At 35.5% G+C, this 144,179-nt stretch overlaps 3 protein-coding genes across 3 annotated transcripts; 2 read left to right on the top strand and 1 right to left on the bottom strand.

The window, feature by feature from the left end:
* Positions 1–164: 164 nt before the first annotated feature.
* On the bottom strand, positions 165–21,378 carry NMBR (neuromedin B receptor). The gene is made up of 3 exons (XM_082729334.1): positions 19,784–21,378; positions 3,845–4,193; positions 165–1,402 (listed from the first exon to the last, which is right to left on the bottom strand). The coding sequence occupies exons 1-3, from the start codon at positions 20,239–20,241 to the stop codon at positions 1,001–1,003; spliced, it is 1,209 nt and encodes a 402-aa protein (XP_082585460.1). The 5' UTR covers positions 20,242–21,378; the 3' UTR covers positions 165–1,000.
* Positions 21,379–51,607: 30,229 nt separating this feature from the next.
* GJE1 (gap junction protein epsilon 1) lies at positions 51,608–53,421 on the top strand (the record flags this gene model as incomplete). Its single annotated transcript, XM_082730738.1, has 3 exons — positions 51,608–51,646; positions 52,340–52,522; positions 53,026–53,421. The coding sequence occupies 3 exons, from the start codon at positions 51,608–51,610 to the stop codon at positions 53,419–53,421; spliced, it is 618 nt and encodes a 205-aa protein (XP_082586864.1).
* A 9,301-nt stretch (positions 53,422–62,722) lies between these two features.
* VTA1 (vesicle trafficking 1) lies at positions 62,723–127,600 on the top strand. The gene is made up of 8 exons (XM_082730858.1): positions 62,723–62,929; positions 82,234–82,328; positions 85,262–85,389; positions 86,265–86,340; positions 103,000–103,108; positions 114,852–115,025; positions 120,030–120,110; positions 126,251–127,600. Exons 1-8 carry the CDS (start codon positions 62,818–62,820, stop codon positions 126,394–126,396), a joined length of 921 nt encoding a protein of 306 aa, XP_082586984.1. The 5' UTR covers positions 62,723–62,817; the 3' UTR covers positions 126,397–127,600.
* Positions 127,601–144,179: the final 16,579 nt, after the last annotated feature.

Here is a 144,179-nt window from a genome sequence, read left to right as displayed (position 1 = left end):
AGAGAAATGGTACAAAATACATTAATTCAAATGTTAGACTTATAGATACAAATCTAAGAAGGGGTAGCTTTTAGAATTTAATCAAGACCATGTTTGCATTTTGGTGAAATATCTAAAATATTTATTCAGAAAAAACTGGTACTATGCAGAGTAAATGTGCTTAAATGAGATTTCATACACTTGTCAAATTGAACTCCCCAGAATTGCACTAATCTTATTGTATTCATATAGAAACTTCTACATATTGAGGGACTTAGCAATGTATACAAAAATGACCATGCCATTTTCTAAGATACAGTTTTAGAACATATGATAACTATTTCACACTCATAATGTAAAATCAACCATATGCATATGATATCTATTTTACTATTCATAATCAAATGTCCTCATATCTTTAATCACGCACCTAAAAGTTACAGACATAAGCTATCTCTATAAATTATGATTAATCACACAAAGAATCATAATAAATAAGTATAATGGACTTGTGATTAAGCTCTACCTTTTGAATTTTCTATTTTATTTAAACAAAGGAGATAAATACATGCACTGCTTATGAATAAAATTCACCAAGAAATTTGTTTATAATATAATATTGTATTTCAAATAATAGGAGTTTGACTATTACCCTCACTGAATCATCAAGTCAATATAGGAATTCATTTCATGCTTCAAGATAAAACAAATTTAAGATAAATACATTAGAGTTGGCTCTAACAACAGCTTAAATTCTGAAGCAATACTAATTTATACACATGTAGAACTGCATCTTGATGACTTTTAATGTGAGATGTATATATTTTTCAATGTAATTTAAAGTCCTGTTCAGAAAAGAATGCTAGCTGTGTTTGTCTTGCTTTTTCTGAGTCAATCATGAAATCACCTCATGAATTAGCTGAGCAATAGTAAGAATGAGGAAGTTGTTTCTTTCTGCTCTGCTCAGTGGAGATAGAAAGGTGAGTAAGTTCAGTTCACATAGTGAATTGAATAGCTCAAATCACAATGCCATTTCCTGCTTCATGCTGTGTCCATTTAGTAAAACTGAATTGGTCATCATGTTTTTAGCATTGCTTTTCAGAGATGTCATACGCACTGCAGAAGAGCTGGGAAGGTAGCTGGTTGATCCCTCTTGATAGGACTTCCTCCCACAGCAGAGCTGGCTGTTGAAATGCCTCCTGAAGCTTTCACTGAGTAGATAAAGAGCAAATGGATTGACACAAGAATTGCAAAAGCTCAGAACACGGGCAACTAAGGTGACAATCATGTGGCCTAGAGATGGGTCAATCTCATTATAATTGAAAGACCTATACATGTAGAGAATGTGATTTGGAAACCAACAGAAGACAAAGCAGCCCACGAAGACTAGCACAATTTTAGCCAGGCGCTTCCGTGTCTCCATCTGCAAATACAAGGAAACAGTTCCACTGGTTAAAATGAAAATGGAACCACCCACACGCAAAATATCATGGTGCAAAAAGTAAAATTTACCATGGCATGCAAATGCATCTAAAAACACAAAAATTATTTTCCTCAATAAAGTGATGATTTCAACAGTTTGACAAAGCCTATTTTGGTCACTATACCCTTTCATCTAAAAATATTTGACAGCCTCTACAAGACTAGATGATAAACTATTAATAAATAGCTATGTCCTCATGTTAAAATGTGACGCATAAAAATTCTAATTCTTAACTACTTTCCTCTTGCTTTGTTCTGTGTTCACTTTAATATAAATCATGAGTTTGTGTTAAATCCATTAAATTAATGAACCACAAAATATACTTAAAATTAGATTTGTTTTAATCAGGGTAATTGAAATACAGCATGACTTTTTAAATCCCTATTCCACAAAAAAAAAAAAAAAAACACACAAAAAAACTAACCTTGAGATTTAAACTTCTCACTTACATAAATCAAAACCTTCTGACATAACGATCAATCCTATAAGTATTACTATGTTAGATTACCTTTAAAAATAAAAAGATATTTTCTTTCTTTTCTTAAACTTCAGATACTGCATTTACTGTTTTATAAGAAAGCCTTCAGGAATGTGACAGACAAAATTCAAGTATTGGAAATAAATCTTTTTAATCTAAAAATCATTTTCTAACATCTAGAGTTCAAGGTTTAGCTCATATTTGTCTTGCTTCCTTAAATATTTAAATGAGGCAACATGAATGTGAAAACTTAATTTATCAAAGGGTATTGATAGTAGGCAAAATGATATTTCCTGAGCTAAAACTATTGATAGTGAATTAGAATATGCCAAAGAAAACCGTAGTGAGTGGTGAACCAGGGAAGCAAATAAAGATGCAGTAAAGAGGAGGAAAGAAATGTAGAATCCCAGATGTATCCTAGTGGTATGAGTTAAGCAACCTGGGAATATTAAGAAACTCAACTGTGAAATTTAGGTTATGAAGCAGTGTCCACCCTAGCAGGTGGAATATGGGTGGAACAATCTTAGGGCAGCATGTACTTAGAGACTCAAATGCACAGGTAGGCTATTGGCATTGAGATTACTTCATAGCTGATAACAAGCCTAGCTACCCAGCCAGAGTTTAGAAGTCCTAATAGAGAAATTCACAAAAATAAGGCAGAACTAAGGACATTTTAAAAAACAAAAGTGGAGGTGGGAGGGTAAGAGGAACTCAATTTTAGAAACCAAAGCAAAAACTCAAATACTCCAATTGATAAACAAATTGGATCAGAGGGCAAAGGAAAAAGTGCATTGAGCCCATGACCTGAAATTTTTTTGTTTCAATGATGCTAGATATTTAGATAATAAACCTATTAACTTATCTATAATTACTTTAGTGGTGGTTGATTTTTTGGCTTTTAAAGAAGTTGGATCTCTGATGTTGATGGTCATCAATAAATAGAGGTCACCTTCCATGCAAGAACTCTCGAGATTCTGCTGTTGTTGAAGCGTGCACCACCCCAGTCCGTGGCTCCATTTACAACCTAGCAAATTTTAACGATCTGCCATTCAACATGCCTTAAAATTGGTGAAGACCTAACTAAACCTCCCTGTACCTACAAAATCCTTTGGAAGAATTTCCTCTCTGAGAGTCCATAAAAGCATAATTTGAAACTCTGTCCCACTAGACCGTATTTCCAGCTATTTGTGGATTAACACAATTTGTTTTACCTTAAGTTAGCTTCTCTGTATATTCCTTAAGGAAGAAAGACTGCGTAAGGTACATCTATAATTTTTAAATTAGCATATGATTTTTATAGGACAAGCTATAAAGTTGAGTTAAAGAAAATATGACTTCAGCGCCAGCCACCTCTGGATCACTCTCACCCTTGTTCTCTGCCTTCTGTTCCCACAGCCCTATTCTGGCATCCTACCCAAACAGCAACCCCCATTCCCAGACCGTGTCCTACAGTCCTTTCCTGATGAATCCTTCTCCCAGATTTTCTGTCATCCTTAATGGGCTAATGGGAGGAGAGACAATAATTAAATAAATTTATACTTGAAATTTTAATTTTCTGGTTTATGTTGTTTTTATGCATTAACATTTACAGGTAAGGAAAAGCCTTCAAAGACATTAAGTTTTAACAGCTCCAGGCCCAGATGGCAGATAAGCTGGACTTCACTGGACCTCTACAGAGCTGTAACATGGCCACATATCTGAGGTGCCTCCCCTCCTCCTCCGGGCTCACCATCCCTTCTAGTCCAGGCTAATGCAAATGCAGTGCACTGTGACCCTTTTCTAATCTTTCACAGTACTGAGAACCCATGAAACAGAACAGAAAATAGCAGCTAAGGCATCTGACCCACACACCCGGAACACACACACCGGGAACACACACACACACACACCCCTACCAAGCTTACCTGTTTTTTAGTATGTTCATTGTATTCTCCAGGAAGATTATGTGCACTTTTAATTAAGGTCTTTGCAATATGATAATAATAAACGCTAATAACAGCCAGTGGAATGAGAAAATAGACCAAGAAGATGAGCACTGAATGAATCTTTGGGTGTAATTCATCCGTCTGAGGGTAAGGTATACACGCGGTGAAGTTGCCATTTTCCACGCTATCAATGCGCGTCACTTCGGAAAACACGGCTTCTGGAAGCGCCAGCAGCAGGGAGATCACCCAGATCCCCGCCGCCTTCACGCAGGTCCACAGCACCGCCCCGGATGTCTGGATGTCCATGGGGTTGACAATGGCTCTGTACCTGGAAAGAAAACACGCCTCACATCACTCTCTTAGAAGAAAAATGTAAAGAGAAGGAGAAAGAGAGAGGAAGGAAAGGAGGTAGGTGGGGAGAGGAGGGAGGAGATGCTACTTGCTAATATTCCATTACTCGCTAGCTGTTTTGTAGTGTATGGAAGACTTCGTATCTCCGCTGTTTGTCTGTCTGCAAATCATTCCACTGCTTATTAGCACAGAAGACAGGAAAGAGAAAGGGAAAGATTTTAAACAATCATTCCCCAAATTGCATTAATTTGCTTACCTCTTTCACAAGTCTTATTCTAAATCAATAATTTGTTGAATATTTGTATTTAAATTATTACATTAAAAAAAGTTATCATTACCAAAATGGCTATAATATACAACAAACCTAAATTACAAAATGACTACAAAATAATGTTTCTAAGTTCTATCTCAATACTCTCCTTCAGCTTTTGAGCCTGAGTCTCCCAATTTTTCCTGAGGACATCAGTAAATCTTACAGACTAATCTAAACAGGGATTTCTGCCATAATTCAATCATAAGAACTGTAAGAACTGAAGCTGAAATAACAGTCTGTCTCTTTGCAGCTCAAATTTATTTTATGTGGAGACCTCATGAAATCCTCTCTTCCTATTTAAAAGCATCATAATGGTAAAAGGAACCACACTCCAGGACACAGGGCTTAAACAATCCAAACAGCGAACTCAGTCACACACTTTAGGGTAATAATAATACAAACAAACCAAAATCATGTGTGGACATCAAATTATATTTTTTTCTGAAAATATTTCAGCTCCAGTAAACCTAGAAGGTAACATAATATGGTAAAAAGTGATTTTATTCAAACAAATCTGAGCCATTGTCTTATCTCTGATATCCTTTGGAAAATCACTTAAGATCTTCTTTATCTATAAGGTGGAGATAAAAACATTTTTCTCAATGTTTTTTTTATAAAAAAAGGAGAGAGCGTCTATTACCGTGACTGCCAATTAGCAGATATTAACCATTCCATGACTCTGTACGTTCTCCTTATTTATATTTGATTTAGTCTGGTGTTCTAAAAAATTCAGAATATTTCAAGAACCATGATAAGCAGGTAAGATCTTCTGAGGTCCTCTGAAGCTGTTTCCCATTGCCTGCAGAAGAGGAACAACTCCCAGCCTGAAGGGAGCCTCTCTTTCTCCTTCCTAATTTGTATCAAATGTTATTCCCAGGCCCTCAACATGAGAAGATCCATATTTTTATCTAGAGTCTTCCCATGTATAACAAGAAACATATAAATTTTAAAGTAGAACAACAGCAAAGGGCCTTGACAGCAAATTAAATAAAGTAGCATACGTAATGCATTTATTTTACCCAGACTTTGCACATGGCAGAAGACAGTAGGCATGTGTTCCCTCCCCATTCGGCTTAACTGGATGTTCTTAAGCAACTAAAAGAAGAATTACAATCAGTAACTAGAATGAGCTGGGGGTTTTTTCTGGTTTTGTTTTTTTTTTTTTAGATTAATCTATTCAAAGAGGTTTTTGTTTTGTTCTGTTTTTGTTTTTGTTTTTAATCAGAAAGCACTACAAGCCTATAAAGAAAAATAGTAGCTCCTGATTTCATTTCAGGTCCTGCTCCTGGGTTGAACCAATTTCACATCATTACCTTCATATGTCTAAGAAATGTCCTTCTGCCACTGTCTCTTGAAATAAATATTATAGACATTTGCTTTCAACATCCTGTTATGGAATTTGAAGATTTTTCTCTCTTATTTCACCTTTATTCCTCACATTGTCAACTGCCTGATTTAGTATGCTATATTAAATGTTTATAAAGTAGTCACTATACTCTTATTATTACTAGCGAAGTATCTCACACTGCAAGATTAAGTAATATATTATGTTTTCTTTCTTAAACATGTCTCTGACTTACCTATAGTTGCTACTTGATCAGTTCTATTTGTATAATTTTCCATGTTCCTGAATTTACTTTTTTAAAAAAAAGTTCTTCCACTACCTTATTGGATAATTGGAGTCCCAGTGCTTGAATCTCTCTTAGTCTTTTATTTTAATCAGCTCATCTCCACCTTCTTTTTGGTTTTACTTTCTAAGATACTTTATTAGCTTTAGCTTTCATTCTTTCTTCTGACTTCTTAAATTTCTGCTATCATATTTTTAATTTCTAGAAGTTATTCCTAGTTTTCAAATCACTCTTTTGCACAGTATACTATTCTTATGAATATAAATTCTTATTATATGTCTATGGAACTATTTCAGAAAAAAAAAATTTTCATGTCTCTTTCTCATATAATTTCAATAATAGCTAATAATAACAACACAACTTCTCCAAAGTTTCAAGCAAAAAAAAAAAAAAAATTTTGTCATAGTAAAATCCAAAACTATTTAGAAGTAAGAAACCTAGTGGGAGTTTCTTTCCAACAGGGTACAGAAGGCCTTTCCAACAGGGTCAATTACTGGTCATGTATCGTGCAAGGAAGGGAAATACACTCTGGATCTTTCCCTAAATGATATACATATAATGGAAAGGGGAGTACTGTTCCCTTCACAGAATCCAGTAACTGTATTTTCATTGTGAATCCATTTTTTTCTTTTTGTATGTTCAGTTGTCCCTCTTTGCTTTTTTTTTTTTAATTTTTATTTAAGATTTTGTTTATTTATTTATTATTATTGACAGGCAGAGATCACAAGCAGGCAGAGAGGCAGGTGGAGGTGGGGAGGAGCAGGCTCACTCCCTGCTGAGCAGAGAGCCCTACCCAGGGCTCCATCCCAGGATCCTGAGCCAAAGGCAGAGGCCCAAACCACTGAGCCACCCAGGCACTGCTTTTTTTATATTAATTGCAAGCTGTTCTTGAAATTCATGGAAATATAATTAAAATAGATAGTAAACCAAAACAAACAAACTAACTAACTAATACATTCAAAGACTTTTGTTTGGTTTCTTTATGCTAGAATTTCTCCTAAAAAGTTAGATATCTACTACCTTCCAATTAATATTTAAGATCAAAGTACAAAAAGCTGATGGTAAATTCTTTTATACATGGAGGAGATGAGAAAAGACCAGAGAAGTTTTGGGGAGTGGTGATGATTACTAAAAATTGATCAATTAACTAACTTTCCTTGTTAGATTATCAGAAAACTCAAAGAATATTTCGAACTTTCCTTTGTAGATTTAAAAAAGAGGAAAGTCAGGAGTGCTTGGGTGGCTCAGTCGGTTAAGCATCTGCCTTTGACTCAGGTCATGATGTCAGGGTCCTGCGATAGAGCCCAGCATCAGGCTCCCTGCTCAGTGGAGAGTCTGCTTCTCGCTTTCCCTCTGCCTCTGCCCCTATCTCTCTCTCTCTGAAATAAATAAGTAAAATTAAAAAAAAAAAAAAAATGAGGAGTGGGAGGAAAACAAACATCACTCCCCTACCTTTATTCCCACCGCACATCTAACCACATTAACATAAAGCATGTTAGGGAAACTGTGAAGAGGAATGAAAGTTATAACTCTTTCATTCTGACAAGATTGCCATAGTAGAACCAGCAACAGATCTAGAATTCTTGATTTAGAAGTAAGAAACCTTGTGGGAATATAAGACATGGGTAGAAAAGGCCTTTCCAACAGGGTCGATTACTGGTCATGTCCTGCAAGGAAGGGAAATAGACTTTGGCTCTTTCCCTAAATGACATATGTGCAATGGAAAGGGGGAGTACTGTCAGTTCTCTAAAGCCAGAAATCACAGTTTACAACAGATTACTGAAGTGTTATTATTAGTATTTAAATATCACATAATTGTCAGAGAGTAAGTTTTACATCAATGTTTTATGTACATACATCTTTGAAAGGATAAAAAGTCAAGCAATACAGCACAAATTAGTAAGGACATGTTTAATCATCCTTCCTTTAAATATTTATAAAAATGTAGGAATGAAACAGTCCCTCAGTATGCAAACTATATCATTAAATTTAGTAGCATAACACATGTGTGAAAAACAATTTTTTTTCTTTCAGATAGTCTCAGAAAGGTATCTTTAAAGGAAAACTAGAAAATATCAATCAAAAGGGATTAAAGAAAACATAATTACCATTCATGTATTAAATATTTTTTTAACATTTTATTTGTTCATTTGAGAGAGAGAGACAGAGACAGAAACAGAGAGATAGAGAGCAAAGAAGAAGAGGCAGAGGAAGAAGAAGAAGCAGACTCTGCGCTGAGCTGGGTGCCCGATGTGGAGCTCTATCCCATGACCTGAGCCAAAGACGGATGTTTAACCATCTGAGCTACCCCGGTGCCCCTCATGTATTAAATATTAATAAACAGATAGGTTTATTCATTAATTTTTGTTTTGAATCTTACACTTATCATATCTGTGTATAGTCTAAATTTAATGGAAAGGGTAATGGAATATAATCATATTACAACATATGTAACAAAAAATAGTCATCTCAATATCTCAATGTCTCCATCTACACATTTCTGTAAACCTACTAGTTGCATTATCCATAGTTTCTTTTTTTTTCCTTATCCTTCTTTCATTAGAGGCCAGAAAAGAGTTTAAATGGGAACAATCTGACAATGGAAAGAAAGATACTGTGGAAGCAAGAGAAAAAAAATTTCAAAAAATAAAGACCCTTTGTGTCAAATACCTCTAAAAATAAAAACAGAAACCTCCTTTTGCTTACTGTTGTATCTAAAGTGCAAAACACAATGCCTGACCCATAGTAATTTTTCAGTGAACATTTGTTGAACTAATAAGGAAATGTGGTCTGAGCAGCAAGGAGATCACTTTTTTAAAGTAGTTTTGGTAGAGTGGGGTGGTCTTTGGTTATCACATTAAGGGGAGAATAGATGTTAGAGATGGATATGTAGTCTAGTCCAGTGATGCCCAAGCTAGATCAATTTATTCAGAATCACCTAGAGCTGAAAACAGTATTGGGTTTCTCCCCAGACTTACTGGCACAGAGTCTCTAGGATGTAAAAATGTGAGTTTCTGCATTTTACTAAGATTTTCAAATGATTCTAAATATAAATCAGTTTTAAGAAACCACCTTTTAAGAAGATTGACTGTGAGGGCACCTGGGTGGCTCAGTGGGTTAAGCTGCTGCCTTTGGCTCAGGTCATGATCTCAGGGTCCTGGGATTGAGTCCCGCATCGGGCTCTCTGCTCAGCAGGGAGCCTGCTTCCCTCTCACTCTCTCTGCCTGCCTCTCTGCCTACTTGTGATCTCTCTCTGTCAAATAAATAAATAAAATCTTTAATTAAAAAAAAAAAAGATTGACTGTGGCAATGAGCATTTTCCACATGATCCCCATGAACTTGCCTGATGCATAGGACATGCATTCATCAGTGGAGAGTATTGGGAATCCAGTGAAAGTTCAGTGTTAAGAATTAGAGGCATGCCCTTTACAATATGTCACATCATGCTTGCCTTCTTTCTTTCTTTCATTTTTTTTTTTTAAAGATCTATTTGTTTGTTTGAGAGAGAAAGAGAGAGCATGAACATGTAAGCAGGGGAAGGGCAGAGGGAGAGGAAGAGGAAATACTCAAGCAGACTCCCTGCTGAGCATGGAGCCTAACCACAGGGCTCCACCCAAGGACCCTGAGATCATGACCTCAGCCAAAATCAAGAGTCAGCCACTTACCCAACCAAACCATTCAAATGCCTCACATCATGTTTCATTATTTTTTTAATTTAAATTCAATTAGCCAACATAGAGTATATCATTAGTTTTTGATATAATGTTCAGTGATTCATTCGTTGCATATGACACCCACCCAGTCCACACGTTTTAAACATATTTATAGCTTGTAGCAGTAAAACTTATTGTGAATAAAATTAATAAATTTATTGTTTAAAATTATCTATTCAAGATCATAGAACAGAATATCTAAAACATTTTAAAAATAATGTAATGTAAGTGGGATGTGACTTTGGAAAGGATGAGAGATACCAGATTCAATTACAGAGGCTCAGCAATTCCATTTGTTCTTTATGCTTCCCCCCATCAAATATTTTGTTTTTAACCCATTAAAGTGTATGATTTAAGGGGCACCTGGGAGGCTCAGTGGGTTAAGCCTCCGCCTTCGGCTCAGGTCATGATCTCAGAGTCCTGGAATCAAGCCCCATATCGGGCTCTCTGCTCAGCGGGGAGCCTGCTTCCCCCTTTCCCTCTGCCTGACTTTCTGCCTACTTGTGACCTCTTTCTATGGGTCAAATAAATAAATAAAATCTTTTTTTTTAAGTGTATAATTTAAATGACATATGAAAGTGTCAGAAGAAGAATGACAATGACAAATCATGTTAGTGAAGGCAACAGGTTGGAGCTAGCCAGTCTATGATTAAAGGAATTGGAGAAGGCCTATAGAAGGTAGAGAGCTCATTTCCATTAATTTTTCAATAGGCCCATTTTGTTCTCCACTTCAGTGCCTATTATCTAATAATTAACTGCATATGTGAATACACATTGGTTTGAATGAATGAGTTATTTGTCATCCTGACACATAGTTGACATAGTATAAGTAGTTATACAGCTACATACTATTTAAAAGTGCTTTCATATTAATTATGTCATTTCACAAAATAATCCTGTGCAGTAAAATTAATTTAAGTACCCATTTAACAGAAAAGATCATTGAGATTAAGGGATCAAATGAGGTTGAAATGATAGCCAGTAGACAGATGACTCAGGATTCACACAAGACTATCTTGTGACTTCAGAGTCTATATATTTTTTTCAGTTTATTGCACATTGCAGATACAACTGAAAAACTAAATGCTTTGTCTATGCTACTAATTTTTAGACATTTGACTGCCTTGTTCTTTGAAAGTCAGTGGTATTTTTAAGTGGAAAGATGACATGTCTGTAAGCACATTTTCTCAATTTAATGATCATTTTTTATGGGAGAAACTAAGCCTAAATAGTACTAGCAAGTAACATTTCATATCTTTTTAAAGATTTTATTTATTTATTTGACAGAGAAAGAGAGCACAGGCAGACAGGGCAGCTGGCAGAGGAAGAGGGAGCAGGAGGCTCTCTACTGAGCAGGGATCCACATGGCATGGGGCTTGATCCCGGGACCTTGGGATCATGACCTGAGCTGAAGGCAGACAATTATCTGAGCCACACAGGTGCCCCCATTTCATATTTCTTGAGTCATTTCTAAAAACTGCATTTTCATCAAATCAATGTAAATACTTACAGTCATCTCTAGGTCATGGTCTAATAATCTAAAACTGGTTTCTCGTGAGATGTTTAATGCTTGGTTGTCCTTTAAAATGTGATTCTCTTCCAAAAATTAATTTTTTTTAATTTTTTATTTTTTATAAACATATATTTTTATCCCCAGGGGTACAGGTCTGTGAATCACCAGGTTCACACACTTCACAGCACTCACCAAAGCACATACCCTCCCCAATGTCCATAACCCCACCCCCTTCTCCCAAACCCCCTCCCCCCAGCAACCCTCAGTTTGTTTTGTGAGATTAAGAGTCACTTATGGTTTGTCTCCCTCCCAATCCCATCTTGCTTCATTGATTCTTCTCCTACCCACTTAAGCCCCCATGTTGCATCACCACTTCCTCATATCAGGGAGATCATATGATAGTTGTCTTTCTCTGCTTGACTTATTTCGCTAAGCATGATACACTCTAGTTCCATCCATGTTGTCACAAATGGCAAGATTTCATTTCTTTTGATGGCTGCATAGTATTCCATTGTGGCAAGGGAAGCAAGGGCAAAAATGAACTATTGGGATTTCATCAAGATCAAAAGCTTTTGCACAGCAAAGGAAACAGTTAACAAAATCAAAAGACAACTGACAGAATGGGAGAAGATATTTGCAAACGACATATCAGATAAAGGACTAGTGTCCAGAATCTATAAAGAACTTAGCAAACTCAACACCCAAAGAACAAATAATCCAATCAAGAAATGGGCAGAGGACATGAACAGACATTTCTGCAAAGAATACATCCAGATGGCCAACAGACACATGAAAAAGTGCTCCATATCACTCGGCATCAGGGAAATACAAATCAAAACCACAATGAGATATCACCTCACACCAGTCAGAATGGCTAAAATCAACAAGTCAGGAAATGACAGATGCTGGCGAGGATGCGGAGAAAGGGGAACCCTCCTACACTGTTGGTGGGAATGCAAGCTGGTGCAGCCACTCTGGAAAACAGCATGGAGGTTCCTCAAAATGTTGAAAATAGAACTGCCCTATGACCCAGCAATTGCACTATTGGGTATTTACCCTAAAGATACAAACGTAGTGATCCAAAGGGGCACGTGCACCCGAATGTTTATAGCAGCAATGTCCAAAAATAGCCAAACTGTGGAAAGAACCTAGATGTCCATCAAAAGATGAATGGATCAAGAAGATGTGGTATATATACACAATGGAATACTATGCAGCCTTCCAAAAATTAATTTAAAGTAAATCACAATTATTAAAAACTTTCATTTTCGAAATATTCCCCCCAAATTTCCACAAACAATAAAAGTAAAGAAGGTCTATACTGAAAGTTGAAAAAATATTCTTAATGAAAATCTGCAGAAGACAAAAATCAAAACCTAATGGCAAATAGATAAATCAAGGGAAAGGCTAGGGATAAATAAATGGTTAGCATTTATTTTTGTTCCCATTGAAGATCCATGAGTAACTGGAAATAGAAAATACTGCCCAGAACCTCAGTAAATAGTAGCATTCACAAAGATAGACCATGAACCTAATAACAATGAGTATTCTGTATCAGTAATTAAAACAATAAGTTAAGGGGCGCCTGGGTGGCTCAGTGGATTAAGCCGCTGCCTTCGGCTCAGGTCATGATTTCAGGGTCCTGGGAGCGAGTTCCGCATCGGGTTCTCTGCTCAGCGGGGAGCCTGCTTCCCTCTCTCTCTCTCTCTCTGCCTGTCTCTCTATCTACTGTGATCTCTTTCTGTCAAATAAATAAAAATAAAAATCTTTAAAAAAAAAAAAAACAATAAGTTAAGAGACAGCTCATTAATTTTGAACCTAGCAGTATTAAGCTGGTTCATCACTTTGGAGCCTGGATTAAAACTGAAAATAACATTGATCATACAAAAACAAATAATAATACAGGAACAAAAACAACAATAAAAAAAGGAAATGTAATGAAAATATGTATCATTTTGTATAGAAAATAAATAAATGAACTTTCCAAATACCAGTTGTCAGTATATTTGGGATATGGGTAGAGTTCTCCATAGAGCTAAAAATAATCTACTGGCTACATAAATGTTATCTAAAATCTATATATTGATTCAAAAGTGAACATAATAATGGAAAGTAAATACACAAATATAGCATATATCTTATACTGAATATTGAATCAACTCTTTCCAGAAGAGAATCATCTGTCTACACCTCACACCAACATCAACTTTTCTAGAAATGCAATAAATAAACAAGTCAGGATTAACTAAAAAACTTTAAGTAAGAACTTATTGAATGGAATATTATACAACCACAATAAAAGATGAGATCATGCCATTTGTGACAACATGCATGGACATAGAAGATATTATGCTATGAGAAATAAGTCAGATTGAGAAAGATAAATACCATATGATTTCTTTCATGTGTGGATCCCAAAAAGCAAAACAAATGAATAAAACAATAAAAAAGTAGAAGCAGATCTACAAATACAGAAAATGAGCTAATGGTTGCCAAAGGGAAGGGAGGTGAGGGGGTGAGAAAATGGGTGAAGGAGGGTGGCAGATACAAGCTTCCATTACATGGTGAATGTCATAAGAATAAGAGGAAGGGCATAGGAAACATAATCAATGTTATCATAATAGTGTTACATTGTGACTGATGGTAGCTACACTTGTGATGAGCATAGAATAATAGAGAAGTTGACTCACTATGTTATACACCTAAAACTAATATAACATTGTATATCAACTATACTCATTTTAATATTTTTTTTAAAAAAAAGAACTTGAAAATGAGAAAATAAAAAAAAAATCTTTAAAGACCTTGGAGTCTGGTCAACCCTCCTGAGGAATCAGCAACTGGAAGAGCTAAAGTATATTGTTATTTTCATTCCTGGAATACATAAACATGAACTGCAAGTCTGGGACAAATAATAATAAGGAAAGTGTTGTTGAACTTCATTGTCTGACCTCTTGGCTCAGCCAGAGCAGATGGGCCCCTATTTAAACGTAACATTACAGGCAAAAGACTGACAGGTACATCTTAGAGCCTCTTTATTTCCACTGAGAAGTGGGCCAAACAGAATCAGTATAAATTATTAACTGAAAGACTTGTCTGAGATGTTGCAACATGGAGTAGCAGGATGAGTAGACCCCCACAGACAGAACTCATCACCCAGCTGCCTCACCAATACAAGTGTCCCTTTTCCTCTTTTGGTCTTTCTCTGCTCAAAATGCAGGTAGGGAAATAATAGGATCCTAGCTATAGTCCCTCAGTCCTACAGTTGAAGACATTATTCTTAATTTGCAAATGAAGAAAATAACTGCATTATGAGCACGTGTTTTGCACTATTTTATCATCTTCTCCAACTAGAACATTTGAACCTAACAAATGTAGGACTAGCATTCACATGCCTGGTGTGTTCCTTCTTATTTGTAGCGTGTCCCAAACATTTCAGATCAAGGTGGATGAATAGCTTCAAAATAATCTTCAAAAACTATAAAGTCATGTATAAATTATGGCAATAGTGTGAATAATGTAAAAATTATCCAGTACCTCCAATGTGGTATTTAGAGTCTTTCTCTTCTTTAGAGAAGAGAAAAAGGATATAAGATAGAAGCATTTGACTTATTGGAGTCAAATATAACAACTATTGTTTAACAAAAAAGTACATATTCAAATTAAAAACCAATAAATTAAATGTAGGTTATAATTTATCCCCTTTTATGACTACATAAAAATAACATTGAGCACTTGTAATGGAAAAAAAATGTCCTTTTTGCATTGGCAGCCAGAAAGCTTGCAGACAAACATTTGACTCACATTTTGTGGTAGTATAAATCACCATATAGTCTTCAACTTTTTATTTTTCCTCTACCTGGGTTTCCTCCCATTTTTATTTCTGTTGTATGTTGTTTGTATCTTTATTTTTAAGCTCCCTTAAATTCTTTTGGAACAACTTGACAATAAGAAAGCCCTCACTCTGATAAAATGGGTTATCAGGGCAAGTAGGGAATCTGAACTCTCCAGAAGAGTTTAGAAATACACTAAGAAATATATAATGTCAGTGCAGAGAAGAAAGCCTTCTCACATGCTACCCAGGGCTCCAGACCAAAGGAGAAAGCATCTGCAGGCCGGGCTAACTGGTTAATGAGTATCTGAGTTTTGGTCCCAGCAAACAGATTATGGCATTCCTCCCCCTCCCCCAGCCCCCTCCCCTGCCCCATCACTGGATTGAGACCACTAAAAATGTTTCTTACAGCCTAGGGAGTATAGATCCAGAGCCTACATTTGATCTGTTCCACTATTTTAACAAATAATTATACTGAAGAGAATATCTGTTTGCATTGGTAAAATATCCAAATAATGTTAATGATTCAAGGTTCATACCTAACAGAACCAGCTTAGTTATGAAATTATATCTGATTATTTCAACAAGCAAACAGAAGTTTGAAATCATGAATATTTTAACACTTTAGTCAGATTTGGTGCAAAATTACTTTTGCTTTCAATCCAATATTGGCTATTTAATATTAGAAAAATAACATAATCCAATACATTAAATTAATATTAATCTCACCTTTATTATTTTATAGATTTTTAATATTTAATTTATAAATGCATTTTAGTTAACACGTAAAAAATGAATAAGAATTGTCTAGTTTTACATTTGTAAATACATAAAATTATAAAGTTTGCAATTTGGCACGAGGAATCTGAGAAATTTTTCCTGTAAAAGAAAAAGAACTCATTCTTAAAAGCTATTTGCACTTTAATTAGGGCCTTTTAGAGGCCAAAAGGTCTTCAAGAATCAAAGAAATTACATTCTAAGCTTGGAAATGAAGCTACTGTATTAGATAGTGAAGGAGAGATCTACAATGTCAGCCATAAACAAAGTACGTTTATGGAACTCAAACTACTCAGTTTCACAGCACACATGTAAGTGTGTGAGTGTGTGTGTGTGTGTGTGTGTGTGTGTAAAACTGTTAAAAATATAATACCACAGAGAGACTATGCAAGTGTCTGTAATTAACTATTTAATATGAGCAAGCAAACAAGTACATTTCCAAAATACAAAAAAATTCATCAAGATAAAAGTAGAAACCAAACAAAAGTCACCACTCTCACCCTCCTGGATCACACTGTTATCTCCTTGACACACTCTGGCTGTGATACAGCTCTGAGGCACATCTACAGTGAGCAGAAAGGAACTTTCTAAAGGATGAATCAGTTGAAACTTCTCATAAAAGTTTGGAAAGCCAAGGATAATAATTTTGAGTACCAAAAGTGTCACCCACACAACCTTTTGGCCCTAGTGATCAAGGTGATTTAGGCCCCAAGGTAGATTTATAAGAATTATATTTCTTATGTCAGTCTCTGCTCTAGAACACTGAAGTCCACATCACATTCCAGTATGCTTTCTGAAATAGAATTATCTTCCTCTTCCTTTTTCTACATCACTGTGATCTCTACTTCTAAACTCTCTCTCTTTTCTTAAGCAAGACATTCAAGCCATCTCATGAAAACAAGATATTTGGTTTAACAAACAACTGAATTTAAAACTTGTTTAAAAACCCTACTAACAGGGGATGCCTGGGTGGCTCAGTTGGTTAGGCGGCTGCCTTCGGCTCAGGTCATGATCCCAGCCTCCTGGGATGGAGTCCCACATCGAGTCCCACATCGGGCTCCTTGCTCAGCAGGGAGCCTGCTTCTCTCTCTGCCTCTGCCTGTCACTCTCTCTGCCTGTGCTCACTCTCTCTGTCAAATAAATAAATAAAATCTTTAAAAAAAAAAAACAACCCTACTAACAGGGTTTTGAGTTTTGTGTGTATGTGTTTTCTATTTTTTCTTTGTTTAGTGTTCCTGTTGCTACAACTACTCTTTAATTTTGAGACATTTATTTTACAATCACATTTATGATGTTCTGTTGCCTTTGTTGAATCTAATAAATCAGCTTTTGCAATCATTTTTCCTTTTTTACTCTTGGGTGCTTTGTTTCAAACTGAATTTTTCCTACTATTAGTAGGAAAGATCATTAATAATTTCTTATGATTAGAAAAGCAATAACAGGCGCGCCTGGATGGCTCAGAGGGTTAAAGCCTTTGCCTTTCAGCTCAGGTCATGATCTCAGGGTCCTGGGATCGAGCCCCGCATCGGGTTCTCTGCTCAAGCAGGGAGTCTGCTTCCTCCTCTCTCTCTGCCTGTTTCTCTACCTATTTGTGATTTCTGTCAAATAAGTAAATAAAATCTTTAAAAAAAAAAAAAGGAAAGCAATAACATGGCTTAATGTGAAGAGTATGGGCTTTGAACTGAGCTCAAATGCTAGATCCATCTTATTACCAGATCACGAAAGTGTTGCTTAATTTCAAGACTTAGTTTTCTTTAGTTTAAAATGGTAATAATATTAATACCTAATTCATAATGTTGTGAGGGTAATAAACTCACACACAGAAAGTACAGTGCTAAGGGAGATTAGTATTCTATTTGTAATCAAGTTGTACAGGAAATCAAAACATTTGTTTAAATAAAATATGAGGAGATGAAGTACTTATCAACATGTGATTACTATGTTCTGGAAGAAAAGTACACATGTAGACAATATCCAGCAAAACATTTCCAAACCACTTTAATTGAATATTGGAATATATGGGTCATTTCATCACTAGTGATTTCAGTTACTTAGTTTATATTTCCCAAACAAGCACTAAAAGGCAAAGTAGAACCTGGACCAAGTAGAAAAGGTAACCCACTTTTTATTGTCCTTAGTATAAGTTGTTGTGCTTCATTTGCAGAGTACTGCCACACATAACAAACTGAAAAAGTCAGTAAGTACGTGAGGAATAGCATGTTCTCTCAGCTCAGTCAGAGCCAATTTACCTGTGGGTCTCCATGATAATAGGTTGAGAAAAATGGCATGAAATGTACTCAAGCCTTGGATCTTGCTACTTATGGAAATAAAAGCACAATGATAGTAATTTTAACTATTGTAATGATAGCTATTCATTAACTTTTATTCTAATCATTAAGTAGAACTTTTTTAACTTTCTAATTAAAATAGATCCGATAAGGAAGGGCAGCTAAATGAAAAAGTCACATTTTAATTATAGGAGTCAAGGAAAACCTCATAAAAGGTAATAGAAATGGTGTCCTATTAGCAAGATGAGGTGCATAATCTACCCAAAGGCATCTATTTTTATAGGAATGTGATTTTAAAAAGAATATAACACAACCCAAAAAGTCAATAATATTTGGTTTAAAAAGATAGGAGCTCTCAACTCCCCAGTGACCATTGTCTTTCCCTCAGTGAAGAAGAGCTCTTCAATGCCAGAGTGATGGAGGGGTATTATTGCAAATACCAAGAAATTTAGATGGACTCATTTTCCATTAATAACACGATGTAAATTAAAGAAGAGGAGAGTAAACAACTTAATCATCCAATTGTTTGCCTAAATAGCATAAGTCCATATCCTATCCACAAGGGATTTAGACCAGGGTTCCACGTACAGTTGCCTAATTAGACATTCCATCACCATCCTCATCCAGACATCCTTTCTGCTTAAATGCCTGAAAGCATGATCATAGAGAGACTGAGGTAGGGGCACTGAACCACGAGTCAGCTGACCTGGATTCTTCTCTCTGTTCTGCCAGTGAAATTTACATTCCCTGGGCCTCAGTATCTTCACCTAGAGAATGACACAGTTGAACTTAGCTGATCTGCAAGGTAGAATAATGGTCACTTCCCCACAATTAAAATATGTGAAAAGCAGTTTTGATATCAAAAATCTATTTTTACAGCACCATTTTAAGACACTAAAATTTGGTACCTACCTGTTGGGAGTGAGGGGGGAAAACAGTTGCCTTGAGATATTAAAACAAAAATGTGTAGTCATCTGTCTAAAGAGCACTTACTATTGTAGTTGTTTGACTTCAAATAAATAACAGAATTTAGTTAATGAGTGTAAACGATATTTCCACATATTTGAAAAACCTCAAAATCAAACATTTCCCTAATATTAAGTCAGACATTCTTACCTATCAGATATTAATTTGGGCACACAAGAAAAGCTTTTACATGGTAGTTTCACTGTTGCCCAATTATTCTAAGGTTTTCTACAAAATAGATAATAAAGATTTCCAAAGGGTGTGCAAGGGAGGAGGAAGACCAGGATATGCACTTTTAAAACTACTTTCAAACTAATGCAATGTTAAATATCTTAAAAGTAATAATTTTGTTATATACATTTTTTCAAGCTTCAGGCTCAGTCCGTTTTAACTCCTTTTATTCTAATTCCCAGGTACACTCTCCTTCTCTCCTTGCCCTCCCCAGCCATTCCAACCCCCCCCCTCACACCCCCCTCCCGGCCACCTCCCCCTCTCCACCTCTTTTCCAGGCCACACCACCACCACCTGCGCCCTCACCTGTCGGCGCTGAGGGCAGTGAGAGTGAACACGGAAACCCCCACGGAGGTGAGCTGAATCACCGGGATCAGTTTGCAGCCCACTTTCCCGAACATCCACTCGTCAAAGAAGTAACGCGAGGCATCCACTGGGACGCAGGTGAGCAGCAGCAGCAAGTCCCCGGCGGCCAGATTAGAGATGAAGATGTTGGGGACGCTCCTCATGGCGCTGTTGGTGATAAAGATCTTCACCAGCAGGATGTTGCCCAGCAAGCCCACCGTGATGATGAGCAGGTAGAGGCACGGGATCACGCAGCGGATCGCGAACTTGGCGCGGGTCCCGTCGGAGGATGGCAGGAAGTCTCTCTCCGACACTCCGGGGACCAAGTCGCCCGGATTCACCTCTGCGCTCTCGGAGAGGTTGCAAAGAGATTTGGGGGGCATGTTCTCCTTTCCGGTAGAGTCCACTGGAGTTTCCATGCGCCCTGGTGCCCTGACAAGTGCACCACACACTTGGGCTTAATCAATTTCCCTCTCACAGGGGCAAGTTTACTGCCTGGGGAGAGCAAGTCACACTGCCACGTCCCAAAGAGTGTGAGAAGTCTGTCCACGCTCAGGTGCTTCACTTCTGGAAGCGGCACACCGGCGCGTACAGGCTCTAAATTTAAAAACAGAAAAAGGCAAAGCATTTGCGTCTTTGTTCTAATCCTCAGTGGTTTATTTTCCTTTATAGCTAGCGGAGAACAATCCTGCTGTGAACAAAGATTTCTCCCTCCGGAATTAATAAAAGTACCTGCCCGACAGTTCGCGGGGAGGGGAGGAAGTCCTCCTGCCGCTGCCCAGTGAACCGCAGCTGAGACCGTGGGAATAGCAGACCCGCGGCGGGCACTTTGCTCTTTCCACAGCTTTGCTCTTGTTTCTGCATTTCCTACTGAAATGTGTGGAATTGGAAGGGATTTGAGTCCTCTCTTTCACTCGCGCCCCTACAGAGTTCCATCCTTACCCGCCTCCAAGCGGGAGGAGCCCCAGATGGTTGCCAACCTGCGAATTCAGGAGCTGAGCTGGCAAGGTCCTGGCATTGGAACACTCAATTTAGGAAAAAGAATGAGTGACAAAGGATGGAGCAAAGAATGGAATTCCTTCCCCCACTCTTCTTTCTTGACCCATTTTTTTCACCTGAAATAAGGAAACTTTCCAACAGCTGGCGTATTAGTTTTTCAACATATTTTATTGAAATATGGTATGCATAAGTACACGATTCCTAAATGTACAGCTTAATCTAACCACTGCTCAGAACCTACAATCTAACCATTATCCCTCGCAGTGACTGCTATTTATTCTAACTTTTAGCATCTAAGATTAGTTTGCTGCTTTTGAGCATGTTATAAATGGAACCATAAAGTATTTAATCTTGTGTCCAGTTTCTTTCTCTCAACATTATATCAGTGAGACCCCTTGGTGATTTTGTGTGTAGCATTTTTCATTGCCACGGAGTATTCCAATATAAACATGCCACTGTATGTACCCCTTCTAATGTTGACATTTAGATTCTTTATGGCTTTAGCTAATTTAGCCAATGTTTCCATTAATATTCTTTGTCTTCTGATGCACATTTGAATGTCAGGTGTAGATTTTCTTTTTTTTTTTTCTTTTTTTAGATCACAATGATTGAATATGTTCAACTTTAGCTGAAATGAACAATTTTCCAAAGTGAATTCTAACTTTTTTTTTTCTTTTGGAAACTTGATGGACAATATCTACTAAGATTGAACATATGAATGCCTATGACTGAGCAATGCTACCCCTAAATATACACTCAATACACATATAATGCACTATTTTTCAGTTTCAATTATATAAGAGAGTGATTCAGCAGTTCCATACATAACTCAGTGCTCATGATGATAAGTGTACTCTTTAATCCCCCTTACCTTGATAATGCTATTATATTTTATTTTGTTTTTTAAAGATTTTATTTACTTATTTGACAGAGAGAGCTCACAAGTAGGCAGAGCAGCAAGCAGAGAGAGAGAAGGAAGCAGGCTCCCTGCTGAGCAGAGAGCCCGATGTGGTGGCCAGGACCCCTGAGATCTTGACCTGAGCCAAAGGCAGAGGCTTAACCTACTGAGCCACCCAGGCCCCCAATAACACTATTTTAAATAGTGTATTCCCAAAACCAAAATGATTTTCCAAATTAACACCATCTGAGTTTAATGTAAATTTCTCAGAAGTGGCACAGTTCTGAAGTTAGCTAAATAACACTCTTTGTTAGAAATGACATTAGGCTGGTTCTTGGTTACTAAAGAATAAAATTGTGTGATAAAAAGAAAATTAGTCAAGAACTATGTACAATGATCTAGCCATAAGCTGATGAAATGTGCTAACCCATTTCTAAAATGTAAGCAATTGTTCAAATATTTCTGATCAGTAACAGCATTTAATTATCATAGTTTCATTAGCCAAGATAAACATTTGCACTGTAGTCAATTTCATGTTTTCTAACTTGATTACAAGTCCTTATCATATTCTTCTTGGATTTCATTACTTAATTTGTTATTAGGTTAAGGTTGGCTAAATAAAATCAGTTTGAATGCATATAATGTATATAAATGTATATGTATATAAATCACTTATATGTCATATATATCAAGGCAATCAGTATTACATATAAGTTGAGAATGTCTCTAGGAATTTTATCTTCAAAGTTATTTAAACTTTATCTTTTATCATCCAGTCTTATTATGCAAAATAAATTAACTACCAAAGCAATCTTCTACATTAAGAAATCTCTCACTTTTAAACTGCAACTATTCCATTCTAACCTTTGTTATGTGAGAACAAATTGGAGTCTAAATCGGTGTATATGAATATACGTACTCTTTTCTGACTGTGTCTGATGATGTTAAGCATTTTATTTATTTATTTATTTATTTTTTAATTTATTTGACAGACAGAGATCACAAGTAGGCAGAAAGGCAGGCAGAGAGAGAGGAAGGAAAGCAGTCTCCTTGCTGCACAGAGATCCCAATGCAGGGCTCGATCCCAGGACCCTGGGTTCATGACCTGAAACGAAAGCAGAGGCTTTAACCCACTGAGCCACCCAGGCGCCCCGATGTTAAGCATTTAGATGAGAAAAATGTTTAGTCTAAAACCTAGATTGATAAATATCCAATTGCCTGACATTACAGAAATGAGGCATCTAGAATTGAATTTTTGCATTTTAAGTGAATCCATATGTATTTACTCAAGGTCTTAGGTTCATGAGATTGGAGCGATAATGAATGCCTTAATAATAATAGCCTTACTGATATTTTATTAAAATATTATAAAATTATTATAATTATGTATATATTTAGATATATCACCAAATTGCATATAGGTGCATGGGTATTATCTCATTTGTATAGAATCAGTACACATCAGAATAAACATCTACCAAAGGGACAATTTTTTTTATTAAAAAACGTTTGTTTTTATTAAAAAAGTTCTATACATCAATGTTCTATACATCACAAAAGGTGCCTTAAAGTAACATCTAATTTAATGTTTTTAGTGTCTATGAGGTACATATGTGAGTCTTAATTTTACATATGAGATGATCAAAATTCATAGAGGTAAGATGACTTGCTTAATTTCCTAAAGTCTTTAGTAAAACTGTATTTTGAAGTCTAATATATTTGACTTCAAAGTTCACTGTCTCATTGTTCCAAGAGAATAAAATTGTATGAAAAAATATAATTTCTATGTAATTGAAGCACACATTTTTAATACTGAAGTTTTCAATGTTTATAAAATGTATATTTCATTGCCCTAAACTGAACAAAATCTATTCAGAAGTATATGTAAACATTCTTTGTTTTTTAAAATTTATGCAATTAAGCTGGAAATCTCAACCAAAAAAGAAAACAGAAGAAGAAAAAGAAAAGAAACAATTTGTCAGGTGATACAAACAATTGTATCAGATAATACAATAAATAGATAAAGATGTCAAAAATGTACTAAAACCTTAAACCTTGTGTTTGAGAAGGAAGAAGAAAACATTAGCATTAACATAGAGAAATGGTGAATATAAAAAGACATATTCAATTTCTACAGAGGACAAAACAATGTGATGGGAAATAAATTTTATAAGATTAAGAGTAGATCAAACACTGCAAAAGAGATCAGTAAACTTGAAATATAATAACAGGAATTATCCAAGATAAAATACTGAGAGAAAAAAAAAACCTGAAAGACAAAAAAGAACAGTGTATCAATACACTGGAAAGAATTCAGTGGCCTAATCTTTCTGTAATTAGGTCCCTGAAGGACAGGAGAAAAAGAAAAATTAAAATAGTGGCCCAGGATTTTTTCAAATTTGATGAAAGTAAATCCCAAGCAGAAGAAACATGAAGGAAACTCTACTAAAAAAAAAAAAAAAAAAAACCCAAACTGAAAACTCCCTATAAGATTGGGAACAAAGAAAGGATGTTCTCTTTCACCACTTTTATTTCACATTGTACTGGAAGTCTTAGCAATGCAATAGGACAAGAAAAGGAAATGAATGGCATACTGATTAAGAAGGAGGAGTAAAATCGTCATTGTTCAAAAGTGGCATGATTATGGAGATAATCCAAAAAATTCAACAAAAAACTTGCAACTAAAAAGTGATTATAGCAAGATTGTAGCATACGAGCTTAATATATAAAAGCCAATTGCTTTTTTATATAGCAGCAATGAATAAGTGGAATTTGAAATTAAAAACATGATACCATTTACATGAGCACTCCCAAAATAAAATACTTGTACAAATCTTGAAAAATATATACAAGAACTATATGAGGAAAGCTATAAAACGCTGATAAAAGAAATCACATAAATAAAGGAATGAAATAAATGGAGAGGTAATCCATACTCATGGATAGGAAGACTCAATATTTTTAAGATATCACTTTTTCCCCCACTTGATCTATAATGATATATCAATTAAAATCTTAAGTTAATTTGTGGATATTGACAAAGTGAATCTAAAGTTTATATGGTAAAGCCAAAGACCCAAAATATCCAACACAATATTGAAAAAGAACATAGAGAACTTACACTACCTGACTTCAAGATTTACTATAGAGCTATAGTAATCAAGACAGTATGGTATCAGCAAAAGAATAAACAAATAAATCAATGGGACAGCATAAAGAGTACAGAAATAGATTCACATAAACATAGTCAACTAATTTCTGACAAAGAAGCAAAGGTAATACTATAGAGCAAAGATTGTCTTTTAGCAAATTGTGCTAGAAAAAAAAATCCACATGCAAAAAAAAAAAAAAAGAAAGAAGAGAAAGAAGAAAAAAAGAGAATTGTGACTCAGACCTTATATCTTACCCACAATTAACCATCAACCTAAGTGTAGAACATAAAACAATAAAACTCCTAGAAGATAACAGGAGAAAACCTAGATGACCTTGGAAGGCAATATTATTTTACATAAAATATTGAAAGCTCAATGTATAAAGAAATAATTGATAAGTTTGACTAAATTAATGAGTCAAAATCATATACTTCTGCTCTACAAAAATACAGTGAAGAAAATGAGAAGACAAGCCACAAACTGGGAAAAAATATTTACCAGACAATAGCTGGTAGATGACTATTGTCCAAAAATACAAACACAATACTCAACAATAAAAAAAAAAAAAAAAACCCTACTAAAAAATAAGCAAAAAAAATCTGAACAGAGAACTTTTCTACCCACTATCCTTCCCCCGGCATGCCTTTCTAGGCTGCATCCCACTTACTTCCTGCTCTGGGCTCCTACAAGGCTAGCGCTACCATAGACTCTCTCCAGCCATTGTCATGATCATCTACTGAGATCTCATAAGCCATGATGAGCTGGGTTGTGCCTGAGGGGAAGGGGAAGATGGCCAATAAGACATAGAGTAACATTGATAAGTAGTTCATTGGTGAAAATGACTTCACAGAAGGCCCCAAGGACAAAGGGACTCAAAACACAGTAATCAGTGATGTTGATATTGTCATGAACCATCACCTGCAAGAAATCAGATTCACAAAAGAAACCCATGAGAAATACATCAAAGATTATATGAAATCAATCAAAGGAAAACTTAAAGAACAGAGGTCAGAAAGAGAAAAACCTTTTATGGCAGGGGCTATAGGACAAATCAAGCACATCCTTGCTAATTTCACCAAGTTCCAGTTCTTTATTTATGAATACATGAATCCAGATAACATGGTTGTTATCATGAACTACCGTGAGGATGGTGTGACCTCATATATGATTTACTTTAAGGCTGGTTTAAATGTAAAAATATGTTAACACATTTGGCTATGATTTTGGTTGTTATCGCCTGTTGTCATAACTGCTTGCCGCTTTTCATCCACACAACGTCAGGACTTAGACAAAATCATCTTGAGCTCTTCATTTATTTTGACCTAGATTTATTTGGTATGGGGGCATTGTTTTTAAGGAAAAACAAAAACAAAAAAACATGTCATGTAGGGGTCAAAAAATAAAAAGCACTTAAATTCAAAACAGCAGCAACAACGAGATACCACCACACACCTATAGGAATGGCCAAAATCCAAAATACTGATAATGCCACATATTAATGAGGATACAGAACAACAGGAACTCTCACTTAGTGCTTCTGGAAATGCGAAATGATAAGTTACTTTTGAATACAGTTTGGACTTTCTTACAAAATTAAGTATGTTCTTATAAAATCTATCAGTTGTGCTTCTTAGTAGTCATTCAAATGAATTGAAAACATAACATCCACACAAAATCCTGTGTAGGAAGTTTATAGCAACTTAATTCATAATTGCAAAAACTTGGAAGTAACCCAGTTGTCCTTCAGTAAGTGCACATATAAACTGTGGTATATGCAGACATTGTGATATTATTTAGCACCAAAAAGGTAGCTATCAAGCCAGGAAAAGACCTGAAGGAAACGTAAATGGAGATTACCAAGTGAAAGAAACAAATCTGAAAAGGCTACACATTTCCTGATTCCAACTATATGATATTCTGGGAAACACAAAAGCATGGAGACAGTAGAAGGATCAGTAGTCACCAAAGGTTTACCTTAGGAAGGATGCAAAAGAAAAGAAGCGCTGCACAGAGACTTTTTAGGACAGTGAAACTACTTTGCATGGTATCAAAATGGCAGATGCATGCCACTATACAGTTGTCTAAAGACATAGAAAATGCAACACCAAGGGTGAACTCTAATGTAAATTATGGACTCTGGGTGATAACAATCTGTAAACATATGTTATTAATTACAACAAATGTACCAACCCTTGCACGATGTTGATAGTGAGATGTGCACAGATGAGAGGAGGAGATATAGAGACAATCTCTGTAACTTTCATTTTGTGTGTGTGAATCTAAAACCACTTAAAAATCTCTATAAAGAAGGCTCTTGGGGCGCCTGGGTGGCTCAGTGGTTAAGCCGCTGCCTTCGGCTCAGGTCATGATCCCAGGGTCCTAGGATCGAGCCCCGCATCGGGCTCTCTGCTCAGCAGGGAGCCTGCTTCCTCCTCTCTCTCTCTGCCTGCCTCTCTGCCTACTTACGATCTCTGTCTGTCAAATAAATAAATAAAATCTTTAAAAAAAAAAAAAAAAAAAAAGAAGGCTCTTGAGTGGCTCATTTGGTTGAGTTTCCCACTGTGGGTTTCAGCTCAGGTTGTGATCTCATGGGTTGTGATCTCAAAGGTTGTGATCTTTAGGGTCATGAGATAGAGCCCTGTGTGGGGATCCACGCTCAGCCGGAGTCTTCTTGAGATTCTCTCTCTCCCTCTGCGCATCCTCCCCCCTCTCCCTCTCTCTAAAATAAAATAAGACTTAAAAAATACTCTAAATATAGTCATAAAAAAGATAAATAGAATAAAATCATATTTTTTACAAGGTGTTGCATTTAACCTAGATATTTATATCCATAAGAACTCCTGGATAGAATTATCTGTTCTATATTTTGATATAGAAGTCTTGTTTGGGATTGTTTTTGGTTTTTTAAATAAATTCCACCTGGGGCTTAAAAAAAATTGTACCAAGGTACATCATAATCAAAACAGCTTTCAATAAGAAAAAGATTTTGCACAAGAAAGAGATAAACTATGAAAGTGGAGCTTGAAAGCTTTCACTAAGGGAAATGACTGTAACAGGAACAGAGTATGAGGAAGTTCAAGCTGAAAGACACTGGGAATGACAATGAAACAAAGAAAGTGACCCTGACAGTAGTTCAAATCCTCATGAAAAATCAAAGAATGTGGGCAAATTTAATTAGAAAAGAGAGTATATGCATATTTCTTCCTTTTTCTTCTTTTAACTTATTTTAATAAGCAATTGTATAAAACTATATCCATAAAATTGTATCATTGAGCCTATAATATATACGAATATAATAATATTTGACAATTAATGCACAAAGTAGGTGCGTGGAAACAGAACTATACAGGAGTAAGAAAAAGACACTAGAGGAATCCATAAGAACAAATAAAGAGAATCCACAAGAACAAATGAAAAGAACCAGGAATGGTAAATAGGAAAGCTACTCTAACAAACAATAAATACATATTTGCCCTTTTTTCTTCTCCCCACATCTTTAAAAGGAATAATTATATAAGGTAATAATTAGAACAATGTATTATTGGGCTTTTACTACACATAAATTGGTATTAATTTAGTATAAATGTGAAGTAGATTCTGATAAGATATATATAGTAAGGCCTAGACCAACTACTAAGAAAATAACACAAAACAGTAGTAAAAAAATTAGAGTAAGGGACAGACTGGGTTAGGTCGATAAAGACAGATAGGGGGCTCTGTGATCAGGCTCACAGAAATCCCAAAAATGTGAAGGTGTGGGGAAACCAGAGATGAGGGAACAAACCAGCCCACCCTGCCCTAGGCATGAAGGGTGTGTGTCTTTTTTATGATAATCACCTGAGACCAGCAAAGAATAACCAGACCCTAAAAAGTGAGAAAGCCATTGAAGGTGTTATCACTAGTCCTTGCTCAATGGTGATATCAACAGCAATGTTAAAAGGATTCAAGTCCCCCAGTCAGCTTTCTATAAAAGAATAACCCTAAAGGCCCTCAGTGTCAACCCTGTCCGAACCCCTCTCACTCTTGAAAGCTTTTCCTGTATTTTCACTTAATAAACTTCTATCGCTTTACTCTCCTTTGTTCTTGAGATTCAGTCTTCCAGTCTGTGAGACAAGAACCTAGCTCTCCTGCATCATTATTTAAAGAATTGAAATGTTAAACTAGAAAATTTTACTTCATTCAAAAGAGAGCAATAAAAGAGGAACAGAAGAACAAAAAAGTATGAGATGCAAAAAACAAAAAGAAAACTGTCACACAAAATTCAACTATACCAGTAATAACATAAAAGGTAAGTGGATTAAACAATCCAAATAAAAGGCAGAGATTGGCTGAGTGTATTAAAAAACAAGATCGGGGCATCTGGGTGGCTCATGTGGTTAAGCGTCTGTCTTTGGCTCAGGTCATGATCTCAGGGTCCTGGGATGGAGCCCCACCCATATCAGGCTTCCTGTACAGCAAGGAGTCTGCTTTTCCCTCTCCTCTGCCCCTCTCCCTGCTTGTGCTCTCTCTCCCTCTCTCAAATAAATAAATAAAATTTTTTTAAAAATCTAACTCTGCATAAGACAGGCACACTTTAGATTCAAAGGTACACATAGGTTGAAAGGGAAAGAATGGAAAAAGAAATATGCAAGCAGCAGCCATGAGAGAGCTAGAGTTCTACACTAGTATCAGACAAAATAGCCTTTAAACCAAAGGGGTTACTAGGGATAAAGAGGGACATTTTGTAACAAAAAAGAGTCAATTTATCAAGAATTCTAAACACATTTGTATGTAACAACGAAGTCTCAAAATATGTGAAGCAAATATTGACAGAACTTAAGGGAAAAACTGAAGATTCAATAGTAATAGTTGGAGATATTAATATCTCACTTTCAGTAATGGCTAGAACAACTAGACAGAGTGGCAACAAGGAACTGTAAACCAACTAGACCTAACAGACATCATTAGAACAATCTACTCAGCAAGTGGAAAATACATATTCTTCTCAAGTACCTATGAAACATTCTCCAGGATAGATCATAGGTTAATCATAAAATAACCGTCAATGAATGTACAATTATTAAAATCATTAAAACATTAAAAACACAAATGTTTTCTGACCACCATGGAATAAAATTCTAAATCAATAACAAAAAATTTAGGAAATTCACAAATACGTGGAAATTAAACAACATATCCCTTAGTATCCAATGTGTCAAATAAGAAATCACAATGGAGGGGCGCCTGGCTGGCTTAGCGGGTTATGCCTCTGCCTTCACCTCAGGTCATGATCTCAGGGTCCTGGGATCGAATCCCACATTGGGCTCTTTGCTTGGGGGGGAAGCCTGCTTCCCCCTCCCTCTCCCCCTCTGCCTGCCTCTCTGCCTACTTGTGATCTCTCTCTCTGTCAAATAAATAAATAAAATCTTAAAAAAAAAAAAAAAGAAATCACAATGGAAATTAGAAAATATTTTAAGATGAAAACAAAGATACAACAAACCAAAATTACCAAAATGCAACCAAATCAGTGTTTACAAAGAAATATATGGATCTAAACACCTATATCAAAAAAGAAGAAAAATCTCAATTTAATATCCTAATCTTTCATCTTAAAGCAATGAAAAGAATAACTTAAACTAATCAAGCCGATGGAAGGAAATCATAAAAATTAGAGCAGACATTAATCAAATGGAGAACAGAAAAATAAAGCGAAAATCACTAACATTAAAACTTCATTATTTGATGAGATCAAAGCTTGATAAAACTTTAGCTAGACTGACCAAGAACAAGAGAAAACTCAAACTGCTAAAATCAAGTATGAAAGCTCTTCATTTTTGTGCTTTCCCGAACACCATCAAAAAGGTGGAAAGATGATACACAGAATAGAATTTATAAATCATATATCTAGACTATATAAAAAGCTCTTACAACAAAAGATACCTCAATATATAGAAATGCACAAAAGATCTAAATAAACACAAAGAAGATATATAAATCCAAAGAGTTCTCCAAAGAAGATATAAAAATGGTCAATCAGCACATGAAGAGAAGCTCAATATTATCAGCCAGTGGGGAAATGCAAATCAAAACACAAGGAGATACCACTTTGTACCTGCTGGAATAGCCATAATCAAAAAGACAACAAAAACAAGTTTGGCAAAAATGTGGAGAAATTCAAATGCTTATACATTGCTTGTAGAAATGAAAAATGATACAGTCACTGTGGAAAACAGTCAGGCTGTTCCTCAAAAGGGTACCAAAGGTACCATATTACTAAGCAATCCACTCCTAAGTATTTACCCAAAAAAATTATATATTACATAAACGCTTTGTGTTGTGACCACAGCATTATTCATAATAGCCAAAATGTGAAAACAACCTACATGTCCCTCAACTGATAAATGGATAAATACAATATAATATATCCATACAATGGAATATTGTTTGGCATTAAAAAGAAATCAAGTACTGATACATGCCACAATGTGGATGAGCCTTGAAAATATTATGCTAAGTAAAGCCAATCACAGAAGAGCACGTACTGTATGATTCCATTTATAAATGAAATGAAATGTATAAAATTTATATGCAGTGTCCAGAATGGGCAAATCTATAGAGATAGAAAACAGTTTAGTGGTTACCTAGGACTCAGGAGTTAGAGGGAAGGGGCTGGGAGAAGATATGGGAAAAGGTTAATGGATATGGGGTTTGTTTTGAGGGTGATGAGATATTTTCAAATTGATTGTGGCGATGGTCACACACTATGAATATATTAATAATTTGATTGTACACTGTAAATGGATGAACGATATGCTGCAAATTAGATACCAATAAAGGTGTTAAGAAGAAGATGAAGAAAAAAGAGGAAAAAGTAGAGAAGTTTCCTCAATAGCTTATCACATTTAATGCTTAATCATGTATAGAAAATCTATGGACCCCATAAGTTATGAACATTTTTAAATAGGGCAAGTAATTTGATGTAGGAAAGACATTAGGTTTCAAATCTGACAGCCAAGAAAGAATTCTTGGAGATGTCTTTGGTGCAAAAAAGTGGTTTTATTAAAGCACCGGGACAGGACCCACAGGCAGAAAGAGCAGCACTGGGGTCATGGGGAGTAACCTATTATATACTCAAGTCGGGAGAGGGTTAAGGATAGCGTAAGTCTCTGTTTTTGGAAACAAGGTTTTCAGAACCTTGAGGGGGCTAGTTATCATTGGTAAACGGTCATTTATTACCATCTAATAAAACCTTAGTCATGAGACTCTTCAGATGGATATCAGTCGGTCATATGCTTGGAGGATGATTGCCAACACATATCTTGGGGAATTTAGAAATAAAGTTTCCAAAGGAATTTTTATACACTAAATGAGACTTACAGGATCCTGCGGGGGGAGGAGGGGCGCTGGGGAGGGGGCCGGGAGTCAGGCTAGGATTGCCTTTTGCCCATAGGAAAGTATTAAGTATTATCATTGAGGCAGTTGAGTCCCTAGAGGAATGTCACTCTGCCTGTTTCAAGGACTTGTCAATGGGCTACAGGTAGTAAGGAAATTTTTCTTCTGCCTTTTTTCCACACATCATAGTTCACATCTGTCTTCTTAATGACTTTGCTCCCATGGATAGATTAAAATAAATCATGCTCGGTTAGGGAACTTGTGGAGGCAGGAAATATATTAAATTATTCTCAAATAATCCTACTAAGAAGTTAATTGGCTGTCTTAGCAGACTCCTACCATTGAGAAACTTGATCCTGTAACATGATCAAAGATCCTGGTTATGCCCACAAAATACTTGAATTCACTGCTCCATGGCCTTTCCTTTGCATCATTACGAGCAACAAAATCTGTTACCTGGGAAGAGGTCATCTTTGTTGAGAAAGGGCAATGAATACAACAGTCATAATCTCTGATTTGAAGAAAGAAGAGGAGAATGTAGAGGTTTTTCAGTAGCTTATCACGTTTAATGTTTAAGCATGGATAGAAAATCTATGGAGCTCCTAAATTAATTGTACAATTAAATTATTAATATATTCACAGTTGTGTAACCATCACCACAGTATATAATAATGTTATTTCTATGAGTTTCCAATCATTAATGTTACTTACAAAAAGAATAACTCAATTTTCCTTTACGTAGAAGTCTCTTAAACCTTAGACATTTAGACGGAAGTTTTTTGAAGTAGTTTTATGCGTGGCTAGTTTCAAATAGGATTCACAAAAATGTGAAATTGATCACCTTATTCAAATTAGAACATAGACTTGGGATGAGATTGGTTTTTATTGGGAGAAAATTGAGCTTTAAAAACTTAAGATACCGGAAATGTCAATGACCATATAACCTGTGTAGAAATGTGACTTCAGAGAATGCACATTAGTATGTTCTTAGTAAACTCTGCTGAATTCTCCTTTTAAAATTCAACTCTGTCTTTCCTGGTGAGATACCTCTCAAATAACTTGGTCAGAAGCCAGCAAGGCACTTCCTAATACATGAGCAGATGTTATTTGTGTAGCTTAATTGCTAAATTGACAAAATAAGCAAGTAATTTCATCCTCTCTAGTTAAATTTCCTTATTCTGAAAAATTCATTTTTCATTTAATGCCACATTATGTCCAGTTTTCTACTGAATGTTTAGTAGAGCCACAAAACAAAAGGAACTTTCCACCTTGGAACACTGGGCCTAAACGTTGATCTGGTAAATAATCTGCCAAGTGTCCCTCAAAGATAAATAGGATTATAATTTCTTGGGTGTTAGTAGCTCCTAAAAATCTTTTTTGAAGTCCATATTCTGTGCTTAAAAAAATAACCACAATAGATTCATTTTTTCTCCATTCCTCCAGCATATGAATGGAAGAAAGTTCATAGGGGCAAATGACTAGGTTTAGCTTTCAGGTGAAAGAAGTCTCTTTATTTTTTTTTTAAGTATTATGAAGTAAAAGAAAGAATAAATATTATCTTCAAACTCAGTATAAAGAAGGGATTGAATAAATCTCTAAAATGATTTGATGTGGCATCAGCACTGCTCAGATGAGAAACAATGCCACTAGGCTGTTCTTAAACCCCAACATTCTTAATTACTAAACTACTTAATCTCCGTCTGTAGGAGGCCAGGATTCAATATTTTGTGTCTCATTAGCGCCACCTGCTGAGTGCTGCTCACATTTTGTAAATCGCAGTTACATTTTTGTTATAATGTAATAAATGTAATGTAATGTAATAAAACCTTAGTCATGAGACGCTTCAGATGGATATAACAAAAGAATGACAGTAGAATTATTATATCTCCAGCATTTTTTCATGTGAGCTACTTGAGTGTAGGTTCAATATAGCCAGAGCAGTGCATTTCAGATCAGAAAAAGAATCAGCTTTAAATTTTATTTATATGAGTGTAATACTTAATTTGATTAATAGAGGCTTCACCTTGGCCAAAGCTGCCTTATCCATGTCATGAATTTATAATGTAAATTATATCAAAATAATACATGCAAAAAATATTTGCAAACCACAAAACATTAACAATGTAAAACATTCTATATGATTTAACTCATATAGAATTAAATTTAACTCATTTAACTCATATAGAGCCATTCATAATGGAATGACATTTTAATTTTTTTTTTTAAGATTTTATTCATTTATTTGACAGACAGAAATCACAAGTAGGCAGAGAGGCAGGCAGAGAGAGAGGAGGAAGCAAGCTACCTGCTGAGCAGAAAGCCTGATGCAGGGCTTGATCCCAGGATCCTGGGATCATGACCTGAGCTGAAGGCAGAGGCCTTAACCCACTGAGCCACCCAGGTGCCCCTCCAGTTTTATTTTTAATTTTTTTCCAAAATTTTAAAAATAGCATAACTGAATTTATGATACAAGCTAGACTACTACTTTAGGTTCACTTGATTTAAGCATTTGGAAAAACTGAAATACTTTGTTTTGCTGGAAAGAGATTTCCTACATTTGATGGTTTGGAATTCCTTTCTTCTATCTTGTCACTTTTAAAAAACAAAAGTAAAAGAGTGAATCTTATAGTCTAAAGTCATATTTAATTTTCAGTTCTGAAAATGCATTGAATCTCATATACTAAATATGCATAAGAAGACTTCATTATGGAAAATGGAGTTGGTGATTCAAACTTCTGATTTTGCTACAGCTGCTGAGTCATGAAGCACATGAAAGACTTACTGTTCGTTATGTATCAAGTTCATTGACTTTTGACAGTTGGTGAGTTTCATGAAATAGAATGACTTCCTGAAAAAGAAGTTCCTCTCACAAACTTTAGTTCTTTTACCATCTATTACCATCTACCTGTGGATCATGTCTGAAGTAATAAAATCATAATAAAAACCAAAACAATATAAAATCATAATTAGCAAAATAAAAATGAAGTAATTCCATATGTCTAACTAAATGAACTCATTACATTCATTTTTTTTTCCAACTATATACATAGTACACGTAGAACCCAGGACTGAGGAATCAAACAATGGTAATGTTGCTAATTTTCTTATCCACAGCCTCCAATTACATAACAAGCAGCCAACTGAATTTGGAAGCATCCAAAAATCTCTAAACATTCAAAGGTTTGTCATTTTTGCCTGAATTGTTCATTTTTATTTGAATGCTTCCCTTTCACATGGAGAAATATATATGTTTATATATATAAACATAGCCCAAATATTAAAGCCACATACACTCTCCAAATGGAAATATATGAATGTTTAACAGATACCTTCCTTTGGCCCAATTCCCTCCTACATGCACATCTTCCCTGCTGTCCCTCCAGATCCCCCAGAGGTTTCTCAGCATGAAGAGCCCAATTACGAAGTAGGAAAAGTTCCATCAAAACCAATACACCACGCAGTTACAAAGAGCTCTGTAGAGGTTAAAAGACTGATATGAATTTGGCCCACTGCATATAACCTGCAGCAATATTACCAGAGAAGACAAGAATTTGAATGAGTCTAGGTTGGAAAAATAAATTACTTTGTCGCCTTAAAGGCAATCTCCATGGGTCAAGGCTAAGGTCTTTCTCTTTGGTGTTATATGGAGAATCATCTCTATCACTGTTTTTTCCAGATAACTAGGTGGTTTTGACATTTTTGTGGTCAGTAATCTGATATTTTTTCACAAATGGTCTTTCAGAAAATGGAAAGTGTTCTCATTAGTTGAATGGGAATGTTTGATCAAACTAACAAATGTCTTTCTCAAAATGTATCATAACTTTAAATCAAGATCAGTATATTAATAAGACTGTTACTTCCTCATATTTATTTCCTGTCTCTGGTCTTATATTTCCATTCGTATCGAGTAATGTCAATAGCAAGAGAAAATAACATCTTAGTTCAAGAAATGTAGTCTTGTTAATATTTATTTAGGAGGTACTGATCTGATAATGATTATCAGTAAACATTTCAGTCAAAAAACTAAAAATGCATTTGTCTCTACAAAGATATTTAAAATTTCCATACCTGAAACTTTAATTCAAGGAGAAAAACAGACTAGCCCTAAAATTAAGGATGGTAGTGTAAAACATAATAATTATAAGGGCCATTACAATTTACCAATTGGGGTTTCTATGCCAAATATCCAGCTAGAAAATCTATGTTCATTATCTCTATTATTATTCTTAGCAATAGTATAAATTTCATACTATTATCCCTTTTTCAGGGAAGAAAACAAAAATCTAGAGAAGTAAAATAATATACCCAAGTTCAGCCAGCTACACAGTGACAGAAAAGAGCTGAAGCCTGGTGAATCTCTTCATTAAGCCCCACATTCTGGGAAGGAGCTCCATCTGCTTTTTCCTGCTTCACTTAGAGTTATAGTCTGCTCAACACGCTGTGCGCTTATGGGACTGTCTTTCCAAAGGGAATGGGTTTTTCTAATTTGTTCAAAGATGTCAAGGGGCCTAGTATTAGCCTTGTGCATTGCGAAATATTTTGAAAGTTCGGAGGGAAGTTTCTCTGTTGGTTTGGTTGGTCAGGGATGGAATCATAGACATAAGAAATTTAAATGTAGCCCCCCAGATGGATAGGACCTTAGTGGGGAAAATAAACAGTATGGTGGGAAGATAAAATAGAGCACTTTTGGAAAGGATCTACATATGGAAAGGAAATAAGGCATATCTGAGGTATAGGAGATGGTCTGAAGTGGCTGAAGCATGGATTTTTCTAAAAGAATGGGAGAAGAGACTGAAAAGGCTGACTTGTGGAACTCAAAACCCTAAATTAAGGTGTGTAGACTATGGTCATTAAAATTTGGGAAGCAAAAACGATTTTGGAGGAAAACAACAAAACCATATATAGAACAATTACTCCAGCATTGGGTGTAGAAGCACTTGAGCCAGTAATATGACAATAAAAAGACAGTATCGAACTATGAATACCAGACCTGAACTACACTAGTAGAAGCAGAGGAACAGGAGAGGGGAGATAATCAATCACTAGAAAAGCATTATTGTTCTTTCTTCCTATGACCTTCTTTTTTAAAATTTCTTACTTCTAGCATTTTTTCATGTAGACATCAAGTTAAAACTCTGAGCTCTTTTGGAATTTGACATAGGGGCAATGGTTGTGAAAAATTACCCAAAGATCTTGAATAGGACTTTCACAGAAATGTTAAATCAAAGAAAGAACTTGGATACCCGTTGCTCTCGGCAGTTCCTTAATCTCACAAAAAAACTACATTTACCCAAACACATATACACATCTACACAAAAATACATCTTCAGCCTACAATTATTATAAGAAGCTGTAAATAGCATATTTGGCTCCAAGGGGGTGTGAAGAGTTAATTAAAAATCTTGTTTGAAAACGGAGAACTTCAAGGATTTCTATCCGTAGAGCCTTTTTTATAAAGGACTCAAGGATAAATTACTGGAACCATACATCTACTTAAAGTCTTGAAACCCTAATAGGTTGTTGATGCTTTTCAGTTCCGAAAAATCAGCAATCCATGAAAGGTCTCTATAGCGTATCTGTGATACCATTCAATTGCAAATTGCTCTGTCTACTGACTCCGGGAATTTACCCCAGCAAGGTCCTGCTTTTTCACCAGACCTTTATGTGTCATTTGATAACTGATGAGCAATTTTCCACTCAGTATTATGAGCTATTCTTTTATTTTCTTATCCATTTATGTTTCTATTCATAATTCAGTGTTACATATTTTTAACAGCTCTGTTGGCACAAAATCATCTTTCAGCTTATTGTTACTGTAAATTTTAATCTCTGTTAGCCAAATAACCCCATAATCATTATCCTTGTCCTTAATATAATTGCTTTTAATAAATTAACTTCTAACATTATCATGATTAATATTACTAAAAACCTGTTACCTCACCCAAAATAAGAAATCCCTTTTTAATTTTACAGATAGAAAGTGCTATTAGAAACTTGCCAGCACACAAAGTCATCTTAGACTATTTGTATCCCAGTAACAATAAAAAATGGTAGTGGTTTCCATTCACTGGAGTGTCCAAGAATGCTAGTGATGACAAGATCATTAGATATTCATAAGACCTTTAAATACTTCTTGAGAAGTTTATACCCCTAACATACAAAGTTGGAAAAATCACTCCTTCTGAAATTATCAGAGAATATGCGATGGTTTTAGTTCATATGACTCATAAAACTCAAATAATTATAGTTAGTAGCATATTAATAATGTCATCTCACATATGGTTTCATATTTTACTAGCTCCAGTACATTTCCATCCCAGCATCTATATTAACATTTTAAAGATAAATTAGCACATTCCAATACTTCATAAGTAGGAATTCATAGAAAAATGGCCATTAAATTTTCTTTATAAAAAGAAGCAAAGGTGGTTTATATATTAGGTGTTCAAAACAGAAAAAGGCATTAATCAGCTTTCAAAAGCTAAATTTGTCTCAAGCTCATTATTATTCAAAGCAATGAATTTTCCCTGGTAACATGTCACAAAGGGAATAAGGAATGGAAATTCTAATGATAGCCCAACAATTTAGCACAAGGTTTTAATTCAGTAATCTGGAGTTTGTGCACATCAGACTAAATATATACATGGAAGTTTGATTCTATAAGCATTTCATAAATTAAAGGAATGCAATGTTTCAAAAATACAAAATATGATACAACATAAACTAAAATTAAGCAGCAGTTAGAGTACCCTACCATGCCAAATATACAGTTATTAATTTTTCCCACTTTGAAGCTTATGATAGAAGTATTTACAATTTCTCAGTATGTCCAACACTAAAAAGTTACAACAAATTGATGTCTTATGGAACTTATGTTGATGAAAATTGAGTGAAATCAGGGATAAGCACCAACAAAGGGTAATATTAAGCATGAGCTTTCTGAGTTTGACTCCATAGCAAATAATTTGATAAAAACCATTTGCTGTCAGGTTTGGACCTCCCCACAGATACCTGGTTCACAAAAAATAAAAAAAAAATAAAACTTGGCTTGCACAAATTTAATAATTCAGTATTTTTCAGAAAGATGAAAATAACCTCCAAGTAATAAATCTAAAGCATCGAGTTATAATGTTGTAATGTTCACTGTTTTAGCATTGAAATAATTTGAAATCACATGAAAACCTGAACATGTTGAAAGGTTATGCTAATATATCTTTATTTGTAGTCATCACTAAGTTATTACCAAGAATATTAATCATGGGTACATAGCCAAACCTGATGCTAAAGTTTTCCATTTGCTGATGCCAATTTGTGGTGACTTCAGATAAGAGCCCTCCAAAATCATGTTTGTAAGATGCAGGTTATTTCATAATGAAGAATTTATTCGTTGACAAATTATCATAATATCCCCTCAGGTTTATCTAGGAATCATTCCTAGGAGAAATGCCTATGACTAAAGATCTTTTGGGATATAATTACTATTTAAAAATTGTCATGGGGACTAGAAGCTTTTGGGAGGTTAATGTGAATCTGATGGCCAAGAAATATTCCCTCTTTCCGCAGAGCTGAGGGAGAAACACATTGGCTGCCTACAGCGTTGTTATTATTATTATTATTATTGTTATTGTTATTGTTATTTTAATGTCAGGGGACGAGTTGTTCTAACTACTGCATTCCCTTCTACATTTTCTCCATATACTTTATTCCTCTTTAAGGTCAGGTACATCAGGCTTAAGATGTATTCAGGAAAACATGCTCAATTTTAAAAGGTGAAACATTTCCACATTCATTTGAAAGGCAGAATATTGTAGTTAAGAATCACAGGGTAGGGAGGCGTAGGAACTATCTGAGCTATAACCCTTGATCTCAATACTCCCAATTCAGATGCCTATGTCAGGTCTCAGAAAGGGCCAGAGCAAGGGGTTTTCTGCATTGAGAATACAACATTTCTCATTTGTGTGTATTTCATACTCATGTTACCCAAGCATCTTGGGCTGGGTTCCATAGAAATAAATTCTGAGGGCGCCTGGGTGGCTCAGTGGGTTAAAGCCTCTGCCTTCGGCTCAGGTCATGATCTCAGGGTCCTGGGATTGAGGCCCGCATGGGGCTCTCTGCTCAGCGGGGAGCCTGCTTCCCCCCACCCCCATCTGCCTCTCTGCCTACTTGTGATTTCTGTCTGTCAAATAAATAAATAAAATCTTAAAAAAAAAAAAAAAAGAAAGAAATTCTGAGATGACGATGTGTATGCAGGAGGTTTATTAAAGAATGCTTTTAGAAATTGACCCCAGAAGGAAACAAAGAAGGCAGGACTGAGCAGATGAAGAAATTCCTGCAAAGTGGTTGTGCCTGAAGTTTCCATCATCCCCAAAGCTGGATGCCCTTCAGAGTTGTTCTGAAACAGAATGGGAGCAGACCATTTAGCTCTCCATCGGCCAGTTTCTGGCTGCATGTCACCCTCTGGGAAGGAACACAGGCTCACGTGAGACATTCTCCTGCAGCAGTCGGCTATGCTCAGCGAAGAATATAGTTGGTTGTGCATTGCCAGCAGCCAAAATTCCTAGCAGCCAGGGGTTGGTATGTAGGAAAAGCACCATAGCCTTTATCACACCACAAAGGGAGATGTGACTGCATCAGGCTAGCCCCATCTAAATAAGAAGACCTTATCAGGCTTAGCCTTCTAAGTCAAGCCAATTCATGGATGGCTTTGGCTGGTGCCCTAAGAGCATTCAGTTGCTGCTGAATTCATTGGTCTACTTTCATACAAATGGTAAAGTGCCAAGAATTTCCAAGGACTCTAGCATGGAGGGCACTTAAAGTCTTGCAGACTCATCTTCAGTACAACAAAAGAACAACTTCTCAAAAACAATCATCAACAATGGCACAATAATGTTTATGTTAATTTGGAACTTAAAATGCTAGATATCATGTTAAATAAATAATCTATGGCATTCAATCCTAACAGCAACGCTATATGGTGTGTTTTATTTTTTTTTTTTTTGTTATAGATGGGAATTTGAAACTCAGGATAAAAAACAGAAACGGATCTAATATGACAGAACTGGTCAGTCACAGAACTTGAAATGAATCATTGCAGACTCCTTCATTCTAAGCAACTGTACTAAACTATCAACACAGCCTGACTTATTGCTGACCCTATACTACTAGACACTTGGATAGAATTCTGTTGACTTCTTAATTTTAAGTGTAAATAAGATCTACTATATTACAAATACTGCAAAATTGAAATTATATTTACTCAGAGATCCCATGATCTTTACTCTTTAAAACATTATTGAGAACAATGAAACTAGGTTTAAGGGCTTTTGTTTTATGGTAGAAATAAAGTGATACAAAGTGGATTTTTTTTTCTGTTTTCTGCTTTAAACAACAAGAAAACTGGACCCCCAAAAAGTACCAATCATTGCAAAATTCGGAAAAATTGGAAAACATTCAGCACAGATTGAAGTCACCGAGAGGAGAGAGATAAAACACGCAAGCCCAGCTTATACCCTAGAGGTCACTCAGTGATCCCTCTCCCCCAAGTTCAGAAAATGGAAACCTTAACATCGTTCAGTGGCCTCACTGAATGGAGGAATAAAAAAATCAGTGTTTGAAGAGACAAAGATGGCTAGAATTTGGAGGGCAGAGTACTGTAGAGCCAGGAGCTAAACAGAGAACTCTAGAGGGGGGTCCATTTGAGGCTTTGACTGAGTACAAATCTGTTCATGCATAGATGAAACTTCCCAAGTTCAGAGAAAACCACCCATCAACAGTTGAAGTGCAAACTGAGTTGAGAATAGTTTGTGTTTCCACACCCAGCATGGAAAGACTTTTAATGCAATGTGTATCCTGTAGAATGCACAGGATACATACATACTTCTTTAGTTGTGAGTCTAAATATGCCCGACTGCAAGCTAACCCCAACCCATCTTAACAGGCTAAAATCAAGTCTGAAAGGTATCCAGCTGATCTGAGTAACCTACCTGCATGCCAGGACAAATTCTAACACCATTGAAAGGAAATCAACAAAATATAGCAACCAACAAAATGTCAGCAATTCATTTAAAAATTAAGAGGCATACAAAAAACAGGAACTTATAAACCGTAATGAGGAAAAAAATTGATCATTAGAATAGACAAACAAGGACACAAAACAGCCATTAAAATATATCTCATCGGGCGCCTGGGTGGCTCAGTGGGTTAAGCCGCTGCCTTCGGCTCAGGTCATGATCTCAGGGTCCTGGGATTGAGTCCCGTGTCGGGCTCTCTGCTCAGCAGGGAGCCTCCTTCCTCCTCTCTCTCTGTGCCTGCCTCTCTGCCTACTTGTGATCTCTCTCTGTCAAATAAATAAATAAAATCTTTAAAATATATATATCTCCCATCTACCTTTAAAATGATACAGAAAAATATTAACATTATGATTTGAGAAATGGAAGATTAAAAAAAGACTCAAATCTTAAAAAAGGTGGGGGGTAAGGTGTGTCGGGGTGGCTGAATCAGTTAAGCAGCTGCTTTCTACTCAGGTCATGAAGTTGGGGTCCTGAGATGGAGCCCTAAGCCAGACTCCCTGCTCAGTGGGGTCTGCTTTTCCCTCTTCCCTCCCCCTGTTTGTGCTCTCTCTCTCTCTCTCTCAAATAAAATCAATCCATTAATCAATAAAAATTTTAAAAGACCCACATTCAACTTCTAGAGCAGGATTGGCCCTAGAAAGGTTGGCATGTTTTTTTCTTACATGGCCAGAGGGTAAATATTTTAGATTTATGGGCCATATGATTTCTGTTGCAACTACTATGATCTTGTAACACAAAAGCAACCACAGACAATACATAAATGAATGGGCATGACCATGTTGCAATAAAACTTTATTTTACAAAAACGGTGGCTGATCCAGGTGCTACAGTTCATTGACCCTTGTCCTAGATAGAAATATACAGTATCCCAGATGAAAAATGTCCTGGGCAGGATTAACTTCAGTTGAGACTCTGTAGAAGACAATATCAGTGACATTAACATAATAACTATTCACAATGAGAAGCAGCATTCAGAGAAAGGATCAGATACCATATTAAACACTCTAGCATCTAAGTAATTGGAGTCCCAGAAAAAGAGGAGAAAAGGACAAAAAAATGTTTAAAGAGATAATGGCTGACTTTTTCCCCCAAATTTGTTGAAAACAAATCCATGATCCAGAGAACTCTACAAATCCCAGTGGCTGAGGAGAATGAGGTTTTGAGTCGTTAGCTAGTTTTCCTGAGGCATTTTCATCGCAAGCTGTGATTCAAATTCTACGTTCACTGATTCAAGAACCCAAATTTTTACCTATTTGATATACTTCCTCTCAAGTTTGATACAATGAGTCTAGTCTCCATCACAAGAGCAAAAATGGTATTTTTTGAGAAATCAACTATGTGTCAGACATTGTGCTAGAAATTACTTCATATATTCTCTTATTAATTATAGCATCTTTTGGGTAAGAGTTATTTTCCACACTGTAAAATTAGAAAAACTAAACTTGTACAGTTAACACAAAATGTGTAAACAACAACCATAATGGTAGAAAAGGACACAAATTCAGGTGTCCTGGGCTTATAGACTGTATTCTTCTAGGGGCTTGACTGTATGGCTAGAGCATCTGAAAAAGAAATAAGGCATGTGTGTTATATGCCTAGAAACTGTGCAATATAGGCCTATTGGAAATATGAAATGTATAAATTTGTTGATGAAGAAGAAAAATGAGGCTTTCAATTTAACCAGTAGGTCAAGCAATTACTGGTAACATACAAATTACTCACAATAGTTCTCACAGCAAGTACAATAGCTCCAAGTATGGTTATAAGACTTAGAATCATAAAACCATATGTGAAATTATTTACAGATTGTGGAATCCAGTCTATTCCTTTCAGAGACACGGAAATGCAACCCAGCAAGTTAAATCATTTGCCTAAAATAACATGATTGGTTATTGACCCTTTCCACTAAGGCATCCCCAGTTCCATTCCAGAGAATATAAATTATTCATGCAGAAAGACAAACCCAATTTTGGCAGGTCAGAGATTTCAGTGAGATGTGAATTGGTTAAGGATTGTGATTTATGAATTGAGGCAGCTGTCCGGATTGCCTTATCTCAGCTGTCCTTCTGTGAAATCTACTATTGAGAGTACCTAAATTGATCTCTATTTTATCCCATTCAACAGTCATTGGATATCTCATGAGGAGAACAGTAAATTACTGTAACACAATGCAAAACTCTGAGGCTCAAAGGATGCTAGAGAAGAAACTTATGAAGAGATTATTTCTCCTTGTTTGCCAGATGTGAAATAAGCCGAGGTAGTTTGTGACCATACTTTGAAGGATTAAACATAAATCATTCTTTATTTTAAACATATTGAGCACTATACATGTCAATTACATACATTTATATACACACACGCATATATATATGCACAAGCACACATGCTCTACTATACTATAAGCCCAATGAAGGCGGGGGCTCTATTATTCTCACACATAACACATAACAATGTACATAGCAGCTGATATTCTAGGTATGCAATATTTACTGGTTGAGTGAAAATGAATAAGCACAAATACGTAGAAAAGAATAGCTCTAAAGCAAAACCTGTGACGATTTAAAGTATTAATTTAGAGCAGATTGTAAGTAGTAATAATGAAAAATATTTATGGGCTGTTACGTGTTAGCCATCCTGACCAGTGCTTTTCTACAGTTATTTCATTTGGGTCCTATCTTGAGTTGTGTGCAAAATTAGAGGTTTTTCCCTTTCTGGGCTAGACCACACAGGTCTTCAATGTTTTTAATCTCAGAAATTTTAGGACTCCAAGAATATCTGGCAAAAGATTATACATGACTCCCATAGTTTAGAGCAGTGCCAGAAAATAGCAGTAATCAATAAATGTCAGCAATTTGTGTATGCATCTGTTTGTGTGGTGTGTATGTGTGTGTGAAAGCACTAGTAATATTAACAGTAGAAGTAGAAAAAGATGTGAACCTGTTTTCACTCCTCTGCTAAAATGAAAAGCTTTAAGCAAGTTTAAGCAAGCAAGCTGGTGCTATAGTTTCAAATTCAGGGCCATTTACTCAGGAAATTGATGGAGGTAACCTGTTCATTTTAAAATCTTTGGAGCTGGGAGAGCAGAGGTATGTTTTAGTAATTAAATTTACTCAAAGCTTCTCTGGGCTTCAGTCCCACTTGTCTTGGCATCTTAGTAGACTCTAAAGGAAGAGACACACCCTCCCAAAAAAGATCAAACAGAGACAGAGGAAAGACATTGAAAATAAACATACATATTTCAAAGTTACTGAAAGAATAAATCTTAAAAGTTCTTATCACAAGAAAAAAAATTTTGTAACTATGTATGGTAACAAATGTTAAGTAGATTTATTGTGGTAATCATATTGAAATATATACAAATATCAAAGCATTACATTGTACACCTGAAACCAACATAATGTTATATGTCAGTTATACCTCAACAAAATTTTTTTTAAAAGTGGGATTTGCATGTTATTCATTCTTCCTAAAAATGTTCTTCATGGCCAATACAAACGTTCTTTAGGTTGAAGAAAGCAGTGACTCTTCCTTTCTTAAAAAGGATAATTAACTTAACATTCTGTAGTCTGAATAACTAAAAAAAATTAATAGAAAAAAAAGATGATTCGGGGTCTCATTAAACACAGGAGGAATGGTTTCTCAAATACTTTTAATAATCTTCATACAACAACCTTGTGAGGTAAATACTACCATCAACCCCATTTAGAGAAACTGACACTCAGAGATAGTAAATACTTTTCCCGAGATCTCAAATCTAACCGAGTGGTGAAACAAGGGTCCAAACAGGTTTTCTGATTCCAGAGCCCATATGTTCTTCCTCCTCACATGGATACCAAATGAGAAAGAAATTTAGCTGACATCATTTCTGGGGAGTCATTCACATCTCTCAAGTACTCCCTTGGCACATATTACACTGTGTTAGTTCTCTGCTTGGCTTTTCCTCTTCACATTGAGAACAGGCCAGGGAAATACAAAAATGGCCAATCTTCACAGAACTAATAACCCCTGAGATTTTTTCAGGAGAAAATAAGAAACCCAGACTTATTTTCCCTTAATTCCTCATGTTTCAGGGTCCTAACAATCACCCCAATAATATTCTCGTGTGCCTACAGCTCACCAGTTAACAAAAAGCAATTCATTCACTATCTTTCACCCCCTGGTTTTGCCATCTACTAACTGTAACTTTGGGTAGATTACTTACACTCTCTGGGCTTCACCTGTAAAATAGACACGCAAAAGAACATATCTCACAGAGTTGTAAGAACTCTGGGGAGATAATTTTTTAAAAATACTTAATAGCAGATAGAAATCATCCCATAGGCTAATATATTATTATAAGAGAGTTTTTTCCCATCTACTCTAGTTCTTCTCATATGCTTTTCACATCAGGAAAGAAAGGCTCAGTGGACAGCATACAAGCATGGCCCCAAACTTTAGTTTTCAATAATTGATTCTCTAGGAAGAATGTACATATCTTTGATTGCCAAATTGCATTTTGAAACAAACAAGATTCTTGAATATTGTACTTTCTCACTTAATGCCCCCAGTCATGGGGTTGATTGTAAAATCACTATACATTCTTTACCTCCCCGCATCCCTGTCACTGGAATATAACTTCAGATCTTCTTACTAAAAGCTGGAATCGCCATGAGCCTTGCTTTGGCTGGTGGGACATTAGTAACTCTGAAGCAAGCAGAGGCTTGACATGTTCTTGCACTTTTGGCCTTTTCAACTCTCTGTTTTGGAAACTCTATAATCCCCACCACAAGTAGAAGTCTGGGCCAATCTTCAGAAAGACAAGAGACATGTGCCTTAGTCACCCAAATCACTCTGGCTCAAGTCTGCCAACCTCCAGACATGTGAGTTAAGTCACCCTGGATAATCCACCTGGCAGCTGACCTGCTGACTAACCATATATGCATGCAAGAACTCAGTAGAAATTACTAAACCAGTCCAGGCTGGGTGAAATAGTCTCCTAAACCACAAGTGAAATAAATACTTTTTATTTTGGCTATTAAATTTTAGAGTGACTTGCTATGAAAAAAAGTCTCAACTGATACAGATATTGAAAATATTGGAACAAAAAGTCACACAGGGGACACCTGGGTGGCTCAGTGGGTTAAAGCCTCTGCCTTCAGCTCAGGTCATGATCTCAGGGTCCTGGGATTGAGACCCACGTGGGGCTCTCTGCTCAGCAGGGAACCTACTCTCCACACTCCCTCTGCCTACCTCTCTGTCTCCTTGTGCTCTCTCTCTCCCTGTCAAATAAATAAATAAAATCTTAAAAAAAAAAAAAAAGGTCAGACACTACAAGAACAAACCCTAAAATTGCAGGAACATCTTCAGTAGGCAGAAAGTGGAAAAAGGAACAACGAAACTATTACCAAAGGCAAGAAAAGCAATGTGAAATTCTTAGTAGAGGCTGGAAAAGCATTGAGAAAATAACTGTAGCAGGCCAGAAATATGGTGACTCATAATATGAAGACAATCAGCACAATAGTCACCTGAAATAACATGAAAGATTAAAAAAACATACTAATGAAAATCTGGATTTGGCTAAGAAATCCAAAAAGAACTCTAAAAGTAACAGGTTGGTACTCCTAGCCACATTTTTGTTTGTCTGTTTGTTTTGCTTGGTTTTTTTCCTAGCCACATTTAGTAAGGTATAAGAAGAGAACAATGACCTAGTGAAGGGACCTAGAGATGAAATTGCAGGCAAATTTGGGGAAAATATAGAGGGATCAGGACTTGCTACCTGGGAATTCTTTTTGTTTTGTTTTGTTTTCATTTCTAGTGTCCCTGGCAAGTAAAAATTCCTAATGTAAGACTACAAATCAAATCAGTAGTATGACTATAACATTCTTGGGTAAACCTCAAAATATTTAAGACATGACTAATTAATATCTCATTAGACAGAAGTTTTCTAAAAATCTTTAAAAGCATGGTCTCAGAGACGTTTTATCCTTTCTTAAAAATAATTGAGGGTATAACTATTTTTCAAACTAAGTGCATTAAAACTGGTACATTGGAAACTAAAAAAGTGATTAAGAGAGCTGTACCAACAAACAAAACAAAACAAACAAAAGCAAAACAACTACTAGTTTCAATCAAATGGATAATATTAGTCAAACTGTAAAAAAGCCTTCTGATCCTCCACATTTCTAGCAGGAGGCAGTCTAAGGAAGTTACTCAGGTTCAAATGCAACCATTTTTTAATGAAAAAGGTTAGATGTTTTCAGCTAAAAACACAGATGATGGAGTTGCAGACTTTGACAACAATGCACCAGAAAACCACTTTGATCAAGAAGTACTGTACAATAGACTGGGGAGCATCTTTCAAAAGTAGTACTAGGGCTTAACCAAGGGATATTCAGTGCCTTCAGAATAGGGAGAACTGGCATTATGTCCTATGCAAAATTTCAAAATTGCTATGGGCCAGTAATAGCAGTGTGCCTCCTGTTCTCCCACACTGCAAGTGGAGGTGTCAGAGTTCTTCTATCCCTGTATCACTATTGTGCATTAACGTTGTGTGGAAGAGAACTTTTGCTTTTCTTTCTTTAGATTCTGGCCCCTAAGGAGCCATATATCAGCCACATTCAGATTTTCATGTGATGCAAATCACAAAACCTTGGATTTCAACCTTAATGTTATGATTGGATGAGACTTTTACAATGCTGAAATGAGGTGAAGATATGTGGGAGAGACATGAATATGTGTCATCAGAGGGTATATTGTTGTAGAACATAAAATCAGTCACAAATTATTCCTATCTCTGTACCCATACCTCTGCAATCTGGCTGCAGGTCAATTGACAGGTAGTAGCTATTTCTTGAATTTGGGCTGACAATGTAACCTGCTGTATCTAATGGAACATTAGTAAACATGAAGCAAGTCGAGGACTAAATAATGCTTGCACATTGGGGATTGCCCTCTTTTGCTGCTTCTAGTACTGTCAGCTCTTAGCATGTAAAGAAGTTCAGGTTGTCATCCTAATTAATAGTCCTATCAATTGCCAAACGTGAGACCAGAGTCACTACAGCCACTGTCTTAGCTGGTGAGTTGACCTCACATTTGGAAGGTAAAACTGAGCATTCATCATTTACTTCTTAACATTTTCACTTTGGAAGACAGTTGTCCACAGAAATCAGCAGTTTTGTTCAGCTCTTCTCATGCATAAATCTGAGAGAGGCAGGAAGTCACTTCATGTGGGAAAGGCAGCTAGAATACAGCACTGATGAGGCCTGCACCTGTGTCTGGCTAAGAATCACACTTTCCTGAGGAGATAAACCACATCCCTCCTCCAGCACAATCTTTATGGTAATGAGAGTATAATAAGGGTGACATTTTGGCCTCTATGCGCTTTATACTTTTGTCTTATGGCTCGATTGGATCATAAGCTATAAGGGGAAGAGCAGTATTATTTATTTGGTCACCATAGATCCCAACAATGAAAATGAAACTGTGTTTCTACCATTTACATATGCAATTAAGGTTCAAGCTAATTTTGTTCATCTCTGAAAAAACACAGGAAGACTTTGATGATTTTAAATGTTTGACCCTAGTGTTTGATGGTCTAAACAAACACATCCATTATTGCACATGATAGAAGTCAAAGCAGAATTCCACCCATACAAAATATAGTTTTGGTTTTTGGATACTGCTTCATAGGCATCAGTAGACAGCAAATCTGGAATTCTGTTTCTGCGAAGATGAGAATATACAGCAATTTCTCTCATCCGGTGGCTCTGAGCGATCATTACATTGTCCACATATATTTCCCCTATCCAGTACAATACCCTGATTCAACAAGGCCATGGCCCCTTGCCCATTGGCTATAATTGCATGGGTTATACAGTCACTCTCCATTTGCTAAGGAAAGCAGTGAAGTTGTCTAGAATTACAGCTTTCACAGATCACAAACAAAACAAAGATGAGGAAGGCAGGTGAATAAGCAGATTTGACCCACCATTGTCTGTACGGAAGCACAGGTGGGTAGAAGATATTATACAGATGGATCAGTTGGAAGGCAGCTCCTTGTCTGTTTTGGCTCCTGCTCATCCCAGCACCCATAACAATATCTAGCACTTGCTGTATTTACTGAGGGACAGAAGAGAAGGCAGGATTGTTCACATAATTTGTGCCAGATCCTGGTCTCATCCTGGTTGGCAGTACTCTATCTTTTCACTCAGAAAAGAGATCTAACTGCAGGTTTTTCCATGTCCATGGTAAGCATTCAGCAAAAAGACAAATATTACAATATATCAGTAATATTCAGTGCTGTAATAGTTATCATAACCTGTGTTATGGTTTTTTTGTTTGTTTGTTAGATTTTTATTTATTTGACACAGAGAGAGAGAGAGATCACAAGTAAGCAGAGAGGCAGGCAGAGAGAGGAGGAAGCAGGCTCCCCGATGAGCAGAGAGCCCGATGCGGGGCTCGATCCCAGGACTCTGAGATCATGACCTGAGCCGAAGGCAGAGGCTTTAACCCACTGAGCCACCCAGGCACCCCTGTGTTATGGTTTCTTAAATGTCCCAGAAATTAATCCTATTCCATGAAAGTAAACAAGAATCAGGAAGATTTCCCATGTAATTTTCTTTTCAGACAAACCTAAATGGAGGCAGAGGGGAGGATCACTAAACATTTCGGAAAAAACTCTAAGCTTAAAAATCCACCGATTAGGGGCGCCTGGGTAGTTCAGTGGGTTAAAGCCTCTGCCTTTGGCCCAGGTCATGATCTCAGAGTCTGGGGATAGAGCCCCGCATCGGGATCTCTGCTCAGTGGGGAGCCTGCTTCTCCTCTCTCTCTCTCTGCCTGCCTCCCTGCCTACTTGTGATCTCTCTGTCAAATAGATAAATAAAATCTTAAAAAAAAAAATCCACCTATTAACATATAGGCGATTCTCAGGTAATTGAGAGGCATTGAGGGTTCAGAGCTCCTGTTAGACTGGCCTCTTGCTTTGCTAGCACTCCTGTCTGGCTGGCTGGCTCTGCTGACAGTGTGAGTCAAGGGATTATTACATTGACCACATGCCCTCCGCTTTTCTTTGTTTTTGTTTTGTTTTGTTTTGGGACAGAGATAGGAAAGTTGACTGGGGCCCCAGAGATCTGAAAAAAAAAAAAAAAAAAAAAAAAGAGAGGGGGGAGAAAAAAAGGAGGGGAGAGAAATTTGCAGTGGTAAGTGTTTTCTGCTGTAAGAGTCATGAGAGAATATGAGTTTGATTCTGGCAGACACGAAGTGGCAATGTGGGTCAAGAATTAACCCACAGGGATGCCAGGCTAACAACTTCTGAGACATGTCTTTGAATTACATCAAAAACTTCTATGAAGGATGTGTAAGTATTATACAAACAAACAAACGAAAAATAATTGTTGGAGTCCTGTCTTGTATTTTAACCTGATTTGCATTAAGTGTTGCTGAGTAAGAATCTCTACATATATGGAGAATAATATAAATATCAACTGTATGCTTCAGAATATTCTGAATTTAAAACTATAACTAGAATAATTCAGGAACTACATTCAGCTGTTAGTGTTTTAAAGTAGCCGCTCTCTTCTCAATCTGATAATTAAGAAGTAGAAAATAAGCTGTAATGACAATTAAATAAACATCATTTGGTTGTTGAGATAGTGTGCATACTAATGAGTTTAATATTAAATTTATTATCTAATTTTCTAAAAGTGGTCCTAGATATTCTAAGATTCTCTTGGTTTTATTGCAAAAGGATTACAAGAATAGGAAGGACAGTCATTGAATTTAGAGCTTTTTAAATATTTCCAAGATCATACATTTGATCAGCAACATGTCTTTATTTGACTGTTAGCATTTCATATTTTTGGAGTGCGAAGGGGTGAGCAAGCTCATGATACAGAATTTGCATGGGGCTTAATGAGGTCTGAAATTCTATCTTGCTTCAAAAATTCATGAATCTTAAATATTTTAAAATGTGATAATGAAAACATCCTTTAAAATGTACTTCTTTAATGTTTGTTTTCAAACCATCTTTCTCTCCTAAAACCATTAACAGGTGAAGCCTCCAACTGTGATCGGTCAATTCCACACCCTTTTCTTTGGATCAGTAAGAATGTTCTTCCTTGGGGTGTTAGGCTTTGCGGTCTATGGGAATGAGGCTTTGCACTTCAGTTGTGATCCAGACAAAAGAGAAATAAATCTCTTCTGTTATAATCAGTTTAGGCCAATCACTCCACAAGTAAGTTTTTCTGTGTGCATGTAAACCTTCCTCTACACCAGATAAAAACTGTTTCCTTTTTAAATGTAAAAAAAAAAAAAAACATAATAAGATGAAGAATATTCTGACAGATATTATTTCTAGAATTATTACTTGTTCTCTAACTTGTTCTATGTTTCAGGTAAATTTGAGTTGGTCAAGAGTTTCCTTCATCTCCAGAATTCTGTTATCTATTGATGTTATAATTATACCCTAGTCCTGTAATCAGAAAATGGAAATTAGGTAGCTACTAAAATAAAATACTTCATTATTATTTGTAATTGGTAGTGATGACAGCAAAATAGGACTACATCTTAGTAATTAAAGATGGTCAACATCACTATCTTCCTTATATTATTTTTACTCCTCATAAGACTTATGAAACTTAGAATTGTTAAGTCTGCCTCTGTTAAGAGTCAGTCTCTTTCATGTGTTTTTGGTAATAGGTTGACTGATTTGACTAAGATATTTCTGACATATTTTAGGTGTTCTGGGCGTTACAACTAGTGATTGTCCTGGTTCCTGGAGCTATTTTCCATCTTTATGCTGCATGTAAAAGCATCAACCAAGAATGCATTCTTCAAAAGCCTGTCTACACTGTGATTTATATCCTCTCTGTTTTATTAAGAATCAGTCTAGAGGTGATAGCATTTTGGCTTCAGATTCACCTCTTTGGTTTCCAAGTTAAACCCCTTTACTTGTGTAATGCTGGATCTCTTGGGAAAAAGTTTACTATTATAAAATGCATGGTGCCGGAACACTTTGAGAAGACCATTTTTCTCATTGCAATGTATGCATTTACTGTGATTACAGTAGTATTATGTGTTGCTGAAGTTTTTGAGATCATATTTAGAAGATTTTGCTTTCTAATCAGGCAATGATGAGAAGGGTAATTACTTACTGTCATGCCACAATTCTTTACCAATCATTTTTAGTCAGTTCATCTTATTCAGTGAGTGTCTCAATTTCAAAAATAATTTTAAACTTACCTCAGTGTGTCTGAACTTCATGTCTAATATAAAACATTATGCTAAGTTCTGAGGCAGGTATTCCTGAACAAACATTTCATTCTATCTTAATTTTGTCACCTACTAGAAAATATACGCAGAACTAATGTTAACTTTTTAAAATAAAATCTTTACAGAGTTCTCTCACACAAAACATCTCAAATAATCACAGTATTTTGTGGCCAAAGAAACTTTTATTATCCCTTTTACACAAAGTGGAGAATTGAGTCTCAGAGAGGTTAATGTATATGCCCAAAGTCATATAACTACATTAAATGTAAAGGCTGAACCCTTTTGGCTAAACTTTGAGGGTATAATTATATTTGCATTCATATAAAATGTAACTTGTTTAAGCACAAAAGTTGTAAATTAATTATTAAAAGTCATTCTATAGTTTGATCACTAACTTAAAGAAATGGATTAATTACATTTTTAATATTATATTGTTTTCCTGACCATTTTAACATTAAATGATATGGTAATATAGCCAACAAATAAATTTAAAATGCTATGGCAAATATTGTGAATGGTTTCCTTGTTTCTTGTCGGAAAATAAAGAAAACACCTCTTACAGATATCCTGATAACTGTAACTTTTATGTTCAAGATTATGGAACTAGAAAACTATATTTATATTAAGTTAGACTTCCTGAAGGGTTATGAAATCATTTCAGAGAAATTTATACCAGCTCAGTGTATTCTTTTAATCTACCTGTCTTACCAATAATCACCTTTATATGACATCATTTAAAATCTTTATATATGGGGGCGCCTGGGTGGCTCAGTGGGTTAAAGCCTCTGCCTTCAGCTCAGATATGGTCCCAGGGTGCTGGGATCGAGCCCCGCATCGGGCTCTCTGCTCATCGGGGAGCCTGCTTCCCCTCCTCTCTCTCCACCTACCTCTCTACTACTTGTGATCTCTGTCAAATAAATAAATAAATAAAAATCTTAGAAAAAAAATCTTTATATATGACTGCCTTATACTGACGCCTTATTAGCAAAGAGAGTATAGTCAGTCAAATACTGAGGTTTTCAAATTTTTCCTTAAGCATTGTTCAGCCCAAGTTTAATGTCATGAATTCTAGATTCAGGATTTTAAATTGTTGAGGCTTTTTCCACGTACAAAGCACAGGAGAAGAGCCAACTTATTTTCATTCAACAAAGAGATAAGTATCTGTTATTGAACATGTACTATACTAAGAGTTCCTAGACAAAGATAACCAAGATTTAATACCTTTATATTTAGTGAGTGGTCCAGTGGCATCTTAAAGAGTGCTTACTGTGGGAAGAGCCCACCCTGAAAAGAAGGAGTATTTATTCACTGTCTTTGTTTAGAATCACTGGCCCTATGTGCTAAGAAACAGCAACAATGATTAGTCCCCTTTATTATTATTGTCAAATTCTCTGTAGATAGCACATCTTTTATTGCCTGTGTATTGCTTTCACCAATCCTCCCATCAACATAAACATGTTTATCTTGGATCTATTCTCCTGCACCTTTAAAAGTAATTTTTTTATTTGGTGCCAGACAAGGTGTGTTTTACTTTGTTGGATGCAGGATATTTTTGTCTTCCCATAAATATTCTTAAACTTTATTCTGGGGGCATGGTTCATTTTCTTGGAAATGGTTGATCCTCTGAGCTTCCTTTTAAGTTTTGTTAGATGGAACCAGTGTAGCTCTTACTGAGGCAAACCCTTTCTGAGTACTCTGATATTTTGGAAATGCTACTTTTCCACCACTCTCAAAATTCTATCTTCAAGCTGGTTGATTTTATTTATTTATTTATTTATTTAGCACAGGACAGTCAAGTTTGGGTGAGATCCCTCTTCTAAGTTATAGACTTGTCCTGGATCCTCACATGGTAGAAAGAAGGTGAGGCAACTCTCTGGAGTTCCTTTTATCAGGGCACTAATCCCATTCAAGGGGGTCCTACCCTCATGATCTAATCACTTCCCAAAGTTCTGACCTTCTAATACCATCACATTAGTTATTAGGATTCTAAAATATGAATTTTAGGGGGGGACATAAACACTCAGTTTATTGCACTCATGGTTGCTATATAAATTGCTGTAGCTGCAAGAAATAGGTCTGTATTTCTCAGAGAAAGAAGGGAGAAGTAATACAAGACATTCTCCTGGTTTGTCTCTTGGGATTTTTCCCAGGGAAGATCTTTTTTTTCTCCCTTGACCCTCAAAAACGAATAGGCTTCCTCTTAATATCATTGCCCACTCATAGAGAAACAATAATTTATTCTTATTCTAATTCATCCTCTAGTACCTTGTCAAAGTATGACTCTTTTGTTGTTGTTATTTTTATTTTTGTTTTTTAAAGATTTTATTTATTTATTTGACAAAGAGGCACAAGCAGGCACAGAGAGAGAGGCAGGCACAAGCAGGCAGAGAGAGAAGCAGAGGGGAGTAGGATCCCTGCTGAGCAGAGAGCTCGATGTGGGACCTGAGATCATGACCTGAGCCAAAGGCTGAGGCTTAACCCACTGAGCCACCCAGGCATCCCTGTTGTTGTTTCTTAAAGATTTTATTATTTATTTGAGAGAGAGAGAGAGAGAGAAAGAGAGAGAGGGAAAACAAGCAGGGGGAGGGGTAGAGGGAGAAGCAGGCTTCCCACCAAGTAGGGAGCCCAATGTGGGACTCAGTCCTAGGACCCTGGGATCATGACCTGAGCCAAACGCAGACGCTTAACAACTGAGCCACCCAAGCACCCCCAAATTATGACTCTTTGTAAAGAGATTTTTTACATTGGCTGTTGTGTGACGCAACTAGTCTCAATCCTGTGTGCATCTTGGATAATGTTTCTTTCAATCTTATCAACAGTTCTTTTCCTTAAAAGATATTTAAAGATGTTACACCAAGCAGGATTCAGTTGGATACCCTTTACAAATCTCTGGAGCTCTCTTGCTTTACAGGTCTCCCGCCCAAGATACTTTGTCCTGCAAGATACAGTCTCCTTGCCCCTGGACTCTATCTCCTTGCTGGACGGGCAATGATGGCATTTCTAAGTCACCACAGAAACCCTGCTTACCTCTGCTTCTTTTCAGCAAACAGTACAGGTTGTTATGGTTAAAGATACAGATCCGGTGAGAAAGCTGGTTTGGATAATCTTTTTAATTCCTTACTGATCTGCTATTTTATGATTTCATTTTGTTGGTAACTATATCAGGATTGTTAGCACAGCTACATACTCATGAATAATAAATGATATATATAAATATGGCATTTATGCAATGTAAATATGAAATATTTATAAAAATTGACTTTTCCATCCAAAATGTAAACATAGTAAAAATTATTAAGACTGTCAATATTTCATAAAAAGCTCATGGATCAAACAAGGTAATTTAAACTGTAGTTTTTCTGTATTTATAAATGAATAGCAGTCAGAATACTACATATTAAAACCCATGATATAGGACCAAGTCTGTAATACACAGAAAATTCACAGTTGAAAATACATTTATTATTAAAAAGAAATAGTAAATGTAGTTTAAAAAGTAAAAGAGAACTTCAAAATAAAACTAAAAAATACAAAAATACTCTAATAAGAATAAAGGTAGAGAATACAGTTAATAAATTCAAAAACAAACATAAAAAACATAAACTATAAATACAAAGTAGTAAAGGAAAATAATAATAAAATAGACAAATTTGGTGAATCAAAGTAAGTATGAAATATACTATTACAACATTCTTGCATGTAAAGTTGTATGTTATCACCTGAAGTATACTGTAATAATTTAAAGATATATACTTTAATCTATAAGATAACTGGTAAAGCAAAACAACAATATTTGGGCTAAAAAGATAACCAAAAAAGCTAAATAAAATCATAAAATTAGTTAATTAACATTAAATTAATCCAGAAGATGACAAAAAAGAGAAAAAGGAAACAAAAAATGATGGGACAAATTGAAAGCAATAACAAGGCAGTATCTAAATCTAAAAATATCAATAGTAACAATAAATATAAAAGGTCTTTGCACACCTAAACAAAAGCAAAGATTGTCCGGATGCATTTTTTTTAGAAGCCTGACCAATTAACAAGAACACCACTTTAAATATTTTTGAATATTTAAAGATTTATTATTTAGATCATTCAAATATTTTACAAATAGATAATGAAAAAAAAATGGAAAAGGATATATCATGCAAAAGCACAAGAGAGCTGAAGTCACCACAATATGAGGAAACCCAAGTAAATTTCAGGGCAAAGGAAAATGACAGGTATAAAAGAAACATTTAATAATGATTAAAGGATAATTTCATTAGGAAACATTCTAAATGTTATGTCACCAGTTAAAGAGCAACAAAATATATTAGGCAAAACCTGACAAAATTCAAAAGAGAAGTAAATTCAGTTACAATTAGAGATTTCAACACCTCTCTCTCACTAATCAATTGACAAACATCAGAAAGGAGAGGGAGTACTTACACGTTACTAATAACTGACTTTCCCTTATTGATATTTAGAGAACATTTCACCTTACCAGCAGATTACACATTTTTATTCAAGTGCATGTGGAACATTCACCAAGAGGGACTCTTTGCTGGGTCATAAAAAAGTCTGAAGGAATTAAATCATATGGAGTATGGGAGCTGGTCACAATGGAATTAAACTAGAAGTTAATAAAAATAAGATATCAGGTCAGAAATATGCACAAGTATTTGAGAAACTAGCAATATCATCCTATTAATCCATAGTTCGAGGAAGATATTATGTGGAAAATTGAAAACTACAATAAACAAATACTAATGCAAACACAGTTTTTCAAAATTTGTGGAAAGCAGCTAGAAGAGTAATCAACAATATTAGAAGTTGTAAATATTCTATTAGAGGGGCACCTGGGTGGCTCAGTGGGTTAAGCCTCTGTCTTTGGGTCAGGTCATGATCCCAGGGTCCTGGGATCCAGCCCCGCATCGGGCTCTCTGCTCGGCAGGGAGCCTGCTTCCCTCTCTCTATGCATGCCTCTCTGCCTACGAGTGATCTCTCTCTCTGTCAAATAAATAAATAAAATCTTTAAAATGAATAAATAAATAAATAAATAAATAAATATTCTATTAGTAAAAATTAAGTTATACGATGACTTAAAACTCTCAATTTAGGAAATTATAAAAATAATTTAAATACCAATTAAATAGGAGAGAGAGAAAAAAACACAAAACCTGAAAACTGAAGAAACTGTAGAAAACTGAAAGACAATAGAAAAAAAAAATCAAAGAAACAAAAAGTGCTTCTTTGCAAAGATTAGTAAAACCAATACATTTCTCACTAGACAGGTTGGGATAATAAAAGGGAAAAAGAAAATGACCCAGATCATAAATGAAAAAGAGGGACATCAAAACAGAGTATTTAAATGTTCATAAGGAAACATCATGAACAATGTTATGTCTATAAGTTTGATACTTACATAAAATGAACACATTCCTAGAAAGGCACATATTACTAAAAACTGAACAATTAAACAGGAAATAGAGTATCTTTATATTTATTTAAAAAATAACACTTAAAATCAAAAGCCTGGGGTGCCTGGGTGGCTCGGTGGGTTAAGACTCTGCCTTCAGCTCAGGTCATGATCTCAGGGTCCTGGGATTAAGCCCCGTATCTGGCTCTCTGCTCAGCACAGAGCCTGCTTTCCCTTTCTCTCTCTGCCTGCCTCTCTGCCTACTTGTGATCTCTGTCAAATAAATAAATAAATAAAATCTTTAAAACCAAAAGCCTTCCCACAAAGAAAATGCCAGGCCAGGGAGCTTGACTGGTTAATTCCACCTATGCCCTCCCCTAACTAGCCAAGATTTAAGCCCCAACCTGGAGGGGGATGTGAAATCCTTTAGCAACTCTTCGGAGCTGGATGGAGGAGAGTTTAGGTCTTCCTTCATAGTAACTTCTTCATTATAAAACATCAAGAAGAAGAAACAATCACATGTTATTAATATTTATTTTCTTTCACACCATAATTTTAATGTGCTGTTATGCTAACAGTCCCTGTTACTTTTCTTCCCCATATCAATAGTCCTTTCACGACGGGAGTACAGTACTTGGAAAGAAGAGAGCATGACTTAGCAGATGGCGTAAAATCCATTTCACTTACTTGCTTATTTTGTCCCTTTCCTCCTAGAACACATGCAAAAGAGAAAGGGACCTGAAAAATCTCCAGTCCCAAAGGGAGAGATCTGGAGAATAACAGGAAGGTAGAGCCTTTACTAGAAATAGAACACATAATTTTCAGACATGGGACCATTCAATAGGAAAAACATAAAATACAAGGATATATTGGCATAGAGGGACATTACGTGGTTAGATTCCACAGGATCTGAAACCAAAGCACATGGATTTTAGTATCAAACACTCATATTTGCTGGCTGTGATCTGCTGCAAGTTACATAATGCCTAAGTGCTCCATTTTTCTTTTCTATAAGATAATGAAAGTGATAATATGTTCTTCATAGGGTGTGGTAAAGATTAAATGAGTTTATGCTAAGTCCCTAGAAACATACATGATTCATAACAGAAAGCTCAGCAAACGGCAGCTAGTTATTATTACTTTGTTGTAGCAGAGGTGGGGTAAAACAATTTAAATCTCATGACTTTAATCTCAATAGCAGGAATTGCAGGTTCTGATCAAGGAATAATATGTATAATATGTACTTTACATATTATACACTCTGCTTCTGGCTTACTTCTTGGTACATCAATATATTAATTGTAAAGTTTATTGAATAGTATTTAACCACTGAATTTCTTATTTTATGTTGTGCTTATGTGAACCCCTTGGTGAAGGTCCCATTTTCCTTGGATAATGTGTAGTTATATGATCTCTTTTTAAATGTACAGATATTTTGCTATAAAATTGGTGCAGTTTTTTATGGTTTTTACACTTTAATTCCCACCTAACACTCTGGGTAATATTGTAAATATTGTTTAAAAATGCATCAGCCTGTGCTATACAATCTGAATGTTATTTTAACTTATAGTTTTTTTTAATATATATATTTAACTACAAGGACAGTTTAGGGATCAGTTACCACATTTCACTTTAGCATACCTATTTACAAAAAATTACTTTTAAAACTGCCACCTGCTAGCACATTTTCATAAATGTGTACTTTAAAAAGAACATGCCAAGATTTTGTCTGTTAACATTGATTTTGATGAAAAAAACAATTTGACCATGATACAACACAAGTAGTTGGCTCTTTTTGACAGGCGGCTGCTTTCCAAAGCTTAATACTAAAAAGCATATATTAAAATAGTTGCCTATTTATTAATCAACAAATAGACAATAATGTTGGCATGTTCTTTTCTGCTTATTAATGGGCTTGCCTTCTTAGCAATATTAGAAATGTTTTGTAAAAAAGCAATTCATGTTACTTTTCTGGTCTTTTCATGACATATGAGCAAATAAACTATTTACACTACTATCCTGTAAAAAAAAAAATTAGAGAGTCTAGCTTAAAGAGAGAGGACAAGGCTTGAAATATCACCCACATATTGATGATTCACTGGGGCACTGGTCCTCAACCATTAAAACTTCCTGAAGCCCTTTTAAAAATACTGCTCTTTAGGCTCTAACCCAGGACATTTACATTGGGGTGCCTGGGAGTGAGATCTAGATATGTCTTTGGAAACAACAACAACAACAACTTCTTAGGTGAACTTAGGTGAAGAATAACCACAATTGACAATCAAGAATTGGAAAAGAATAAATGAGAAGTCATAAGGACAAACAGATGGCATTTATGGTTAACCCACTCTGCTTTAGTTCCTCTACCAATCCAACTCTTCTGACTGGAAGATCTGGGGTCCAGCATGGTCAGGTTCTAGTGAGGACCGCTCTTGTAGGTTTCAGAATGTTGCTTTTGTATCTTATCCTCCTCACGTCAGAGAAGGCCAAGATAGCTCTCTGGGGTCTCTTTTATAAAGCTATTAATCCCATTTATAAAGGCTCTGCCTTCATCACCTCTCAGAAACTCCACCTCCTAGTACCATCACATTGGGCATTAAGTTTCAACATATGAATTTTAAGGAGACCCAAATATTCAGTCTATAACACATACATTGTCAAGCGGTAGTGAATGTTACTGAAATTGGGGAGAATACAGAACTCAGTTTCTTGTCGGGTAAAAAAAAAAAAAAAAAAAGGCACACCCAGTAAGGTAATGTACTCTGCAAGAAGAAACGGACAAAGGATGTGGAGTAGGGGGTAATAATGAGGACACAGAGCAGTTTCTGCAGGGGTGGGGGAGTGGGGAAGATGGTTTGGTGATGAGAGAATAGCAGGCATGACAAATTTCAGAGGTTCAGATCTTTTTCCTTGGAGATGGTGTGATTTCAATGAAAGCTAGTTTTAAGATGAACCCTCAAACCTGGGAGCTGAGAAAAAAAAGCAATAAAGATGAAGGGTATTGGACAATAAAGTGTAAAGTCCTGGAAAACGACAGAATGGGATGGAGAAGAGAGAAAAAGAATGGAAGTCACTGATGGTAGAAGGAAAAGTTGATGCCGACAATGGTATGAGTCAATATATTTGGCAAATTATTGATCATTCTCCAAAAATAAATGATCTTCAGATTATTCATTCACCAGTTCACAAGAAAAATTCAATTTTCTTTAAGCTTAATGTGCCTGGTATTTAAGTTGAAAAGAGTCTGGCTATTTTACCCAATGTGTCAGAAGAACTCAATTACCTCTCATGCTCACAGTAATTAAATTTAAAGTTTCTAAAATCAGAAAAGCTTCTAAGGACACTATTAAGATAATCTGAGAAACTGGAAGTGATAATTTCTGAATGATACTAAAGGCAATTCACGCCTCTACCCTTTCTCCCAATCAACAAACATTATTTTCTTCTTGCTTTCCCCTTCCTACCTTCTGTATTGGGAAAGAAGAAGGAAGGGAGGAAGGAAAGAAGGAGGGAAGGACGGACGGAAGGAGGGAGGGAGAAAAGGAAAAAAGGCCGGAGGGATACGACAAGGTAAAACAAAACGAAAACTCTTTTCCCTCCCACCCGCAGCCAGCAGAGGGCGCTGGTGCCACAAGCCGCACAACCGCGGAGCGGCTTAGCCTTCTCTGGGTTCCAACCACCAAGAGCGAGGTACTCTGAGGTTGTCCCTGTTGGGAGTCCGTAGTTGACTTGCTGTCGCCGAGCAACGGGAGAGTGGGCGGGACTTGTCGTTTGCGTTCGTGCGCGCGACCTGCCAGACGGAAGCGGAAGTGTCGGTGGCGCGCGAGTAGGAAGTGGTGATTCCTGGAATAGAGATGGCCGCGCTTGCTCCGCTGCCCCCACTCCCCCCCCAGTTTAAGAGCATACAGCATCATCTGAGGACGGCTCAGGAACATGACAAGCGGGACCCTGTGGTGGCTTATTACTGTGAGTCTTTCCGAGTCGCCGTGTCCCCTCTTTATCCTCCAGAACCCACACACCACCCCTTGGTTTTTAAGGCAGGCCCCGCCCCTTCAGCTTTAGACCTGAGCTTTGACCTCTGGCCTTCCCTGGGAACACAGTGGAGCCCCGCCCTTTTCACGGTTTCCCCGGTCTCACGTGCTCCCCCTCCTCCCCTGCCGCAGGCCCCAGAGAGGCAAAACTTAGAAGCTGGTGTTTGCCACCTTTTTAGTCTTGTGCATAAGTATTCCTAAACTGGCTACCTGGGCACTTGAGCTAACACACTGTCTTAAGGTGTTGTGTGTGTACTCAAGAGTGTCTCCTGTATCGAAAATCACCTGGATGGTTAAGTAACGTGTGTTGGAGCTAAAACGGAGCTGTGTCCCAAGGACAGTAAGGATGTGGACAGAAGGAAGGTAGACTAATTGAAAACATAGTAATAAGTGCAGGTTAAGTATGACAACAGGCAAGCCCATTAAAAAACTCATAAATGGTGAAATGGAGACGAGTAGTCTTTGAATTCAAGTAGCCCATGAATTTGGCCATTTTCCCACCAATGAGAATTTTTTGTCTTGACTTTTTTGAATAATACTTGGGTTTGAGACAATTCGTAGGAATACTGTGTTTGATTGTGAAATACAGTCTGCAGTTGGAGAACAGATTAGGTTGTTCAGATTTTTTTCTTTGCAGTAGTTCTATGTAAACTTTAAACTTTAAACTTGACCGCAAATAAAAAGAGTGACCAAGCAACTATAATCTTCTATAAAGGTTTTTTTTTTTTTTTAAGATTTTATTTATCTATTTGACAGAGAGAAATCACAAGTACACTGAGAGGCAGGCAGAGAGAGAGAGAAGGAAGCAGGCTCCCTGCTGAGCAGAGAGCCCGATGTGGGACTCGATCCCAGGAACCTGAGATCATGACCCGAGCCAAAGGCAGCAGCTTAACCCACTGAGCCACCCAGGCGCCCCCTAAAGGGTTTTTAGCGTTGAAAAACTCGGTATAATGTGAACATTTTAAGGCTGTGAACATTGTAAGGCTCGCTAAAATCTGGTCTGCTGTCTTCCCTGTCCTACTCTAGAACCCCATTTTCATTTCTCAGGTGTACAAGGCCCTTTTAAACCTCCATGTTTTTAGTTCCTTGGAATGTCTGTCTTTTTTTTTTTTTTTTTTTTCCACTTCGCAAACTCATGATTCAAGATCTAACTCCAATGTAATCTCTTCTGTAGGCAGTACGTCGATTACTCTCTAGGCTCTGCTTCATTTTGTTCAAGTCATACAGTATTGTTTTCATTATATATCTTCTTCCAGTTCCTCGAGTAGGGACTATTAATCATTTATTCACCTTGTATTTATTGAGTTTCTTCCTGTGTATCAAGCATTACCAGGTGCTGTGGCTCTAGTTCATGGAGCTTGTAGACGAGTGGGGAAGAGGGGATTAAACAATAAAATGAGCATATTATATGGAATATTAGAAGGTTTTGAAGAAAAATAAAGCAGGGAAAAAGAACAAGGAGTACTAGGAATAGAGTAGACGGGGATGAGGAGGGGATTCCACTTTTAAGGTACTCGGAATACTTCACTGAGTTCATATCTGAGCAAAGACTTGAAAGGAGTGAAAGGCAGGCTTTGCATCTTTGGAAAAGAGTATTCTAAATAGAGGGAGTAACATATGCAGAAGTCATGAGGCAGGGGCTTGCTTGAAAGAGGATCAAGGAGCCCATTGTAACTGGAATGGTTAGAGGGATGAGAAATGTGATTTGATAAGGTCAAAAAGGTACTTTTTTATAACAGTGAAGTTGGAACCCTTGTTCCTGTCTAAAACTAACTGCTATTCATAAGCTCCGTATTATATACCTTTGTGAATAGCCAGGGGCTTTTATTTTCTGTGTCATCGTCCTCTTCCTTCTGCTATTTCTTTTTAAATTTGCCCCAGTTTCCTTTATTTAAAAAATTAAATTTTAAAAAAGCTCTCACTGTGAGACTAACCTCAAATTTAAGCTTGAAATAGTTGTTTGTGTTGTCTTTACCTTCCTATCACATAGAGCCTTTTCAGCTCATTGTAGCCTGCTTTTCATCCCTTTATTTCACTGAAACTGCTCTCTGCAGGGCCATAGACAAACATGTTCATTGCTAAATTCAGTGGTACTTATAAAATATTTTTTGTTACAAAACATATTAAAGAACACATACAATGTGTTTATACAGCTTAAGGAATAATAAAATGAACACCAAGGTACCCACCATATTTGAAGTTATTAGACTTTTTAATTTTTGCCAATCTGGTGAGCATGAAATTGAAGCTAAATTTGCAATTCACTGAGTCTTAATGAGGTTGAGCATCTTTTCATATGTTAATTACCATTTGTGATTCCCCTTTGAAATACCTATTTATTGCTTTTGTCCATTTTTTTTATTTCAGTGCTTGTCTTTTCTTTAAGATAATACTCCTTTGTTACATGCATGGCAAATGTCTTCTCCAAGTTCATAGTTTGATTTTTCACTCTATTCATGAAGTCCTTTGGTATTCAAAAGTTCTTAATTTTAAACTATAGCCAATTTATCACTCTTGTAATTTATGTTCTGATTTTCTAGGACTTGATTTCTTTTCATCTGCCTTCTTTAGGATTGACTTTGGCTTCCTGGATTTACAGATGGGTGTCTTTCATAAATTTTGGAGAATTCTCTACTATTATCTGTTTAAGTATCCTCTACTGAAATTTTGATTAGACTTGTTGGACTTTTCTCCTTTATTTGTCTCAGTGTTTTCATAGTTTGCATCCCTTTGTCTCTCTGTGCTACATTCTGTATAATTTCTTTAGGTCTGTGTTCACCTCCACATATCCTTTTGTATCACTATTTATTGAGTTTCTGTTTCCCTTTTTTATTTCTGGATGTTTTCTTTTTTTGTTGTTTTTAAGTCAGCATAGCCATTTCTGATAGTCTTTTGTTACTATATTTCTTAAATACTCTTATTTCTTTAAATGCTTTAAAAAGTTTGTTTAAATTTGCTCTCTCATAATTCCTGTAACTGCCATATGTGTGGGTCTGATTTCTGTTGTATAACAGAAGACCGCTCATGGTAACTTGTTATGATTCGTGCTCTACACGTACCAACCAGTGTTCTTCAAACCTCAGTATGAAGGAATTCTACAGGAATCACCTCTGCAATTCTCAACTTCTGTTTCTTCTCTGACAAAGCTCCTTTGATCAGGATAGCAAAGTAGTATGCTACTTCTCTTTTCCCACATCCTGTTCACAAATGCTCTTCAACTTTAAAGAAGAAAAGCATGCTCTCATGTATCATGAGTATTTTTTATGTCATACTGCCCTGGGAAGGAGTGTGGAAAACCTTCCAGGGTGTCCAGAAAAAAGGAACAATTCAAATTAATGGTGTAGTGAAGTCTCTGTTAATTAAGGTATTAAGGAGAGCATCCTTTCCTTTCCTGTTTTATATGGAAGAAAATTGGAGCCAAGAATAGACCTTTATTTGAAAATACAGGGCATGGGAAAGGATGTCAAAGCAACATTCTAATTTGGGGAACGAGACAGAACATTTTATAAAAGGGAAGAAAAGGAATTGTCCTTAGATATTAGTAGCCATTGTTTGATCATTTGGGATTTTATCCAGAAGGGTAGAGAGGAACAGTTTGGGACCAGAGTCATGTACAAGAGAGTATGAGAAGGTTTATCTGTGGGGAGGAAGACTTGGAAGAACCACATTGGAAAAGGCTTTTTCCAAAGTCTCTTACACTTACAAATGTATCTATTGAAGGTAGAGCCTCCTGTTAAAACCAGGCTGTGTTGCATTGTTCTGAATTCCCTAAATGTAAGAGTTATCATGAAATGATCTAACCTTTACATTATGTATTCATTATTTTAAAGAATATCATTCCTGATCTAAGAGAAATGCTGAAGTGGGTAGGGCCTTGTTTCATCCAAGTGACTTAAGGATCTGTGGCTTACTGAAATTTTGGAATTAGAATTCAGATGAAATGAGGTGAAAGCAGACATGGCTTAACATATTTATTCAATTTGGAAAACTATGTGATATTTTTCTGAGAAAGTAAGCCTCCACTGACTGGCTGGTTTGCCATTAACAGCAGGTTTTGCCATCAATATTCTGTGGTAGACATTCTCAAATTAAATGAGTGCAATCGTCAGCTCTGAGGTATTTTGTTTTTTGAGAAATACATTTAAAACAAGTGATAAGAGAAATAAGTTTAAATTGGTTTCAAGTGTTTTTGTTTTGTTTTGCTTTGTTTTGTTTTCTTTGCCAGAGGATGTTGAAATGAACAGTATTTCAGTTTTCCTAATCCTGTCAGTGTCTTAGAATAATCCTGTCCCAATGTCATGAAAGAAAATGATGAATCTGTAAGATTTTTTTTGTATTGCTTCACAAAATTGAGAAAATGAATAACTCTAATGAGGGGTGACAAGTACTTTTCTAATTTTAAAACAAATTTTGAGGCTGACCTATGTGAAATGTCAGGTAAGAGATGATTAAAAATAATATTTGATGATAGGTAAGTATATGCTTTTTAGCCTTTAACCCAGAAGGAATTCAAAGAATTCAGTGATTTTGATGTGATAAAACTTCCATTCTCATCTGCTGTTTTATGTGAATAAATTTTCTCTCATCTTAAATTTGTAAATATGAAAGTGGGAACAGAAGCTTTGCTCTACTCCTGTTCTGTATGATAGTAAATCATATTGATTCCTGGATACACAGTTTAGCTCATTGTAAGATGCATTTCCAATAAATTTACCTTCTTTTTAATGATTATTGAAATGTGTAACATTGATATGTTTTGATCAATTATGCATTACAATAATTACGTAATTTTAATGCTTAGAGGAAATTCAGAGGAAAAATTTTAACACTTAGTATCTTATCTCACAGGAAATTTTGGTAAATTTAAACTTCAGTTTTTATACATTTTTGTTGTTGTTGTAGAGAAGTATAATCAAGTTAGGATTTTGAGCATACAAATACATTCTTTGTAATAAAATTCATTATGATATGTAAATGGAAGTACAGGTTAAAGACAAAATGTATTATTTTTGATGCTTAAAGAAAGAGCTTTGTGTGTTTTAGAATTATATCAAATTGTGTGTTTTAGAATTATATCAAATTGTTATACAGTTGAAAGAATGTTAGAAATTTTAGATGTATGTATTTGATGTACAGAAATTATAGCTTTTATACTTGCTTAAACTGATGAAAAGTGGTAAATAGCAACTTAAAAATGTGTGAAGAGATACATTTTTATAATCTTAGTGTAGTGTTCTAAATTCTTACAGCAAAGAATTTTTGGTAAGAAAAAAAAATCAAGATTATTTTGCTAAAGTACTTGCTGACTGGTAAAGCTCCATACTGTCTTTTAGTTTTAAGGCTCTGTGTACTTCGCTGCTCTTTGCCTAGAATCCCTTGACTTCTTCTTAACCTGGTTAGCTTACTCTTACTGATTCAGTACAAATTATACTTTTTGTAAGCTGCTTTTCATTACCTCATAGGGATGGTTGGAAGTTGTTCCAGTGGGCCTCTCATTTTAATTAAATTGTGTTATAAATACTGATTTGCCTTTTCATCTTCTGGATTCTCTTGGAGGACAGGGAGGGATTAATATCTTTTTTTCTCTCACCACCTGGCACATAACTGACATTCAAAAATACTTAATACATGCCATCTCTCTAAATGTTACTATTACTTCACTAGAGTGTAAGCTCTATGAGAGTAAGAAGTATGTCTTATGTTGATGATCGTTGAGTTTCTAACTCTTAATATCTAAGACACAGTGGATGTGTGTAAATTTTGTCTGTTGATTGAATAGATGAACTACATAGTAACTATAGTAATTTATGGCTTTTTAAAATGTTCTAATTACAGTGAAGAAATGTAATGGAAAGAATCTCAGTGCACTGTATTTTATAACTTACCCTACTGTGTTTATAATGAGTTTTAGATGAATTCATAGGTATGTTCTCAGTATGTACCCATTGTGCCTCCTCCATTTCAATTATATGATTTCCAAGAATGATTTATCTCTGACCTCATCATTTTTTAATTGTGACCTTAATATTTCTGTATTTCTTTGTTTGGTCTTTTGTTTTCTTTTTAAATCAGGAATGTATGTTAAAATGTGTATCAAATTACTTTTTTTCACCATTTGTGCAAGTGCTAGTGTGCTTATGCTTACTTCTTTGAACTTATTATTGTATTATGTAATAAAAAAATAGTAAATGTCCTCCTCCTTGAAATACCCCTCCATTCCTGGAAAGAATCCATTAGTTTTTTTTTTTAATTAAACTTATTAATTTGAAGTAATTGTAAAGCCACATGAATTTGTCAGAAAAAGAGAAAGATGATCATGTGCTTTACCCTGTGTCTTCTAGTAGTAGTAACTTGCAAAACTATACTGAAATATTATGACCAGAAAATATTGACATTGATGAAATCCACCAGTCTTATTCATACTTCCCCAGTTTTATGTTTGTTCCTGTGTGTGTGTTATTTAGTTCTAAACAGTTTATCAAGTATAGGTTCCTATATCACCATAGTCAAGATAGAGAACAGTTCCCCAAGAATCACTTGTTACTTTCTTGTAGCCACACCCATCTTCTTGTCGCCACACCCATCCCTCAACCCTACGCCACCCCATCCTGGCATTTGGTGTGTCACTGTTTTTTATTTTAGTCTTTCTGATAGTTACCTTGATATCATGTCTTTAATTTTATTTACCTGATGGCTACTGAAATTAACATCTTTTCTTGTGTTTATTACTGTATGTATATCACCTTCAGCATATTTTCTGGTTTTGTCCCTCCCCCCCTTTTGTGTTTCCTTGGTTTTAATATATTGTAGTTACTAGTCCTTGTTTTGCAAATATTTTCTCCCAGTCTGTGGCTTCTCTTTTGTATTCATAACAGGGTGTCACAGACACAGTTTTAATTTTCATAGTATCCTGTTTATCAGCCTTTCTTTTCTTATGTTGTGCTATTGGTATAAACTCTGTATATCATGTATTTTTCTTAATGTCGTAGTCTATTTTTTCCTGTTTTTCTCCTGCAAGAAGAGTTCCTAAGTAATACTGATTCAGCCTTCTTTTTTATGTGTTACCATTGTCAGATTTTCAATAACCATATCATGCTAGCTTCCTTAATATTGTTATGAAGGTTCTCATATCTGATGTAGATTAAAACACAGCTTTATCTCTTTTTTAATTTTTATTATTTTTTTTAAAATATTTTATTTATTTATTTGTAAGAGAGAGAGAGAGAGAGAGCGAGCACAGGCAGACAGAGTGGAAGGCAGAGTCAGAGGAAGAAGCAGGCTCCCTGCGGAGCAAGTAGCCCAATGTGGGACTCGACCCCAGGACGCTGGGATCATGACCTGAGCCGAAGGCAGCTGCTTAACCAACTGAGCCACCCAGGCGTCCCTATCTCTTTTTTTAGATTAAAGAAAAGTAATTGATGAAGCAGAACTTTCTGCTTTTGGGGGGAAATTATTTTTTATATTGATTAGTTTCTTCAATTTGAAATATTTTTGGCCTAGTATGGATATATTAAATAACATTTTCTGGAATATCCCATTTCTGTCAGATGTGAAAATTTATTAGCTAAAAATTACAAATTTTTTAAGAGAGCATGAGCTGGGGGAGGGCCAAGGGAGAAAGAGAGAGAGCAGCAGACTCCCCACAACCCTGAGATTAGAACCTGAGCCAAAATCAAGGTTGGTTACCTAACCATCTGAGCCACCCAAGTGCCCCAGATTACAAATTTAACCTTTCTCAATTCCCTCATATGTCTCAGTCATTAAATTTTTAAAATTTTACTTGTCTACTCAGTTTCTTTGGTATATTATGGCCTCATTTTATCCCCAGTTACTGACAGAGCTTCCTAGTTTCTACTTCAAACAGATAATCCCTTTAGCTGCTAGGAAGACCTGTTTTAAGTGCTTAGTTTAAAAAAAAAAAAAAAGTAAAAGAATAATAGAGTTGTCTAGAAACATTTAGAAATTCTGTATGGCACAAACAGTATTAATTTTAAAAAACATTGCAAGAAAAAATATTTCCAGTAGATGAGACTGGAATCCCTGGTATATAAAACACTCATACAAAACTGTTTTTTAAGAAAAAAGATCCTTGTAGATAAAGGGACAAAGAGCATGTATGTTTAACTACTAAAGGAAGGAATGCTAATTATTAACATTGAGCTTAATTAGTCATGTAAATTAAAATAGGTTACTTTTTTTGGTTGTAAAATTGTAACTCAGTGTAGATGAATATGTGGTGAAATCTCCATTGACAAGGCTTGTGACTTGGTACAAACTTATAGAAAGTATTTTGGCAAAATGGAATTGTAAAAGTCTATATAATTCAGTAATTATAGTTTTGGAAAGTTTTTGCTTAGGAAATAATCACAAATATACTGAGAGTTTTATGTGGAGTCCTCTGGGTGATTATTTATGCATTTGTGAAAAATGCAAAACAACCAAAATATGTGTCATTGTGGAAATGGTTAATTAAGTTACGGCAGATCTACTGGGTGGAAAGTAATGTAATCAGTAAGAATTACAAGTCATCTTTTGTAACATAGGAAGAAGTTTATTTGAAAATGCAGGATATAAAATTGTATGTATAATATGAATTGAACTTTTTAATATGTATATACTTGGAGAAAAATATTGTGGCTTTTGGGTTCATGGATAGTGTTTTCTTCTGATTGTCTTTTTTGTTTATTTTCTGTTCTCTAAAGTGAACATGTTCCATGTCATAAAAAATGCAAAAACAAAAGCTTTATTAAGGACCGATTCATTTTTAAATCCACCTATTGTTGCTCCATATATAAGTGCCCTTAGTGATTGGAACCCTGAATCATCGATAGCAGTTCTAATCAAACTGAATTTTACTGTTTCTGGAACCTTGCTCATTCTCTCTTGTCTTTAAGCCTTCCAACGTTATATTCCCTGTGCCTTGACAACTGTTTCCTTCCCCACCATCCCCACTCCACTTTATCCTTAGGAACCAGCTTGAATGTTACTTTTCAGGGAGGCCTTCTCCTAAATTGGAAAAGTGCTTCCTTTTTGTGTCCTCATTGTGTCTTGTAAGACTACCTTAATTGCTTTTCATTTATCTGCTATCTTTTCGGGAGTTTAAACTTCAGACTTGCATACTTCTGGGGGCTTTTTATTTATTGACTGTGCCTTATAGTGCTGGGCCACTGGAGATAGATACATAGTAAAGAAAAGGTGCTCAAAAAATGTTTGTTAAATTACCTGGATATTAAGGCAACAGCGGTCCCTAGAGGGAACTATAGCCACACAGTTGTCACTGAATAAAGAAACCAGACAACTAACATTCATGTAGCTCTCGGCATTTGTAACAGTGCTGTCTTTCAGGATATCTGATTTGAATCCCACTGTCACCCTGGTTCTTCTGTTAGTAAGTAATGGAACCAGGAACCGAATGGCAAATGCTAGATGAGAAATAGTTATATGGAAGATTGTTGACAGTAAGTAGTAATTAGAAAACCAATTATGGAGTGAGTGAGGGTAAAGGACCGAGTCAAACTGACAATGAAAGGGGGGCAGAAAGGCAGTGCAGTAATCTGGGAGATTTCTAGTAAGTGAAGAGTAGAAAAGGAGGATAGGCTTGAGTTGCTAACATAACTGAGCAACATGTGTGTTTCTCTCTCTTTTTTTTTTTCCTTTAATGAAGCCAGAATATTTTTGAGCCTCTGCTAAATATAGGCACAGTATGATACATATTTTGATTCTGTTAGGTTTGGTGTAGATAAAGCTAAACCCATAAAGATTCCTTCCATTGAGATTTGGTTTAACCAAATGTTTAGTTAAACATAGTTTCAAGTGTGATTTTTCAGAGTTTCCTCTAGGGGGTGACAGTGTATAATTATCAGACTGTGAATGAAGGTGTGTAAGTGCTCTTTGAGGGTCATTTGTTTATATAATCACTGGAAAATTAAATACAGTCATTCAGGAAGTTGTAAATACCTATGGCCATTTCAATTCTGAGATATTACAGGACCTACAGTATAAAATTTTAATTTAGTTTAAAGGCTAAATAATACTGGATTTTTTTAATAGATGTGTTAAGTTAGATTTTAGGATTAATAATCAGTTGCCTATTATTTTTTCTGTAGTTAATCACACAGAAATTGGATCTTTTAAAGCCAAGGAGACAAACTTAACTAAACCAATAAAAGATAAGCAATTTTCCACTTTTTTACTGTTTTCTGAATCTGTGATTGATTGAAGTCCATAGTTCTGTTGTCTCAGTAATTATTTTTTATTATAGGCTGACTCAGGATACTTTACTATAGCAGTGACAGGTTAATAATGGAAACACAAAAGATTAAGATACCTGATTTATCCGTTAACAATCCATTTATTTACCTTATATTTGTTTTTGCAGACATGCTGGGATCATGAGTTCTGTTTTGTAAAAAATGGTCATTTTAATAGTTAATCCTATTTTTGAGTAAAGTAAATGAGTTTTTAAGACTCTCAGCCTGTCCCTAAGGTTAAAGGGACAGGATCAGTGGTGTCAAGTAATTCGGCCTTCACTGTCATTATCTTTCTTTGGCATCCATGCAGATTTAAAGCATCTTTGGTAAGGTTCATTTTTTATGACAATTATGTTTGATATTCAAAGTGAAAACTGACTCTCTGGCAGCATGTTGCTATATGAGAGGTTTCATTGCTTAAGTTCCTGCTTTCATTCAGTCTGTCATTTATCTTTCTATGGCTTGTCCAGGTTTTTTGGTTGTTAGATGTTTTTGAACCTTAGTTACTGCTTCTCTTTGGAAGCAATTCAGATTCTCTTGTGCCTCCACTGTGGGCTTATTAGATATTCCTCTTTGTTTTATTTTTTTAGTGGTTGCTTTAGCATTCATGTTAACTTATCATAACCTGTCATCATATAACATAACACCTCACATTCAACATAAAAACTTGATTTTCTTTTTCCTCTCCTGTCCTTTGGCTATCATTGTCACACATTTTACTTATCAGTATGTCATAAGCCTATAAGCCCTAATCTACGTTTTAATTTCTTTAGTTGTCATTTTTTAAAAGAAATTTATAAAATGAAATAAAATTTGAAATATTTTCCCACATAATCTGGTATCATTTTCCTGACCTCTTGAAGAGCTTTGTAAGTGAATTCTTGATTCACTAGAATCAAGTGAGTTTTTTAAGATTTTATTTATTTGACAGATGGAGATCACAAGTAGGAAGAGAGGCAGGCAGAGAGAGGAAGGGAAGCAGGCTCCCTGCTGAGCAGAGAGCCCAATGCCAGCCTGATCCCAGGACTCTGGGATCATGACCTGAGCCAAAGGCAGAGGCTTTAAACCACTGAGCCACTCAGGTGCCCCATTTGTGTTCCTTTGTGCATGTTTTGTTTCTCTCCTCATTTTATTCATGGTTTCCATTAAATACTTGTTCATGATTTCCAAGTGATTTAATGTCACTGCTGTTTCTGTCATTTTGTCATTGTTCAGTCTTAATTGGGCTGTTCACATTCTCCTCCTTATTTGCCATCTATAGTAATTTTTGACTGGTTGCAGGACATAGTGAAGTTTAAGTTCTTGAATGTCTGGATATTATGGCCTTTGACCAAATTTGATCTGGCCAACAATTAAGTTAGTTGCAGTTAAGTGTGATATGTTTGTGTCTTTGTTTTTAGTTTGGGGGAAAGTCTAAAGTAGATTTAAGGATGGGGTAATCTTCTACTACCAAAGCATACCCTACCATTTGGGGTCTCTACTGAATATCTTGGGTAGGCATTTAGAACTCTTCACCCTGGTTGCAACTTAAATGCGTCCCAGCTTTGGGGACGGTCCAGCTCACAACTTACCACTCACTCTGTCTGACTTCATGGAGTTCTGATCTACGTGTGCATCTTGTAGTATTCAGTTTAGCCTCTAGTTTATCTCTGTCTGGGATGTCTCTTCTGCGTGGCTTCTCTTCTTCAGAACTCTGCCCCTCCACTTAAAGCTCCTTTAGTCATTCTAAGCTTTAGTCTGTTTTCTCAGCTCTACTGATCTGTATTCTCTTTGAGGCACCCCCCCACACATAAACTCCGTAGTTTAGAATGTGCCTCCAGGAAGAATGCTGGACTGATCATTGGTGTAGTCATCTCATTTGTTTCCTTTCTCCTGGTGTCATAGTCTTCCCATCTATTTCTATTTGTGAAAAAGTGGTTCATACATTTTGTCTAGTTTTTTTGTTGTTTATGGTGGAATGTCAAGTCTAGTTATTCCATCATGGCCAGAATTAGAATCTGGTCTCATTTTAGTAATCAAGTAGTCACTTTGCTTTTGCTCTGTACCAGCATAATCTTTTAGTAAGAATTCAGGAATAGCTCACTTTTTCTTAAAGCTACTATATTACAACAGGAGCTCCAAAAATAGTTGTTTAATGAAGAAATGAGCAATGTAAATATCTTTTGTTAGTAGATACTCATTCACAGTTTACTTTTTATCTTTGATTCAGAAGTCCCTTCACAAAAGCTAATACTAACCGTAGAGTAAGTATTTACAGTATGCTTATGAATAGAGTAGTATTTTCAGTTCTGTTTGTTGGAATAAAGTCTTTTAAACATAAGTTGAAATTATAATGATTCCTATTTGAGTGCCTTGTTTATTTAACCTATCAAAGCATCTCTCTTCATAATTGCTTCTATATATCTTTTTTGCGTGTTTATAGCTTGCATTTCATAGTTTTATATTTCTTACGTATAAGCAAGGATGTGTTAGAATGTTAATGTTTAGATTTTATGGAACTTCGAATTATACATACCTTCAGGATTAGAAAATATTTATCTCCTAAATGCCTCACATTAAATTAAAGTTAGGTTGGAAAGTATTTAATCCTTTTGCAAATGTGCCTCATTACTCATCTTCAAATAACATTTATTCATAAAAATAAACACATTTCCTTGATGAAATAAATCAAATATATTTTCTTATAGAAGATTTTAGCTACATATTTATTCTATCTTAGTAGGTAATTTTCCATGTTAGACATTAATTTTTCATCATCCTCCTGCTGCTACAGTGAATTAACAGTGTCTTGGGCTCTATATGAAAGTGATTCTTTTTTTCCATCCTTTATGGCAGAAAGATCTTCTGGTGTACTTACTAATTTTTACAAGTAGATTTAAGGCATTTTTGCTTTTATTAATATTAAAAATATATCAGAAGATAATTTTCTGTATTTAACAAGTAAACCACATGAGATTCTAAAAAACTGTTACAGCCATGCCATTTTCATCCTAAATATTCCCAGTTCTTCAATTAAAGGTGTTATGTAATAATGTCCTAGTAATTGCAAAGACCTAAATATGCATGTAAACCAAGAAAGAAAATGTATGTGGGTGATACCAGTTAATTATATTATCATTACATTGTATTTCAGGTAATAGCCATCTGTATTAAGGTAACATTTAAAGGATGGGAGCTGAGCCTTGTTTTTATTTGTGTTGTGAGGGAGAATAATAATGGCTGTGGTGATATGAATTGGGAATAATTTGATTTTTGCTTCAAAGTAGATGTAGATAGTCTCCATCTGTATTGTAAACAATAGAAGTAGTTAAAAATGATAAGTAGAAACCGAGAATTGTACTTTTTTTTACATGTGAATAAGTCACTTAAATCACTTTCTCATGGTAGCAAGAAATAGTGCCTGATTAATTTCTGTAGTCCTAGATGGCTTCCACTAAAGCCAATGTGATCCTGATAATTGGGCTCATTTTTTCAACCTGTCTGTGCTGAATAGCCATTTATCTCCAAAGTTGGTTCACCAGTTACACTCAACAACCTACACTCCATGGACTGTAGGATGCATACAGTGTTCACTACTCTGTTAGGAAGATAGGAAAAAGACCTCCTAGGAACATGAAACTGTACTGTTTCCTCACATTATTATGACATCCTGCTGACTAACAGTATATATAGGTAGTGAATAATTAATTAACGTCCATTAAATTTCCTGTGCTTGTTTCTGGGTGAGGTGGTTGTTTAAAGAGATTGATGTATGTTTGAAATAGTCATTTGGGAGGTTGGGAAGGCAAGCATTAAGCTCATTTGAGGTTGATAATTATGATATTTATAATGGTGCTCATCTGCCAGTGGTCTCTATTGCTTATATATAGGCATAGAGAAAGAGGATAGATGGGTTTAAATAATGAGTGTCCTTTTGCCAGAGGAACATAGTAAAGAAAAACTTAAGGGGTAAGGGCAGTTAAGTTCTAGAAAAATATAAAATCAAAGCTGGTTGCAGAGGTAAGTTAAAGGAGAAAAGACTGATCGCAATAAAGAAATAGACACTAGTGAACTGGCCACCTGTTGTAACAGGCATAGTTTCAAGTTGGAAAAAATGAAAATTGTGTTTAGATTTGATGCTTAATATACTGATTTGGGAAGTAGAGCAATTTGAGATTGTGATTTAATCATGGAGTGAGTGGCTTGTATGGGAGAGTACATACAATTATTAGGGTCAGCAAGAATTGAGAACATTGTTTTGTGTATTAATTTGGATTAGATTTGCTTTCTTATTGCTGAAAATCCAAAATAACAATAGCTAAGTCAGATAAGAACTCCCTCATTTAAAACAAAGTCTGATGTTGGCAGTACCCAAAAACGTGTCAATCCCACGAAGTCATCAGGGACCCAAGTACTTTGCAATTTCAGATGTACAGGCAAACACATGATTACCATTTCCAAGGTTGCCTTGCGATCTAAGTTGTCTACTAGTGTTTCAGTCACACCATGTCTATTTTAGGCATCAGGAAGAAGAGGGAAAGGGTCAGTAAGATCTTTCCCCTGCTGTCATTTCCCCTTTAAGATTACTTCCAGAATTCTCTCCCAACAACTTCTGATAACATGGTACCAGTCTTAGTTGAATGGCTATATCTGGCTTTGAATAATATTGGAAATGTACTATTTTGGCTAGGTACATTACAGCCCCCTTAATAGTGTAGGGGTCTCATTAGCAAAGAAGGTAGGAAGAAAGAATGTGGGCAGTTAGTAGTCTCTGCCACAAGTATCAATTATCCATGCGAACAGCAAATTTTCAAGATGGTGGAAAAATAAGGAAGGACCCTGAGGTTCTCGGTCAGTTACAAGCATTAACAAGATCAGGTAGAAGAGAGGGGCTTGAGCTTTAGACCAGTGTGTTTAGAAGATACCGAGAGAAAGTAAGTAGCAATGGGATGCAAAGAAAAAAACAGGCATGCTTGTCAATCCTGATGTATAAAGAATATAAGAGGATTGCTTCCAGTGGTGTCTAGGGTTTAGTTAAGGCAGAGGGAGAAGGAATCTGAGGAGATGCACAGGATTTTGCTGATTATAAAGCAGTAATTCCAGGGATTATGGTAAAAGAATGGGGCCCTGTAGAAGAGGTATGGGCTAGGTTGGGATAAGAAAATATAGTTTATAGATGAGAGGAGAAAGGATGTAATGAGTAGTGATTTTTAACCTTATCACCTATCCATATGAGTTAAAGAAATGAATCTCTAATTATGTAAATGTACAAATACTCTATTATAAAAGTACTACCTGTATTATTAAAGATGCAAAAATAGAAATTTTTTAAAGAATAATTAACAATTATCAGTAGAAATCTGATTTTCTCTCCTACACTCTAGTGAGTTATCTTGCCAATCCCTTGGTCCCAAAGGCCGCAGTTTCAATATAGCATAGGGTAGGGACTCTGTTAGGGGAAATATGAGCAACCTGGCATGGAATTGATCCCTACTCTGAAGCAGAAGCTTTCCTCTTAAAAATATGAGCAAGACCACATAAAATTCTTGATAAAATTTTGGTAATACAGGGGCGCCTGGGTGGCTCAGTGGGTTAAGCCGCTGCCTTCGGCTCAGGTCATGATCTCAGGGTCCTGGGATCGAGTCCCACATCGGGCTCTCTGCTCAGCAGGGAGCCTGCTTCCCGCTCTCTCTCTCTCTCTCTGCCTGCCTCTCTGCCTACTTGTGATCTCTCTCTGTCAAATAAATAAATAAAATCTTAAAAAAAAAATTTTTGGTAATACAGCAAGACATAGCAGAGTAAATTTGGAGGAAGAAAAAGTGAATTACCAATTAAGAGATACTATCATGTGCTAGAGGTATCATTTGATCTGTGATCTCAGCAAATCAAATAACCAGGAAACATATAAAGGAAAAATATACACTGGGTGGCTCAGACAGTTAAGTATCAGACTCTTTATTTCATCACAGGTCATGATCTCAGGGTCATGGGATCAAGTCCAACATTGGGTTCCGTGCTCAGTGCATAGTTTACTTGTCCTGCTGTTTCTGCTAGTCCCCCCCCCCCCCGCCTTGCATGTGTACACTCTCTTTTTCTCTTTTCTCTCAAATAGTCTTTTTTAAAAATGATTTTTTAAAAGGTGAAAATATATTAAAGAGGGAACCACAAAACCATTAGAGAAAGGTTGCATCATTTTTTGTGTATTTCAGATAGGTGCCAGTAACTTGTGGAGGAGAGGAAATGCACGTTAGAGTTAAACTTGAAAAATTAAAACCATGGGGAAAACTAGAAAAATCATGTAACTGAATATCTAGCCCCTTCAAGGTAAAAGAACTTTTCCAAGCTTGGAATTTACGGGGTGGGGGGGGGGAGAGGAAAGGAAATAATAGCTTTGAGAACATAGATATTTCATGTCTCTGTGTTTTAAAACAGCATTCAGAAATTGAAAGATGGCATGATATATGCAGCCAGTATGTTTGCTTTCGAAAGAGCTCATTTGATTCACTGTTGAAGAAGAAATGCAACAAAAACACTGGGAGAAGAAACCTGAACAGCTCACAAAGAAGAAGTGTTAAGGAGTTCAGTCAGTTACAAGAAGAAAAGGAGCTAAGACAGGCACAGAGCTTAAACAGCTCAAAAGAGATGTGACTGGTTTAAAAGGAGAGAGCGGGACGCCTGGGTGGCTCAGTTGGTTAAAAGGAGAGAGCGTTCAGCCATGCTTTAGGAGCCATGGGGGGGGGTTGGGGGCGGGGAGATGATTAAAACCTTAGAGACAAATGAGACAAATGGGTAAAGGACGCAGCCATGTTGCTTAAAGAAATATATATATGACTGGTTAAAAGTAGAAGAAAGAAAAAGAAAATTTGGTCACATTTGGTATCAAAGCAAGAGACATTTAAAATGAGCTTTTTTTTTAGATTAGAATTTGGTTTTGGGTCACAATGATGCCCAGTGCTGGCTGTTGTGCAGAGAAAACAAAAGCACCTTGCTTTTTATACTCTGTGGCAATGTAAATCTGTACAGTACTTTTGGAACTCCTTTTTTTCCCTCTTGTTAATAACTACATGGATCGTGCTCTTTTCGGCAGCACATATACTAAAAAATAACTAGATGGATCAAACTCTGAAATTTGATAACGTGAAAATAAATGCATTAACAAATTAAACACCAAACTCTGTAATAGGAGATAGTCCTAAAAGCAAGACTAAGTATTTAAAAAGTAGTTTCTTCAGATAAAGCTTTTAAAATTAAAAACACAATAAATAACTGTATATCATGTGTATCTTAATACATTCTTAAAGAAGATATCATTGAGTAGCCTTAATTGAATTGGAATCTTGAGAGTACCTAACAGATACCCAAACTATGTTTTAAAGCTCTAGTAAATAAAGCAGTGATAGGCCAGTAGACTAATGAAGCAGGATAGACAATATACAGAATTGGGCCTTTTTATCCCATGGAAGCTTAATATATGATAATGAATGATAAAAGTGGCATTTAAATCAGTGGGGCAGAATGAGCTATTCTTTCATCCATCTTTATCTATGCAGAAAATGTTTATCGAAGGCCAAGCACTATCCTACATGCCAAGGGTACATCAACAAACCAAATAGACTGAAATTGCCATCATCACAGAGTTTAAATTTGAGTTGAAGTAGAGATGGTGGATTAATAAATAGAATATGATTACGTGCTGAAAGAAAAATAAAGCAGGGAAGGGTGATGGTGTTCATAAGATGCCATCTGAGGGGAGAAACATATCCCTCCTTTATACTGTGTAAAGAACTGCCACAAGACAGTTTGTTGAAAAGCAAACAACCAAATAGAAATTTGGCACATTTTTTTTTCTTTTGTTTTGATAGCTACTAATTCAAGAAGGTGGATATAGAGCTATCCAGTAAATATGCAGTACTTTTTTAGTAGTGAAAATGAAATATCACGTAAAATCTTGACACTGATAAGTTCGATACTGCCAGGCTTTTTTGTTTGTTTGCTTTTGAGGGTTTGAGGAAATGGTGCTTGCATATGTTGGAACTATAACTGTATTTTGGTAATCTGTTTGGAGGACAGTTTAAGAGTAGCTCTCAAAGATGAAAAAGATACATGTATATGACCTGGGTATTCCATTTCTTGGTTATTTGCCTCAGGGAACTCTTGAATGCAAGCACAAGAAGGTATGGTAACAAGATTTGTAGTAATAAACATCTGGGAACCACCTATATGTGCTTTCATTAGAATGATATATCCATAGTGCTGTCACAGATTTCCAGGACATATTTGGAGAATATAAGAGTAAATTACAAGTGGTTTATGTACACACCAATGGTAACAGTTACCACCAGACCTTTCACTGCTCCTGTCACGGGAAAAGCTATTAAGATCATGGTGTCACAGAGTTGGTTTTTTTTTTGTTTTGTTTTGTTTTGTTTTTAGGTTTAGCCTTATCTCTAATGTTTTTATTAACTTTTTAAAAAGGGTGTGTATTTTTTTTTTATATATATATACAAGTAACTTAAACAGTTCTCCCTGTTAGCCTCAACTCAAGTTATGTTTCCCAGTGTTCTAGCTCATATTATATATTTTGTTAGTATCACTTTTGGGCACTTGGTGAGTGCTATTGTACATGTGATTTTTCTGGTTGCCTTAACTTCCCAATTAAATTACAGGTCTTTTTAACAGCTTAGGACCTAGTCTTTTTTCTCTTCTCCTTCTCCTTCCCTCCTTTCTTTCTAACATAGTGCCAAAAGAGAAGACTTTACTTGATTTAAAAAAAATTGCTATTATCATGGATCTGTTACATTCTTTGGATAATATTTGTGTGTTCTTTATTTTTGTAATTAAGATCCATAATAAATCAGTTTTATTGCTAAAGTTTATTTTTCCAAAGTTTATTTTAAAGTTTTATTTCCAAATTCACTTAGATTTTAAATTATTTATTATGAAGAATGTATATTTTAAACATTCACTAATGGAAATTGTTCAGGTCATCTCATTTTTCTTTTCTTTGTAGGTCGTTTATATGCAATGCAAACTGGAATGAAGATTGATAGTAAAACTCCTGACTGTCGTAAATTTTTATCAAAGCTGATGGATCAGTTAGAAGCTGTAAGTTAAACACTGATCATTTACTTTCTGATTGTTTTAAGTGGCATTTTATTACATTCGTTTATGTGTATTTTGCCATTTTATAATTTTTTTTTATTTTTAAGATTTTTTATTTTTAAGATTTTTAAATTTTTATTTATTTATTTGAGAGAGAGACAGTGAGAGAGAGCATGAGCGAGGAGAAGGTCAGAGAGAGAAGCAGACTCCCCGTGGAGCTGGGAGCCCGATGCGGGACTCGATCCCAGGACTCCAGGATCATGACCTGAGCCGAAGGCAGTCGTCCAACCAACTGAGCCACCCAGGCGTCCCGTCATTTTAGTTCTTCCTCTTGGCAGCTATCAAGTAATGTCATTACAGCTGAGGAAAAACTAGACATTCTTTTTTTTTTTTTTCAAAATTTTATTCATTTATTTGACAGAGAGAGAGAGAGAACACAAGCAGGGGAGCAACAGGCAGAGGGAGAGGAAGAAGCAGACTCACCCCAACCAAAGCAGGGAGCCTGACACGGGGCTTGAGCCCAGGACCCAGGATCATGACCTGAGCCAAAGGCAGACACTCAATCAACTGAGCCACCTAAGCAACCTGACTCAATTTTTTTCATTCATATCTTACTGCTAAGGGAGTTGTAAGTTGTATTAAAGTAGATTTCTATCTTGTTATTGTAGGTGACCTTCAAGTCATTCTTTCATAAGTGACAAACCCTTTCTAATCTACTTCATACAGTTACATGGATTATTGATTTGGGAATTCTTAAATTGCTCCTACAATAATGAAATGGACTACTTATTTAGTGAAGGACAACGAAGGAAATAGTATCAATTGCCTATAGTCTCTTTGTCTCACTCTTGGTACCAGGAGAAGATAGTTTTATGGTCCAGGCATTCTTCCCTGCTAGTAGAAATGTGGTAGGTGACTAATGGATGAGTCATCTTCTTGAACCATGATATAATTTCACAGGTCGTATAGAAGTACCAATCCAGGGAAGATTGAAGGAGTTGAATTGGGTATCAGTGCAAGAAGACAGGAGTGGCTGTGCCAATTCAACTTAATCAGGACTCCACCCTGTGCCTCCCTTGCCCAGCTGTCCTGGCTTTTCTTTTAATAGTGTCAGGGTCTACTTGTGGTAATTTATGTCTTCAGAGGCTGTTATATTAATACCTGCAGCCTTTTATTTACTTAGTTCTATGACCTGCTCAAGAGAATTAGAAACCTAAATATTTGACTAGTTGCATTATTTTTTGTAGAGAGAATTTTAGATATTTTAAAAATCAGAGCATTTATAATAGTCATCCCAGAGCTTTTACATATGTTGAAAGTTACTCAGATCAAAACCTAATTACATTAAATAGCCCTGGGCAGTAGGGTTCTAACTTGGTTAGGTATGGGTGTCTGGCTTTCTGACCCAGAGTCCCTGTCATTGCTACTGTTAACCACCCATTGGATCTAGTGGCGCCACTGATGGGAATCCCGCTGCCCTTGAAGCCTGTCCGTCCTTCTACTTCTAAAGTGGTTTCTGTAGATACAGGAAAAAATTGAGTATTCTTTTTTTGAAGATGAGGTTAGGGAGAAGAATGTGTCTCACGCATAGCAGTACATTTATAAAATCATATTGCTAACAGACTTTGTATAGAATACCTCTTTATTAATTTCACAACATAACAGCAATAACTAAACTATCTTATGGATAAAACAGAAATCAGAATAGTTCTTTATAATAAGCAAAATGTAAAATCACATTTGTAAAGGGACTCAGCAAGAGTTTATTATTATCTAAATTAAATAACAGGTAGAATAAATCTATTCCATGGTGAGTCTGTCCCATCTGCCTGTGCTGTAATGTTTAGAATACAGTTGGAAAACTGAGTGTATGTTTTTCCTGCCAGATATTTCATGTTGAAGATGAGGTAAAGTGACATTCCCAGTTTTTTTCTAGAATTAAATGTACAATTAAAACATTTCATAGCATGGATATAATAAACTAGTGTTACATGTAGGGTTTTTTCCCATTTTTGTTCAGGGTAAGTATTGCTGTAGCTAAATCATCCTTCAGTTCCAACATTAAATCTCTTCTAGAACTTAACGTTATTCTGTTGTAACAATGAGAATATTTATTTTGCTGATTTTTGTAAAGAATCCTGAAGCCTTTTTTAAATTTAATTTTTTACTTTATATAATGTTTCTGGGAAAAGCCATTTTTAAGCGGTTAGTATGGTACTCAGATCTAATATTCCAAAAATCCATTTCATTCTAGTACAGCAGTCGGAATAAGTAGGAACTTTGTTGTGTTCAAAATATTTTAAATTATTATGTGTGTAGGAAAAGGATGTACTGACTGAAAATTTACAGTTGTGAATTGTGTTAACGAGGTATATATTTGTCTAAATTTTAAAAACTTCTGTAATCCTTTTCTGAGTTTGTGATCTCATACTATAGAATTAGATCTGTTTTACACAGTACGCTCTACGCGATACTGTTTCAGGATATAATGATTTCTGTAATCATATTTTTTTATATTTGATAGAAATTGAAATGGCAACAAATTAAAATTTTAAATCATGATTAGAGAATTTCCTAATTCCATTTTTAGGACACCTGATAGTTTATTGGCTGTTATTTTGAAATACTTGTTTGATGCTTTACATAGATAGTTGGGTGTGTTATCTTTTTATTCTTAGTTACTTTGATTTTTAGAGCTAAATTATCCTTTCAGGTTATCATGAGTGTGTCTTCAAAATTTTGTTAACATTGAGTTTTATTCTAAAAAACCTTGGGCTGAGACAGAGTGGTTTTTGCAAGATATCATTGATACATTTTTTACTGAAATGAATATAAAATAATTTTAAAAGTCTAAAATGGTACTTAGGATTATTTGTATTTAAGCATACATTTCTGTGAATCCAAAATCTTAAGCTTTGTATCTGATTTAATTTTAGCTTAAGAAACAGTTGGGTGATAATGAAGCTATTACTCAAGAAATAGTTGGTTCTGCTCATTTGGAGAATTATGCTTTGAAAATGTTTTTGTATGCAGATAATGAAGATCGTGCTGGACGATTTCACAAGTAAGTAAAGCAAGAGAAAAATTAAAATTGTAAGTTTAGTTACTATATGAGGAATTATCCAGTTATCCATTGGATACTTTTAAACTTCTTGATTAATGATTTAGATTTTTTTTTAATTACTTATAGAATATCAGAATGATTAGCATTACAAAAACCAGCCTGTCTTTTTAGAGAAAATGGCTGATTGAAAAAAGGCCAGGGTAGATTTATTTTTTTCAGTAATTATACCCCAATTAGCCATTCTTTAACATTTGGTAAAATCTAAGATTTGATTTTAGCCAGCAACAGCCTGGTGCAGTGATACTGATTTTTTTTTTATTGTCACAAAACCTGCTAATTCAAATGATTTGTCATTACATTGTAATGATACTTAAATGGAAAGAAACACATATGGCTTGATACAGATTCAGATAATACTGTAATTGATTGCTTCCCCGCCCCAGAGTGTGTGCATATGTTGAGGGGGTGCGGTTGGAGAGGGCAGGCAAAGGGAGAGGGAGAGAGAGAATCTTAAGCAGACTCCATGCCCAGAGCAGGGCCCAATCTCACAACCCTGAGATCATGACCTGAGCCAAAATCAGGAGTCAGACAATCAACTGAGTCACCCAGGTGCCCCTGTAGTTGCATTTTTTAATAAAAAATATACTATAAAATCTTGCCGTAGTATATTTATTTGTATTATGAATGTTATTACTTTTTCCTAATAACAGATTACAAAAGGAGCTTCATTGTGTTCTTGAAATCTAATTTTATTTAAAACATTTATTTCAGAGTACTGTTGTAAACACTGGAGTTTTTTTTTCTTATGGTTACATGGCTAATTCTGCAGCTTAATGTTTTTCATTTAACTAAGTCAGCTTTTTCTTCTCTTTTAGGAACATGATTAAGTCCTTCTATACTGCAAGCCTTTTAATAGATGTCATAACCGTGTTTGGCGAGCTCACAGATGAAGTGAGTGTACACTCTGTTGCTTCAATAGCCTGAGCTCAGTATTTTTGCTCTCAATGAGTGTTGTAACTGCATTTGGCCTGTCCGAAATGTAGTGTAAGCAAAAAAATGTAATTTTAAATTTTCTACGGGCCACATTTGTAAAGTAAGAAGATGAAATAATTCTTAATGATTTACTTTTTGTAGTAAAATTCTTAAATCTAGTGTGACTTTTACAGTTGAGCAAATGCACAGCTGTGTTGGGCAGCATGGGTTTAGCATGTGATTTTATTAAGTGCTTAAATATTACTAATCCTGCCTGCTGTCAAATTTCTACACTGTTATTTGGTACATACACTGGAGTCAGAGGCTTTTAGGGTTGGGTTTTTTTTCTGTTTTCATTTTTATTCAGGAATATTGTGATTTGTTTCATTGTAAAGCACACAGATTTGTTATCTTCTGAGATGTTTCATATCCATTTTAGCATTTTGTTTTTCTTAACCTTTAAGATAAGTAGAGCATATACTCATTTTATATATGAGCAAATTGAGGCTAAGTGACAACAACTTAACTGCTGTTAGTTCAGTGTTGTTTTCACTGTAGCACGCTTTGCCATTGGCATGGAAGATGTGTTTTTTGAGAGAGGAGATATGAATCTAGAAATAGAAAAAGAAAAAAAGAGCTACAAATGAAACTGATAAAGGTATGTTATATTAATGATTTGAAATTTATGAAAAGTATTGCTTTCTGTGACGTGATTTTTTCCTAAATGATGAGCAGCTCATAGTAAAATTGCAAACAAAATAAAGTATGATCTGTAAGATGTTTACATTTTCATAAAATAATATAGCAAAACTGCAAAAAATTTTTTATATTTAAAACAAAGTTAAGCTTTGGGATTGATAATTATAAGTTAGATTTTTGCATTACTGCAAAAGAGATGTGCAGAACATTTCAAGGTTATGTCCAGTAAATAGCAATTTTTTATTATGTGGGACTGTCTCTTTTATTTCAAAACATCAGGCATCCCTGGCCTTGCCCACACAGCATTTCCCAATTATTCCACTAACCAGAAACCACCCCCAGATATTTCCAAAACGCCCTCTAGGGTATGGGGCAGTGCCCATCGAAAAGTCATGTTTTCAAGTTGCCTTGAGACAGAGTAATACAAGAGAAAAATGAGACCTGGAGCATGAAACCTCAAATGCTTCCCAGTGGTTATTCCTTTTTTTGTATTCTGAAGGCTCTGTGGATCCGCTCTGTTTAGCAGCCTCTCTGCTCCCATCTTGTGTTCTGGCTGATCTGGAGCTCTTTTTCCTCTGTGTACTAGCTACTTGAGGGTACAGAAGTGCTTTAAACATGGTGATGGACTAGTCCTCTTCAAAGTTTTAGAGAATTCAGTATGGTTTTAGAAAGTACCAGGTAGGGTGAAGGAGAATAATGGGTTCAGATTAAAAAATAAGTCCTAAGACAGATCAGACAATAAAAGGCCTGGCATCTTCAGTTAGTGGATTTTTTGAATGAAGAACTGGACTCTGATTTGCTTTGTATGGTAGGAACCTGTGGAATGAACTAGGCTGAGGAAGAACTACAAGTCATTTGACAAAAGAACTAGTTAATGATAATTGTGGAACTGTGTACAAGGTAGGTTCTTTACTTGAAGAAAAATAATGTGTTCAGACCTTTTATAAATTTTTGTCAGCACAAACATAAGTCAGCAAATAAGACTCCTGCAAATAAGAAGACAAGGAATCTGCACAACAGAGATGACAGTTGAAGTTAGATTAGACACACCCTCACGTAAGAGGATAGTTTTGATAGAGAAGATGGTCAAGTCAACATTCTGGTAAATACTTAACATTGAAAATGCAAGAGGAAGACAACAAATACAGAAATAAGGATGTGGAGACACTCAGGAGATCAGCAAAGGTCATGATACGGGGGAGCGCCAGATTAGCAGGGCCATTTGCCCCGTACTTCCCAGAGGGCTCTCCCTGCCTCGCCCATCTGCTATTACTTAGGGGAACTGCTCCCCTATCTCAGAAGGAAGACAACAGTTGTTTGAACTTACAGGTGCCAACCATGAGGACCCCAGATAATAGGTGAAGTAATAGATACAGGAAAAACAAAATATCTAGAAGTCTTAAGTGAGTAATGCAGGTTTTGTTTAAAAAAAAAAAAAAATTTAAAGATACATACATAACCTGCACACATAATTAGCATGAGGTCCCTCTGCATTTCAGAAAAAAATCTAGGTTTATATTTAGGTGTCCTTAACAAAGAATAACTTCCTTAGTTATTTGAACATAGCAGCTAAGGCAGGGATTCTGAATTGGGCAAACAAGAGAGCTTCAAAAGGAGTGGGGGGAGATTGTAGAGTCTGAGCATGCTAATGAATATATGTAGCAACAGAGTAAAGGGCCATTTTCTAGAATGTTGGCACTCTTTTCTTTTCCTGTCTTACACTCAGCCTGCTACCTGAGCTCTTCTGCCTTGCACTGGTACTAGACTAAAGTAGGAAATGGCATCTGTGTTGGTGGTTAAAGGACCCAGCTAGCTGGAAGGATCTGAAATGGCTCAGAGAAGAGAAGTTAGGCATTCTAAGACCAGCCTAAAAGGGAAGTTCTTCTTATTTTATTGGGCTGAGGTTATTCCTTGTGCCTTCATCATGTAAGTCATCATGTAATTCATGCATATATATATGCATATATATTTATTTATTTATTTATTTAAATATTTTATTTATTTATTTGACAGATAGAGATCACAGGTAGGCAGAGAGAGAAAAAAGGAAGCAGTCTGCCTTCTGAACAGAGAGCCCGATGTGGGGCTCAATCCCAGGACCCTGGGATCCTGACCTCAGGCAGAGGCTTTAACCCACTGAGCCACACAGGTGCCCCAGTCATGCATATTTAAATCAAGAAATATGTACATGCACAATTAGTGTGTAATTACATGTAGGTGCTTTTCACTAACTTACACATGTTAAAACATGCAAAATTTGGAAATTCAGGGGAAGATGTGCATATCGAAATTTATAAACTGCTTGACACACAGTGCTGATGTATCTCATATTCAATATCATACAATGATCTTATCCTTATATGACTTGTGAACTGATATTTGCCCATTAATTGAGGTTGACTAAATACATAAAGTCAGCCAACAAGGAAAGTAGAATATGGATGAGACTGTGCATCTGCCACTGACATAATCCCTAGGCCAGCCAGTTTTATCAGCATAGTTAAAAATTCTTTTCTCTTATTTTAATGTTGTTTTTTTGTTCCGTCATTTTCCATGTCTGGAAATGGCATCTTCATTGTCATTACTGAGATTTAGATTTTTCAGAATGATGGTGTGAAATGTCAAATAATTGTAAACCAAGCTCCATTGGTTTAGTGAAATAGGGAGAAATCCACTCTAGCTGTGACTTCAGCAGCTTGTCATCAGTACAGATGAGCAGTATGGTAACTGGTAGCAAGACTTTCCCCTAAGTCCTCATTGTTGTCTTTTTTTTTTTTTTTAAGTTTTTATTTATTTATTTGACAGAGATCACAAGTAGGCAGAGAGGCAGGCAGAGAGAGGGGGAAGCAGGCTCCCTGCCGAGCAGAGAGCCTGATGTGGGGCTGGATCCCAGGACTCTGGGATCATGACCTGAGCCGAAGTCAGAGCTTCAACCCACTGAGCCACCCAGGCGCCCCAGTCCTCATTGTCTTAAGAATATCTGGGGCTTATACTTATTTACTTGTGATTTAAGCCTGATGTGCCCAAAACAAGGCATAAACTCTTATAACATTTATTTCAAAATAACTATTAAGAAGATGAGCTGTTTTAAAAACAATGGGTATAAACTGGCTACTCAAAGCATTTAGCAGTTTTAACTCATTCCCTCCTTTCCACTTCCACTGTAGTTACATCCTGTACTTGGAAAACACTAGCAGACACACAAACAGGAAACAGAAAGGTGGGAAAAGAATGAGTTTAAGGATTTCAGGTAGGCAGATTTTTTTTTTTTTTTAAATATATCTTCCTGTAGGTATAGTTCAGGACTCATTAACTTATTTGTTCATTGATAAGGTTAAGTACAGTGCTGCATTTGACTAGAGAATATGCTGGGGCGCCTGGGTGGCTCAGTGGGTTAAAACCTCTGCCTTTGGCTCAGGTTATGATCCCAGGGTCCTGGATCAAGCCCCACATCGGGCTCTCTGTCAGCAGAGAGCCTGCGTCCTCCTCTCTCTCTCTCTCTGCCTACTTGTGATCTCTGTCTGTCAAATAAATAAGTAAAATCTTAAAAAAAAAAAAAAAAAAAAACTAGAGAATATGCCAGAGCTTTTTTAACAAAGCTAAAACTTTCCTCAAAAATAGTTGTTTTCCTTACTTCTAAAAGAATGCTCTTTTGAGAAACACAAAATCTCTAATAACAGAAAATGTGAAGTGGAAAGGCATTATAACTGTCTCATAATTTTTATTTGTGTATTTTAAAATTCTCTTAATTTTATCATCTTTATAAACAAGGGAGTGGTGGTTTTTAATGTAACACTGTACTTTTTTTTTATTATTAACTTATAATATATTATTTGCCCCAGGAGTGCAGGTCTGTGAATCATCAGGCTTACAAATTTTACAGTCACCATCGCACATACCCTCCCCAATGGTTTTTACATTAATGTTTTCTAAAATTTTTAAAATACTACATTTTTTTGCTATCAGCTCTGAGAATTTATTGTAAGAGAGATAGTAGTCATTAGAGGCAAGCCCCACTGAACTCTAAACCAAGAAGTCATTTTACTTCTTTGGACTTGTTTTTTCTTCTGTAAAATGTGAAGCCTGGATGAGCAGGTCTCTGAGGTCCTCTGCAGCTCCACCAGTCTCTAGGAGTGTGTGTTCCACATGTGGGAGAGGTGATAAAAAAGGAACAAAAAGCAAAGATGAAAAAGAAAAGGAGAGATGCAAAAACAGTTTTAGGTTAGAATCTATAAAAGGAGGGGTGAAAACTCTAGGAGGTTATATAAATGAAAGGAAAAAGTTAGACCCACTGAAAATATGATAGCACAAAACAAATTTCTAGTAGGAGGAAGGAAGAAGAAAGCTAACATTGCAACATGGGGAGTGGGCAAGCTGAACACCTGGGGCCATCTGTAGGACGTGTATGTGAAGATTTTGAGTCTTCTAATTAAATTCTTTTTAGCTAATGTTCCAGTCTTTTAAAAAATTCCACTGGTTCACAAGCCACATGACTACAGTTTACCTAATTTATTTTCCTATTTGGGGTTCCTTTTTTCTACAACATATTTTCCTCTGTTAACTGTTTTATTGAAGGACCTAACAGGGAACTGTTCACTTCCTGGCATTGCAAGTCCAGGCTCCTGTCTATGGTACTTCTTCCCAGTCCTCTTTTATGTTCTTCAGCCTGGTCTCCCTTACTGCCTGCCCGGTTTCTGCCATTGATAACTGTTGTGTTTAGCCTGCATGTGTAAGCCTTACCTTCTCATTGAGTCAGCTACATTACTCTTGCCCTTACATGAATTCCCCTGTTCTCTCAACTGTTAGAGTCTTAACTCTATGAATATTATAGTGTAACATACTGTGTTAAGTTTTGTGGATTATTTTTTGGAATAAAGTATACTGCAGTCTCTTCAAGAGGGGACTTAGTCTCATTTTACTCTTACATCTTCTTTGGCATTAAATGTAAATTTTTGCTGAGTAAAATCTCAGGGTAAAAAACAGTGGCTGATCGTTGATATTTCAGATGTTGCTACAGTTCAGCTTTTCATTTTTCTATCTGTAGATGGAGATAATGTTCAGACTTGTTTACACAGAAATTCTTTCCTAAGTCTTCTAAAATGTTAATAGATCTCTTTTACTCACAGCATTTTTCTTGGTTATTTCCTGATATTTTTCACATCATTATTCATAGTTGCACAAAAATGAAATCTGTATTTTCTTTAGTCTACAACTCTTTTGTAAAGATACTTTACCTGCCATCTCCTATCTCTGTTTTAGTTATACCTATTTAACTCTTTTAACTGTGCCTTTTATACTTCCATCTCAGTATTTAAATATGTTATTGTATAAACTTCTAGCAATCCTATAGCTATATGGAAATCAGTATCCCAGTTTTAGGGATAGAATCACCAGAATGTATATAATTTATAATTCTGTATTTTAAAACAAGGGATGTTCAAAACATAAATATTTTGTTTCCTTCCTATGGCATCTTGTACAGTCTGTTCATGGCCAATACTGTTGATAGACTTTTATTGTATTTTAGATTTGTTTCACTTTTAGCATGTTTGGGAGCAGAGAACATTTGCCTTTTTCCTTTGTAACAAAGTCTTTTGTTTAGGTTTAATACCGCTAATTTAGGAAGAACATAAAAATTGCAGGTAAAAGATAATACTTGTTCTCATCTGCTGAGTTTCTGCTAATTTAGGGGAATCAAATGAATATGGTATGCTTTCCTTCCCTCACAGAATTTGTGTTCTAATGTGGGAAGAGAAGCAAAATAACTAATTATGAGGACTTATGGTATAGTAATGACAGAGTACAGGGAAGATATTTTATTCCTGCCATTTGCCTGGCACTATGCCTAAACAATTTAGATATACCTTACTTCATCTTTTACAACTCTGAATTATAGTAAGAAAACCAAGAGTCAGGAAAATAAAAGTAACTCGTCCCCACATGCTCTGGCCCAGAACATCACTTCGTGTGATGAACATCCAGCCTTTTTTTTCCCTTTGTAATTTCTATTCTGTTGCAACTAACAGTTTTATAAAATACAAGTAATTATTGAATTACTAGAAAAGTGAAACTTAAAAGGAGACCTGTAAAATCCAAGCCAATTTGTTACAGGTTCCCTCAAGGCTTTTAGTTTCTGTATGGTCTTGTCACAAACTCATAAATGGTTTGGACACTGGAACTGGGACCACATTTTGATTGGCACTGATCTAAAGCCCTCTCTGGAAACCCCCAGGGAATCCTCTTTATATACCAACCTGACTCTCCCTGCTCAGAAACAGAGCTTTGCAACATCTCTGCAGTGATTATATATATGAATCACAGGCTGGGAAAGAGGTAATCTGTTTAAATATCCATTTGTACTGAAAGATTCTGAATTAAGCCACATCTTACTGGTAACCTAGAAAACCATGATAGACCAGGAGAAATGATGTGCTTACGAAAGGATGTGTTCAGGACATATACCATACCTTGGGTTTTCATGCTCTTACTGTATGTACACTGAAGGTCTCATTCTTAGCATTTACAATAACAAAAAAATATAAAGGTAGTATCTCTCTTACTAGAGTAGGAATTCCACATACTTTGAATTCATTTCTGTGTAATAGTTACTGCTTAATCGTGAATGAATGGTACGTGTTTGCATGCAGTGTTAGCATAATGTGACTTAAGAATACTACAGGCATTGGCCTCTGAAGTCCATACGTGACTTCATTAGCTGTGTGACTTTGGCCAATTACTTGAATTATGTAAGCCTGTTCCCCTGTCTTTAAGGTGAAGAAAATTATAATGACCTGTTTTGTCAAGTACTCCTAGATTTCAAATGAGAAATGTATGTAAAGCCTTCAGTAAATAGCAAATGCTTAAAAAACACAAGTTCTTGCTTTTACTACTCGATGGTTAATGTTTTATTGTGCTGTATTACAAAGGGCATCAGCAAATACATGAAAAATTTAATGGAAACCATCCTAAACTGCTCAGTTTTATATATTTATTTAACATGAATCTATTCAAAAATAGATGGGCTTTATATACTATATACTACTATATGTGGAGGTCCAACATGTGCAGTTGGAGTCCCAAGAAAGAGAGTGGAAAGAAAATGTAGAAGAAAAGATATTTGAGGAAATAATGTAAATTTTCTATATTGCATCCAACAAGTTCAGTGAACCCTAAGTAAGATAAATAAAAAACCATACCCGAGAACATTATATAGGCAAACCAGTGAAGTTGGGTGGGGGAAGAGAAAATCTTGAAAGAGCAGTCTTGGCAACCAATACATTATACACAAGGTAACACTGTTTTGAAGGATGGTTGACTTCTCATTTTTTGAAAAAAATGGTGGCAAAAAGATAATGAAATTGACATGTATAATACTGAAAGAAAGAAAAAAAAGAACCTGTGAATTCAGAATTCTACTTTGAACAAAGCTATCCTTCGAAATACAAAAGTAAAATAAAAGACCTTTTCAGCAAATTAATTCATTGCTAGCAAATCTGCTCTAAGGAGCTAAAGAACTAAAGAACCACAGAAACAAAGTTTTTTAAGCTGAAGGAAATGATAACAGGTGGCAGCTTGGACTTAGAGGAAGGCGAGAGGTACACTGAACATAGTATGTAGATAGATACATTTTTTAAAAATCTACATATTTTCTCTTTTCCTTCATTTCTTTAAAAAGATATCTGCCTATTAAGTAAAAACTATTATACCTGTACATATTTGTTAAACCCAAAAGAAGACAGAAAAAGGGAAAGAGGGTAACAAAAACAGATGGGACTAATACAAAACAATTAGCAAATTTTAGGCCTGAATATAGTTATATCAGTATATACTATATATGTAAATGGACTGACACTCTATATAAGAGGCTTTCAGTCTAGATTAAAAAAAACAAGCTATAACTTTATACTGCTATAACTTTATACTATTTACAAGAGACACCTTTTAAGTACAGAAACACAGATACTTTGAAAATGAAAGGATAGAAAATACTTAATGCAAATACTAAGTAAATAAAATTCCAAGTGAACACATTAATATTAGACAAACTTTAGGAAGATGTGTTAGTAGAAGTAAAATGGGACTTTGAATAGCAATAAAGGGTTCAGTTCATCAGTAAGATATTACAGTTATACATGTACACAAAATAAGTTTTAATTATAGAAAACAAAAATTGATAGAAATAAAAATACAGAAAAATTGATAATCATAGTTTGAGATATTAACACTCCCTCAATCATCCTTAGAATAAATAGTTTAAAAACAGTAAAGTTAATAAAGACTGGCCAAATACTGGCTAGAAAGTAGAAAAACAAAGAGTTTTCATACATTGCTTGGTGAAAATGATAAATGTTATAACCACTTTGGGAAAAGATGTTTTCTTTCTTGCTTGCTTTCTTTCTTTTTTTTTTTTTTTTTAATTTGAAGTTAAATATACACCTATTCTTTTACCCAGCAATTCCTCCTTGGTGTTTATCCAAGAGAAAAGAAACTTGTGTCCCGAAAAAGACTTGTTCAAGAGAGCTCATAGGAACTTTATTCTTAATAGCCCGGGGCTGGAAACAGCCCAGGTGTCTACCAACAGAGGACTTGATAAATGTATTGCTCTGTACTGGGATCTAAAATGGTAGTACTGATACACCCTACAACATGGGTGACTCTTAAAGGGATTATGCTGAGCAAAAGAAGACTCAATACAAACTGATCCCTTCATACAAAGTACTCCAATATACAAATCTATTCTGTTGAAAAGTTAGGATTTGTATCTGGTGGGGGATGGGGCAAATTGATCTGAAAAGAGATACAAAGGAACCTTCTGGGAAACCAAAAGTGTTACGTTTTGATAGGAGTATATTTTATACAGGTATATCTATTTGTTAGAACTACCTAAATTATATACAAGATTTATGTATCTCAAGGTATGTCAATATTACTGCATAAAGCTAAATATTGAATTGTTGTTGGTATTTGTTTTTAATGCTTTGGATTGGCAGTTCGAAAACTGCTTACTCTGTATTCTATGATTGAGCAAATGAGTAAATATATTGAGAGAGCTAGGTTTCTCACTTCTGGGGAAAAAGGTTCAACTAGGGTGGGAGAAGACTAGATTCTGTTAATGGCTTTGGATTGGAATTGGAGATGTCCATATTATTCATGCTTTTAAATATATTTGATAGAGCAAAGTAGATATATGTGATAGTATAGTGATTATGTAGTAGTATAGGTAGTATATATGTATACTATAACTGTATATATGTACAGTATGTATATTTGTGTATATACATAGAGCATACATTCATAGATGGGTGTATACATGCACATAAAATTTAGTTCTTATATGTCTGTAGCAGAGGGACCTGGAAGCAATGGTGCACCAAATAGCAGTGAGGGCACACACCAGTGTCTTATTTTGGGTTCCAAATACCATTCATCTGTGAAAAGAGCCAGTTCTCTTACAGAAAAGGCTGGATTTAGGACTGGGTCAGGAAAGGTATTAGATGAATTGGACCTTTGTCCTGTGCCAGAAAGTAAAATATTCATATGATTTTGGGGGTATGTCAAAAGGATCCAGAACAAGCTGGAAAGGGTTTCCACTGTCCATGTCAGGGACAATTTGAGCATCAAAGTAGAGTGATATTAATAGATGAAAACTACTTGAGTAAAATAAGAATGGTTGGGTCTGTACTGAAACATACAGAGAAATACATGACTGAATTGATGAGTGAATGAATGAGTGAATAATGGAAAAACAGAAGGCCCTTTATAATAGAATTCTAATAAATACAGAATAGTGATAAAGGTAGAAATAATTTATGAGGTTTAAAACTAATAGGTGGGAAGTTTGATGAAGAACAGGATATTTGCTTTAGTCTCTATTCCCTCAAATTGCTTATTTTAAAGGAGGAAGTAATAAGTCTCTGACGGAGAAACATGGTGTCTGACACCACTTTTAACCAAGTCATCAAACATGACACAACCAGTATTGGGACCAACCAATACCATGTGCTTTCTAGTAAGATGAAGTGAGAAAGACAAATATCACTTCAGTGCTAATCCTGATAAAAATGCATAATCTGAGCCTAATTACGAGGAAATATCAGACAAATCCTAAAAAATAGACGTTTTACAATTAAGTTGACATTTTTTTTTTTTAAACATGAAGGTCAAGAAACATTAACAAAGGCTGTTCAAATTAAAGACTAAAAAGACATGAAAACTAAATAATGCAAACTTCTTAAATTATATAAACCTAGGGAGGTAGTAACTATGGGGGACATATTTGGAACAGTTGACAGAAGTTGTTCGGACTGCAGGTCATAGAATACTCTTATATAACTATTAAATTTCCTGATTTTAATAACCATTGTGTATGAGACTGTCATCGATCTTAGAAAATGGGTAAAGAAAGGATAAGAGGCACAGTGACTTCCAACTTAATCCTAAATGGTACAGAAAAAAAAGTGATACAATTTGCATATTAATATATGCATAAATGTGTATATATTAATGGATAGATAAAAATGCAAACACTTGGGGAATCTAAGTGAAAGGTATGTGAGAGTATCTTGTACTTAGGGCAAAACTTTCCTAAGCTTGATAAAACTGCGTAAAAAGTTATTTCACAGAACTATATATAGAGAGAACTATATATATGTATGTATGTATTATTTTATATAGTTTTTAAATGTTCAATAAATCTCCATAGGAAATATATGTAATTTGTGACAACAAATAATTCAGTATTGGAATCATTGTGGTAATAAATTTGTTGAATATGTATTTTTCAAGCATTTCTCATTGTATTTTGTCCCTTGTTCTGGGAGTTAGAGCCCTTGTTGTTTATATACTATATTTGGGAGAATTGAGGAACTAAGAATATCTAAGTATTATCTTTGATGTTACCACCCACTTGGAGATAATTCCTTTCTTTTGTATCATTAACTGCTTTGAAATGTTAATGAAAACTATGGATTCTCTCCCATGCATTTATGTATTGCATTTTTGCATATAATTCAGAGGGTTTCACTGACAACCTCAGCCCTGGCCACTAACCCTTCTTTGCAAGCCTAAGTCAAACTGTGTACCCAAGTATAATATTCACATTTATTCATTAGCAAAAATGTTTTACTCTAGTTCAGTGTTTTTCAAAGTGTGGTTCCAAGACAACCACCTTCAGAATCATTTGGCTATTTGATTTTTTTTTTTTAAGATTTTATTTATTTATTTGATAGAGAGAGATCAGAAGTAGATGGAGAGGCAGGCAGAGAGAGAGAGAGAGGGAAGCAGGCTCCCTGCCGAACAGAGAGCCGATGTGGGACTCGATCCCAGGACCCTGAGATCATGACCTGAGCCTAAGGCAGCGGCTTAACCCACTGAGCCACCCAGGCGCCCCTTGGCTATTTGATTTTTTAAAAAACGTGGATTCCAGAATCTGCTGTCCTTTCCTTGATCATCAAATATTAAGCTCTGCTATACATCAAGCATGGTTCTAGGCACAAGTAATGCAGCAATGAGTAAAATCCCTGCCCTCATGGGAATCTCAGTCTTCTGGTGGAGACAGTGAGCAAATTAATACATCAAAATGTCCAGTATGTCAGATTGATAAGTGCCATAGCAAAACTCAAGGTAGGGTTAGGAAAGTTCATTTCAGTAGGGTGGTTGGGAATGGCTTCACTGAGAAGCAACATTTTAGCAATGCCCTTGAAGAAGATAAGAGAATGAAATGTAAAGATGTTCAGGAAGAGAACATCTTTGTCTTCGTAAGACAAAGTGCAAACCGTTTGAGGTAGTAAAGAGGGTCTATTCAAGTTTAAGAAGTATCAGTGAAGATATAGTATAGTTAAATCTGGAGTGAGAGAGGAGACTGATAGGAGGTAAGGGTGAGGAGTTCAGCTAGAATTGATGGAATTTAAGTGCTATTTTTAAAGCATTTCATAAATTAAAGTATTTCTGGTGGTCAAGGATGGAAGTAAGTTGGCCCATTAGTTCATTTTTAAATAATCAGAGTGAAAGGTAATACTGGCTGAGATCAAAATTTGCAGTAGGAAAGGTGCTGAGAAGTAGTTGGACTCTGAATGTATTTTGAATGGAGAGTGGACAGACTTTAAAAGATTTGTTGGTAGATTATAAGAGAAATACAGGACTAAAAATAACTCCAGTGATTTGGGCTCGAACAACTGCAAGAATGCCATGTACTGACATGGGGAAGAACAAATTTAGTGGGGAAAGATCAGAAGTTGCTGTTGAACTCTGAATGCTTTGAACTATCAGGTGTACAGTAAATTGTTGAGATGAATCAAAAGTTCACAAGAGAAAACTGAGCAGAGAATATGAATTTGAGATTTGGAGCATAGGGTGATACTTAAAACCATTACACTGAACAAGATCAGCCAGGTAAAGTGTTAGAAGAGAAGAGGAGAAGTCCAATAACTGAAGCCTGTGGAGGGTTCCCCACTTTGTAGATAAAAAGAATCAGGAGCACCCAGCAAGGCAAAAACAAAACAAACAAACCAAACAAAAATAAAAACACCCAGTAGACCTTGATAACCAGGAAACCCAGTGAAAGGACATTACAAAGAGGAGGAAGTGCTCAACTTTTCATGCTGATAGAGTCAAGTAGGATGATGTTCAGGTTTGGGATTTTGTAAGAGAGAAGTAATCTGTAACCTTGACAAAAGCAATTGTAGTGGAATAAACACTTGACCAGGTGGGTTCAAAACAAAAATCCAAGAGACAGAATGGGAGCATACTCTTTCAAAGTGGCTTTTTGGCATGATAATAGAAAATGATTTTTATCAGATTTTCCATAGTTTGGACTAAGAATCTATTTTTTTTATTATTATATCCTCATGTAATTTTTATATGTACCGGGTTTGGGAACCCCTGCTGTAGCCTTTGGTTTGCATTTCCTAACCAGTCATTCTTCAATGTAGCAAATGCACATGATTTAAAAATCAAATGAAAATTCTTACCACCACTGACTCTTGTGTCCAAAATTTGCAGTTGTCAGTGATTCTCATCAATCTAGTTACAAAACAGGAACTTAGAGGCCACAGACAAAAGTAAAAGTTCTTTTTGTAATTCCTGTTTCCCAGAAAGGATGTCTAATCAGCCAAAAGGAGTTAAAAGATCTCAAAAATATTGACATCTTGAAATTTTCCTCTTCAAATACTCTTTGATATCTAGCATCCTTTATTTTAAAGAAAACAAAATTAAAAAGCAAATTAATTTTGAGTACAGCTGCCAAAATTTTCTGTGAAGTATTACAAGTTCCAGTTTGTGGTGGTGTCTTGAAAATAGTACGGAATAAAAAATAAACAGTTGTATTGATTTATCTGTCTGGGGAAATTTTGTAAAAGGTATTTACTAAAATGAAGCCATCTCACGTTAGAGTAATGTTTTTAAACTTCACATACTAAGGAAGGAACTCAGCATAGTTTATACATCTTTACCCTGTTTTTTACTGTAAAATTAGGAATGAAGGAACCTCCTAAAGTTATCATAATGCAACTTAACCCAGCTTAGTCTTTAGATGGTGTTAAATTATTTTGAGCCAAGAAAAATCTGCCCTATTTTTAAAGGTCCCAAAGGAAGGCAAATTAAACTTTCCTAAGCAGTTTATTCATTTTCTTTCAAAAGGGTCCTCTTTATATATACCAAATTATAGCCTCTATTAATATGCATTAAGTAGCTGACCTTTTAAAGCCAGTTTTACCTTATTTCATATATTCCCATCTGAGTTACAAATTGTAGTATGCTAATTGTAGCATAAGGTAGCCCTGAATGAGTGGATGGCTTCACTGCAAAATAGTGCAACTTTGGGTAAGTCATTTACTTTTGTACTGCCATTTGCTCCTATTTATAATACTGGATTGCAGAATTTTAAGAGAGAAAGGTGAAGAAAATATCATAGACTTTAGATAGTACAGTGATGGAAATTATTGCTTAGCTTTAATTTTGGACTCCCAAAGTTCACACCTGCCTGTTCATCATGTTATCCCCAGCACTTCGGATCTGTAACTGACTTGAATAAATGATTAATTTCTGTGCTGGTAGGGAAGTTGATAAGAGAGTAAACATTTGAACTGAACCTAAGGAGACTCCTGTTGGAAGAGGAAACCATGTTTAATAGGAAGACTAGCAGGAGAGAAGACTGCAGATGAGAAAGAATCTCATCTGGATTGAGGGGAGATAGTAGGAAGTAGAGTAGACTGAAACAGTATCCACAGTGTGGAAGGCCTTGAATTCTAGGTTAAACTGTATTTACTTCATTGACCCAGTATTTTAATATCTCAGAGCCCTGTGACCTCCCTAAATTTCAAGGTTATTATGAGAACCAATTAAGAGAAAAATGTGTAAGTGCTTCAGAGCCTGTAAGGTACTATAAACATGCTGGTCCACAACTTTACTCTTGTCTTGGATTTATCTGACTTACTCAGCTGGTCCCTGGTATGTCTATTTCACCTGTGGCAAATTTACTTTCTCACCTTCATTCTCTAAATACCTCATTTACTTCTGCCCTTCTTTCTTTGCTTCTTTTACTTCTCTCCACGATAGTCTTACTACTACTTTCCATACCATCCCGTAAGACCAAGCTAACATACCATTTTACTTTATCAGCTGTCCATTATTGTGGACTTACCAAAGAAACAAGTTCAGTACTTTATACCTACTATATTTTTATAGTACTATTGTTTTGTATTTTAAATCTCTATCCATAACAAGATGATCAGCTCTCTAAGGGCAGAAGTCAGTGTATTGACTTGTTTTATATCTCCCTTTTGCCTATCTTAGGTCTTAACTAAAAGCAATTATTTATGAAGCATAAAAAATGTTGAGATTATCTGTATCTTAGGTTTTCCCAAAAATAGGGAAGCTATAAATCACTGAAAACTTGAAGTAATTCCCTTCACTAGTTAAGTGGCTTTCCTAGTACTTAATTATATAAAAACATAATTCATATTTAAAATTGTATTGCATGGAGTACTGGGTGTAGTACATAAACAGTGAATCTTAGAACACTGAAAAAATAAAATAAAATTTAAAAAAATAAATAAAATAAAAATAAAATTGTATGTGAATCCATTGATTGAGCCCACCCATTTATAGAATGTGCTAGTACAGGGTTTGTAATTTTATCTGGAGATGAGCTAGAGGATTAGTAGCCAAAGACCGGAGGGAAAGCAGGAGAACAAGAGTGTCACAAAAACCAGTAATAGACAGTGTTTCACAGAGTTTGGAATGGTTCGATGTTTTGTATGCTGCTGAGAGGTTTGGTAAGATAATACCTACAAGTGTCTGTTGGATTTGCCAGCATGGAGAGGGCTGTTGGTGACATTGAGCACATTCCTTAAGTGAACTAACAACTTAAGTGAGGTGGGGGCTGGTACATGTGGGCTCACTGCCATTAAAGGCATGGCACATTCAAATTCTCTGACCTTTTATGTGCTGGAAATCAAACAAAAGAAACTTTTTTCTCTCTAGAGTGAGTCAGCTGGTGAAGAAGTGAAAAGTTAAATGTGGATACTTCTAAAAAGTTTCTTTATAAAGTAATAAAGTAGAATAAATTAAAATCATACCTGGAAGAAAATGGTAATCAGTGTAGAAAAGTTGTTCTTAGTAGAACATAGAGGAGGATTGTTTGATTTATGATGGACATTCTCATATTTCCATTGCAGACCTTTTCTGAAGTACAGAATCATAAGCGAGAACTAGGTATGTGCTTGAGGAAGATAGCTTTTTATGGTCTGTTGAGCCCTAGACATTTGGTAGAATCCAGTGGTAGGATGGGGAGGTTGCCAGATTGTTTCAGAGATGTAACATGCAAAAATGGGGTTTATCTCAGAAATACCATAGGTTATCACTGTATCTTTTTATTTGACTTCTTACTAGAATTTAATATTGATATAAAATTTAATATTGATATAAAAATATTCCTTCTAGAATGTGAAACACAGAAAATATGCAAGGTGGAAGGCAACATATATCCATAATTGTTTAAAGAATGGAGAGACTCCTCAAGCAGGGCCTGTTGGAATTGAAGAAGATAATGGTATGTATTTATTTATTTAAGTAAAATGACTTAGTAGAATCATAATTGTTCCGAATATTATCCATGATTATTCAAAGAAACGGTCCATTTTCTTTTGTTCCATCAGGTCCAAAATCCATGAAAATTAGGTGTAAAATAAATTTAGGGACAGTGAGAGATTAAGGCCAAACTGCTTTAATATCTGTCTTTATCAACAAGATGGCCTGGCCATTTCCTGCCTGTAATCAGATTTCATTCTTACATAGAACAGGTAATCCATTTATAGTTTATAAAATATTCCCAAACCACAAAGGACACTATTAATTTTTATGTATCTATTTGAAGTGAGGTTTTTTTTTTTTTTTGTCCGAGGGGTAGGTAGTACATTCACATGGTTTAAAATTTATAGGGGATATAAAAAAATATATTAAATGAATTTCTCATTTCCATCACATCCCTCATTTGGCCAGATTCTACCAAATTCGGATAAATAAATACTATATTATTTTAGGTTTTTTTGTGTCCCTTAACAGATGATTTTTTATGAATTTACAAATAAATAGGAATACATAGCTTCCTTTTTTTTTATACTATTGGTAATATAGACACTTCTGCACCTGATTTTTGTTTTGACTTAATAAATGCATGAAAGATTCACCATTACCAAATAAGTAGTTTTGTAAAATTAAATTGTGAAAAAATAAGGGTCTTACCATTTCACTTCACCTTTCAGTTAGTGTGTAATTGAAAAGAAAAGGAAGGACCTTTTTCACTTGTTTTTATTGATTAAACATACAGGAAATTGACTACTAGGAGAGTAATCACTGTAATCTGCATTAAAATTCTAGGTGATCTTTGTATTTTGTTATACAGATTTTAGGCATCTGTGAAAATGGTCATTCAGTGCACGAGTTTCTTAAACCATTTCTTAAAGGGTTAGATAATAAATATTTTAGGTTTCTAGGTCATGAGGTCTTGTGGCAACTTCTCAGCTGCTCTTACAGTGCAGAGGTAGCCACAGACAATATGTAATCAAATGAGCATGTCTCTGTTCCAATAAAACTTTGCTTAACAAAAACAGATAGCCAACCTGTTGGCCAGAGTTGACTGACACCAGCCTAATCCAGATCCTTAGATCTGTTTCTGTAGTGAATTTATTAAAAGATTTCCTAATATTGAACCATCTCTATATTTTGTAATAAACCTCATTTAGACTCTGTGTATCATGTAAGACTGATGAATCACAGACCTGTACCCTTGAAACAAATAATATATCATATGTTAATAATAAACTTCACTTGACTCTGTTTTGGGTTTTTTTAAATAGATTAATTTCACTACTACTCTAATGTTACCAGCTTTACATTAAGTAATAAACCTCATGTGGCTCTGTTTTTTGGTTTTGGGTTTTTTTTTTTATTATTATATTGATGGATTCAGTTCACTACTATATATTTAGGATTTTTGAATTGACATTCATGAGTAAGACTGGTCTAGTTTTCCTTTCGGGTGTCAATGTTCTGCTTACTCCATAAATATAATCTGAATATTTCTAGTATTTTTTTATGTTTTGGAACATTTTGATCACCTTAGAATCTCCTTTCCCTTAAATGTTTTCTAGAAATTTTTTTGTGAAACCAGCTGTTCCTGTTCTGGGGATGGCTTGTTGGCCCTACTCCTCCATGGGAATTAATCCTCTTGGATTTTTTTTTTTTTTCAATTTTCTCAATGCCTGATGAAATTAATAATTTAGTTCTTATGGGCCATTTTAGTGATTTCTACATATATGTGCTGTCCTCACAGTTTTTCAAATGATAGTTACATTGCAGTTCTGCATAGTAATATATTGTACATATTAAGTATCCATAACAAAATGTAACAGCTATGTTGAGTATTTCCATATATCAGTTAAGAATGAATGGGTAGCAAGCACGCACATGAAATAATGCTGAAATCTTTAGTCATTAAGGAAAAACAAATAAAGACTATAGCAAGCTATATCATACCTACTAGAATTTAGGTCTAAAATTGAACAAACCGATAGTCCCAAGTGCTAATGAGAATGCCAGGTAGCTGGAACTCTCACACATTACTCATGGGAAAAGAAAAGGAAAGCAGTTTGGCAGTTTTTTATAAAATTAAAAATACACTTGACACAATATCTGGCAGCCCCACTTCAAGGTATTTTTTTACCCAAGAGAAATGCAGACATATGTCCATATAAGCCTTATACATAACTTAACAGCAGCTTTATTTGTAATTGCCAAAAGTCGAAATAATTCAGATGCCATCAGCCACTGATATTTGCAGCAATATGGTATGGACTGATTTCAGAAGCATTATGCTAAGTGAAAGAAGCCAAACAGAGAAGGCTACATATGTATTATATGATTGTATTCATACAACTTTCTGGAGAAGGCAGTGTTCTCGGGACATAAATCAGGTAAGTTGAGTACTTGGGGTGAGCGAGGGGTTTACTACAAAGGAACATGGGAAAGGCTTGGGGATGACCAGAAGTGGTGGTTATACATTGTATAAGTTTTATGTCAAAACTGTATACCCAAGATGTGTGAATTTTACTGCATATAAATTATAGCTCAGTAAACCTGCCTTTAAAAGACAAAGGAGATGGGAGGAGAGAACAAGTGAGGAAGACAAGAAAACCTTCTTGTTCTCTTTATTATTTAGAGGACTGTTTAAAATGTTACAGTGCCATTTGGTGAAAAAGGTACACTACAGTTTTATATATGAATACTCTAAATTATTTTGCAGTTTGTCTTCTAGAGATGCAAGCTTTCATATGGCATTTCAAGTTAACTTTTTGTTATCTATTTGTGAAAAACGTTTCATGATATGTCCTTAACTAATGTTACAATAGTCTTTTTCACAAAGAATTTTTCTTACAGTCATTTTCTGTAATAAATACCTTGCATTCATATAGTGCCTTAAAGCTTACAAATCATTTCCACTTATTCATACCCTCGGAAATCCCTTGGGACTAGTTTATGTTATTACTGTTGTACACAGGAGTAAGTTGAGATTCCACATGGGTTAGAGCCTGCCTAAGGACATAGAATCATGAAACAGAACTAGAACTTGAATCCCTGGCCCTCTTATTCTGAGTCATGTGTCTTTTTGGTATTTTATTTCTTCATTTTTTTTATACCCAGTGCCTGTGTTTTTTACATACTTCCTTTCCTACTTTAATACTGACCATAATCAGGAATGTTTTATGTCTGTCCTACTGTTAACAAGTGTCCACAAGAAAATACCCAAGATCTTCAGGCTTTAAGCAAGAGTCACCACAATGTGGCATCAGCCTACTTTACCAATTTTATTTTCTGTTCCTCTCTTGTATTGTCTTGGGTGGGTCAGGTTACCATAACAAAACACCATAGACTGGGGTGGCATTCATTTTCTCAGGGGTCTAGAGGCTGGAAAGTCCAAGACCAAAGTGGAGCAGGGTTCTTTTGCTCTTGAGTGCCTACTTCCTGGCTTTCAGACATCAGCCTTCTCTTTGTTCTCATATGACCGAGAGAGAAACAGATCTTTCCTTTCTGTAAGGCCACAATTCTATTAGAATAGGACTCTACCCTTATGACTCTTTAACCTTTGTTACCTTCTGAAGAGCTTATCTCCAAATATAGTCAAATTGGTGATTAGGGCTTGGTCATATGAGTTTTGTGGGGACACAGTTCATTTCATAGGACCTATATATTCTCTTTATTATAGTCATAGATGTTAAGAGCTAGATGAAAAGAGACCTTCATCTCTTTCGTTAACTATAAAACCATTCCTCCCTCCTAAATTGCTTATCTTTTTTTACCTATCTGAATCCTGCCTATCTTTGATGTTTTCCCCTTTGTCTAAATTTCTGCAGAACTATTTTATGTATGTATATGAAGTCTTATAAAATATATAGCACTTAATAAAGTACTTTCATAGTTTATGTTAATATTTGTTATTTATGGAACGCTCGGTATTATCGGGCATTGTGCTAAATGTTTTACATATATTAGCTGATTTAGTTCTCATAGCTTTTGAAGGTGGCTGGGCATTTCTGATCAAGCTCTAATAACTAGTTAATGAAACTCAGCAGTTGAACCCAGACCTTCTAATTCTAAAGTCTGTGCTCTTATTCTGCATTTAAGCAGATGAATTTTTTCCCTTCAACCAGTTTTACAAGAAAATTTCTCAGCCAGTCATTAAAATTATTAATTTCACATTCTCTTGAGACCATAGTACCAACATTACAGGGTACATTTCTGTGCTTCAGATACGATTTAGAGACCTAAATTTGGAATGAACTCCCACTTCCCAGGACATATCCTTGTTCTTGCATTTTTAAAATGTCATTGTTTTTCATTCATTTTTAAAGAAACTTATTTTTTTAATGTCGTTTTGTCAGCATTTGCTGGGTACCAGGAATGAATAAAAGACATGATCCTTACAAGAGCATACATCTTCACGGGGTACAAAAGTTTTAATAAGCAGTTATAGTATATGGTAATAAGAGATTGTGCCTGAGCTGAGTCTCAAAAGAGAAGTTGAATTAAGTTGGGTAAATGAAAAGAAAGGATGGTACAAATTTTTAAAAACAAAGCAAAACAAAAACACTTCAAAAGCAGCAGGGAGGCAGATTGAGATCTGGCTAAGACTGTAAAATCTGTGTGTGGGGGGGGTGATTTTTGAGAGTGAATTGGAGAAAGATAATTCTGCAGATTGTGAGAATTCAGGGGCTATTAGTGATCTAAATTATAATAAAACAAAAGCCTGGGTGAGATATTGACATGGGGATAAGGAGAAGGAAATGTAATCAGTAGAACATAGAACACTTTAATGAGGGAGGAAATGGATGATGATCCCTGAGTTTCCAGCCTTTCAAAGAAATGACTAATACAAGGTAGCAGGTTTGGTGGGAAAAATCAAGAAAAGATACTGAGATGCTCATTTGATTACTACATGCAGAACTCCCAGCTGCCAATTATATACTCATCTAAAGATTGCAGGAGAAAATTCTGGGCTAAAAGAATTTTGGAGTTGTCAACCTAAAAGCAAGAGATGAAGCCAAAGTAAAATGTTTCTTCACCCAGGGAGGGTGAATAGTTTAAGAACTAAGGCCAAAGATGAAACATTTCTTCACATTCAGTAATTACATTAAATTGGAAATTGAAGCTGAACCACTTCTCTTACCTGATGATATTTAAGTAACCTTTACACACACATATTTGTAGTGAATATAATCATATTGTACTTATCATTACCTTCTAACATCTGATTTGGGAGATATTTCTTGTATATGGTTATACATATATTCTTAAATACACCATGCAAATAACGTTTTTTTTTTGTTTTTAACATATTTGGCTTTAGTAGCATTTCAGATGTGTCATTTTAGATATATTAATATGCCTAATAAATAATCAGTGTTATTTTTTCTAGATATTCTTTCAGTGACTTCTAATACTAACATTTTCAACTTATGTCCTTGAAAGTGTACATTTTAATAATTATCATGAACTCTTCTGTTGTGATATGGTTGTTTTAGGCTTTTTATAATACTAACTTACTAGATAATTAGATACATATAATTTTTGTTATGTTTTCCAAAAATTAAGCTTACATGGAGCTTATAATTTTTTGCATTATTTTTAATCAGTTTTTATAGAGCCTCTAAGTAGAAAATTGGGAGTTACGGAATACCAATAATCCTTTAAAATCTAAAGGAGAATATTTTCACTGTATATTTTTTCAAAAGAACAAAATGTAACCTGGTAATTTAATCAAGTGTTAATGTCATGACATCTAACAGTGTCTGCTCAGAAATGGTTTATGGCTCTAAAATGGTTTATGTCCTTAAATCTGAATGTATAAGAGAAAAGCCTTCTTCAAAACCTTGATTCTTCTTTTCCGAGTATACCATTATATTCTCTTGTGTTCTTAAATTAACTCTAGGGGTAAAATGTATTATGTTTAACAAAAGTCTAATTCTCTGTTATTCTGAAATTAAATTTCTAGTAAAACCATAAAAATAATGGATATTACACCTTAGAGTAAGAAAAAAGGGAAAGATAATTCTGAAAATACTGCTGTGTGCAATTAAGTCATATTATCAAAAAGTACATAAGGAAACCATATGATTAGTACAAAAACAGTGTTCCAGGAAAAAATAAGGCTCAACTGAAGGGAATTCTGTTAACATTCAAACTCTAGGTTTACATGTCTGTCAACTCAGTATCTGCAAAATGATGCTATTTTTAACTGGTTATTATTAACCTATATTTAATAAAAAAGTAATATTTTTATCATATTTCTACTAATTTAAAATTTCCCTCTTTGGGGAAACCCTAAGACACAGTTAACTTCAACATTTTTTAGTCTCAGTAAATATTTGCTGCTAATTAAGACCTGTAATTGCAGAACATAGGAGATATAAAATAAGCCAATATATTAGTCATCTAAAATGTAATCTTAAAGTTCCCTAATCTAGTGTTAATGTCATAGCTTTTTACAGTACTTCCTCAGAAATGGTTTATGGCTCTACAGTAGGATATAATTTTATACATATATATATATACTTTCTAAAGTATTTGAAAATGAGTTGAAGAATGCTCTTTTGCTTCTCAGTACTTCATTCAAATCTGTTCAGTTGATTTAATAATCTCCTTTGTGGCTCTAGTCCAAGATTAACCACTGCATCTGACTTTCATGTCTCCTTAGTTATCTTTAACCTGGAATGGTCCTTCAGCCTTTCTAGGTGTTTCTTGGCCCAGTGTTTTTGAAGAGTACAGGTTAGTTATAGACTGTCCCTCAATTTGGGTTTGCCTGATGTTGCCTCATAATTAGATTACAGTTACATGCTTAGCAGAAATACACCAGCATGAGATTATGTTTCCTATGTCAACACCCATTGGAAGGTTGTATAATATTGGTGAAATATTGGTCATATTAACTGATCACTCAAGTAATGTGGTATTCTCTGGGTTATAACACTTTAAAATGATTTTCTTTTTGTTATCAATAAGCTGTTTGTGTTACTAATAAGTTACTGGGGAATAAGTCCCTTTGAGACCATGTAAGTACCCTGGGGTTTTTTTTTGTTTTGTTTTGTTTTGTTTTTTAAAGATTTTATTTATTTATTTGACACAGAGAGATCACAGGTAGGTAGAGAGGCTGGCAGAGAGAGAGAGAGAGTGAGAGAGAGGGAAGCAGGCTCCCCGCCGAGCAGAGAGCCCGATGTGGGACTCGATCCCAGGACCCTGAGATCATGACCTGAGCCAAAGGCAGCAGCTTAACCCACTGAGCCACCCAGGCGCGCCAAGTACCCTGTTTTTAATAAAAAATTACCCCACAGTCTTTAACATCTACTGATACAAATTAAAGTTTACTGTTTGCTTAGTATATAATTCAGTGACTCAGTGACTTTTGACACTCACACCCTCTAAATAAAAAATATTTCCATTATCCCCCAAAATTACCTCATACTCTTCCCAGTCCATTCCCACCTTGAGAAACAACTGACTTAGTTATTTGTTTAATCAAAAGTTAGTTCTGTCTGATTAAAACATTGTGTAAATGGAATCCCATGGTGGTGTTTTGCACCCAACTTCTTTCAACACTCTATCTGTGAGATTCATTGGTGTCTTGTGTAGCAGTAGTCCACTCTTTTTTACTGCCGAGTAGTATTCTGTAGTATGGATGCCATAATTTGTTTATCAGCTCATCTGCCAATGAATATTGTGGCTGTTTCTAGTTTGAGGTTATGATGAATTAAGCTGCTTGACATTTAAATGCATTTTGTGTTTAGACATACTTCACATTATATGTAAAGAGGTGGCGTGTGTTTCATCCTGCTGGGTCAATAACCAGAATAAAATTGTTGGGATATCTATCTATCTATCTATATAGATAGATTTTTATAGATAGACATTTTCTGATTTTTATAGATAGACATTTTATAGATAGACATTTTCTCATGTATCTATATAGATAGATAGATAGATATCCCAAACCATTTTCTGAAGTCAGTGTACCATTTATACTTTAATCAGCCATGCATTAGAGTCTGTCACTCTGTGTCCTTGCTAGCACCTCGTATTGTCAGTATTTTTAAATTTAGCCATTCTGATCCATATATAGTGGTTTTTCATTGTGATTTAATTAGCATTTTCCCCCAATGGCTAAATGATACTGAACTCTGTTATATGTGTTTACTGGATGTTCATATATATTTATTTGTGAAGTGTCTGTTTAAATCTTTTGCCTGTTCTTTTTTGTTGTGGTAAATTCTACATAACAAAGTTTACTATTTTAATCATTTAAATGTACAGCTCAGTGGCATAAAAAGCACATTCATATTATTCAGCCCGTCACCACCATCTAACTCCAGAATATTTTTATCTTCTCAAATTGAAACTCTATACCCATTAAACTATAAGTCCCCTTTACCCTATCCATTCCTAGCCTCTGGTCACCACTGTTCTGTTTTCTGTCTTTGTCTCTAGGTACCTCATGTACATGGAATCAGACAGTATTGGTCCTTTTGTGACTGGCCTATTTCATTTATTGTAATGTCTTCAGGGTTCATCCATGTTACAAGATGTTTTAGAATTTCTTTTCAAACGCTGAATAATATTCTATTATATGCCTATACACATTGTATTTATTCATCCATTGAAGAACATTTTGGTTGTTTCTACCTTTCAGTTGTTGTGAGTACTACTGTGACCATTAACAAACTTGACCGTTTTTCGTGGGTTGTCTGTCATTTTATTATTGAATTATTTACAAATTATGCATATAAGTTCTTTGTTAGATGCATGTTTTACAAATATTTACTACTAGTCTATTGCTTCCCTACTTGTTTTCTTACCTTCTTTTAATTACCAAAAATCTTTAATCCTGGCAAAATATAGTTTATAATTTTTAAAATTTTTATGGCTACTTCTTATGTCTTATGAGATCTCTATCTATCTCTACCTTAAAAATTCTTTCATATTTTTAATCCTGAAGACTTATCATTGGAGCTGTTACTTTTGTTTGTGAAAGACCTTAAATTTTTTCATGCATACAGTGTGAGGTAGGCTGGATTCAGGATTCTTTCCTCCATAAGGATAGCCTGTTACTCCAGCACCATTTGTTAAGCATTTTCCTTTCCTTGTTGAATTTCTTCGGTTCCTCTGTCAAAAATTCAATTAACCTTTTAAATATGATTCTGTTTCTGGATTCTATTCAATTACGTTGGTATGTTTTTCTAGTTGGTACCAATGGCACACAGCCCTCCACCTTTTTACAATAAACCTTGGAGTCAGGTGGCATAAGTTCTCCAACTCTTCTCTTCTTTCTCAAGATGTTCTTAGCTATTCTATGTCCTTTGATTTCAACATAAATTTGGAGTAGGTTTTTCAGTTTCTATTAAATAAAAAACAGCTGAACTTAGGTTTGATACTGCACTGAATTTATAGATCAATTTAGGGAGAATGGGTACCTTAACAAAATTGAGTCTTTCATTACATGAATATGGTGTATCTTTCCATTTATTAAGCCTCCATTAATTTGTATTGATAGTATTTTGTATTTTTCCAAAGTAGAGATTTTTTGCCTCTTTGGTTAAAATTTGTTTCCAAGTATTTGGTTTTTTTCATTCCTTTGTTTACTTTTAGTGTATGAAATATAATTGATTTTTGTATAATGATGTTGTATTGCACAATCTTGCTAAATTTACTATTCTGGTGGTTGTTTTCAAGATTTCTTGGGAGTTTCTTTGTAAATAACCATGTTATCTGCAAAGAGAGACAGTTACGTGTCTGTTACTGGATTTAGCTACCTCAGCTTTTGTCTGCTTGGTATTTAATAGTTTATCCTTTTACTATAAGCATGTCTGAGTCTTAAAGCATATCGTGTTTCTTGATGTGGATTTTGTTCATATGTTTGTTTAGTCTGTCAACATCAGCCTTCAAAATAGTGTTTGGTCCATTTAATGTAATTATTGCTAATCCTAGATTTAATTCTGTCATTTTTATCATTTGTCTTCTGTTAGTTCCATCTGTTTTTGTCTCCTCTTACAGTTTTTTTCCCTTCCCCCGCCTCCAGTGAGATTTTCCTCTTTCTTTCTTTTTTTTATTTTTTTAAAGATTTTTTTTTTTTTGAGATTTTATTTATTTGCGAAGAGAGAGAGAGCAAGAGAGGGGAGAGGTCAGAGGGAGAAGACGACTCCCCATCCAGCAGGAAGTCCAATGTGGGACTTGATTCCGGGACTCCAGGATCGTGACCTAAGCCGAAGTCAGTTGCTTAACCAGCTGAGCCACCCAGGTCCCCCGAGTTTTTCCTCTTTCATTCATTATGACTACTTCTTTCTCTATGTCCTTGAACATATTTATAGTACCCGCTTTAATGTGATTTTTTTTTTTTACTAATTTTGATATCTAGGTCATTTGAGAATCATCTTCCCACCCACCCACCCCATGCTTCTATTAATTTTTATTGTTGATAACATCTTGTAGCTCCCCTGCATTTTCTCATCTTCTTCTTCCAAGTTTTTGGTTCTTGTTCTAGCAGGAAGTTAACATGCCTGGACTCAAACATTGCCTGTCTTTCTTTCAGCTTTAAGGCTATTGCTCTCACTAGGAGCCTCTAGAATCCCCCTGGAGTGTGCATGCATAGTTCAGGGTCATACAGTATTTAGTTGGGGTTTATACACACACTTCAAGGCTCACTTCTTTTGCACAGATTGTTGAGTGTGTGCAGGTGAAAACCCACATGAAAGCAAACTTTACCTGGTGAGATTTTCTCTCCAAAAGACCATCTTTACTCTAGTTTCTACCAGCTTTTAGTCACTTTCTAATGCCTTTAAAAAGTAGAGGGAGGGGCTCCTTCCCAGGACATATAAATGTTAGAGTTCTCTAATATAGGAGAAAATTATTTTAGTGTATATAAAGTATTAAATACATCTACAAGGTTACTTAGTAAAATGTGTATCTCGGAATAGATAGGTTTATTTTGGTTGATTAAAATTATCTACATTGAATATGTAATATATTATCAAACAAAAAAACTTATTTAAAAATTTGATAGGAAATAAATTGATTTCGGAAATCTCTTGCTCTCACTTACATTTTAAATTATGAGGATTCCCAAAAATGACTGTCATTTTAAATAGACTGTCACTATTTAATTTTCCCAGAGTAGCTTTCAAATTCAGCTAGTAAGATAGTATATTTTAAGTCTGAATTTCAGAACTTAAAAACACAAAGTCTCTACACTTAATCTTAGCCAAAAGGCCGAGAAGTGATTCTATACAAATTCTCTTATTATTCCTTTCTATGCAGGTAGCTCTGTGAAATCTCATTCCTTTGTTTTTGTTGATTAACCTAATACTTTGAACAGCAAACACATAGGTAGTCATTTAATGGCTTGTTGAATGATGAATAGAGTAAAGGGCAGCTGTCAGAAAAATAGGCTATGCATAGTATAAATGTGACATGTTTTGCCAAAAATATCATTTATCATAAGCTTAAAGAAAAGATTTTGTAGAATTATAAAGTGTTACCTTGAAGTGACAATCATATTGTCAGGCACAATTAAGTGATTTAAGGAAAGAAAACAATTAAAACTATTATTTTAAGAGCTAGAGCCTGCTTATCAATTATATTAAATAGAATTGCATCCAAACATCTGTTTGTCCTGTCTGTATAGCAAAATAAGAATGTTTGGCATTTTTCTTTCAAAATACCTAGTTTAACTTTACATCTATGTTATACAATAGATGTTGAAGAAAACGAAGATGCTGGAGCAACGTCCCTGCCGACTCAGCCACCTCAGCCGTCCTCTTCAGCTTATGATCCAAGCAGCATGCCATCAAGCAGCTTCACTGGGATACAGATTCCTCCCGGCGCGCACGCTCCTGCTAATACGCCAGCAGAAGTGCCTCACAGCACAGGTAGGAAATGAAAGCTTAACAAGTTTTGAACTCTCCTCTCATAAATGAGGACTGCACTTTATAGTGTGTTTATGCCTAAGCATGATAAGATCTTTAAATTCTATTTGAGCCCACAAAACAATGTTACATCCTTTTTGTTGAAGTTTGAATGTTAACTGTCCTTTTGTTTTTTTGAGAAATGACCAAACATTTACAAACATTACTGTAAACTTTATATTTTTTTACTAAGAATAGCTTCTGTGCTTTTCGTGTGTGGTGCTATTTTCTCTTTCTTCCCGTCTGTTACCATGCCCGTCACCCTTCACTGTTCAAGAGTAGCCCTGAGGTATGCGGGTCTTCTGTTATAATATGTTTTGATCAGTGTTCCACTGTGTCAGCAAGATTTGATTTTTCTTGCCTTATTTCCTTAGGACCCAATCTCTACCCTCAACGTAGATACTATTAATGAAGGGAACAGACATTGAGGCACACAGTCTCTGTAGCAGTGGAATCACAGATAACTGAAAAGAAGGGGTGTGGGTTAATTCTTTTAATATTATAAACACTTGACTGAAGGAAAAAAGGGAAGTGATAGCTACTTTGAATAAATCAGCATTGTATGTCTGTTTCTCATGGAAAAGATCTAACCACACTAGTCTCTAGTAACCAGTCGGTGTCAGTAAATAAAAGATAATATTTCAAACTGCAGATACTGTTCCATTTACTTGTATTATTGACAAAGTGTTGCCCTTACCTTCAAATAGAAGGGCATTTAAAGCCATAATTTGCATCTTGAAGTTTTTCCAAAAATTGTTCTTAAAATATTTCTTTTATCTCAGCATAAATGTAATCTGTGGTAGTAAACTGTACAAACATTTCAAAATAGCTAATTCATAGGATGAAAATCATCCTTTGAGCCCTAATTTCTAAGGTTTCTATTAAGTACCACACCATTACTAACTTTGAAATTTTCAGCCCCAGTTTAGGTGATTTTGCATGAGTTGCATAGCATTTAAGTTTTCTACTTGACTACCATAACACCAGTTTTTATTAGTTTCTTTCCTCCTATTTTCAAACCTTTAACTTTGTATTATCTGCAAATATGGCTATTACTTTTGTCTTGAAGAATATTGATGAATGTGATTATTTTAACACTGATCTCTTTTGTGTCATCATTCTATATATTTTACTCTGACTTTGCTTTGCTTTATGGTATGTATGTTGAGTTTATTAGACAAACCAATTTGAGTTTGTTTTGTAAGTAAAATTTCACAGAACACTATTATATTTTATTTCCAGTATTTCCAGTGTAGATTAATATAAGCAATACCAGCTACTTAGATGCAATACCAGCTACTTAGATGCTACTTAGATCAATACTACTCTCTTCTAGTGAATTTAAACAGAGGTGAGCCTCTGACACACCATATTTACAGAAGGGCAAAGTGAGAATAAAATGCACTTTGAAGTGAAACAGTGTTGGTTATTAGTTCCTGCTCCTTTCTAAACCACAAACTCAGATGTTATGCCGCTTCTCAACCTACGTTTTGCCTCTTTCTAAAATGAAATTAAATCATATTCTCATGGTGATTTTAATTATTAGAGAAAAAGTTTGAAAATTCACTACTAACTGTGCCTAATCACAAAATCAGTGTTCAGCAAATTAGCTTCCTTTTCCTTTTTTTCCTCTTCCTTCCTATCTCTGTGCCAAATACAGGGTATTTAAGAGCAAGCTAATGAACATTTAAAATCATTTTGTGAATCAAGGGAAGTGTCACCTTTGGGGATAGGATATTGACCTTAAAAAAAAGTTGCCTAAAAGCGCTACCATGTTAGACAACATATTGTAGGGCAAAATTCTGGTACAAGCACATACGTACATATATTTTATATATAGTTATACAGTGTGTATATAGAAGAGAGAAAGCTTACTTCTGGGAGGGCTGTATTTGGGTGAAAAAATATGAAATTGCTACTTTTATATAAGTGATAACATCTTAATAGGTTCATATGTTCACACTAATAGACAGTATGTCCTGCTTAGAATATTCTTAACATACAAAGACTTAGATATTGAGGAAGTAGTCTTCTATTAGAAAGTTTTCTGGCATGAACAGTTCATCTTGCTCCAGCTAACTCTGGCTTGAGCCTTGTTGTGGTTTTGTTTTTTTGTTTTTGTTTTTGTTTTTGTTTTCTTTTTTGTTCCTCTGAGTGAGCACATAAAACCCAAAACCTTGGAACTTCTTTAAGGTGAGGTCCTGTCTTGTTACTTTATATACACTCTTACAGGCATAGCATTTACAAAATTATCATAGCTATTTTATAAATTAATTTTAAGCAACTGTATTAACTATATTAGATATTGCTATCCCTAATTTACACACTGGAAAGAAATTAAGCAATTATCCCATGAAAATAAGCACATAAACATACTTATAGTGACAGACTAGAATTTGAACCCACATCTTTCTGATTTCATGTTTTTGGCACCTCCTTTCTGTGTCTCTTCCTCCAAAGAACTAAATCTCTGTTAAATCAGAATCTCCTTTTGTCACAGTATTTTGCCCCTTAAAATTAGTTTGAAATATTGGAATCTCCTCTTAGCTGGCAGATTTAAATTTCTATTACATTTAAAACATGGGCTATGTAACCATCTACTTTTTTCTATTATATTTAAAACAGTTTAAAAAAATAGGCTCTCAGTTGGCTAATAGCAAATGAAATAACATTTTTAGTTTATAAATATAGCAGATGTTTCCCCTCTTACTCACTTTAAGATTGATTTACTTTCCCTCATATAAAGATCCAGGATGCACTTTTATCAAAGGGAAATCCTCAAGATAGCTGAAAAGAATAGTATGTACTAATATACAGTTTTTAGTTCTTCCACAAAAAAGCACGGGCTGCGAGGAGGGCCGCGAGAGCGATTGTTTCAGCAGGCAGAGTGTTGGCCTCTGAGCTTTCACCACTGTGGACTATTGGATGGAGGCGATCGAATGGACGGTTTGTCCTTTCTCTTGAAACACATGCTTTCTACTGCCTATAAATATTGAGGAAGAAGATCTCAGTAATAAACCTAAATAGGTTAAATATTAGAATTATGTTATAATTAATGCTGACCTTTTGATTATAAATACAGCTTATCAAATGTAGATTAAAAACTTAGCTCTTCTATTGTTCTTTCATGTATGAAAAGTACTGCATTTGAGTTTTCCTGCTATACAGTTTCCAAAGTTGTTAATATTTTGTCCTGACCATTTCTGTCAGGACATTTCCATTGATTATACTGAGGTTTTACTCAGCCCAATCCTCCTATTTTCTTGACTTTGCTTATAGTGTTCCTTGTAGATAGTGTGGCTTTCTCCCTTTTTCTCTGCCTCTCCAAATGCTACTCCCTTAAGGGTTCTTTTTTAATTGTAATTCTGGATAATCTTCTCTAGTTTTTTAACCAACACCCATTTCTTCCTTTTCAAAATTCCCAGACTATGTAGACTATAGAACAATTTAAATTCGACACTTAATTAGAAATCTTGTAATGTTTAATTCTTAAATGTGTATTAATCCCATTTAAGGGCTATGTAACCATCTTCTTAAAAGTTAACCAGAAGTTATTTTTTGAGACTTCTTTTTTGTTAAATAATAAAAAGGAAGAAATTTCCAACGCAGTTCTACTCTTCCACATGAATGTTTTTATAGTCACATTACTCCCAACATATTGCAGTTTTTGGAGCTGCTGTCCACTTGTGAATTGACAAATGAGACCTTTCCAGATCCGGAAAGAAAGAAAAACAGAATTGGGCATCTTAAAAAAATAAATGAATAACATAAACTAAGAGCTACTTTTACTAATTTAACAAGTATTTATGAGCTTATGTTGGGCCTGTACACTAGGCCCCCATGGGAACATGTCATGATGGCTGCCGAAGGGACAGTCCTTGGCTCATGCACATCAAGACAAATGGAAGCAGCATCTTCTTACTGCTGCTTGAGGTGTGTTTAGCAGCCTGTGCTGTCAGTTCAAGCCTTAGGTGAATGACTGTGACCAGAGAAGTTCTTGATAAAATACAGACCACTTATTTTTTTAATATTGCTCAAATAAAATTTTACTACATAACTGAATTTTCTCCCTACAAATTCTGTTTTGTTCTTGTTAATTAATAGTGCCTACTTAATTAATTACATGAAGATGTACTAATAAGCATTTAAAAGTTAATACAGTACACTGGTCAATAAAAATACTCCTTTTCTATAGAGAAAGAGATTTGTTTGAAAATTTTAATTTAGCCAGAAACACAAATTACTTAGCAAGGGATGGCTTGATATCTAGAATGATTTATGAGCAGGTTGTAGACTTACCTTTTTTTTTTAACATTATACAAGAAATATTTCATCACCTACTTATGGTTTAGACACAGCTCCTTCAATGCACTAGGCTTGACTAGGTAGTCTCTGAGGATGCCTCTCAAATCTTGCATTCCATTTTTTTTTAATGTAATTATGTCTTTTTAAAAGTAAGTTTTGAGGGGACAGTTAATGTTGGATGGTGATCCTTTAATATATTTGGTTAGCACTTACCAAAATCAAGCAAAAGATAGTCATTGAATTGGTCATTTTAAAACTTGTGTGTCACCTGACTTTGGAGTTACACTTCTTTAACTTTTTCTATAAATGAATTTGTGTATATATACATGTATATATATATACATGTATATATACACATGTGTATGTGTAACATTAATTGAGAATTACTGCTAAAGCTTAGTAAGTGAAAAATGCATGACATAGTATAGTATGCAGACATGCCACCATCTACCTTATACATGTGTATGTAAACACTCAGAATATATTTTTCTGCATATTTTCTTTACCAGGCTCTAACATCAAATAAGTGTGTCAGATTAAAATTCATTAATATTTCAAAAAAGTAATTAGGAAATGAAAATTCCTTCATGATCCTTTAAATATTTTCCTAGTATATAATTAAGAGGTATAATTTTTATGCTCATTTGTGGTTTTCTGTTGCAGGTGTAGCAAGTAATACTATCCAGCCTACTCCGCAGACTGTTCCAGCTATTGATCCTGCGCTGTTCAGTACAGTTTCCCAGGGTAAGTCAGCTGACTGATTTTTTGAGACATACTGTATCTCTTGTTTTGGGTGTTCTTTTCTAATTATGCCTTAAAAGTATTGTATAGTGGAATGTTTACACATTTCTTTAAATGTCTGTTTTCACTAGATTCTCCAGTGAACCAAGATTGTTTCATATTATCAAAAATATCTAAATCTGAAAGCATTTCCTCTCCCCCCCCTTTTTTTTACAGTTCTTTTTTGTGGTATATTGCTGGATATAGTGGCACAAACATATAGCTAAAGCTATCAGGAAGCTGATACTATATTACTTTAGTCCAAAATTACCATGTCTTATGATTATGATCTTCCTTATCTATACTAAATGATTAGATTAGCCAGAAAGAGGAACTGACCATAGTTGAAAACAAAAACAAAAAGAAACCTTTTATAAACTGGCAAATTACCCAAGAACATAGTTGAAAATATTTATCTTATCAGTAGACAGGCCAAATAACCTGCCCAATGGGGTGTTCCTCTGTTAAACTTGGTTTCCAGACTCCCCTCTGGAGTCCCACCTAATTTTAAAAGATCCACCTAAAATCTGATGTGAAAATATCTGAAATAGATAGGTCAGTGAAACAGAGTAGGGACTCTGGAAAGTAGACCATATGTTACAGGAATTAAATTAATGATGAATGTGGTGTTTGGATCAGTGTGGCAAGAATATATATTCAGAAGTGATGATAGAACAGTTGGTTATCCAGAGGGCACCTGGGTGGCTCCGTCAGTTAAGTGTCTGACTTCAGCTGGAGTCATGATCTTAGGGTTCTAGGATCAAGCCCTGCATTGGGCTCCCTGCTCAGTGTGGAGTCTGCGTCTTTCTCTGCCTCTCTCCCCATTCATTCTTTCTCTCTTTCTCTCTCAAATAGGATCTTTAAAAAAAATAAAGAAAAATTGGTTATGAGGAAAAAAATATATATTAGATACTATCTCTCAGTACTTGTATCTGATTTAGTTGTTAACAAGTTTGACAAATGAAAAATGATAAATTCATACCACAGAATACTCCTTCTTCCCCATTACGTTGTTAGAATGCAACTAATAGACCAGGAGAAATTGAGATTTAAAAATAAAGAAGTAATGTCCAGAGCATATATAAAGAACTGCTACAAATGAATAACTGAAACTCAATTTGGTAGGAAAAAATAGGCAGGGAATATGATCGGTAATGCAGGTATGCAGTGAACACATGAAAGCTTTCCCAACCATATTATTAATAAGGGAAGTTGAGAATTAGAGTGATTTAGGTTTATGTCAATAGATAAAAAAATATTTTAAAGGATCAATAATCTATAGTGTCATTGAAGACCTAAGGAATGACTCTCGCATGCTGTTGGTGGGAAATGTACATTAGTAAAGTTTTTTCAGCAGTATTATGTCACTGTCAGAATTGCAAATGTAATTTTTTTGAACCTGCTATATTCCACCATCTTAAGAAAATACTCAGACATGGTCACAAAATTTACAAGGATCTTTTATTTCAACATCATCGTAATAGTGGAAAATAATCTTTTAAGTGCTTATTGGAATATTACGGTTCATTCATCATATGGAATGCTGAGTAGATATTAAAATATACACACACACACACACACATAATATAGTACCTGACATGAAAAGATCTCCTAAGCATATTAAGTTAAAAACAAAAACAAAACAGGTTGCAGAACATTATGTATAGTATGACCCTATTTAAGAAAAAAATACTAAAATTATCTTCCTGCATGGATGTATGAGTTTAAGTACATTGAAAAATTCTAAATAATACTCAGATCAGAACTAATAGTTATAACCATCACTGTCTCTTTACCACCACCTCTAATAAATACTCCCTGAATCTTTTTCCTGTTACATTTTTCTCTTTAATGCTTAGTACTTATCACCATTAATACCCATAGTATATGTGTGTTAGTATTAATATGTTAAACATTTCTGTAGTGAATTTGTGGCTTACTGTGGAAAAGAAAATGAAATTACTTGAAGAACATTTCCTTTTTTAACTTACATCTCTCTATATAGTATTACAGTATGAATAACCACTTACCTCATGAATTTTTTTGAAAATTAAATGGAATATCTGAAAAGTATTTAGCACAGTGCCTGACCTAATCAAATTCTACCTCTAATCATTCTAGTGTTGCCATTTCTAAGGAACATATCTTGGTAATGCCTGGATATAAGGGTTCTGTACTGAGTTTTATCTTTACCTCTAAGATTTACTGCATATCAGGTGATTCCCCAATGATTCTGCCCATGCTTTGCATTCAAGTCAGAGGACAGTAGAGTACACTAGGATCAGATATCCAAGGTTCCTGACATGAATTTTTAAAATTACCTAGGTAAGTAGGAATCTCAAAAGACCCATTTTGGAATTTTTAAAATTAAGTATTCTGTGATCTATCATGACATTAGGTAAATCAGTCTTAGAAATGGATGCTTATGCCTACTGAATGTGCAGGGATTTCTCTTAAAACCAAAAAGGTTATCTTTGATCCAGTGCTGACCTAGGCTCTTTCTGCTGTGAATGGGAACTTGACTAACAGCTCTAGCTGTCTTCTGCCTTCTTGTACTGCCCTGTGGAGGAGAAAAGCAGCCCTGTGATGAGGAGTCTTCTCTGAAGCCATCTGCAACTGTACTGAGCTTAGAGTTCAAAAAAGAGATTCTTTTAGACAACCTCTTTAATCCTTCAGACATCTGTTAGGTCCACTGTGTGCTCTCTGGTCTGTCTGATATGGCCTTTAGTAAGTTTTAATAATATAAAAAAACAGCTTTTATTTGGGTACAGTATTTACTATTTTGTATATACTGAAATTGAACAGTTGTTCTCTTCTCCTTTTATGTATTTTCCATTTATCTAGTTTTCAAAGATTTTATTTATTTATTTGACAGACAGAGATCACAAATAGGCAGAGAGACAGACAAGAGAGAGGGAAGCAGGCTCCTTGCCGAGCAGAGAACCCAATGCGGGGCTCTATCCCAGGCTCCTGGGATCATGACCTGAGCCGAAGGCAGAGGCTTTAACCCACTGAGCCACCCAGGCGCCCCTATCTAGTTTTCAAATGCTAAGTTAAAAGAATCATAATTAAGTGGATTTTCTTTTTATTTAATTTAAAATTTTAATCACATGTCTTACTATTAATGACTCTTAGATGATACAGAATAGCAAACACAACTATTTGACATGGCTTTTTAAGTTCTTTATATTTTTAATTAATAAGTCTAGCATCTCTATTTAAATCTATAACTTATATTTTGTATCTGAGTCTATAAGTTGGTTATTATCTAGTTATATTTTATATGATAGTTATGTAATTTATTTTTTTTTTAAAGATTTTATTTATTTATTTGACAGACAGAGATCACAAGTAGGCAGAGAGGCAGGTAGAAAGAGAGAGAGGAGGAAGCAGGCTATCCGCGGAGCGGACAGCCCGATGCAGGGCTCGATCCCAGGACCCTGGGATCATGACCTGAGCCGAAAGCAGAGGCTTTAACCCACTGAGCCACCCAGGCGCCCCAGTTATGTAATTTCATACATGTTATAAGCTATATGTATTACATATCTGTAATGATATTTTTCTGTTAAAATATTTTCATTCACTTTTTCTGAATATTGAAATTGTTATTTCATGAAAAGTACAGTATTTGTGTTTTAAAATAGTTTTATCATTGGTGGATAAGTTTGGTTTATAAAAACTAAGATAGTAATGGAGTTCTTTCCACTACATACATCTCATTAATAAATGAGTGGTATGTCAGCAAAACATTGCTAAGGCTAATGCTATAAAAATAAGAGTTCTAACCATGGGGCTTTCTTCTAGCAGGCCCAATAAATTCTGTATGTATATCTTTAAAGATTGCCCTGAGATAAGAAGACAGGCTGTTAAAGCACAAAATGAGTAGTGGGGTAAACTCAATTATCAATGGTGTCTCCCTCACCTAGATAGGGTGTATAGCTTTACATGACTGGAACCTTGCTTAATGTATTTGGAAAAACCGTTGAAGAATCTAGTAGGTATTTTCAATAAAAAAATAAATAAATAAACCTAAAGTGTCCTGACTAAATTTTCAACAGAACAACAGCAGGATAATTGTTTCTTAGATTTAATGGGTAACAAATGCCAAGACACTAAAATACTAAAAGATTTGTGGTGATTGCATTGCAGTGGTGATGCATTGTGGTGATTGCAATGATTGTATTTTATTAGTTTATTGATTTGTATTTCTTGCTTTTTAAGCAAACTGAAATGCAGGAAAATTGAAACAAGGTCTGTCAAAGTTGGAATATATAATCTCTTAGTTCACAACAGTAAAAACCAACCATTATGATCTTTAATAATACTCAACAACTTTTTGAAGACTTTTTATATAACACACTGGGCTAATTACTGTAATGTAGATCTATGTGTATCATCTTAAAATCTGAAATTTCATTTATGTTTAATTCTGTATGAACTCTGTTGTAAAATATAGGAAATATAAATAAATAAATAAATAAATAAATAAATAAATAAATAAATAAAATATAGGGAATAATGTACAAACAGCAGTTTTATTTTCATTCATTAAAGTTACTCAGTACTTATAGGTACCTGGCATTGGCCTAGAAACTTTAGGATGCATTGTTTCAGAACTCTTGAAATTTTTAGAAAATAATGATTTGGATCAGAATTTAGAGTCTAGATATCTGGAGACACTACCTACTTTGAAATCCTTTCCTAGGTAATAGCAAAATTAAAAGCAACTAAACAAAGATAGTCTGTTTAGAAGTACATGCTTAAAACTGAATTAAAATATATTATAAATATATTTTTTAAATATTTTAAAATAATCTTTTAAAAAATAGTATTTTAAAAATAAATATAAATAATATATAAAATATATTATCTGAGCCTCTGTCTTCAGCTCAGGTCATGATCTCAGGGTCATGAGATCCAACCCCACATCGGATGCTCTGCTCAGCAGGGAGCCTCCTTCCTCCTGTCTCTCTGCCTGCCTCTATGCCTACTTGTGATCTGTCAAATAAATAAAGTATTTAAAAATATACATACATACATATATGTATATAAATAGAATTTGAAATATATTGTTTGTTTTTTATATTCTGTGTCCCAGCCTTCTGATCAGTTCTTAATATCCTTATAAAGAATTCTGAAGAAAATAGTATTTCAAAAGTCAGGACACAAAGTCAGTTTTTAATTTCATCTTTAGAAATATATATTCAAACTTTAGATTAAGTGAAGTTGTTTTTTTGGTTTTTTTTTTTTTTTTAAAGATTTTATTTATTTATTTGACAGACTGAGATTACAAGTAGACAGAGAAGCAGGCAGAGAGAGAGGAAGGGAAGCAGGCCCCCTGCTGAGCAGAGAGCCTGATGTGGGACTTGATCCCAGGACCTTGAGATCATGACCTGAGCCGAAGGCAGCGGCTTAACCCACTGAGCCACCCAGGCGCCCCTGTTTTTTTGGTTTTACCCAGATTATTTAGTCAGGGTCTACCCATATTAATCATATGTGTAACTGGAAAACTTGTTGAGAATAAATTTTGGGCATAATTTATAAAGGTTGTTCATGTGTTTAATTTTATATTAATGACAATTAAACTGTAGAGATTTTTATATGGGGGGCACAAAAAATATTTTCATGCTGAAAAAGCTAAATGACTTACATAATTTTTAAAAATGTTATTTCTCTTTTTTTTCACGGCAAATTATATTTATATTCTAGCTCAGATGAGGGTCAGATGGTTTAGTCTGTGTGTGAAAAGAGAGGCCTAACTATTCTAGTATAAACACCAATGCCACTGTCATTTTTTTACACAGATTATATTTTTTTTGCTATTAATTTATCAAAATAGAAAGGCTTCTAGTTTGACTTCCAGATTAAAAATCTTTTCAAAAAAGCTACTAGTATTGGCATATGTATGGTTTATGTTAATAAGGAAAAAAGTGAAAAGCATGAAAGTACTTAGTTAAATATTTACACCTAGGGTTGAAAAAAACCTTCATGTTTTTATATAACCTTAAATATTTTCTATAATTTTAAATGTAAGCATTTAGCTAACCGAACAGGATACTTTTTAGATTCCTACAAATATCTTAATGACTCTCTGTTTCTTCTAGGGGATATCCGTCTAACTCCAGAGGACTTTGCTAGAGCCCAGAAATACTGCAAATATGCTGGCAGTGCTTTGCAATATGAAGATGTCAGCACTGCTGTGCAGAATCTACAGAAGGCCCTCAAGTTGCTAACTACAGGCAGAGAATGAAGCCTTTGTACAGTAGATCCATGCATTTTTGGCTTAAAGAACTAACAGTCCATTACTCTATCTTCAGCCCATCAGGAGCACAGTTTTAAGGAAGACTTCAGTTGCATTGACTATAACAATGAAATCTGTGTCTCTGTATCAGATTCCTGTTGAAGCATTCAGCAGCAGCCTCAACCAGTTTTCATTGTCCATTTAGTGGATCCAGTAATCTTCCGGTGTATAGGGCTGATGTGAGCAAAATCTAAAAATGCCCATTGAATCCTGCTTCAGAAAACAAACACACACTTCTATGAAATGTATTGGTGTTCGCATTTTATCTTAATATCCATAAATTAAGGATTTTTTAAATCATAATTTGAACACACAGACTGTATTTCTTTGCTATAAAATTCTAAATTTAAGTTTAAATAAAAATTACCAGATTATACTAGATTAGAGATCATGTTTTTGTTTTCCTCTGGATTTATGAACATCCTGAACTGTTAGAGGAATCTGAAAGGGGTTATGTTCAGAATTAAATTTATGTTCATTTTTAATATAACTACATTAAAAGTTAAAATTTTTATGGAAAAAATTAGAAGGTAAAGAGGTGGAATCACTTTTAGACTTAAGAATAATGTTGGCTTCCCAGCTGTTTTCCTTTCTCCATTGAAACAAAAATGAATTGGTATTTATTCATAGGCAGTTTGACCGCATGTACTAGGGAATGAAAAGAAGATATTTGTAGTAATGCCTGGAAGCTTGGTGCTTAAAGTTAAGGTTCTCCTCTGCTGCTGTGGAATGGATTCCATACAGTGTATAGCTAGGAGCGATGCAGAAGGTTATAAGAATTTAGACTCTCAGTTGTTAATTTTATAAGTTTTGTGGGGAAATATGAACTAACTGTGTGTCACCTGCATTTGTGCTGTGTAAAAAATAAATACGAGGATTCTTTTAAGTTGTTCAGCTTATTACAGAGCCAATTGTGTTTTAATTTGCATGCTAGAGTTTGTCATTTTTTTAAGTCATTATGTTAGTACAGGAATATGGATATTTCTATAGTAAAAAAAAAAAGTTTTTAAAAGGTGCCAAATTTACCTGAAATTTATCTCATCCATTTCGTTTATCCCATTAAAATTGGAGTAATTTAACATAGGGGTCCACAAACTCTGTATAGTCAGTGGGCAGACTCCTGTTGTGTAAATAAAGGTCTACTGAAACAAAACCATACCCATTATTTATGTTTAATCTGTGTTTGCTTGCCCTAACTGCAGAATTAGATGGACTGCAAGTCTAAAATACTTAGTATCTGGCCTTTTAAGAAAATGTTCGCTGACCTCTGTTCTATCAGTCTCTTTGAAAGAAAATGAATCATTAACTCATAATCATTTGTCTTTCAATTTTCTTTGCCTAGATGTAATGCTACTGCATAGGGTTTGATAGAATGAACATTCAGACAGAATAAACTATTCCAAGATAGTGCAAATTCAAGCCCCACAAACCATGTGGGGCTGAAAAATGTGTTCATATCTTTCTGAAAAATGTCTTCCATATCTTTCACAACTAAATTCCTGTAACATCTGTAGAGTTCAACATTCGCATCTAGTAGAACGCTAGTGCTCTGATGCATTCCTCTACACTTCTGTTGTAGTGGGAGAGAGTCTAGGATGGTCTTTAGTGTTACAAGAGGTAAATAAATACAGCAAATTTTAATTCAGATCTTCACAGGCCTGGACACTTGAAAGAAAACTGTCCCCTCCCATTTCACACCCTACTTGGTTGCTCCCAATTGGGAGAGCACACTGCAGGGGGGAAAAAGATAAAGTGGAAGCCCTGGAGTTCACTGATAAGTGGGCTGTGGTGTAACAGTACTTATCTATAAAATGGAAGCAACATCGCTAGCTTCCTCACAATTTGCTGTGAGATGCTTTAGGTGTTCAACAGCTGATAGCAGACCACAAATGTTTATTGTTATTAACCGTAATGTTGAGTAATAATGTCAATTATTATTAATTTATTTCCCAAATATCAGGAAATCCCAGTTGTCTCTATGTCCAATTGCTTTGCAGTACTTTCTTGCCTAAGGGGATTAAACTATATAAATATTTTTAGCTTTGTATTTCTTCATATGAAATCTGGCAAGATACAGTTAGAAATTTTTTGATGTAACACTAGGATAATAAATTTTTATTTAGTCATTCAACATATATTTAACAAGCAGCTACTAGACCTGGAATTGTCTTTGCATGAGAAATAAGCAGGAAATAAGAAAAAAAAATTCCTTCCTCATAGAGTTTATATTCTTATGGAAAGGAAACAGAAACTTAATAAAAAGTGTATCATATATTCAACCAGTGGTTTTTCAAAGGGTAATTGTTAGAAATGCAAATCTTAGGCTCTTGCCCCAGTCCTACCCAATCAGAAGAAACTATAAGGGTGGGGTCTGGCATTCTGAGTTAAGAGACACTTTAGGTAGTCTGGCAGTCCCTGAAGTTTAAGTAATTTTAGCCCTACCGAAATCACAAAGAATGAGAATCTGGGAGGGGAAATCATTAAAAGGATCATACTGGCTACAGTACAGAGACTAGGCCATAAGGCGGGTAAGAGTGGAAGCTGGGAGACCTGTTAAAAGAGGATTGCAATAATGAAGGTGAAGTATGATGGCTTAGACCAGAGGTGGCAGTGGAGGTAACAGAATGTCCTTGGTTTCTGGCTATGTTTTAAGTAGAGACATAGTATTTCCAATAAACTGGATATGAGGTATAAGCATAGGAAGAATGAAGATTGACTCCCAAGTCTTCAACCTGAACGCCTGAAAAGAATGAGTGGTGGTTAATTGCAGTAGAGATAGATTGTTGCTGAACGCTGCTAACATTTAGGCTGAAGTACAATGTTCCCAGGTTCTTGTGACCATCCTGAGTAAAGCTATTTGATAACATTGTTTTGCCAGTGCAGACGGAGGGGGAAGAAAAAATAAGATAAAGTTCTATCTGCACTTCATTGTCAGAGACCTCTCACCAAATCACCACTGAGCTGGAGCTAGAAGACAAGGACCGATCCCATGGTTAGGGATCCCATGATCAAGGATGTATGCAGGCTTCAAGATTACACCCAGAAAAAGACTCCAGTTACAGTTCTTGAAAGTTAACAGCCTAGGGTGTTCATATGAATTGATCTCTCTATATTTACATAACTTGTACTTCTAGAAATATGAGGTTACTGTGTATGCCTTAAAATTAGATTATATGCTGTTCTTTTAAAGGAATTTACACCCTAATAGCAACATTGTTATAAATAATCTTCAACTCTGAAAGAACAGGAACTGACTAGGGGTTGAAGAGTTCCGGTTATCTCCACAACTTCCCCTACCCATCCCCATTATTTTTTAACTTCTCTCACGTTATGTATCAGAGCAATTGGATCAGATCATCTACTTTGGGCCATAAGTAAAACTTTCACCAGTAGAAAGTTTCTTTAAAAAGATGACAAAATTTTAAGACATCCCTCATGTGGAGATGTGCTTACCTGGCTGGTGCCCACTAAGGACTAGGCACTATACTCAGTATTTTACATGTGTTAATTCATTTAATCCTGCCCGTGATCCTGAGAGGTGGGTCCTCTTGTTGTCCCTGTTTTATAGGTGAGGAAACTGACTGAGCCAGATACTAACTGTGCCTGAAGCCATACAGCTAATAACTGAAAGTTTCTAAGCTCAGGCTACCTGTTTCAGACAATGCGTTATCATCCATGTAGGTAAATCACCAGTTAAATTGTGAGTATAGTGAGATGTTCTAAGTGAACTCCATATTACCAAGGTCATGGATCTCAGTCAAGGTCACAATCCCTATTATTAGTGGGAGGTGTATCAGCTAGATTTTTCAGTTATCAAGGCAATGTGTTACAATTAACTGCAGGTGTGAGGCAGTGAATAAAGAACAGGAACACACAGTCTGGAGCTGATGGCCTGGCAGTATATGGTATGGATTGAGTCCAGGGAGAAAATAAGCAGGAGTTGAATGCAAAGGATAAATATATTATCTTGGAAAGGGTGTCCCACATCACTAGGGAGACCAGAGCTTCCCATTTTTCCTTTTATTTTAAATAATACTACTATTTTGACTCTAAGTATACAAGGTTTATCTCAAGTATTTTTATTTTAAAAATACATTAGACCCATCAGAAAATCAGATAGGGATATGAACATCAATATAAAGTTAATAATCTTTATAATTAGTTACTTCCTCAAACTTCTATCTGAAAATCTGAGGCAAGAGTGCCTGTCCTTCCAGAAATCCCTTGAATTTGGAGGGGGAAAGAGGTGACTGTATAACAATGACTTCTAACTTTCTGGAGAACTAGCTTTGTGTTCAGCAATATTAAGAGATCTTGTAAAAATATTAGCATCATTCATATGTTCAAAAATAATACGTATTAAGCATCCACAGTCAAGTAAAACTTAACATGATAATGTGATATTATTGGAGGTTATATACAAGACACAGTAGTTCTTCCTGGGAAGGATCAGGGAAGGCCCTGAAGAAGAGTTTGAACTGTAGGTTTACCAGGCAGAGACACAGGGAGAAGTGAGCAAAAACAAAGCATGCACAACAGCAGCATGAAGGGGAAAGAATGTAAGAAATCAGGGGAATTTGAAGAATTTAGTGTTCCTGTGGTAGAAAGCCTATGAGGAATGGGAGTTGTAAATGTGAGATCACAAAGGTGGAAAGGGGTTAAGCACTGAATAGTGTCCTGCTGAACTTCCTAAGTTAAAGCCCAACCCCCAATGTGACTGTATTTGGAAATGGGGCCTTTCAGGAGGTAAGTTAGGTGAAGTGAGCAGTGCGGCCTGAGTTCCATAGCACTGGTCTCCTTGTGAGAAAGGGAAGAGACAATGAAGATACCTGTCTCTCTCTTTGCTCTCCTTCCTCCCATTCTCTATTTCTCCAAGCACACAAAGAGGTCATGTGAGGCCACAGCAAGACGGCAGCCATCTACAAGCCAGAAAAGAGAGGACTCATGAGAAGCCAGTCCTGGCGGCACCTTGATCCCAGACGTCTAGCCTCCAGAAATGTGAGGAAAAAAATTTCCATCACTGAAACCATCTGTGGTATTTTGTGATGGCTGCCCAAGCTGACTAAGACAGGAGGCAAGAGGATAAAAGCACTGAGGGTCGGGCCAAAGAATTGACGTTATCGTTTTGAAAGTGATGGAAAGTATGACTTCAATTCTCAATTTCCTCCTAAAATCTGTGGCTCAATTTGTGCTTTAAGAAATGATCTGTATCTGTATCTCTACGAAGGCTTCAATCCCCTCAAATATGCCCTTGACCGTATTGATTGCTTGCTTCATTGGTGGTAACCCATAGAATTGTTTTGGTCTTCTTGGGTCCTCGGTTGTAATACTTGTGTTGTGCTCTGGGGGAGTCAGAGTCCCGGAAGAAAGAAGAAGGATATTTAGATGTGTCTGCTGCACCACACTTTATACTTTCTGTCTAAAACTAATGAAACCGGTTCCTCTAACTGTAACCTGGCAAAAATTACCGTTTTCCTCTTCATACATCGTGTAAGTTAAGCTTTACTTATACAAATCTCTCTTCATTTAGATGCTAACCTCCTTAATGGTGAGAGCTATTTAGATTTGTAAATCCTTAGTATTCTAGGTGATGCCTGATGTAGACTAAGTATCTCTAACCAGTAAAATTAATAGATGACTGGGTGAGGACTGAAAAAATTATACTGAAATCATCAAATAAATGTTAATTATTGTGCAGAAAACAGTTCTCTAATATTATAGTGTGAGATGAGAATTGCCTCAAAATATTCTGAAATTATCTGTTTATCATTGTTATCTTTAAAAAAAAAAACCCTCATTCTACAACATCAGAATACTGGATAATGTATAGAGTCCATACACACCACCCAGAAAGTCTTCACTCCTAATTCAAATGCAGGGTTCTTTATCTGTTGAAATTGTGAAGATAACAGTGAGTCAGATGTGCTCAGAACATTCCTATAGTATCCACTAATAACATCCTAGTAACGACATACAAGTTCTCTGCAGGTGTATGTTATATGTTCTTGATCCATCCATACTCTTGGAGAGATTAATATGTTCAAGCTGATTGTTTTACATCGTTGCGATTGTGAGGGTTAGTTTTCCCACAAATAACAGGAGTGGACAGGGCTGGATATCAACATCCTTTGAAGATCTCAGATTCTTCAAGTCTCTGAATAATCCTTTGATACAATTTGAGGTCTATAGTCCTTGAATGACTCCTTATTTGAACTAGATGCCTCATTACATTATGTTTTCAAAACTCAAATCCTGACATCCATTTAATAAATAAATATCCCCTGAACATCTTATGCTAATATGTCATGAATTCAGTAAATATATCTCTTTGAATAAAGGTGAAGCCAAGGACCCAGACGGCAAAATAATTACTGTTCCTTTATGTGGGATATTTTCTTCTGCTAGTGTGAAGATTACCAGGGAGAGAAAATCTGACAAGATTTCAGAACAAAGTCTCCCATGGATAAAGAGAGTCATTTTAAAATGATAAAGTGGTCAATTAATCAACAGAACATTACAACCCTGAGGGTTTATGTACCTAACAAAAGAACTTCAAAATACATGAAGCAAAAACTAATATAATTGCAAGGAGAAGTCTGCAATCATAATCAGAGATTTTAATACCCATCTCAATAGTTGACAGAACAATAAGAAAATATGCCTGGTATCCTAAACCCTTTAAATCTGTCCTTATGACCCTAAATAAAATGAATCCTTTTTTTTTTTTTTTTTTTTTTGGCAGTAGTTTCCTTTCTCCTTTTTTTAGAGTGACTTCTCCATAGGATGATATGAGAATGATCTGCTGACCCTGTTTTCCTCATGATTGGAGGTTTTATTTCTACCTGTGTGAAGACTGCAAACATGTCTGCCTTTTTTGATGATGAATTAAAATAGATGTCTTTATTTTTAAATGAGTATATTTATTTTGAGTATATACTTATTGATTCTTTTTTTAACATTGTCTTGAGATACTGCTTATGAACATCTCCTGATATCCTAAGTATTTTCAAAATGAATTAGTCTCAGAGCTTTTGCTATAGTAACTGCATCTGGGGAAAAATGTATTCCAAATCACTATAATAAAAACTGTCAGATTAATTTATTAAGTATTGGTATCATTTTGGGGAAAAATCCCAGTATTGCTTAGAATAACATAAACAATCCTGCTAAATATGTGTTTTTGTATAAAATTATATATATATATATATATATATATATATACACACACACATATACATTTATGTATATGTACCAGATACTAGTAATTCTTTTGAAAATACTCTTTAGAATTATGTGGAGCAAAAAGCAAAATTATAAGATAACTTATTTTCTATTATTATAACCTGAGGGCACAAAGTTTTGTTAGATGTTTCTGCTGCTCAGGAGCTTAAAATCTATGTAGGCACAGATGTGCATGAGTAAACATAGCTGGAGGCATGGTTTTAAGTGCCAGAATGAAAATATTCATGAATTGCTACTGAAACTTAACAATTTTTTTCTCCCCCAAACTGGGGAAGCTGGAGCAGGAATTTCCCTGGGATGGTGACATTTGAGTTGTACCTTATTCCATTAAAATGAAGTGGGTAATTAAGGTAAAGGGGAAACATAAAAAGAAAAACACAGCAGTGGGAAAGGGCATGATAACTTTTTTCAATTACAGCGAAATAGCCATGAGGAGAAACTGGCTAACAGTATAGCCACATTAAGTGAGTACAGTCACATCATTCCAATGAGATAGACAGCAATCTCTTAAAGATGGAATAGATTCCAGTCTAAATCCTTTCCTTCTATATAAATCCTAAGTAAATTCTAAAGCCTTCTAAATAAAGTATTTTTATTCTTTCTCAAGCTGAAAGTGTATCTACTTGTAGATCCCATCTTCGTAGAAGGCCCAGTCCTCTCCATGATCTTCATCCCCCTGCTCTAGGCCTTATGTTTGTCAGAGACCTGAGATCACAGGGAGGGGTCGGTTCCTCCTAAGGATGAGAGTGATATGGGAACAGACAGGACAGAACAGGGCTGGGGGAGAGTGAGGTGGCAAGGAAATTGGAAGCAGGTCAGGGAATGGCTGCTTTAAGAGCTTTAGAAGACGGAAGTAAGGGGTTAACTCAATCTCAGTAATTCACAGGAAATATTCCTGAAGTCCAACTCGGAGACTCATTGGTGGTTACCATCTCCTAAACTCTTCCACAAGAGCATATGGTAAGTTATCAGGATGCTTAAGTTTTTGTAAGAAATTTGTGGGAAAAATTCACTGTGTGCTCTCATAAAAAGGTTTCTGAAGACTTCACCAATTAATCCCTCTTTCATCTGGGTATGAAAGAGTCTGAGTAGGACTGGAGATAGAGCATGTCATGTCAAATGAGTCTTTTGACAAGGAGGAATAAATCTTAAAAGGAGTGTGTTTGATAGAGTCACAATTTACGTTTTCAGGAAAGTCTCAGTCCTTAGACATTTAAATTCTTAAACTGCTTGGGAAAACTGAATAATCCTGGAAACTTGAATTCAGTCCTAATGAAGTGTTAAAAACTTTAGTAATGTGACATACACTCTGATTCACGAACTCTTCAAGATGGAAGGGCCCTTAGAAATGATCTAATCCCATCCTCTAAGCAGAGGTTGGGCTTGAGGCCCGGGAGAGATGCAGTTACTTGCTCAGGATCACAAAGCTGGCTAATCAGTGGAACAGAAAAAGCAAAAAGAAAAGAAGGAAAACTCCATTTCTCAGACCAAGGATCTTTTTGTAAAATATATCTTGGTCTAAAAGCTAGATCAAAAAGACTCTCTGCTAATTCTTGACATTTGCATGCCTTCTCCACAACACACATGTAAATTCAGTGAGGATTATTCATTGGATAGTTGGTCAATCACATTGTAAATATTCACTCGCTATTACCCTAAAAAGCCCTATTGCTGTCCGGAAAGAATGCAGATGTATATCCCTTTTCCTTGCAAAGATTCAGAGTGAGGCAGAGCATATATGTGAAAAGACGTCGAGCATCCCAGGGTAATGCAGAACAAGGTACCCCAAAAACGAGAGAGACAAGAAGGAGGTGCAGGCTCTGCCTGTGTCTGGAAACAATGGAAATGTGCTATGGAGAATGGAGTTGAGAGAGTGACCAAGAGCAGCTCCAAGAGTCCAAGAAGGCTTTGTGGACAAAGCAGAGCTTGAAGAGGATAGGATTTTTCTGATGTTATCAAAACTCCCCCTTACCTGCCGTGGTCTTCTTTCAGGCTCACTGTCCTGGATAATTCTTGTGGCCATGGGACGGGCTGTGCTCTCCCCGCCCATGTCAGAATAACATCAGGGTTATCATTTCTTTTCTTCCCCTCCCCCCAATCATTTTATTTATTTATTTGAGAGAGAGAGAGAGATCACAAGTAGGCAGAGAGGTCGACAGAGAGGCAGGCAGAGAGAGGTGGGGAGGCAGGCTTCCTGCTGAGCAGAAAGCACGATACAGGATACAGAGCTGGATCCCAAGACCCTGAGATCATGACCTGAGCCAAAAAGAGAGGCCCAACCCACTGAGCCACCCAGGCGCCTCTGTGTTGAAAAGCACAGAGCTTTTCAACCTGAAAGACGATCTGGGGTTGTGGAGGAGAGGAAAAAAAATACATCTTTATTTTTTTAATCTCTAGCTGACATGTAACATTTCTTACAATTAGGAATATAAACCACAAACCATGGCAGGATTAACACTTCTTGTGACACTCTGTCACCAATAAAATCACGACAGATGTTTTCCTCCTTCATTACAGCCTTTGTGATTGTTCCTGATAGAGTGGAAAGTCATTGATGGTTATCATTATTTTCCATGTATGGACATTATTTGTTCTTCTCTAGATATTATTGTATTAATAAAGAAAAACATATTATTTATTGCAAATTTGGATTTTAATATAATTTTATTATTTATTTCCACATGATTGTTTCATTCATAACCCAATTAGGTAAAATAATGACCTTTAAGGAGGCCCACACCCAAACCCTAGAATCTGTAAGTGGCAAAAGGGACTTCACAGATGTAATTAAGGTAAAGGACTTTGAGATAGGGATATTATTCTGGATTCTCCAGATGAGCTCGGTCTAACCACAAGCATTCCTGAATGCAGAAAACCTTTCCCAGTGTGGTCAGAGAGGAGAATGAACAAAGGATTTGATTAGCCTTTACAGATTTTGAAGATGGAAAAGGAAGCCAGCAGCCAAGGCATGTGGGTGGCCTTTAGAAACTGCATTAAGACAAGGAGCACAGATTCTCCCTTAGATCCTTCAAAAAGAAGTGCAGTCCTGCCAACACCTTAATTTTAGCCCACAGAGACCTCTATCAGACTTCTGACCTTCAGAACTTTAAGATGATATATTTGTGCTGTGAAAGCCAACTAAGTTTGTGGCTATTTGTTCTGGCAGCAATAGAAAACTAGTACACTGTTTATTTTATACATTTAAAAATAACATTCTGAGAAACTTCTCCAAAGGCCTTCATGCACAAAAGTAAGTTTAAAACTCCTGCCTAGCACTGTCTGTTGCTACCATTAAAAGGAAAACCTTAGGTAGTTTGACAATGACACCAATCAGTATGTGGTGAGGCCCCTAGGGGTAGATGGTATATTTTTTTGACAGTTGTCCAAATGTTCCAGTAAAAAATTTTGTAGCAAGGGGCACCTGGGTGGCTCAGTGGGTTAAAGCCTCTGCCTTCGGCTCAGGTCATGATCCCAGGTCCTGAGATCAAGCTCTGAGTGGGGGTCTCTGCTCAGTGGGGAGCCTGCTTCCTTCTCTCTCTCTGCCTGCGTCTCTGCCTACTTGTGATCTCTGTCAAATAAATAAATAAAATTAAAAAAAAAAAATTTGTAACAAAATCATAGTTATAGTTCTTATTCAAACTTTATTTTTTCTCTCCCTTTTCTTAGGGGTTCTTATTTTTTCTGGCTTCCACCATTTCCAAATCTAGATTACATTCATATATGCAACTCTCATGCAATAATCAGAGCCAAGGGAGGAGTGATTTTAATCCTTTTAATCAGCATTATTACTTTATGAGCTTCCAAGTGAGCCCAGCAGCTACTAAAATATCATGTTAGGGAATTGTTGTAGGAAAATGAAAACCCAACAAAGAAGTCCTATGCCAAAGGAGATGTATTTTCCATTCCCAGTGGTGGTAGAATCTCTGATGATTCTTTATTGAAATTCTTGGGATCAATTCCTAATTTGTTATAACACATTAATGCAAAAATTATTTACAAAGGAGTTCCATTAACCTACTTGTTAAATATAAATGGCACCTTTTGAAGTATCTGGTTAATGAAAATTAGTAATGATATTTGGGTTCAGTAAAGTTCTAGGGAAGTACCTGATATAATTCTACCAATGCATTCTTATCTATTATTTTGTAGTCTATCATAAAAAAATTTTTTTTCTTTGTAATTCCAAAAGAGATGTTTCTTCCCTCATAGAAAACCACAATCATGAGGTAACTAACATGAGTTTGCCAACAGCAGCGTGATCTGTCTGCCGTTGGGCACTTGCAACACATTCTCAGCGTGTCCACATTCTCTTATTACAAGCAGTCTTTCTAGATGTGTGCATTTGGATCTTAAGAAAATTAAAAAAAAATAAAACTGCCAAGGCAAACATTATAAAATTCTAAATTATCAATCAATTTACTTTCAAAAATATACATAAAACAATCTAATCCTTCTTTCCTAGGACTGGGTCCTTTGAGTAACTAAAGACAGACATGCTAGTTTTGCTGAGGTCAACTACATACAGTATATAATAAAGGATGATATCTGGACCTTGGACAAAACGGAATGCCAAAACCAGAATGTTGCCAACTTTCCACTGTGCAAGGTCTCATTTAGTTAATACATCTGCTTTCCATACTTCATGAACCCTAGTGCATTCTCAGGAATTCAAAGCTAGTATTTCTCATTACTAAAGATGCATAGTCATCCTGACCTCAGGAACATAAAGTTGTATTAAATAACAGATTTTTACATAGAAGATTTTTAGAATGTCTTTCAGAGAGTTTTCAAAAATGTAAAAAAGTAAAATGTGCTAAAATTTGGTTTAAAATTCATAAATACTTAACTTGTGCTTCATAGCAAGTTTTTTTCATTAAAGCACTTACATACTTTCATACCTAACAGACATCTCATGTCTCTAGTAGCAATCCTCAACTAAGACTAGCATTTTATTGGTATATTCATATAACTACACATTTCCTAAATGCTTGTGTATTGTATGGTAAATATTAACAAAAGAGAGAAAATACGTATTGGTGATGCGAACAGTTTGGACTAAGCAGCTCTGGTTTTTTTTAACTTAATTTATCTCATAGAAAATAACATACTGCCAAAACCAGATAAAGATGCCACCATAAGAAAAGAAAATTCCAGGTCGTATCTCTGATGAACACAGACACAAAAATACTTAGCAAAATATTAGTAAATCTAATTCACCAGTACACTAAAAGGATCATACACCACGATCAAGTAGGATAGGGTCCTGTAACTGAAACTTATAAAAATGTTTACTACAACAGATTTTTTGGGTTCTGATTTCTTATTATTTAAACTTAGTTGGAACCCAACAACAGAATAAGATAAGAGACCTAAGTGCTCACTCTTCATATGCTTTACAAATGAACATCTGTGAAAGGAGAGGCTAAAGCTAATAACTAGTTTATTAAATTAGACCTGGAGGACAATATCAGGGCTCAATTTACTCTTTGTTAATGTAAGGTCTGACATCCAGCTTAATTGATTACTCTCTTTGATTTGATCAAGTATTTAGTTCTGAAATAAAATACAGCTTTTGTATTATTCTCATGCCACTTTCATTAAATAAAGATGATGGAAAACATGAACCTAGAGTCCATACTGTATTATATATATAAAACACAAGTATATGGAGTGCCTGGGTGGCTCAGTGGGGTAAAGCCTCTACCTTCCACTCAGGTCATGATCCCAGGGTCCAGGGATTGAGCAGGGAGCCTGCTTCCCCCTCTCTCTCTGCCTGCCTCTCTGCCTACTTGTGATCTCTCTCTCTCTCTCTCTCTCTCTCTCTCAAATAATTAAATAAATAAATAAAATCTTAAAAAAAAAAAAACCACACACAAGTATATTTGGATCTATTCTGTACAGTCAAATTATGCATACCAGTTAATTTATATTTGTATTTTCTGGTTGATAATTTCCCCATGTAGATTCCTTTAACTTTGAGAAGAAATTAAAACCAAACTAAAAAAAAAAAAAAAAAAAAACAAACAAACATGGGCACCTGGATGGCTCAGTCAGTTAAGGGTCCGCCTTTGGCTCAAGTCCTGGGATGGAGCCCTACCTTGGGCTTCCTGCTCAGTAGGGAGCCTCCTTCTCCCTCTTCCTCTCCCTCTCTCTCTGCCTCTTCTCCCCATGCATGTTCTCACGCTCTCTCTCTCTCACTCTCTCAAATAAAATACCTCAAATAAAATAATCTCAAATAAAATTTTATCTCAAATAAAATAAATGAAATCTTTAAAAAAATAAGCAAACATTTAAATAAATACATATTTGAAAGAAAACTTCTATTAAGAGTATCCTTAAGAGTATAATTGTGCTAATTTCCTTTATTCTCATTATGCTAATGTACTTTAAATTAATAACTAAAATAATTCAAAGAATTGTAAGGATCCTTGCTTCTCTGAAAACACTAAATCAATGTATCACCTTGTCACAAAACGCTGTGATGTAGAGAGCCCTGATCTAGGAGTCAGAAGACCCGCCCTTCATACTCCAGGCCCCGCCCCCCATTTAGCCTAGGACAGAAGCCTCCTGTTTCTGCTTCCTCCGGATGCACAAGATTCAGGGAGATCTCTGCCTTTTCTAAGACGTTATCACTTATTTGTGAAATCAATCTCTCTCCCTCTTTTCAGGGTTCATGAAGCACAAGATGTCGTGGATCAGAAGACTGCAGGAAATCGGTGTCTATGTCTATCACATGAATTGCATATTAAGCACGTTTTTCTGTGACAGGCCCTCGGCAAAGGGCGTGCTGTGTGTGCAATCTTACGGTAGCTCTGGAGGGTGTGTGCTCGTTCCTTTTTACATCAAAGGACTCTGAAACCAAAGAGATTGAGTAAGTTTCCAAGTCCCTGAAGCTAGTAAGGACAGGAGGGGGTATTTATATCATATCCCTGTGACTTCAAAGTCTAAACACTACCATTACACACTCGCACTCTTTTCACTTGCTGTCATAGAGATTTCCTGGGTCAATGAGAGCATTGCATGGTCATCAGTCTCAGGAACAATTTTTGTTCTTCTAAGATACAGGCTTGGAATTTCTCTATTTGCTGCGGCTTAACCATTTTGTTCTTTTATATAGTAATAAGCTTTGGATGATTTTTTGTTTTTAATAACAGGCTTTTTCGGAAGAAAATGTAGAAAAATATATAAATAACAAGGATCACCCATAATCCCATCATGCTGAGAAATCCCCCTGCCCCATAACGTCAGCATCCGTCCTTCTCAGACATTGAGGAGGAAAGGCAGCTGGATGTGCCCAGCTGTCAGGCTGCCCAAGGCCAACCAGACTGCAGTCCTCCAAGGGACAGTAAGAGACCCACCCTGAGGACACAGCTCCTAGCTTCTCCAGGGCCTGTGGTGAAGAGTTTGAAAAAGAAAAGCCCTGTTCCTCAGGAAACATGGACAGCTCTCTGCTCACCTCACCCAGCACATCTTTCAGCACCTCTGTGTATAAGAAGGGATTGGTCTGCTGTAGTTTTAAGTCTATCTGTGTAGAAACAACATGTCAAAACCTCCTGACCTAGCCTGCTTTTCTTAGTGAAATTCCCTTTGTCTGTGCTGATCTGTCTTCCTCTCTCTCCCGCCTCCTAACACTGTGGATGCATAGGAATCATGGAAACTGTAACCCCCACTGTGCACCACTATCTCAACTCTTCCCCATGAGGCCACCTGCCACCCTCACCCACCCAGTGCACTGAACTTGGAGGATGACATGGTCAATTATGTCTGATGGCTAATTCCTGCAGTGTTTGGGGAATGGGATCTCTGACAGGACACACAAGAAGAAAAACCAACAGGAGGAGGAGGAGAGCACTCTGATGGCCTTGAGAAGCAACACTCGCTGAGCAGAGGACGAGAGGTCTACTGTTGTAGTTAGTTCGGAATTTTGTTCACCATTTATTGTCAGATGTTTTATCACTCCATTAAGGCAAAGACTGTGTTTCCTTCACTGCTGTAACCCCAGGCCCTAGACAGGTCCCGATACACTGTAAGCACTCAGTACATACTTGGTAAATTATTTAGATCGTCTGAAAAAAAATCAGGAACCCTCAATAGGATCTTCCTCCCCCAGCCATTAAAGGTGGGATCCCTCACACTGCTGATCTGGGCTCTTCTACCTCTCTCCCTACTCTGTCTCATCTCCCTGCCAACCCTCAGTTAGCCACGGACTTGTTGATGATTTCTAATTGTATTACTTAGATCTTGTTTTTTCTTCTATATTCCAGACTTCATCTGACATTTCTATTGGGATGACTCTAAAGGTAGACAAGTTAAACATGCTCCAAACTTTTTAAAACCTTAGATCTGATTCTTCTGTACCACTGTTTAAACACCCTCAGTATGACCCCACTGCCCTGTGGCTAAAGACCAGAATCCTTCACAGTGCTTGTCAGGTGCTCTGTCATCTGAGCCACACCTGCCTCTCAACTTGACCTCGTATTACTCTCTGCCTTGGTCTTCGTATGAAGCCACTCAAGGCTTCTCATAGTTCCCCCAAATCATTGTTTTCTCCTGCCCCAGGATGTTCATATATACTGAAGCTCTATCTAGAAATATTCTCTCCCTCAACTTCATTCTATACTTAACCTCATTCAATCTCACTCGTTTTTTGACATCAAATAGATTGCATATGTGTTTTAACACACTTCTGTATGAAAAGATACTTAAATTCTAGATGTTATGTTTATTTGAAAAATTAGTGATGAACATATATTTTATTAGTAGTTTAAATGTTTCTCATACTTCACTTTATATGCAAGTATAGTTGACATTTCATTATAAGAATTAAGAACACTGGGAATATATTTGCCTAGAGAAGATGCCTTCCTTCACAGGAGCAAAGTGGCACTAATTCTATCAAGGTATTAAACAATATTACCTCAGGATTTTATATCATAGAGCAGAGGTCAGCAAAGTATGACCTATGGGCCAAATCTGACCCACCACTAGTTTTTATCAGTAAAGTTTTAGTAGAACAAGGCCATTTATTTATATATTCTTTTATGCATTGTTTGAGGCTGCTTTCATGATGCAGTACCAGTAGTTGACTAGTCAGGACCAAAACTGGAGAGCCCAAAAAAGACTAAATTATTTATTTTTTGGCCCTTTAGAGAAAGTTTCCTGATTCCTGTCATAAAATATAATGACAAGGATTTTAATCAAGAGAGTTCAATGTCAGGAAGTACCAGTAATCCTGGAAGACATTAAGTATGAATTCTTTAGAAAACTTAGAATAAATTATACTCTGTTCTGACAGACCTGATAGAAAGAGTTGTCCACAAAAATGTACAATAATAACAGAATTAACTGATTTGTCTAAAGAGTGATTGGGAACTGTATATTCGAATATTAGAAATTTATGCCAAAATGTGTGTGTGTGTGTGTGTGTGTGTGTGTGTGTGTGTGTGTTTGGAGAAGTTAATGTTATGATGTTGAGTTGTTCTATCAAAGAGTAACTAGTCATCAGGCTCTACTTTTAAAGATATCTTGGTTTATGATAGGAAAGAGCCGTCATTATTGAAGAGGTTTTTTTGTTGTTGTTGTTGTTATTAACCGACTGATGTGTGCAACTCATCTAAAGATCAAATCATTTAGAAATGTTAGCAAGAGGTAAGCATGGCTTTCAGCAACCTCTTTTCTGTCCCTTAGCATTGTTCTGATCTGCCCAGAGAATATTTCTTTAATCTCCAACTCTAACAGTAATATTTCAATACTGCCTTTGAAACTCTTGTTAAAAGTAGGTCTTCCACTCTCTGAACCTCATTTGAAGCAGTAAGTGCAGCTTATTTGCATAAATTCATCTGTAATTTTATATTTATGGGTATATAATAAATAATTATCTCCTCATGGGAAAAAATAAATGAATAATAATAAAAATACAGGCCTCGATGTCCAGTCACCAGAATAAATTCTGGTTCATCAACTCACTGGCCATGTTGCCATGGACAAGTTACTTAAAACGACAAACTTCTATTTCTTTTTTATGAAGTGGTGGAGATATTAATACCTAGACATAAGGTTTGCTTGAGTAAAAATAGACTATTTTTGAAGCACTTATGTGATGTCCTGCGTAAAGTGTAAATGGAAGTGTGTCCGCCAATGCTTATGATGAGTCATGCAAGTGGGTCTACCAACTTTTCCCACGTCTGGACATTAAAGCTGATGATAAACCAACACAAGAGGCAGAGTCCTAAACAATGATGATGAAAAAGGTACTACATCTTCTGAATCTGTTCTCAGTGAGAAGAAAAAGCACAGGGGGGCATCTGGGTGGCACAGTCCATTAAGTGTCTGCCTTTGGTTTAAGTTATGATCTGAGGGTCCTGAGATTAAGCCCTGCCAGGCTCCCCGGTCAGCAGGGAGTCAGCTTCTCCTTTTGCCTCTCCTCTTCCCCCTGATTGTGCTCTCTCTCTCTCTCTCTCAATAAATAAAATCTTTTAAAAAAAGAAAAA

The sequence above is a fragment of the Mustela nivalis genome (genome assembly GCF_964662115.1).
Source record: "Mustela nivalis genome assembly, chromosome: 5".
Lineage (NCBI taxonomy): Eukaryota > Metazoa > Chordata > Mammalia > Carnivora > Mustelidae > Mustela > Mustela nivalis.
The sequence above is the reverse complement of the archived record's forward strand: the minus strand, read 5'-3'. Positions and strand labels throughout refer to the sequence as shown.

Coding starts and splice junctions, on each gene's coding strand:
- NMBR (XM_082729334.1), bottom strand. CDS start 20,241: ATGGAAACTCCAGTGGACTCTACCGGAAAGGAGAACATGCCCCCCAAA. Junction 4,194..19,783: donor ACTGCCCTCAGCGCCGACAG/GTGAGGGCGCAG, acceptor TTTTCTTTCCAG/GTACAGAGCCATTGTCAACC. Junction 1,403..3,844: donor ATGAACATACTAAAAAACAG/GTAAGCTTGGTA, acceptor TTGTATTTGCAG/ATGGAGACACGGAAGCGCCT.
- VTA1 (XM_082730858.1), top strand. CDS start 62,818: ATGGCCGCGCTTGCTCCGCTGCCCCCACTCCCCCCCCAGTTTAAGAGC. Junction 62,930..82,233: donor CCCTGTGGTGGCTTATTACT/GTGAGTCTTTCC, acceptor TTTTCTTTGTAG/GTCGTTTATATGCAATGCAA. Junction 82,329..85,261: donor TGATGGATCAGTTAGAAGCT/GTAAGTTAAACA, acceptor ATTTAATTTTAG/CTTAAGAAACAGTTGGGTGA.